At 38.3% G+C, this 144,179-nt stretch overlaps 1 long non-coding RNA gene across 1 annotated transcript; it reads right to left on the bottom strand.

The window, feature by feature from the left end:
* Positions 1–33,831: 33,831 nt before the first annotated feature.
* LOC128665036 (uncharacterized) lies at positions 33,832–90,573 on the bottom strand. The gene is made up of 3 exons (XR_008402974.1): positions 90,442–90,573; positions 40,657–40,796; positions 33,832–35,609 (listed from the first exon to the last, which is right to left on the bottom strand). It is a non-coding gene; the product is annotated as an uncharacterized LOC128665036 (long non-coding RNA).
* Positions 90,574–144,179: the final 53,606 nt, after the last annotated feature.

Raw genomic sequence — 144,179 nt, 5'->3', positions numbered from 1 at the left:
TGGACGTCCCTCTTCAGCCCCCCGCTTGGGCTTGGATCAACACTTCCGAGGCTTGGATCAAGACTTCCGAGGACGGATCGGTGAACCTGGCAGGGTGAAGATAAGGTAGGAAGATCTTCAGGGGCTTAGTGTTAGGTTTATTTAAGGAGGGTTTGGGTTAGATTAGGGGTATGTGGGTGGTGGGTTGTAATGTTGGGGGGGTATTGTATGTTTCTTTTTACAGGCAAAAGAGCTGAATTCTTTGGGGCATACCCCGCAAAGGGCCCTGTTCAGGGCTGGTAAGGTAAAAGAGCTTTGAACTTTTGTAATTTAGAATAGGGTAGGGCATTTTTTTTATTTTGGGGGGCTTTGTTATTTTATTAGGGGGCTTAGAGTAGGTGTAATTAGTTTAAAATTGTTGTAATATTTTTCTAATGTTTGTAAATATTTTTTTATTTTTTGTAACTTAGTTCTTTTTTATTTTTAGTTAGTTTATTTCATTGTATTTATTTGTAGATATTGTATTTAAATAATTTATTGATAGTGTAGTGTTAGGTTTAATTGTAGGTAATTGTTGGTATTTTATTTAATTAATTTATTGATAGTGTAGTGTTAGGTTTAATTGTAACTTAGGTTAGGATTTATTTTACAGGTAATTTTGTAATTATTTTAACTATTTTAGCTATTAAATAGTTCTTAACTATTTAATAGCTATTGTACCTGGTTAAAATAAATACAAAGTTACCTGTAAAATAAATATAAATCCTAAAATAGCTATAATATAATTATAATTTATATTGTAGCTATATTAGGGTTTATTTTACAGGTAAGTATTTAGCTTTCAATAGGAATAATTTATTTAATAAGAGTTAATTAATTTCGTTAGATTAAAATTATATTTAATTTAGAGGGGTGTTAGTGTTAGGGTTAGACTTAGCTTTATGGGTTAATACATTTATTAGAATAGCAGTGAGCTCCAGTCGGCAGATTAGGGGTTAATGTTTGAAGTTAGGTGTCGGCGATGTTAGGGAGGGCAGATTAGGGGTTAATACTATTTATTATAGGGTTATTGAGGCTGGAGTGAGGCGGATTAGGGGTTAATAACTTTATTATAATAGCGTTACGGTCCGGTAGGCAGATTAGGGGTTAATAAGTGTAGGCAGGTGGAGGCGACGTTGTGGGGGGCAGATTAGGGGTTAATAAATATAATATAGGGGTCAGCGGTGTTAGGGGCAGCAGATTAGGGGTACATAGGGATAATGTAAGTAGCGGCGGTTTACGGAGCGGCAGATTATGGGTTAAAATAATATGCAGGGGTCAGCGATAGCGGGGGCGGCAGAATAGGGGTTAATAAGTGTAAGGTTAGGGGTGTTTAGACTCGGGGTACATGTTAGGGTGTTAGGTGCAGACGTAGGAAGTGTTTCCCCATAGCAAACAATGGGGCTGCGTTAGGAGCTGAACGCGGCTTTTTTGCAGGTGTTAGGTTTTTTTTCAGCTCAAACAGCCCCATTGTTTTCTATGGGGGAATCGTGCACGAGCACGTTTTTGAGGCTGGCCGCGTCCGTAAGCAACTCTGGTATCGAGAGTTGAAGTTGCGTTAAATATGCTCTACGCTCCTTTTTTGGAGCCTAACGCAGCCATTCTGTGGACTCTCAATACCAGAGTTATTTTAAAGGTGCGGCCAGAAAAAAGCCAGCGTTAGCTACGCGGGTCGTTACCGACAAAACTCTAAATCTAGCCGTTAGGCAGCAAATCAAACACAAGCTCAAACCACTGGTATGGCTATGTGAGCTATGTATTTAATTAGCCTTTGCAAAGACATTGCTAAATATTTTTATCTTCATTGCACATTTATTAATAAATTCTTTAAAACTACTCTCTGCATTCCCCATTAATATTCTAGATTCTGGCCTTTAAAGTCAGCAAAAATGCACACACAGTAGCACACTACATAGCATACACTTACACATGCAGATACACACACACACACTACATAGCCTACACTTATACATGCAGATACACACACACTACATAGCATACACTTATACATGCAGATACACACACACACACTACATAGCATACACTTATACATGCAGATACACACACACTACATAGCATACACTTATACATGCAGATACACACACACACACACTACATAGTATACACTTATACATGCAGATACACACACACTACATAGCATACACTTATACATGCAGCATACACTTACACATGCAGATACACACACACACACTACATAGCATACCCTTATACATGCAGATACACACACACTACATAGCATACACTTATACATGCAGATACACACAAACTACATAGCATACACTTATAAATGCAGATACACACACACACACACACTACATAGCATACACTTATACATGCAGATACACACACACTACATAGCATACACTTATACATGCAGATACACACACACACACTACATAGTATACACTTATACATGCAGATACACACACACTACATAGCATACACTTATACATGCAGCATACACTTACACATGCAGATACACACACACACACTACATAGCATACACTTATACATGCAGATACACACACACTACATAGCATACACTTATACATGCAGATACACACACTACATAGCATACACTTATACATGCAGATACACACACACTACATAGCATACACCTATACATGCAGCATACACTTATACATGCAGATACACACACACACACTACATAGCATACACTTATACATGCAGATACACACACACTACATAGCATACACTTACACATGTAGATACACACACACACACTACATAGCATACACTTACACATGCAGATACACACACACTACATAGCATACACTTATACATGCAGCATACACTTATACATGCAGATACACAGACACTACATAGTATACACTTATACATGCAGACACACACACACTACATAGCATACACTTATACATGCAGATACACACTTATACATGCAGATACACATACACACACTACATAGCATACACTTACACATGCAGATACACACACACTACATAGCATACACTTATACATGCAGATACACACACACTACATAGCATACACTTATACATGCAGATACACACACACACACTACATAGCATACACTTATACATGCAGATACACACACACTACATAGCATACACTTATACATGCAGATACACACACACACACACACTACATAGTATACACTTATACATACAGATACACACACACTACATAGCATACACTTATACATGCAGCATACACTTACACATGCAGATACACACACACACTACATAGCATACACTTATACATGCAGATACACACACACTACATAGCATACACTTATACATGCAGATACACACACACTACATAGCATACACTTATACATGCAGATACACACACACTAAATAGCATACACTTACACATGTAGATACACACACACACACTACATAGCATACACTTACACATTCAGATACACACACACTACATAGCATACACTTATACATGCAGCATACACTTATACATGCAGATACACAGACACTACATAGTATACACTTATACATGCAGACACACACACACTACATAGCATACACTTATACATGCAGATACACACTTATACATGCAGATACACATACACACACTACATAGCATACACTTACACATGCAGATACACACACACTACATAGCATACACTTATACATGCAGATACACACACACTACATAGCATACACTTATACATGCAGATACACACACACACACTACATAGCATACACTTATACATGCAGATACACACACACTACATAGCATACACTTATACATGCAGATACACACACACACACTACATAGTATACACTTATACATGCAGATACACACACACTACATAGCATACACTTATACATGCAGCATACACTTACACATGCAGATACACACACACACACTACATAGCATACACTTATACATGCAGATACACACACAATACATAGCATACACTTATACATGCAGATACACACAAACTACATAGCATACACTTATACATGCAGATACACACACACTACATAGCATACACTTATACATGCAGATACACACACACACACACACACACACACACACACACTACATAGCATACACTTATACATGCAGCATACACTTATACATGCAGATACACACACACACTACATAACATACACTTATACATGCAGATACACACACACTACATAGCATACACTTACACATGTAGATACACACACACTACATAGCATACACTTACACATGCAGATACACACACACTACATAGCATACACTTATACATGCAGCATACACTTATACATGCAGATGCACAGACACTACATAGTATACACTTATACATGCAGACACACACACACTACATAGCATACACTTATACATGCAGATACACACTTATACATGCAGATACACATACACACACTACATAGCTTACATTTATACATGCAGACACACACACACACAGTTATGGATACAGATAGACACACACACACAACATCATATATGGGTATCTGTAATTCATTGTATGGGGTCCTGGGGTTGGCAAGCACATTAGCTGGCAGTCTGCGGCTGTCACTGTTCGTTACCCTGGTATTAGCACTGCTCATTGTATAAAACTGAAGGCATGCTAGTATTATCACCAGGGGTTAGATATCATCATTACCAGAGGTAGGTTAGAGAGGTCACCATTACCCGTGGTCAGAGTTTATACAGCCTTCTTACTCCTGCTTAACCCACACACCATTCCTTTTCCACAGGGAATATAACAGGTATCTAACCCTGTGAGAGCAAAGCCAGCTGCTTCTGAGTATGGGCCCAATAGAATTTATTTTTAAAATGCCTGGGGCATATTGGGACTGATGGCTAGCAACTCGGGACAGAGGGACAGACCCCTAAAATCGGGACTGTCCGGCGAAAATCTGGACAGTTGGGGGGTATGTTTTATATATATATATATATATATATATATATATATATATATATATATATATATGTGTGTGTGTGTGTGTGTGAGAGAGATATAAATGTGTGTGTGTATATATATATATATATATATACACAAACACACACACATTTAATCATAAAATGTGGGAGTTACCACACCCATAAAAAGAAAGGTAATATTAACCCATTCTACCGTGAATTTCAGAGAAAAACTTGCCCAAAGCACCAGAGAATTTTTAGTATTTTTGCTATAACTCCATTTAAAAAGAAATAAAGTCTTTTTTTTTATTGTTTTTTTTTATTTACCTATCAAAACTGTATTTACTTTGTTTAGTAGATAACCCAAGGTATTGACCTAGGCCCATTTTGGTATATTTCATGGCAACATTTCGCTGCCAAATGAAATCATATAAAATAAATTATTAACTTTTTCACAAACTTTTGGGTTGCTCACTGAAATTATTTTTACTGCTTGTGCGTCATAAAGAAATGGTTGTAAAAGCTTCTTGGGATCCCCTTTGTTCAGAAATAGCAGACAAGCATAGCTTTGCCACTGCTTTTTGGTAATTAGATAGTTGGTGATTGCAGCTGCGCACCACATTTTGAATTCCCTACAGTGAAGGGGTTAATTAGTTAGCTGGCAAGGGTAATAGTTTTCTAGTATAAATATTACCCTCCCACCTAAACCCCCTACCTCTCTGAACCCTACCTGTTCCCTCCTAAACAGCTCTTCTCATCCCATATACACACCCTTTTCACCACCATCTGGCAGGCAAGTTTTAAGGCTTTTTTTTAAATAATCTTAGTTATTTATTTATTTTCTGCAGTGTAGGATTCCCCCTTACCCTCCGACCTCTCTGATCCCTCCCAAACAGCTCTCTAACCCGTTCCCCTCCCAATGCTCTCTGCCATCTTAGGTATTGGAAGCTGTCTGACAGGACCCAGTTTACATTTATTTATTTATAATGTTTACTTATTTATTGATAAAAGTAGTAATAAAATATTTTTCTGTAGTATAGCGAATAGCAATCCCCCCTCACCCTACCCACCTCTCCCCTCCAAGCTATTGTGTATAAGGCCCCCCTCTAATAAGCCCTTTGCGCATCTTTCTCTCTCCCTCTCACTTCTTTTCTGTAACATACAGAACCTTCCCCTTCCTCCCGCCCCAATCCGGTGATGGATCGCCCACCAGCCTCCCTCCTTTCCTCCCACACCACTCGTAGCACCACTGCAGCAGATATAGTATCACTGTCTGTATTAGTGTTCTGGCTTCATATGGTAAATGGAGCATGATCTCTTTACAAGCTGCCGTTTTGGCTGTCTAAGCTGACAGCAGGGTCCGCAGCATGCGATACAGTGTAGGACGTAGGAACTACATCAACAGGGAACCCTGGGCAAAGCACCATGTGATGTGGTACCTATGAATTTAAACAGTTTGCCAGGCTGGTAGGAGTGCAGGAGACTTGGGGATGCAAGAGCCCTGAAAGTAAACACTTAACATTTCCCCATGCCCACAGCACCCTCTATAGTACAGACCTTTTTTGAAGTTGGTGCATATAGTCTGAATTGGTCCTATCACCCATACAGACCATGCTGTGGTATCATAGCTAGAGCAAGGGTAAGCAGTGGCCCTTTCCCAAACGCATATTATTATCCATGTTTTCATTCCCACCTGACAATGTCCTTGCCAGGCAATGCAACACTTCAATACAGGTGCTGTTTTAGGCAGTCTCTGTTCTGTGGGACTCAATTATTGATTATGATGCCAAGGTTCATAAAATATATAGCAAAAAGCTGAAATTGCTAACCAAATAGTTAAATAACTCTAAATAAATGTTCTACATACATAGATGTTAAAACTCCGCAACAAACAATTAGTAGTATTCCAAAGACCAATGTAACTTATCGATTTGGCAACAAAACCAATGAACTATTAGTGAAAATAGTTCAAACATATAGGGGCCTAATTCAATTTTAGCATTAAACGACCACTCAATGCAGCAGAAATACATAATTAACAAATGCATCATAAAAAGTAAAAAAGAGAAAAGAAAGCAGTGCTAAATAGCAAACAACGTGCCCCTTGAAATAGGCAGGAAACTTTTCAAAATCAGGGAAACGGCTATATCCAGCCAAACGACTATTGCTGTACACAAATGAATAGCTGACAAGGTGTAGAAATAAAAATACAAATAAAAAGGGAGACAGCAGTAGAAATAAGGATTGCGCTGTCTCACTTTTTATTTCTACAGCATAATACAAAGACAATGCAATAACAATTACTTTGAATTTCAAATAAGCAGTAGATTTTTTTTCTCACAAGTGTTATTTTTTTTGTCCCATTTTCCGGTTCCCTGTATCATGTGACAGACATCAGCCAATCACAGACTAGTATACGTATAACCTATGAGCTGGTGCACATGCTCAGTAGGATATTGTTCCCCAGAAAGTGTGAATATAAAAAGACCGTGCAAAATTTGATAATGGAAATAAATTGGATAGTGTCTTAAAATGGCATGCTCTTTCTGAATCATAAAAGATTATTTTGACTTGAGTGTCCCTTTAAAGAAGGATTACCAAATTTTAGATACAAATCCAAATATTAATGCTGCATTTGTATCCATTGTCTCATTCCTCCAATTTCAGGAAAAATTACACCCACCCACACCATTGCACTATGAATGTTTAGAATGAAATGCTTTTTACATTCTTGGGGATTTACTGCATTTTCCCTGTGCCTCAAGCAAAATGGGAAAATAGGGGGAATTTGGATAAGAGATAAGTCCTGTAGAAAACAGAAGCAGAGAGGCGCCAAATAGAACAGTACCGTCTGGTGTAATAAAGGTACAGCACAACAGAGGAAACCCCCCCTAAAATGACCTGCTCAAAGGGGCAGCGGCACAACCGGAGTGCCAAACACAGCAGATCAGAACTGTTACGAGTCGTCCGACAGACACGCCAATACGTCACAGGTGTGGATGCAGGAAGTCAGACGGCCATACGATCTGCTCCAATCGCAATGATCTTTAATTTCTGGACTATCCTGCAAATTCAGTGATGATTTGAAGGGGTGTAATGGCACATGCTAGCAAATCGACTGTATCCAGGGTCTACAGTTGGTGGCAAACTGACCTCACACTGCTAAACTTCACTGTAACAGTCAGAAGAGTGATGCGGGAATCCAGATGTGGACCCGTTGCTCAGTGTGCCTAGAGAGATATGGCTGCACCTCACTGACGAGGCCCACAATAGGCCGAAATGTACGTCTGGGGTTTTGCTGTTTCTCTCGTTCAGAGAGGGATTGCCTGGTATTTCGGGGCTGGAATGCTCTGTTAAGTCAGGATCAGACTGATATGCTACAGGAGAGTTCTTCTCTGTGAAAGGCACATATTGAGCAAAAAGAGGCTGCTTCTAGGGTGGTAACTAGCCATAGAACAAGCTATTATGCTATTGTTCCTTCCCAGGTTGAGTGCTTCTCTCTTTTTATTTATGCAAATTATGACACTTAGGGAAGTCTCCCTAAGTGTGATGTGGGAATCCAGACGTGGACCCGTTGCTCAGTGTGCCTAGAGGGATATTGCTGCACCTCACTGACGAGGCCCACAATAGGCCGAAACGAACGTCTGGGGCTTTGCTGTTTCTGGGCTGGACTGCACTGTTAAGTCAGGATCAGACTAATATGCTTCAGGAAAGTTCTTCTTTGTGAAAGACACATGTTGAGCAAAAAGAGGCTGCTTCTTTGGTGGTAACTAGCTATAGAACAAGCTATTATGCTATTGTTCGTTCCCAGGTTGAGCGCTTCTCACTTTTTTTTAAGCATACAAATGATATTGAAACCCATGGGACTTTATTAAGAAACCTAATAATGATGCACATATTGAGAACAGAAAAAGACCATAGACATAGTCTTGTGGTACCCCAACAGAAAATGGTAATGGGCAGAGGATGTGCCAGAGAAGGCTACACTAAAGGTACGGTTAGACAGGTAGGAGGAGAACTAAGAGAAGGTTGTGTCGCAAATGCCATAGGATTGAAAGGTTTGGAGCCAGAGAGGGTGGTCAACAGTATCAAAGGCTGCAAACAGATTGAGAAGGATTAGCAGAGAAAAGTGGCCTTTAGATTTTGCTGTAAGTAGCTGTCTCTGTGGAGTGTTGGGGGCAATATCCAGATTGCAAAGGATCAAGGAGGGAGTTTAATGTGAGGAAAGTGATGAACGTGTATAGATTAACCTTTCCAGGAGTTTTAAGGGAGAGTAGGGAATTAGGGCAGCAGTTGGATGGGGAGGTTGGATCAAGAGCAGGTTTTTTGAGGATATGTGTGACTAGTGCATATTTAAGAGAAGAAGAAAATACCAGTGATGAGTGGGAGGTTGAAAATATGTGCGAGGATTGGAGTAATAGTAGGAGAGAGAGGGAGGGGAGTAGTTGTGAGGGCATGGGATTGAGGCTACAGGTAGTGAGGTGAGAGGAAGATATAAAAATGCATCTATACCTTGGAGCCCAACATTCTAACCCCACTGCATTCTCTATCAACTTCAAATTAATATTCAACATATGCATATACTCTATGACCCACTTAAGACATGGTCACAAATTTGTGTAACCCTCAGTATTTTACAACAGTGCTCCAAATATCTCCCTATAACCCTAACTTTATAGCAGGACTTTTCAAATAGAGAGAAAAGGGGTTGCACTCATTAACTCTCTTATTAGACCAAATTGACAAGGTAATGAATTCAGCTGTGTCAGAGAACAGTTTCAATTGGCAAGGAGAGACCTTTTCACCTTTGCCTAAGTGCAACAGTATGCAAGTCAAGTACTATGTAGTAATCAACATCTTTCAGACTTAAACACAGCCAAGATTGTTAACTCTCACATGACTTGATGTCCATTTTCCATAATGGCACCATGAACTACCAATCGGAACTGGATTTCTTCTTATCAAAGTGCAACCCACTAAGATCTTGTTTCACAAGAATAAATCTAGCTCCAAAAAGAGCCAAATGCTGCAATTGGCTGCCTTTTTTCGCATTTGTCAGTTAAACGAAACTGCTGAAAGCACATGTCTATTAAACAGTCTGAATGCCATTTGTATATGGGAATGATGGGTATACTGGGTATATTAGCAAAATTATATTTTTAAAACTTTTATTATCTTAAAAGTTGAGGCAGTTAGTAGGATAAAGTATTTTCAATAGATTGTACATTAGAGTACATTGATTTCTATAAAAAGAAAGTCGCTGCAATGTATCTCATCTTCTATAATGGTATTTTAAAAGTTTTCCTCCTGTAAATCATGAAACCACTAAGTGACAAGGTTTAAAATATTAACAAAAGTTACAAATTGCACTGTACAGAATGATTTTTGTCTTTGCCGAATATCTGTTTCTGTAGGAATATAGCAACGCTAAGTTCTAGATACTGTACATCAGGGTTTTTCAAGACACAAGACACAATTTTTGAGACTTCTGTTTAATGTAAAAACCCATGCAAAAGATCTCAGTGTTCAATAAACAACATAGAATGGCAAACTCCTGATCACAAAAACACAATTACTGATTGAAATCCTGAAAATGAAATTACTGTATCTTAGAATCATAAAAATGTGAGTATGAAATAAAAAGAAACATTTAAAAGAAGTTGTATGCTAAATGCCATATCTAGATGTTGCTGCTGTTAGTTAAACCATGACAACATAGATGCTGCTCTACTGACCTTAATGTGACAAAAAGCCGGTACAAATATTTATTTTTAATTCCCGTGTTTTTAAATGGAGATGTATAGCAAGGTTTCACAAATTACTTTTATTGAATATAGGATTTTAAAGAGACATAAAAGTGTATTAGAGCAGTTTATTATTGGACTATTCCCTACATATAACATACGGCTAGATTACGAGTTTTGCGTTATGATTAAAAAAGCAGCGTTAAAGGCTCATAACGCTGCTTTTTTTACTACCGCTGCTATTACGAGTCTTGTAGGTACAACTGTCCTGCATACTATTTAGCCGTACTGCAAATTAACTTACGCAATTTGCGTAAATTCTTTTTTCAATGGGACTTCCATAGCGCCAATATTACAAGCTTTTTTTTTTAGGCCAAAAAGTGAGCGGTACAGTCTATCCTGCAAGATTCGTATCGCATTCTAAAGTCAGTAGTTATGAGTTTTACGCTACAAAGCTGTAGCATAAAACTCATAATTAAAGTGCTAAAAAGTACACTAACACCCATAAACTACCTATTAACCCCTAAACCAAGGCTCTCCCGCATCGCAAACACTAAAATAAAATTATTAACCCCTAATCTGCCGCTCCAGACATCGCCACCACTAGAATAAACATATTAACCCCTAAACCGCCGCACTCCCGCCTCGCAAACACTAGTTAAATATTATTAACCCCTAATCTGCCGCCCCTAACATCGCTGCCACCTATCTACATTTATTAACCCCTAATCTGGTATCCCCCAACGTCGCTGCCACTATACTAAAGTTATTAACCCCTAAACCTAAGTCTAACCCTAACCATAACACCCACTAAATAAAATATAATTAAAATAAATCTAAAGAAAACCTACTATTAATTACTAAATAACTGCTATTTAAAACTAAATACTTACCTGTAAAATAAACCCTAAGCTAGCTACAATATAACTAATAGTTACCTTGTATCTAGCTTAGGGTTTATTTTTATTTTACAGGCAAAAGTTTGTATTTATTTTAACTAGGTAGAATAGTTACTAAATAGTTGTTAACTATTTAATAACTACCTAGTTAAAATAAATACAAATTTACCTGTAAAATAAAACCTAACCTGTCTTACACTAACACCTAACCTTACACTACAATTAAATAAATTACCTAAATTAAATACAATTACCTAAATTAAATACAAATACCTAAATTACAAAAAAAAAAACACTAAATTACACAAAATAAAAAACAAATTACAAGATATTTAAACTAATTACACCTAATCTAATAGCATTATCAAAATAAAAAAGCCCCCCCAAAATTAAAAAAAAACCCTAGCCTAAACTAAACTGCCAATAGCCCTTAAAAGGGCCTTTTGTGGGGCATTGCCCCAAAGAAATCAGCTCTTTTACCTGTAAAAAAAAATTACAAACAACCCTCCAAAAGTAAAACCGACCATCCACACAACCGAACCCCCCAAATAAAACCTTAACTAACCTAAGCTCCCCATTTCCCTGAAAAAGGCATTTGTATGGGCATTGTTCCAATCAGCCAATAGAATGCAAGCTCAATCCTATTGGCTGATTGGATCAGCCAATAGGATTGAAGTTCAATCCTATTGGCTGATTGCATCAGGCAATAGGATTTTTCAACCTTAATTCCGATTGGCTGATAGAATTCTATCAGCCAATCGGAATCTAGGGGACGCCATCTTGGATGACGTCACTTAAAGGAACCTTCATTTATCGGGAGTCGTCGGAAGAAGAGAATGCTCTGTGACGGATGTCTTGAAGATGGACCCGCTCCGTGCCGGATGGATGAAGACAGAAGATGCCATCTGGATGAAGACTTCTGCCCGTCTGGAGGACCACTTCTTCCGGCTTGGATGAATACTTCTATCGGCTTCGTTGAGGACTTCTTGCGGCTTCGCTGAGGACTTCTCCCGGCTTCGTTGAGGATGGATGTCGGGGGTTAGTGTTAGGTTTTTTAAGGGCTTATTGGGTGGGTTTTAGTTTTAGATTAGGGTTTGGGCAGCAATAGAGCTAAATGTCCTTTGAAGGACAATGCCCATGCAAATGCCCTTTCCAGGGCAATGGGGAGCTTAGGTTTTTTTAGTTAGGGTTTTATTTGGGGGGTTTGGTTGTGTGGGTGGTGGGTTTTACTGTTGGGGGGTTGTTTGTATTTTTTTACAGGTAAAAGAGCGGATTTCTGTGGGGCAATGCCCCGCAAAAGGCCCTTTTAAGGGTTATTGGCGGTTTAGTTTAGGCTAGGGTTTTTTTTTTATTTTGGGGGGCTTTTTTTATTTTGATAGGGCTATTAGATTAGGTGTAATTAGTTTAAATATCTTGTAATTTGTTTTTTATTTTGTGTAATTTAGTGTGTGTTTTTTTGTAATTTAGGTATTTGTATTTAAATTAGGTAATTGTATCTAATTTAGGTAATTTATTTAATTGTAGTGTAAGGTTAGGTGTTAGTGTAAGACAGGTTAGGTTTTATTTTACAGGTAAATTTGTATTTATTTTAGCTAGGTAGTTATTAAATAGTTAATAACTATTTAGTAACTATTCTACCTAGTTAAAATAAATACAAATTTGCCTGTAAAATAAAAACAAACCCTAAGCTAGATACAATGTAACTATTATTTATATTGTAGCTAGCTTAGGGTTTATTTTACAGGTAAGTATTTAGTTTTAAATAGGAATTATTTAGTTATTAATAGTAGGTTTTATTTAGATTTATTTTATTTTTTTCAAATATCATTTTTATTAGGGAGAGCAGGATGCACATATACAACATGTTTCCAAAATACAGGTTACGTACATTGAGTATCATTGTTTGATTGCGTTTATATAAAATGGAATACATTTCATATATACATTGCATTAACAATTGCTAAATTGAAACATATGTGATATGTAACACGGTACATGTGAACAGTAAGGCGGCTTTCGTGCACGTCCCCTACTCCCAGACCTTTTCTTTATTTTAAACCGAGAACTTCCCTAAAACAAATAACTCAAACTAACTAAGGCTTTTAAACCTACACTAATACTAACTAAGATAGCCCTAATGGGGGCAGTGCTAACTTCAGTGTCAGGGCCTGGCAGGAGGGGAAAAAAAAAAAAAAGGAGGGGAAGGGGGGTGAGAGGTGGGGGGAGAAGAAGGCCATGGGGATGGTGAAAGAGAGAAAGGAGTATATGTGAGAGGGACGTTATAAAGCAAGGCGCTAAGTCTCTAACATTCTTTAGTTAAATAAATGGTCCCAATCTCCTCTAAGAGTGTCTTCCATGAAAATCACAGAGTCCCTAAATGTTCTGAGGATTAACCTCTGAATTTCCAATTCAAAGGTAAGAATAAGTCTACACCATTTGCGCAGGAACCGGCCGAGTCTATTCTGGACATCAATTCTTACATCCATTTTTTCGATGAAAATTTCAGATTGTAACAAATTTTTAAAACCTTTGAAGGAAGGCGCTACGGTCACTATCCAGTGGTTTAGTATGTGTTTCCTAGCTACCAGAATAATTAGACTCAGTACTGAGTCATGTTGATTATGTCTCTCATCCCATAGCAGAAATATTATAGTTTCGGGTTGTATGTCAAGCTGTATCTGTAGTTTTTGTTTCAGCCACAATTGTATTTTACCCCAATATTGCCTAATTGGGGGGCTTCCCCATATGTAATGCAGAAGACTTGGGTTATCTAATGCGCATTTGGCACATCTATTCGGGCAAGTAGGTGCCCATTTTGCCAGTACTCTCGGGGTGAGGTAAGCCCTGTGCAAGAAGCGTACTTGGGATTCCCTATATATAGCTGACAGAGTCGCTTTCCTAGTTTTTTCCATACTATTCCTTACATCTACCCATAAGACCTCTTCCAGACCCTCTCTGACCCAACCTGCTTGTATGGACGGTTGAAAGTTTGTAAAGTGGTGTTGTAAAAGTGTTTGATAGATTTCCGAGAGCGAGAATTTTCCCATAGTGTATAGTGCCTGTGTGAGATGAAAGGGGGAGCCCTCCCAAAAGTCTGCATTGTCTCTGACCAGTACCCCAACGTAGTGACGTACCTGGAGATAGGCATAGAAATGGGTTCTTGGTAAACTATAGTCCCTTTGCAGGGTGCCAAATGTTTTAACCACTTTAGTTAGTGGGTCTATTAGGTGTTTAAGTGATTTCACCCCTTTTTCCTCCCAAACTCTAAAGGGTAGGGTCTCAGAGCCTGCCGGAAAGTCTGGGTTTTTCCTAATAGGTAGGTAGAACGAGACATGACAGGTTTTACCCAGGTACCTGTGGACTAGTTGCCAGGCCTTCAAATGATCTTTGAACAGCACGCTAAGGCCCAGGGACCCCAAATCTGCCACATGAGGGAGGTAAGCCAGAGACACGTCTCCCAGCACCGCCTGTTCCAGGTCCGGGCGGCAGAAGTGGTGAGTGCCAACCTGCCAATCCACCACCAAGCGAATCAGCGCGGCCCAGTTATACAGCCTGAAGTCTGGGAGTGCCAAACCTCCATTAAGGAAGGACATGTTAAATGGACACTGTAGCCAAAAAAATTATTTTGTGATTCAGATAGAGCATGCAATTTTAAGCAACTTTCTAATTTACTCCTATTATCAAATTGTCTTCATTTTCTTGGTATGTTTATTTGAAAAGCAAGAATGTAAGTTTAGATGCCGGCCCATTTTAGGTGAACAACCTGGGTTGTCCTTGCTGATTGGACAACACCTTTAAACAAGTGCTGTCCATGGTTCTGAACCCACAATTTGCTGGCTCCTTAGCTGAGATGCCTTCTTTTCAAATAAAGATTGCAAGAGAATAAAGAAAAATTGATAATAGAAGTAAATTAGAAAGTTGCTAACAATTACATGCTCTACCTGAATCATGAAAGAAAAAATTTGGGTACAGTGTCCCTTTAAGTTTATTTCTCGAAATCTGAGATTTTTTCTCCTGCCAATGAAGGCTCTTGCTGCAGAGTTTAAGAGTTTAATATCAGATTTGTTCAGAAGCAAGGGGAGCATGAGCAGTGGGTACAGTACTCGGAGGAGCACCACCATTTTAAGTAAGGCAATCCTTCCCAACAGCGACAATGGTAGAGATCTCCAGCCATTCATTTGAGCTTGTAATTTCGCACATATAGGGGTTAAATTGTTGGCATACAACCTATTGGGGTTGGCCGAGATTTTGATACCAAGATATGTAATATCCTGTTTAGCCACTGTGAAGGGGTAACTCACTTCAGAGCCCTTTACCTGGTTTAGCCAAAGAATCTCCGTTTTTTTGTACGTTTACATTGTAGCCCGAAAATAGGCCAAAGTCAGTGAGGTTATTCATGATGTTAGGTAGGTGCGTCCGAGGGTCCTGCACAAAGAGAAGCATATCATCCGCATACAGAGCTAGATGCTGTGGTGCTCCTGCTACGTCAATGCCAGGAAAATCCTGCCATAGCTTAATAGCTAGAGGCTCCAATGCTATATTAAAGAGCAAGGGTGACAGAGGGCACCCCTGTCTTGTACCTCTGTGTAGCTGGAAGTCGGGTGAGAAGACATTGTTCATTAGCACATTCGCAGAGGGTGAATGGTAAAGATTTTTAATAAGGGTAAGGAAGGGGCCAGTGAGGTTGGCCTGAGTCATTGTGTTGAAAAGATGCCCCCACTCCACTCGGTCGAAGGCCTTCTCTGCGTCAAGTAACAGCAGGAAGGCCTCGGGTCTATCCTTCACCCTGCAGTCTCGGGAGCCGGCCCAGAAGTGTTGGACTATCTGTAAGACCCTACGGACATTAACCACCGATGAGCGGGCATACATGAAGCCCGTCTGGTCTTCATGAATAATGCTGGGCAGAATAAATTTTAGTCTTTCAGCAAATAATTTGGTGAGAATCTTGTAGTCCGAGTTTAGCAGGGATATCGGCCTATAAGATTCGGGCAGCAAGCAATCTTTACCTGCTTTTTGGATCAACGTGATGGAGGCCGATAAGAATTCTGGGGCAGGTGTCTTCTCCTCTCTAAAGTAGCCGGTAAACAGATCCACGAGGGGGGGCCACCTGTGGTTTAAGCAGGCGGTAGAATTTGATCAACAACCCAACGGGGCCGGGTGCCTTACCCAGTGACATGCTCATAATAGTTCTCTCCACCTCCTCCTTCTCTATGGGAGCATTCAGTTTGTTCAGCTGCTCCTCAGAGATTTTTAGGAGAGTAATAAACTCCCAGAATTGATCTCTCACCTCGCTTCCCGGGGAAAGTTCACTTGTGTATAGGGAAGAGTAGTAGGAAGCGAAAGCTTCCGCTATTAGTTTAGAGTCCCGAAGAACCCTGCCCCCGCCTTAATTGCCGCAATGTGTTTGGAGGAGGTATTTAACTTCACCAGGGTAGCCAGAAGTTTCCCAGATCTGTCCCCGTATCGGTAGTATTTACCTCGGGTCTGTAGGAGTGCCTGTGAGGCCTGGTGCGGAAGGAGTGCGTCATACTCCGTTTTGATGCTAACGTACTTATGATAAGTGCAGTTACAGGGGGTAGTGCAATATTCGCGATAGGCATCCGCTAATCTACCTCTCAGTCCCTCAACCTTTTCCATGCATTGTTTTTTTCTACAGGCTAAATATGTGATAATGTTACCTGAGAGAAATGCTTTGGCCGTCGTCCAGAAAAGTTCCGGCGTATTTAAATGTTGGATGTTGTTTGCCCTATAGTCATCCCAGCAGTGCACTAAATAAGTCTGGAATTCCTGGGACGTCACTAAATATTTTGGGAATCGTAGGGTACGCCTGTTGCACATTCTAGGCGCTGCATCAAGAAAGAGTGCTATGGGGGCATGGTCAGAGACAATGACCTCACCAATTTTTGTATCAATAACTTGAGTGACTAGAGAATTTGAAATCATAAAAAGATCAATGTCTGACATAGACAGCATAGCCCAGGAAATGCAAGTATAGTCTCTACCATATGGGTTAAGCTGACGCCAAATATCTAAGACATCCAGGGTACCGCTCAATCTCGCAAGGACTTCTCTCTCAAATTTATCTGACACCTTGGGCAGGCTTCTCGTAGTGCATCTGTTGGGGTCTTTAAGCCTGTCACAGTGAGGGTTAGGGGCTAGGTTAAAATCCCCTCCTAGTATGATGTGAGTGCCTAAAGAGGGTGTGAGTGTAGTAGTGAGTGTCAGGATGGAGTCCCAAAACTTCCTGTCTTTTTGGTTTGGGGCATAAATATTACATAGTGTGTAAATACTATCTGAGATGCGGATCTGAACAACAAGGTATCTACCTTCGGGGTCTTTAAGTACATCTAAAACCTCATATTTCAATTGCTTACCAAAAAGTATAGCTTTTTCCTAAGGTGAGTTAAAATCGACTTCCTCTTGATAGGGGAGTGAACTCCACCTACGTTCCAGGAGTATAAATTAAATCTTGTCTAATATAAAAGATCTAAGTATAGGAGCCACTCCTGTAACCGGGAGAGCAGCAAGGCATGTGTGGCCACGCAAAAGAGGGGGATTGTGTGTAGCAGGGAGAGGAGAAGGGAACAAGAGGGGGGGAGAGGAAAAAAAAAAACAAAAAAAACCTCTGTGGCATGTGTACAGACTCCCGGTTCAGCCCGTCATCACGCCAACTCCCCGCCAGGCCCCGCCAGTTGGACATAGTCAGCTGTTGTGCTGAAAAGAATTACAAGTTTGTCATCAGAATCCATTCTAATTCATCTTTTATATCAGAACCAATAAAGATTAATGTGTTGTGACAAATACATTTTCCTTCATATTCACAACCGTACAAGAGCAATCCCCAAAAAACAACCCTGACGATAAACTCCAAACAGTTTTTGTAAAACTTTATGAGATAACAACTTAAACTACCTTCAAAACCTTTCATCTGGGGCCAAAACCGTGCCCCACCCTCCCCAATCCCATTTGTAGACCTGGTGTAAAGGATCCCACCAAGAACAAAGGTGCTCCCTAGGGAAGACCTCAGTAAGCATGTAATTAACTGGGCCACAATCAATACCCATACCATGCTAGCCATTATGTTAAAGGGGACCTGGTATATTTAAGCAGACCTAATTATTGTTATCCTGGTCCTGTATCCTCCTCTCAACCCTCCTCCCCCCTCAATTGTCTTTGTGGGCTGCGTGCGGGGCTGCGAACCGAAGGCTCATATTTAACTAGAAATTCCTGGGCAGCATCTGGGGATTCAAAAAATCTAGGGCCTCTGGAGGTGATCAGCTTAAGCCTAGCGGGGTACAAAAGATAAGCCTGTTTACCCTCCTTATGGAGCTGCGAGCAGAGAGGAGAGAATTCCCTGCGGCGTCTCATAAGGTCCGCAGAGAAGTCCTGGAACAGTAGTAATCTTGAATTCTCAAACTCGCTCAATTTCCTATAGGCTCTTAGGATGGCAGTTTTGGTCTGAAAATGCAAGAACTTTATCATTATGGGGCAGGGTTGCGTCAGATTCTGTCCAGCTCTGTCTGGCCCCACTCTATGTGCCCTCTCTACCCCTCCAGCAAGGTCTTTAGTGGGTATATTCAGCAATGGTGGCAAAATATTTTCTACAAAGTGGATTAAATCAGATTGCTTGATTGATTCGGGGAGGCCAAGGAGACGCATATTATTGCGCCTCGATCTATTTTCTAGATCATCTATTTTCAAATGTAGGGTTGTGGCTTGTCTCTCTAGATGTTCTATCTTGCTATTGTTAGTAACATTGGAATCTTGAAGGTCAGATATTCTGCCCTCTGCCTCCCCCATCCTGGTTGAGAACTGTTTAACCTCGCCAGCAAGGGTGTCCACACCCCTTTGAAGATTATCAATTTTGGGCATGAAAAGCATGGTTATTAGGATGGGTGTCTATTTGCTCTCCCTCTGATGGGGGTTCAGAGCTAGGACCCTAAGTGGTCTGGTCATTTGCAGCCCTGTGGCGGCAGTCTCTAGCTTTATTACGGCTCGCCATTGGGGTGCTAGTTAAATATTTCTCCATAAACCCATAAAATGTCAAGGGCAAAAGTGCTGCAATAAAAAAACAGTGTCAAGAGATTATTGCAATATAGGGTGATATATACCACTCAGAAAATCAACAGAATAGAGCCACCCTATTACTCTATGCGGATGATGACTATATAAACCATCAGAGAACAGAGCAATGTACAATTGAAAAAATAACCAAGTGAGATGTAGTTTCTTTCCTTTCTTTCCCAGACATGCAATACCTCCCAAAGTAAGGAGACCCCTCATATGGATTAAGGAATTATATGGCTATCCGAGTCACAATCCTAGCTATCTAATAAGTAAAGAAATATAGTTAGATGCAAATATTGACAGTGTTATATTAAATACAATAGTCCCCCTCAAGGAGTCTGTGAGGGTGCTCCACAATCCAATGTACATAGATTTTCTGCCCAGTTGACAGAGAGCTCCACAGTTCTGTTCTAGAAGCTTATGAGTACAGGTTAGCCATGAGAACAGTCCAGCCTAGTGATGGTACACTTTAGCACAGCTCAAAAGAGTGGAAAGGTATGTCCCAGTGATTAAGCTTATCCAATGTGGTGTCAGTGGGGTCAGATACTGTCCAATGCTTAGTGAAAGCCACTCTCCTCACAGGCAAGGCCACACCACACTCCGTGAGATGAGCTAGGCCCTAATGCTGCTCCACCAAATAAAAGTGACTCAGATCAATATCACTAGGGGCCAGTAAAATGTGTAAATTCGCTGTGACAAGCAAAGAAAAGTGGCACAGTCAGAGCCCCAGGCAGTCTAAATATAATGTTCTGTTCCCGGGTAGCTTAGAATAGTTGACTCTGTTATGCAGCCGCTCCAATACTTGTATTCAAAGACGGCACGGTAGTGACATGTGTGTGTAAAGGGCCTCTTATAAAAGTGGAACAAAGTGGTCTTACCGCCTTCAACATCGGTGTCGCTCTCCCAGCATCCGATGAGTAAGGATCACCTCTCTGGTGCAGCTGTGGCTTTTTGTCTCCCCTAAGACAAGCTGGCTGGGCAGGTGTGCGATGTGTGTCGCTCTGGTGCCTGGCTGGTTACCAGCCTGAAATTGAGAGCCCTGTGGTCTTCTCCGCACTACGACGGTATGGACAAGGAGCGGACCACGTGGATCCAAGATGGCGTCCCCTAAGTAAAGAGAAGGCCCCCCACAACAGGGTCCGTGCCGCTGTAGATTGTAATCAGCGAGTCCCGGGAGCTGGTCTGGATGTGCGTTCTCCGGTAGTTGAGGACTGCATCTCACCTCTCTGGAGTCTAGTGTAGAGGGCTTCTGTGGTTAAGCAGTAAACAGCTCCTGTGAAAAGGGTGGAAGGATCCTCTGCTGAATGACCCCTCCGCTCCGGGCAGCAATATCGTGGAGCTCCGGATTAGTGATAAGATTAGGGTTTATGTTAGGGTGTTAGGTGTAAACATAAAATGTATTTCCCCATAGGAATCAATGGGGCTGTGTTATAGAGCTTTACGCTGCTTTTTTGCAGGTATTAGGCTTTTTTTCAGCCGGCTCTCCCCATTGATGTCTATGGGGAAATCGTGCATGAGCACGTACAACCAGCTCACCGCTGTCTTAAGCAGCGCTGGTATTGGAGTGCGGTATGGAGCACAATTTTGCTCTACGCTCACTTCTTGTCTTTTAACGCCAGGTTTATAAAAACCTGTAATACCAGCGCTGTAGGAAAGTGAGCAGTGAGAATAAACTGCAAGTTAGCACCGCACAGCTCCTAGCGCAAAACTCGTAATCTAGCCATATGTGTTTAACTACTGACAATTGTTCTTTTGTTTCCTTAATTATGATGTGATGAGGACAGATAAAAATAATTTCCATAAGATGTTGCAGAAAGGTTTCTACACAATAACTTCACAAACACGTCTTATTGAATGTAAAGTTTCATCTGTATTATTTCTAATAATTGGCCTAAATCAGTGATTGTGGGGGATCAATATAGTTATTTCACATTTTAATGTTCTTCACATAGCAGAATATGTTTTATTTATTCTTAAATACATATTTCTACATATGTCTGATGGTATTTTTGTACAATATATATCTATACTTTGTTTCACGAAACAGTTAACAAGAGCTCTGAGGTGGCACTAACCTGACGCACGTTGATTTCACTTGCGCTTCAACTTGTAATATGAGCAAAAAAAACTGATACGCGCAAACACCCGTGTTAAACCCCTTATCACTCACGTAACTCTTAGCGCTTCACTCGTAATCTAGCACATAGTATTTTACCTGTGATAGTGGTCTGACAATAACTGATTTGTTCATTTGTATTGCATGTTTTCTATAATTTCATTGTTATTAAAGGAGATAGTCTAGTCAAAATGAAACTTTCGTGATTCAGATAGAGCAGCAATTTTAAACAACTTTTTAATTTACTCCTATTATACATTTTTCTTCGTTCTCTTGGTATCTTTATTTTAAAAAGCTGGAATGTAAGGTTAGAAGCCAGCCCATTTTTGTCTCAGCACCTGGGTAGCACTTGCTGATTGGTGTCTAAATATAGCCATCTAATCAGCAAGCGCTACCCAGGTGCTGAGCCAAAAATGGGCCGGCTCCTATGATTACTTTCCTCTTTTTTAAATAAAGATACCAAGAGATCAAAAACAAATTGATAATAGGAGTAAATTGTAAAGTTGCTTAAAATTGCATGCTCTATCTTAATCATGAAATTGTATTTTTGACTAGACTATCCCTTTAATTAAATGTATGGTACTTTAATTTTACTTTGTATTAATTAAATGTATTATTATATTTTATTAAAGTCACTATATTTAATTATAATTTGTTTATTTTATTTTTACAGTAACTATCTATAGACTATATGTGTTTTTATCAATGTCTGGAATTAAAGGGACACTGAACCCACATTTTTTCTTTCGTAATTCAGATAGAGCATGAAATTTTAAGCAACTTTCTAATTTACTCCTATTATCAAATGTTCTTCATTCTCGTGGTATGTTTATTTGAAAAGCAAGAATGTAAGATAGATGCCGGCCCATTTTTGGTGAACAACCTGAGTTTTCCTTGCTGATTGGACAGCACCAGTAAACAAGTGCGGTCCATGGTCCTGAACCAAACATTTGCTGGCTCCTTAGCTTAGATGCCTTCTTTTTCAAATAAAGATAGCAAGAGAACAAAGAAAAATTGATAATAGAAGTAAATTAGAGAGTTGCTTAAAATTGCATGCTCTGAATCATGAAAGAAAAAAAATGAGTTTAGTATCCCTTTAAGGTTCAGGAAATAATTAAGGGTTAATATTAGACACCCTATCCATTTTGATATTAGAACTCTAACTTAAAATGTGTTGATATTTATGTAAACAAACTGAAAATCTATTTAACAATGAATCCATGTACAGGGAGTGCAGAATTATTAGGCAAATGAGTATTTTGACCACATCATCCTCTTTGTGCATGTTGTCTTACTCCAAGCTGTATAGGCTCGAAAGCCTACTACCAATTAAGCATATTAGGTGATGTGCATCTCTGTAATGAGAAGGGGTGTGGTCTAATGACATCAACACCCTATATCAGGTGTGCATAATTATTAGGCAACTTCCTTTCCTTTGGCAAAATGGGTCAAAAGAAGGACTTGACAGGCTCAGAAAAGTCAAAAATAGTGAGATATCTTGCAGAGGGATGCAGCACTCTTAAAATTGCAAAGCTTCTGAAGCGTGATCATCGAACAATCAAGCGTTTAATTCAAAATAGTCAACAGGGTCGCAAGAAGCGTGTGGAAAAACCAAGGCGCAAAATAACTGCCCATGAACTGAGAAAAGTCAAGCGTGCAGCTGCCAAGATGCCACTTGCCACCAGTTTGGCCATATTTCAGAGCTGCAACATCACTGGAGTGCCCAAAAGCACAAGGTGTGCAATACTCAGAGACATGGCCAAGGTAAGAAAGGCTGAAAGACGACCACCACTGAACAAGACACACAAGCTGAAATGTCAAGACTGGGCCAAGAAATATCTCAAGACTGATTTTTCTAAGGTTTTATGGACTGATGAAATGAGAGTGAGTCTTGATGGGCCAGATGGATGGGCCCGTGGCTGGATTGGTAAAGGGCAGAGAGCTCCAGTCTGACTCAGACGCCAGCAAGGTGGAGGTGGAGTACTGGTTTGGGCTGGTATCATCAAAGATGAGCTTGTGGGGCCTTTTCGGGTTGAGGATGGAGTCAAGCTCAACTCCCAGTCCTACTGCCAGTTTCTGGAAGACACCTTCTTCAAGCAGTGGTACAGGAAGAAGTCTGCATCCTTCAAGAAAAACATGATTTTCATGCAGGACAATGCTCCATCACACGCGTCCAAGTACTCCACAGCGTGGCTGGCAAGAAAGGGTATAAAAGAAGAAAATCTAATGACATGGCCTCCTTGTTCACCTGATCTGAACCCCATTGAGAACCTGTGGTCCATCATCAAATGTGAGATTTACAAGGAGGGAAAACAGTACACCTCTCTGAACAGTGTCTGGGAGGCTGTGGTTGCTGCTGCACGCAATGTTGATGGTGAACAGATCAAAACACTGACAGAATCCATGGATGGCAGGCTTTTGAGTGTCCTTGCAAAGAAAGGTGGCTATATTGGTCACTGATTTGTTTTTGTTTTGTTTTTGAATGTCAGAAATGTATATTTGTGAATGTTGAGATGTTATATTGGTTTCACTGTTAAAAAGACATAATTGAAATGGGTATATATTTGTTTTTTGTTAAGTTGCCTAATAATTATGCACAGTAATAGTCACCTGCACACACAGATATCCCCCTAAAATAGCTATAACTAAAAACAAACTAAAAACTACTTCCAAAACTATTCAGCTTTGATATTAATGAGTTTTTTGGGTTCATTGAGAACATGGTTGTTTTTCAATAATAAAATTAATCCTCAAAAATACAACTTGCCTAATAATTCTGCACTCCCTGTATATCATTATTTATCTATTTAGATATAGATATGGGGGGTTTATCAGTGGGGGGTTGTGTAGGGGTTTTCAGTTAACAAGGATTTGCAATATGATGGGTCAGGTTGGACATTTTTAGAAGGTGGTGATTTAGCTGTGGATGTAGAATCATGTTTGAGACGTCCCTGTGGTGCTGAGGGAATTATGGTAGGGAGACAATACATGTTGTACTAGTCACAGCTATGAAAATCAATGAAAAGAATGTCCACTAACAAATCTGTAAGAGCTATAGTTAAAGGGACAGTCTGGTCCAAAATAAACTTTCATGATACAGATAAGGTAACTTTCAAATTTACTTTTATCATCAATTTTGCTTTGTTCCCTTGATATTCTTAGTTGAAAGTTAAACTTAGGTAGGTCATATGCTAATTTCTTAGCCCGTGAAGGCCATCTCTTATCTGAATTCATTTTGACCGTTTTTAACAACTAGAGGGCATTAGTTCATGTGTGCCATATAGATAACATTGTGCACGCACATGTGTAGTTACCTAGGAGTCAGCTCTGATTGCCTAAAATGCAAGTCTGTCAAAAGAACTAATATAAAGGGACACTATGCAGAGGCTTAGCTACAATGTAATCACAGAGGTAAAAAGTATATTAATATAACTGTGTTGGTTATGCAAAACTGGGGAATGAGTAATAAAGGGATTATCTATCTTTTAAAAACAATAACAATTCTGGTGTAGCCTGTCCCTTTAAAGCAAACAATACATTTTGAACATAATCTCACTTTAACAGTGAGGCCACCTCTATGCATCTAGGCCTGTGGTTTTCATCTCTAGAGCTGGCATGAGTTTTCCAAATACTAATTACTGCTTTATACATGCAAAGTGTTGAAGTGCGATTACAAACCAAGAGGCTGCATTTAATATATTGAGGCGTTTTACACCAGTTACAAATGTGTGAGAGCTGGAGCAATAAACTTATTATAGAAATCTGTCATTTCTTCTATTAGAGTATGAAGGGATACAGAAGACATTACATTAGTAGCTATGCTTAGAAAGCCTGACATTTATATTGCCATACATGTGGGATTCCTAAGGAATTGTCATAAAACTGTCAAGAGACATCCTTCTGGAGAATCACGAGGGACGCCAAAATATTAAACACCATCTGGAACTGAACATTTTCAGTACAATGACTCATCAGCAGACAAACAGATCATGATTACTATGGTAGCACAGCCATCTGAAAAATTGTAAATATACTGTTAATGATAATATTTATGTTTAAACAAGTATAATCCTTCCTGCTATGCCTACCAGAAATCAAGAAATATTAAAAAGGATTTGCTTTATGCTGTAAATGAGGTGTCTCATTAAGAAAACACCTTTAAAATATGACATTAGAGCATTATTCCCCTGCTGGTATCCAGTCAGTGTAGTGGAGTTTCAGTTGCCAGAAGCATTTCTGGTCAGGTTTTAGGTGTTTCATGTTTTCACTTAGCGGGAAAAAATACCTATATAAGGAAGAAAAAGCTGCAGGAGTTAAAGTGGGGCAGAGTTCCCAATCTAGAAGTATCCTGCAAAATACTGGATGGTTGGGAACCCTGTGAAATGTTGGTAGGATACACACAGTCCTGTTTCCTCCTGAATGCTCTGAGAGTCACAAATATCTCAAGCAAAGTGGCCTATCTGCATGCGTAAAACCTACTGCCAGATTTAGTAGTGAAGTGGCTCACCTGCATACGTAAAACCTACTGCCAGATTTAGTAGTGAAGTGGCTCACCTGCATGCGTAAAACCTACTGCCAGATTTAGTAGTGAAGTGGCTCACCTGCATACGTAAAACCTACTGCCAGATTTAGTAGTGAAGTGGCTCACCTGCATGCGTAAAACCTACTGCCAGATTTAGTAGTGAAGTGGCTCACCTGCATGCGTAAAACCTACTGCCAGATTTAGTAGTAAAGTGGCTCACCTGCATGCGTAAAACCTACTGCCAGATTTAGTAGTGAAGTGGCTCACCTGCATGCGTAAAACCTACTGCCAGATTTAGTAGTGAAGTGGCTCACCTGCATGCGTAAAAGCTACTGCCAGATTTAGTAGTGAAGTGGCTCACCTGCATGCGTAAAACCTACTGCCAGATTTAGTAGTGAAGTGGCTCACCTGCATGCGTAAAACCTACTGCCAGATTTAGTAGTAAAGTGGCTCACCTGCATGCGTAAAACCTACTGCCAGATTTAGTAGTGAAGTGGCTCACCTGCATGCGTAAAACCTACTGCCAGATTTAGTAGTGAAGTGGCTCACCTGCATGCGTAAAACCTACTGCCAGATTTAGTAGTGAAGTGGCTCATCTGCATGCGTAAAAACCTACTGCCAGATTTAGTAGTGAAGTTGGTCACCTGCATGCGTAAAACCTACTGCCAGATTTAGTAGTGAAGTGGCTCACCTGCATGCGTAAAACCTACTGCCAGATTTAGTAGTGAAGTGGCTCACCTGCATGCATAAAACCTACTGCCAGATTTAGTAGTGAAGTGGCTCACCTGCATGCGTAAAACCTACTGCCAGATTTAGTAGTAAAGTGGCTCACCTGCATGCGTAAAACCTACTGCCAGATTTAGTAGTGAAGTGGCTCACCTGCATACGTAAAACCTACTGCCAGATTTAGTAGTGAAGTGGCTCACCTGCATGCGTAAAACCTACTGCCAGATTTAGTAGTGAAGTGGCTCACCTGCATACGTAAAACTGACTGCCAGATTTAGTAGTGAAGTGTCTCACCTGCATATGTAAAACCTATTGCCAGATTTAGTAGTGAAGTGGTTCACCTGCATACGTAAAACTGACTGCCAGATTTAGTAGTGAAGTGTCTCACCTGCATATGTAAAACCTATTGCCAGATTTAGTAGTGAAGTATCTCACCTGCATGCGTAAAACCTATTGCCAGATTTAGTAGTGAAGTGGCTCACCTGCATATGTAAAAACTACTGCCAGATTTAGTAGTAAAGTAGCACACCTGCTTGCATAAAACCTACTGCCAGATTTAGTAGAGAAGTGGCTCACCTGCATGCGTAAAACCTACTGCCAGATTTAGTAGTAAAGTGGCTCACCTGCATGCGTAAAACCTACTGCCAGATTTAGTAGTGAAGTGTCTCACCTGCATATGTAAAACCTATTGCCAGATTTAGTAGTGAAGTATCTCACCTGCATGCGTAAAACCTATTGCCAGATTTAGTAGTGAAGTGGCTCACCTGCATATGTAAAACCTACTGCCAGATTTAGTAGTAAAGTAGCACACCTGCATGCGTAAAACCTACTGCCAGATTTAGTAGTGAAGTGGCTCACCTGCATGCGTAAAACCTACTGCCAGATTTAGTAGTAAAGTGGCTCACCTGCATGCGTAAAACCTACTGCCAGATTTAGTAGTAAAGTGGCTCACCTGCATGCGTAAAACCTACTGCCAGATTTAGTAGTGAAGTGGCTCACCTGCATACGTAAAACCTACTGCCAGATTTAGTAGTGAAGTGGCTCACCTGCATGCGTAAAACCTACTGCCAGATTTAGTAGTGAAGTGGCTCACCTGCATACGTAAAACCTACTGCCAGATTTAGTAGTGAAGTGGCTCACCTGCATGCGTAAAACCTACTGCCAGATTTAGTAGTGAAGTGGCTCACCTGCATGCGTAAAACCTACTGCCAGATTTAGTAGTAAAGTGGCTCACCTGCATGCGTAAAACCTACTGCCAGATTTAGTAGTGAAGTGGCTCACCTGCATGCGTAAAACCTACTGCCAGATTTAGTAGTGAAGTGGCTCACCTGCATGTGTAAAAGCTACTGCCAGATTTAGTAGTGAAGTGGCTCACCTGCATGCGTAAAACCTACTGCCAGATTTAGTAGTGAAGTGGCTCACCTGCATGCATAAAACCTACTGCCAGATTTAGTAGTAAAGTGGCTCACCTGCATGCGTAAAAACCTACTGCCAGATTTAGTAGTGAAGTGGCTCACCTGCATGCGTAAAACCTACTGCCAGATTTAGTAGTGAAGTGGCTCACCTGCATGCGTAAAACCTACTGCCAGATTTAGTAGTGAAGTGGCTCATCTGCATGCGTAAAAACCTACTGCCAGATTTAGTAGTGAAGTGGCTCACCTGCATGCGTAAAACCTACTGCCAGATTTAGTAGTGAAGTGGCTCACCTGCATGCGTAAAACCTACTGCCAGATTTAGTAGTGAAGTGGCTCACCTGCATGCGTAAAACCTACTGCCAGATTTAGTAGTGAAGTGGCTCACCTGCATGCGTAAAACCTACTGCCAGATTTAGTAGTGAAGTGGCTCACCTGCATGCGTAAAACCTACTGCCAAATTTAGTAGTGAAGTGGCTCACCTGCATGCGTAAAAACCTACTGCCAGATTTAGTAGTGAAGTGGCTCACCTGCATGCGTAAAACCTACTGCCAGATTTAGTAGTGAAGTGTCTTACCTGCATGTGTAAAACCTACTGACAGATTTAGTAGTGAAGTGGCTCACCTGCATACGTAAAACTGACTGCCAGATTTAGTAGTGAAGTGGCTCACCTGCATACGTAAAACTGACTGCCAGATTTAGTAGTGTAGTGTCTCATCTGCATATGTAAAACCTTCTGCCAGATTTAGTAGTGAAGTGGTTCACCTGCATACGTAAAACTGACTGCCAGATTTAGTAGTGAAGTGTCTCACCTGCATATGTAAAACCTATTGCCAGATTTAGTAGTGAAGTATCTCACCTGCATGCGTAAAACCTATTGCCAGATTTAGTAGTGAAGTGGCTCACCTGCATATGTAAAACCTACTGCCAGATTTAGTAGTAAAGTAGCACACCTGCTTGCATAAAACCTACTGCCAGATTTAGTAGAGAAGTGGCTCACCTGCATACGTAAAACCGACTGCCAGATTTAGTAGTAAGTAGCACACCTGCATATGTAAAACCTACTGCCAAATTTTGTAGTGAAGTGTCTTACCTGCATGCGTAAAACCTATTGCCAGATTTTGTAGTGAAGTGTCTCACCTGCATGCGTAAAACCTATTGCCAGATTTAGTAGCTTTATTGGTATACTTTATTGGTATTGTTATGAATATTATCCTTAATATTATTATTATTTTTATTATTATTTCAGTAGTGTACCTGCAAAGTGTATTATGTGTTTAGACACAATAAATATTATGGAACCTCTATATCATTCTGATAATGTAACTCAATATTTATATAATAGCGGTTACCAACTTTGTTGGGGCAATGTGTGAAATTTAATAACACTCTGAATTATATCATTTGCAAAGGATAATATATATATAAAATCTGAATCCTTTTAGTTCTGATTTGTCTATTAATTAAACTGAGACCAGATCAATAAACAAACTAGCGGCTAGATTTAGAGTTTTGTCGGTAACGACCCGCGTAGCTAACGCTGGGTTTTTTTCCCCGCACCTTTTAAATACCGCTGGTATTTAGAGTTCACAGAAGGGCAGCGTTAGGCTCCAAAAAGGGAGCGTAGAGCATAATTTACGCGGCCAGCTTCAAAAACTTGCTCGTGCACGATTCCCCCATAGGAAACAATGAGGCAGTTTGAGCTGAAAAAAAACCTAACACCTGCAAAAAAGCAGCGTTCAGCTCCTAATGCAGCCCCATTGTTTCCTATGGGGAAACACTTCCTATGTCTGCACCTAACACCCTAACATGTACCCCGAGTCTAAACACCCCTAACCTTACACTTATTAACCCCTAATCTGCCGCCCCCGCTATCGCTGACCCCTGCATATTATTATTAACCCCTAATCTGCCGCTCCGTACACCGCCGCAACCTACATTATCCCTATGAACCCCTAATCTGCTGCCCCCAACATCGCCGACACCTACATAATATTTATTAACCCCTAATCTGCCCCCCCAACGTCTCCTCCACCTACCTACAATTATTAACCCCTAATCTGCCGTCCGGACCTCGCCGCTACTCTAATAAATGTATTAACCCCTAAAGCTAAGTCTAACCCTAACACCCCCCTAAGTTAAATATAATTTTAATCTAACGAAATCAATTAACTCTTATTAAATAAATTATTCCTATTTAAAGCTAAATACTTACCTGTAAAATAAACCCTAATATAGCTACAATATAAATTATAATTATATTGTAGCTATTTTAGGATTAATATTTATTTTACAGGCAACTTTGTATTTATTTTAACCAGGTACAATAGCTATTAAATAGTTAATAACTATTTAATAGCTACCTAGTTAAAATAATTACAAAATTACCTGTAAAATAAATCCTAACCTAAGTTACAATTAAACCTAACACTACACTATCAATAAATTAATTAAATAAAATACCTACCATTATCTACAATTAAACCTAACACTACACTATCAATAAATTAATTAAATACAATACCTACAAATAAATACAATTAAATAAACTAACTAAAGTACAAAAAGTAAAAAAGAACTAAGTTACAAAAAATAAAAAAATATTTACAAACATAAGAAAAATATTACAACAATTTTAAGCTAATTACACCTACTCTAAGCCCCCTAATAAAATAACAAAGCCCCCCCCAAAAAAATGCCCTAACCTATTCTAAAATTAAAATAGAAAAGCTCTTTTACCTTACCAGCCCTTAAAAGGGCCTTTTGCGGGGCATGCCCCAAAGAATTCAGCTCTTTTGCCTGGAAAAAAAAAACATACAATACCCCCCCCAACATTACAACCCACCACCCACATACCCCTAATCTAACCCAAACCCCCCTTAAATAAACCTAACACTAAGCCCCTGAAGATCTTCCTACCTTATCTTCACCACGCCGGGTATCACCGATCGGTCCAGGCTCCGATGTCTTGATCCAAACCCAAGCGGGGGCTGAAGACGTCCATACTTCGGCTGAAGTCTTGATCCAAGCGACGGCTGAAGAAGTCTATTATCAGGCAGAAGTCTTCATCCTATCCGGGCAGAAGAGGAGATCCAGACCGGTAGACATCTTCATCCAAGCGGCATCTTCTATCTTCAAGCGGCTCCATCTTCAAGACCTCCGGCGCGGATCCATCCTCTTCTTCCGACGTCCTAAAACAGAATGAAGGTTCCTTTAAGGGACGTCATCCAAGATGGCGTCCCTAGAATTCCGATTGGCTGATAGGATTCTATCAGCCAATCGGAATTAAGGTAGGAAAATTCAGATTCAAGTTCAATCCGATTGGCTGATTGGATCAGCCAATCAGATTGAGCTCGCATTCTATTGGCTGATCGGAACAGCCAATCGAATGCAAGCTCAATCTGATTGGCTGATCCAATCAGCCAATCGGATTGAACTTGAATCTGATTGGCTGATTCCATCAGCCAATTAGAATTTTCCTACCTTAATTCCGATTGGCTGATAGAATCCTATCAGCCAATCGGAATTCGAGGGACGCCATCTTGGATGACGTCCCTTAAAGGAACCTTCATTCTGTTTTAGGACATAGGAAGCAGAGGATGGATCCGCGCCGGAGGTCTTGAAGATGGAGCCGCTCGTCATCGGATGGAAGAAGATAGAAGATGCCGCTTGGATGAAGATGTCTACCGGTCCGGATCTCCTCTTCTGCCCGGATAGGATGAAGACTTCTGCCCGATGATAGACTTCTTCAGCCGCCGCTTGGATCAAGACTTCAGCCGGAGGATGGACGTCTTCAGCCCCCGCTTGGGCTTGGATCAAGACTTCAGCCGGAGGATGGACGTCTTCAGCCCCCGCTTGGGCTTGGATCAAGACATCGGAGCCTGGACCGATCGGTGATACCCGGCGTGGTGAAGATAAGGTAGGAAGATCTTCAGGGGCTTAGTGTTAGGTTTATTTAAGGGGGTTTGGGTTAGATTAGGGGTATGTGGGTGGTGGGTTGTAATGTTGGGGGGGTATTGTATGTTTTTTTTTTCCAGGCAAAAGAGCTTTATTCTTTGGGGCATGCCCCGCAAAAGGCCCTTTTAAGGGCTGGTAAGGTAAAAGAGCTTTTCTATTTTAATTTTTGGAATAGGGTAGGGCATTTTTTTTATTTTGGGGGGCTTTGTTATTTTATTAGGGGGCTTAGAGTAGGTGTAATTAGTTTAAAATTGTAATATTTTTCTAATGTTTGTAAATATTTTTTTATTTTTTGTAACTTAGTTCTTTTTATTTTTTGTACTTTAGTTAGTTTATTTAATTGTATTTATTTGTAGGTATTGTATTTAATTAATTTATTGATAGTGTAGTGTTAGGTTTAATTGTAGATAATTGTAGGTATTTTATTTAATTAATTTATTGATAGTGTAGTGTTAGGTTTAATTGTAACTTAGGTTAGGATTTATTTTACAGGTAATTTTGTAATTATTTTAACTAGGTAACTAATAAATAGTTATTAACTATTTAATAGCTATTGTACCTGGTTAAAATAAATACAAAGTTGCCTGTAAAATAAATATTAATCCTAAAATAGCTACAATATAATTATAATTTATATTGTAGCTATATTAGGATTTATTTTACAGGTAAGTATTTAGCTTTAAATAGGAATAATTTATTTAATAAGAGTTAATTGATTTCATTAGATTAAAATTATATTTAACTTAGGGGGGTGTTAGGGTTAGATTTAGCTTTAGGGGTTAATACATTTATTAGAGTAGCGGTGAGGTCCGGTCGGCAGATTAGGGGTTAATAATTGTAGGTAGGTGGAGGCGACGTTGGGGGCGGCAGATTAGGGGTTAATAAATATAATATAGGGGTTGGCGGTGTTAGGGGCAGCAGATTAGGGGTACATAGGGATAATGTAGGTGGCGGCGGTGTGCGGTCGGCAGATTAGGGGGTAAAAAATTAATAGAGTGGCGACGATGTGGGGAGACCTCGGTTTAGGGGTACATAGGTAGTTTATGGGTGCTAGTGTACTTTAGAGCACAGTAGTTAAGAGCTTTATGAACCGGCGTTAGCCCAGAAAGCTCTTAACTCCTGGTTTTTTTCTGCGGCTGGAGTTTTGTCGTTAGATTTCTAAAGCTCACTTCAGCCAAGACTCTAAATACCGGCGTTAGAAAGATCCCATTGAAAAGATAGTATACACAAATGGCGTAGGGGGATCTGCGGTATGGAAAAGTCGAGGCTGCAAAGTGAGCGTTAGACCCTTTCCTGACTGACTCTAAATACCAGCGGTAGCCCAAAACCAGCGTTAGGAGCCTCTAACGCTGGTTTCGACGGCTAACGACAAACTCTAAATCTAGGCGTAGGTTTATTAAAAGAATTATTAGAAATAATAAGCAATATTTGAATAAAGCAAATCAATAAGCAAACATCATTACAATGATTTAATGATTATCAGGTTAAAATTAATGAAAACAATCACTAAATTATTTTATTTGCAGTAACTTGCGTGTATAATAAAGAAACAGAAACTTTTGTTATATAAATTCTCAGCATAGCTGGCAAGAATCAGGTAGACTAATAATCCTGGAAGACCATAAGAAAATGATATTATTACCAGATTCCTGATTGACCCAGTGTTATTGTCGACAGATAAGACCAGGTTAACAGGAATTACCAAACAAAATATTTGTGACTATAAAAGGCAAACCAGAATTGATTAACTCACCTGATTCAATAATACAATTTTCAATATAAATGTAAAGAGCATAAATCATATTAATAAAACTGTTTCATATAGGTTTGTTTCATACTTATCAACATTGTGGGATCCTTCACTGGGGTTCAGTGTAAATAGACCCTCTTAGGTTACCCCTGGACCCTCTCTCGCCATTATCCTGACTTGTCTATCTGGTCATCTTAGCCTCCCATCTCCTCTGGATAGGATGTGGTTATCATGCATGCTCAGTGTGGCCCCTTGTGCCGTCTGCTGTGTTCCCCTCTCCCCCTTTTGTGGGTGAGTGTGTATTTTATGGAAAGTGCTTAACTCCACCCCAACTGATAAGGTTAGGTTTACATAATTGATTGGCTAACACTAATTACAGATTAAGGAACATTTTTGTCAATAAGCTAAAATTTAGCAGTTAGAATATTTTTCCCTCGGAAGATGGCACTCGTCACTAAGCTATAACAGACAAATATGTATTTTGTAAATATATTCTGAAAAACAAGTCAGTATCTCTATTTGACCATTAACCAAGGTTGAACCCCACTAATTTTTATAGAAAAAGAGACTTACTGGAACCATGTATGACAAACATGGGGATATTTGTGAATATTTATACCAGTAATATAATGATAGGAATCATGCAGCTATGTTGGGGACCTTGAATATCATAGTAACAAAACATGGATTATTTTGATAATTATATACTGACAAGCAGCACTAGCTAATAGCTACATATTAATACTGAAAAATAATATATATGTGTATGTGTACCTGAATATATAAGTAAATACACATGATCAATTGTACCCCTATATTATATAGCACAGACATATGTGATTAATATGCAATGTCAAAACGGTGAATTATACTGGACAATTGTCCTGACATAATCCTCCTCTCGTGATGACCTGTCGCGAGTGAGTGAGACAAGGTAATCTCGATAAATGTCCTTTTATCAGGTACACAGTGATTTAGTACCTGAATGGGGTAAAATTCAACTTATAAAATATTTTAACATTTATTGGTGTAGGAAAATATCAAAAGTCAGTAAAGCAATGCCCACTTGTGTATACAGTCTATGTCCCTGTAAGTGGTTGCAACGCTGCATCTCCAAGAAACAAAATAAAGTGTAAAGTTTGCAGTTTCTTTCTTCAGGCATCAACATAAACCAAGTTATTGTATAGTGTGTGGTTACTGTCAGGATCAAACCACCAGATTGTTTCCGAACAACTTTATTTCTGTGTATGTGGCCCAGGAGAATGTTTGCAGCAACTGTATAACAAGTTATTGTGCTGGTTTTTGGTTGATTAAACATCATGGTTGTGTCTATATCAGGCTTCCATCGTGTGGATCAGGTATTTGATAGACATCATGGATCCATGAGGAACACTTGCCACTGTATGAGGATGGCCCAGAAGATGGTGGTCTCTTTAATTGTCATTTCTCCTTGGATCAAGCATCTGTCAGTTTAAGCTTGATTCCTATAACATAAAAAATAGCACATTAAGTATATTTCTATAAAGTGATGTCACATCACATCTCTACTTGCTATGAGATGTGAGACCTGAAAAATATATATATTAAACATGCAACATTTTGTCATTACATCATAGTAATGCTTCACTTGGATGCAGTTTTCACATATTTAGTATGATATTGTCATATCTGTTACTCTTTTTCCAACAAGAATAAGTTGATACCTGGAATAAAAATAAAATAAATCATCCTTGATTAATAAGCAGATTTGTATCAAGCCATAGTCCTTTAGAATATATTTGTAAAATGGTAAAATAATCATTGATTAGGATATCATATCCATTTGCAGTTACATAGATACAGGAGTATATTAACTATACCACTTGTTTATTGTCATATTAGTTTGTAATACAGTTCCAAACAGGTGATTAGTATCAATAATCACCCCTCTAGATATCAGTGACGTGCTGTCATAGGAGGCAGGTGAGGCAGCGCCTCCCCTGTCCTATGGGTGTAATTACACTTTTTTAATACTGTTTAAAAAAAACAACAAAAAAACATAATTTTTTAAAGATGTTTTATATATATATTTTTGTATCCCAAGGTACCCCCTAGCCCCCCCACCCCAGCCCCCTGAACCATGCAAAAAAAACTGAACTTAGCGATCCATCAAGATTTCATATCCATATTGCGCAAAGAAGGAGAGGCTGTGAGCCATTCCGCTATCTCTCCTTTGCGCAATATGGATATGTAATTATGTAGAGCATTGAAGATCAGGTATGCTGCAGACTGCCACCCAGTGGCGCTTAATGCGCTGCCTATACCACTCTCAATAGAGGCTATGTTTATATGCAGCCTCTGCCAGAGCCCACTCAGCCCAGCCAATCAGTGCCTGGCTCTCTTTTCAATCATGGTAGGCGGGAAGAGAGAGCCGATAGAGAGGCACAGAGTTCAGTGAGAGTGAGATCGTCTGTGATGAGACAGCTAGCGTGGGATAAGCTAGATTACATTTTTGAAACTGCACCCCACACTTCAGTCTGTCTGTGAAGGGCTGCAGACCCCAGAGCAAGAGCGCTAACTGATAGAGGCAGTTAGTGCTGGAGCATGGAGGAAGTACTTTTTGGTCACTGTCTGTGTCTGTGACTGAATGGCTACAGAGGGGAGCGGCAGCATCTGAATCTCCTCAGTTTAGGTAAGCTTGCTTAGTTTAGTAAAAATAATATATTATTCTGCTAGGGTATATCTTTTGAGTGCTTGCTGTCTCTTTATTCTCCTTTCTGCTTCTTTACAAGTTTATGTGCCCCAAAGCAATCTCTGGGCTTGACTGTCCTACCGGGCTGCAGGAGCTAAGGCTGTGTCAGCAACCACATAGCTAATCTGTATCTTTTAGAAGAACTTCTCACAGTCGCATGCATCATGCTGCCTTACACCCTCTGTCTGCAGTGCCGGTAAACTAGTTTCACTTTTGTGCTAATGCTTAGGAAATACAATGCCCAGCATAGATGGAAGGAAACAAGAAAAGGAGCTGTTCTGAGCACAGAGGAAAATAGAATCACTGAGAGGGATAATGTGTGCCCTATCTCTATAATATATATATATATATATATATATATATATATATATATATATATATATATATATATCTCAACATGCAGAAAGCAATACACTTTAATTTCACTTGAAATGGACATGCAGCCAGCAAGAGACATTTGGGGTTAAAATCTTGACATCTATTCTCTGTTTTAGTGCTTTTGCTTGCTTCCTGAATCCTATCATAAACACATTCCCTCTCCCTCCCTTATCACATCGGCAGGAGTTGAAGTCAGATTGTGTGGAATGTCTGTGATCAGGCAGCTTGATTTATATTTGTGTACAGCCTGATCACTGTTTTATGTGAGTTGTGAAAGTAACTAACACTGAATCCCCATGTAAAGCTTATACTTACTACAAACCAACAAAGATTACATACACCGTGTATCTGTCTGTCTTTCTGTATCTGTCTGTCTATCTATCTATCTGTATATCTATAATCTATCTATATCTATCTATATCTGTATATCTTTCTATGTATATCTACCTGTATATCTGTATGTCTATATCTGTCTGCCTGTCTGTATCTGTATAGCTGTATGTCTGTCTACCTCTGTCTATTGATCTGTACGTATGTATGTATGTGTATATATATATATATGTGTGTGTGTGTGTGTGTGTGTGTGTGTATGTGTGTGTGTGTATATATATATATATATATATATATATATATATATATATATATATATATATATATATGTGTGTGTGTGTGTGTGTGTGTGTGAGTGTGTGTCCATGAAAATGCACTACTTGCAATCTTGGGTGCACAAACAGCTATTATGAAGGCACTCACAGGTCTTATATAGAAAATGAACTTTTATTTATTTATCCATGTAATAAAGTCAACATTTTGGCCTTTGTCAAGACATTCACAATCTACAAAACCACAGTTTTTTTGTCATTTATGGTACTAATAATTTATAGTGTATGATTAAAAAAACAAATGGGGTAAGAGGGCTGCTTTGCTTTAAAAATTCAGGGGCCTATTTTCAGTTCCAATCTGGCCCTGAGACCAAATACCATTGGCATCCCAAAAATTATGCTTGAGTCCTTAAGTTTAGGGTCTCAGACCCCTGAGCCCTATATTCATCCTTCAAACTTTTGGTTTGTAAACTTGGCATGAGGGGGTTGACACATATAGGAAATGCTATTTTACTGCCTTAAGACAAAGGGTGTACTAAATGCTGGTTGTGTGGTCTTCTTGTACTCTAGTATGGAATGACAGTTATTATAAGTGTAGAAGACAGAGCAATTCATTCACGCTGTATGTGGAGATTAACTAATGTGCTGTGGAAGCATTATATAATTTAAATAAAGTCACCGTGCACTTTATTATTTAGGGCCCATACTAAGACAAATATGGAAGGTGAGGTTAAGTTTGATGGTTTGACCGGGTTGAGATAAGATTGTGTGTGGGTGTATCTGTGTGTGAGTGAGTGTGTTTATGTAAGTATGTCTGTGTGTTTGAGTGTGTATATGTGTTTTGTGAGTATATATGTGTGTGTGTTAGTGTGTCTGTGTGTGCAAATGTGTCTGTGTGAGTTTCTGTGTGAATTTTCTGTTTTTGTAGCGGGGGCCCAATCAAAAATTTCTAGTGGCGGCCCTGGTTGGTATAGCCCCATTATATTATTGCAATGCTAATGTTGCAGTAGCTTGACATTTCTAAAACACTTGTCTATGTATGTGGTAGTATGTCTCTTTATATGAGTGTGTGTGTATGTATGTGTGAGTATCCTTTACATTCATATAAAACTGAAAGCAACCCTCACTGAAATATCAAAGTATATAGGAACATTACATGCATGTATATATGTGAGTGAGTGTCTGAGTATGTATGTATGTATGTATGTGTGTGAGTATATGTGTGAGCGTCTGTGTTTGCGTGTGTGTATTTCACCAATTAATTGCTGTATTGTAAAAGATCTGCATAGAACATTGATTTTATCTTTTATTTACATGTTTTTATGGAAATGTGCATTGTTTTACAGTCTAGGGACACACCATAAAAATATTTTGTAACATGTTATGTTATTTTCATTGATGTGGCCATGCTCAGTATCTGATGCCTTAGAAAGTGTGCATATAAAAAGACTGAACAATTTTATAATGGAAGTCAATTTGGAAAGTCTCTTAGACCTGCATACCCTTCATGAATCAGAGCAACACCAGGACATGGGATCATGACCTGAAGCTGGAGGGTAGTAGGTTCAGGGATAGTTTATAAAAGCATTTCTTCACAGAAAGGGTAGTTGATTCACAGAATAGACATAAGTGAACTGAAGTTTTCTGGGATATGCTCATCTGCCATCAGAATATTGTATTGTCAGTATTTGTTTACAATTAAAGCAAAAAAGAGTAGACAGTTGTCAGGAATAAAGTCTCCCCCCCCCCCCCCCAGGTGAAGCACACTCTACTATATTACTAATATTATATACTACTACAATGGGTCTCTTTAATTCTATTTTATGTTCTTTGGGATAATATCTGGTGGTGTAGTACTGTGTATGTTTTGTTTCTGTAGTCTGTATGCTACTCATTGTGCAACCTGCTAATTTAAATGTAAATTTAAGCTACCTCTATTGGAATCTTATATGTGCGTCTCGGGCGTTTCATAGCCAATGCCTCACCAACCTCTGACTTCACCGCACGTCACTGCTAGATATTTCTGAGCAGTGTAACTATTAAAGGATGATACTCAGAATATATGGTAAAAAACATTTCATCCATTGGTTTAATTGAGCAAGTAATATAAGGTAGTTTTAGTTTCAGACTTACCAACAGCTTCATATTTACCTTCAGTTTGATTGTCTACTTTGGCCTAGTAAACAAAACATCCTAGAGTCATGTTTGACCCTGGACTAATTTAATTTCCTACAGATCAGGAGGATTTATGTTATCGGCTATGCCTTAACTTTATTAGCTTCTTTTAACAGGTTTACCCAATTCTAGGGACATTTTTCAGTTTTGCACTTTTAGACTTTTGAGCCATATAAACCCTATTAACCTTAGGCAGGGTATTCATTCTAAAGGGGACTCTGCAACCCTGAGGAAACTTTAGGTACGGCATTTCAATCCTACATTGTAACTTTCTCACCCTATTTATACCTAGGTGGGTTTTTACTCGTAAAGTACCTTTGTGCTTTTGCAGAAGCTTACCTCCTCATATACTCTTCATGGGACACCTCTGACCAAAGCCTAGTTTAGCTGTCTTAATCTTACTTTCTTGCTCTGAGTATATTACAATTCTTATAAGATTCCCTTCCCCTAATGGTATATTATAGGGAATCCAGTTGTTCACCAGTAGGCGTATGATTAGCAAGAGGCCTAGTTATTTAGCTATTAAGCTAGATCTATAGATGTATTTGAGTTTTAGGTTAATAACCTTTTTATGTGAAGGAAAAAAAATACTACTTCCCCCTCTAGGTTCATCACCCAACTAAAGTATAGAAAACCAGGTACTACCTGACGTCATCAGTTCCAGACAGGACATTTGACCTCACTGCACAACTGAGGAATGTAGATCTCTTCTAGCAGCCTGCAACTTCACGTTACCATTAATTCAGGATAAGAAGGCTTATAAGTCTCATGAGAACACCTTTGTTCTGTTAAACAAATAGGGAAAATGTTATTTTTCTGTAGTAGAAACATTGTTCCCTGCAAAAAAATTGTATTATTAAGAAATAAAGACTCACCCAGTCTTGTCACTGTAAAAGAAATCAGTTTTGTTAGATCAAAACTATAATTAGATAAATTAGCAAGTTATGTAAATTCAGTAGAATCTGATAAATCTTGCATCATTTGTTTGCAGTCCCCTATTGCCTTAATAGGGGTGTTTATTGTAGACACTTACTTATTATAGACCACTGCTTAGCTGTTAAGCAGCAATAAAACTTATTGCAGTTATGTTGTAGACTGGTTAGTAACCATATAGTTATATATTTGTTAAAGTGTCACATAAATCAATTCATTAAATAATATCTCATTTATTTATTGAACTCTGAGGGGTTATTTTAATAACAAAGAGTTCTGTAATATCTGTGAGATATTGTGACAGCAGACTGCCACTGAAATAAAAAGATCAGTTTTAAGTTAGATTCTGTGACAGAATATAATATAAATACTTGTTTTTTGCAGTTAGCAATTTATAGTTATCATTCTTTATAACATAGAACACCAGTACTGCCACTTTAAATGTAAAGTACAAATCTTTCCCTCTGCGAAAAAGCCAAACACAAGAAATAACTTTTTTTTTTTATAAAAAAGAAAACCAAAACATTCACAATGTTATCATTCTTCTCAAGGATAGTAAAGCAAGCTCAAAGTTTCATTTTTACTTAAAGGAGAAACACTGTTTACTGCTTAAAAATATAAAATTTACACTTAAACCTGATAAATGCTAATTATTTCAACAACAACAACAACAAAAAATAATTAATAGAGCCTTTGAACTCTCCACTGTGCCTCCAAATATAATGTTATGAATATTATCCTTATTATTATTATTATTATTATTTTTATTATTATTTCAGTAGTGTACCTGCAAAGTGTATTATGTGTTTAGACACAATAAGTATTATGGAACCTCTATATCATTCTGATAATGTAACTCAATATTTATATAATAGCGGTTACCAACTTTGCAGGGGCAATGTGTGCAATTTAATAACACTCTGAATTATATCATTTGCAAAGGATAATATATATAAAACCTGAATCCTTTTAGTTCTTATTTGTCTATTAATTAAACTGAGACCAGATCAATAAGCAAACTTAGTTTATTAAAATAATTATTAGAAATAAAAAGCAATATTTGAATAAACCAAATCAATAAGCAAACATCATTACAATGATTTAATGATTATCAGGTTAAAACTAATGAAAACAATCACTAACGCCTAGATTTAGAGTTCTGCGTTAGCCGTCAAAACCAGCGTTAGGGGGTCCTAACGCTGGTTTTGGCTGCCCGCTGGTATTTAGAGTCAGTCAGGAAAGGGTCTAACGCTCACTTTCCAGCCGCGACTTTTCCATACCGCAGATCCCCTTACGTCAATTGCGTATCCTATCTTTTCAATGGGATCTTTCTAACGCTGGTATTTAGAGTCTTGGCTGAAGTGAGCGTTAGAAATCTAATGACAAGACTCCAGCCACAGAAAAAAACAGGAGTTAAGAACTTTCTGGGCTAACGACGGTTCATAAAGCTCTTAACTACTGTGCTCTAAAGTACACTAACACCCATAAACTACCTATGCACCCCTAAACCGAGGCCCCCCCACATCGTCGCCACTCTATTACATTTTTTTAACTCCTAATCTGCCGACCGCACACCGCTGCAACCTACTTTATCCCTATGTACCCCTAATCTGCTGCCCCTAACATCGCCGACCCCTACATAATATTTATTACCCCCTAATCTGCCCCCCCCACGTCGCCGCTACCTACCTACAATTATTAACCCCTAATCTGCCGACCGGACCTCACCGCTGGGGGCGGCAGATTAGGGGTTAATAAATATAATATATTGGTCGGCGGTGTTAGGGGCAGCAGAATAGGGGTACATAGGGATAACGTAGGTTGCGGCGGTGTACGGAGCGGCAGATTAGGGGTTAAAAATAATATGCAGGAGTCAGCGATAGCGGGGTTGGCAGATTAGGGTTTAATAAGTGTAAGGTTAGGGGTGTTTAGACTCAGGGTTCATGTTAGGGTGTTAGGTGCAGACTTAGGAAGTGTTTCCCCATAGGAAACAATGGGGCTGCGTTAGGAGCTGAACTCTGATTTTTTGCAGGTGTTAGGTTTTTTTTCAGCTCAAACTGCCCCATTGTTTCCTATGGGGGAATCGTGCACAAGCACGTTTTTGAAGCTGGCCGTGTCCGTAAGCAACGCTGGTATTTAGAGTTGCAGTGGTGGTAAATATGTCTGTACGCTCCATTTTGGAGCCTAACGCAGCCCTTCTGAGAACTCTAAATACCAGCGTTGTTTAACAGGTGCGGGGGGGGGGGAAACGCGCGTAGCTAACGCACCCCTTTGGATGCAAAACTCTAAATCTAGGCGTAAATTATTTTACTTGCAGTAGCTTGCATGTATAATAAAGAAACAGAAACTTTTGTTATATAAATTCTCAGCATAGCTGGCAAGAATCAGGTAGACTAATAATCCTGGAAGACCATAAGAAAATGATATTATTACCAGATTCCTGATTGACCCAGTGTTATTGTCGACAGATAAGACCAGGTTAACAGGAATTACCAAACAAAATATTTGTGACTATAAAAGGCAAACCAGAATTGATTAACTCACCTGATTCAATAATACAATTTTCAATATAAATGTAAAGAGCATAAATCATATTAATAAAACTGTTTCATATAGGTTTGTTTCATACTTATCAACATTGTGGGATCTTTCACTGGGGTTCAGTGTAAATAGACCCTCTTAGGTTACCCCTGGACCCTCTCTCGCCATTATCCCGACTTGTCTATCTGGTCAGCTTAGCCTCCCATCTCCTCAGGATAGGGTGTGGTCATCATGCATGCTCAGTGTGGCCCCTTGTGCCGTCTGCTTGTGTTCCCCTCTCCCCCTTTTGTGGGTGAGTGTGTATTTTATGGAAAGTGCTTAACTCCACCCCAACTGATAAGGTTAGGTTCACATAATTGATTGGCTAACACTAATTACAGATTAATTAACATTTTTGTCAATAAGCTAAAATTTAGCAGTTAGAATAGTTTTCCCTCGGAAGATGGCAATCGTCACTAAGCTATAACAGACAAATATGTATTTTGTAAATATATTCTAAAAAACAAGTCAGTATCTCTATTTGACCATTAACCAAGGTTGAACCCCACTAATGTTTATAGAAAAAGAGACTTACTGGAACCATGTATGACAAACATGGGGATATTTGTGAATACAGGTAGCCCTCAGTTTATGCCGGGGTTAGGTTCCAGTAGGAATGGTTGTAAATCGAAACCATTGTAGATTGAAACCCAGTTTATAATGTAAGTCAATGGGAAGTGAGGGAGTTAGGTTCCAGGCCCCTCTCAAAATTGACATAAGTAACACCTAATAAATTATTTTTAAAGCTTTGAAATTAAGACTTCAAATGCTAAACAGCATTATAAACCTAATAATATAGATTGTATCATCATCAAACTAAGTTTAATGAACAAAAACATTTGCTAAACATCACCTAATAAAATAATCACACAACAGACTGCATCATCATCAAACTAAGTTTAATAAACAAAAACGTTTTTTTACTTGCATTTTTCTGCAATCAGTTCTCTGCATTGTTAGCATGTTAGATAATATTGGGTCTGCACCTATTCTATGCATTTCAATCTGCAGTGATTAATAAGCAGTTAGGAGCCCTCACCTCAAGCAGCTGGACAGGAAGATAATAGGGAATTGCCTGCTAAATTTTGCTCAATAGATCTGGTCTGTTGCATAACTTTGCTGCCAAACAAGTGGACAGCTCCACCTACTGGCTATTTTAATAAGTGCATTGCTTTCCAAAAGCTTTTCAATAGCAATCACATGACTGAAAAAAAAGGTTGTTATTCTGAAACGGCGCAAATTGAACCGGCGTAAACCGAGGGCCACCTGTATTTATACCAGTAATATAATGATAGGAATCATGCAGCTATGTTGGGGACATTGAATATCATAGTAAAAGAACATGGATTATTTTGAGTACAAAAACTTCACAGTAAGCAATTATATACTGACAAGCAGCACTAGCTAATAGCTACATATTAATACTGAAAAATAATATATATGTGTATGTGTACCTGAATATATAAGTAAATACACATGATCAAATGTACCCCTATATTATATAGCACAGACATATGTGATTAATATGCAATATCAAAACGGTGAATTATACTGGACAATTGTCCTGACAGTATACTGTCACTAAACACTGCCACTATACTACACTGTTTTATCCCTATCCCGCTGCTCACGGACCCCGGCGCAACTAAATAAAGTTATTAACCCCTATCCTGCCGCTCCCGGAGCCCACCGCCACCTACATTATGTTATTAACCCCTAATCTGCCTCCCCTACACCGCCGCCACCTACATTATGTTATTAACCCCTAATCTGTGCCCCTACACCGTCACCACTTATATTATACTTATTAACCCCTAATCTGCCGTCCCCAACCTCGCCCCCACTATATTAAATTTATTAACCCCTAAACCTAAGTCTAACCCTAACACCCCCTAACTTAAATATAATTTAAATAAATTTAAATAAAATTACTATCATTAACTAAATTATTCCTATTTAAAACTAAATACTTACCTGTAAAATAAACCCTAAGCTAGCTACAATATAACTAATAGTTACATTGTAGCTATCTTAAGGTTTATTTTCATTTTACAGGCAAGTTTGTATTTATTTTAACTAGGTAGAATAGTTATTAAATAGTTATTAACTATTTAATAACTACCTAGCTAAAATAAATACAAATAGACCTGTAAAATAAAACCTAACCTAAGTTACACTAACACCTAACACTACACTACAATTAAATACAATTAAACAAATTACATAAAATTAGCTAAATTAAATCAAATTATCTAAAGTACAAAAAAAACACTAAATTACAGAAAATAAAAAACAAATTATCAGATATTTAAACTAATTACACCTAATCTAATAGCCCTATCAAAATAAAAAAGCCCCCTCAAATAAAAATAAAAAACCCTAGCCTAAACTAAACTACCAATAGCCCTTAAAAGGGCCTTTTGTGGGGCATTGTCCCAAAGTAATCAGCTCTTTTACCTGTAAAAAAAATACAAACAACTCCCCCAACAGTAAAACCCACCACCCTCACAACCAACCCCCCCAAAAAAATACTAACTAAAAAAACCTAAGCTCCCCATTGCCCTGAAAAGGGCATTTGGATGGCCATTGCCCTTAAAAGGGCAGTTAGCTCTTTTGCTGCCCAAAGCCCTAGCCTAAAAATAAAACCCACCCAATACACCCTTAAGAAAATCTAACACTAGCCCCCTGAAGATCGGGAGACGTCTTCATCCAAATCGGGTAAAGTGGTCCTCCAGACGGGCAGAAGTCTTCATACAAGCCGGGAAGAAGTGGTCCTCCAGATGGCAGAAGTCTTCATCCAGATGGCATCTTATATCTTCATCCATCCGGCGCGGAGTGGGTCCATCTTCAAGCCATCCAACGCGGAGCATCCTCTTCTGCCGACGAATACCCGACGAATGAAGGTTCCTTTAAGTGACATCATCCAAGATGGCGTCCCTTAGATTCCGATTGGCTGATAGAATTCTATCAGCCAATCGGAATTAAGGTAGAAAAAATCCTATTGGCTGATGCAATCAGCCAATAGGATTAAATTTCAATCCTATTGGCTGATCCAATCAGCCAATAGGATTGAGCTTGCATTCTATTGGCTGTTCAATCAGCCAATAGGATTGAACTTAATTCCGATTGGCTGATAGAATTCTATCATCTAATCGTAATCTAAGGGACGCCATCTTGGATGATGTCACTTGAAGGAACCTTCATTCGTCGGGTAGTGGTTGAAGACGTCTCCCGGTAAGTCGATCTTCAGGGGGTTAGTCTTAGGTTTTTTAAGGGTGTATTGTGTGGGTTTTATTTTTAGGTTAGGGCTTTGGGCCGCAAAAGAGCTAACTGCCCTTTTAAGGGCAATGCCCATCCAAATGCCCTTTTCAGGGCAATGGGGAGCTTAGGTTTTTTTTAGTTAGTATTTTATTTGGGGGGTTGGTTGTGTGGGTGGTGGGTTTTACTGTTGGGGGGGGTGTTTGTATTTTTTTTTTACAGGTAAAAGAGCTGATTACTTTGGGGCAATGCCCCGCAAAAGGCCCTTTTAAGGGCTATTGATAGCTTAGTTTAGGCTAGGGTTTTTTTATTTTGGGGGGGCTTTTTTTATTTTGATAGGGCTATTAGATTAGGTGTAATTAGTTTAAATATCTGATAATTTGTTTTATATTCTCTGTAATTTAGTGTTTGTTTGTTTTTTGTACTTTAGATAATTGTGTATAATTTAATTAATTGTATTTAATTTATGTAAACTGCCATCCCCCCTACATCACAAACACTAATTGGACATAATACGGTAAAAAGAAACAAAATTTTAATGGATAAAAATGCTCAATACCATCCAATCTGTAGAGAGTCAGTAAAAGTTCAGAGATTCCTCAGTCCATATAAAAAGTGTTGCCCAAACTTCCTATAATGGATAAAGAGACCAGATAGGGATCGTGAAGTGTTTTTAATTAGATCTCAATCAGAATGCTGCTCCTCCTGAATGAATGTTCCAATACCATTCACGACTTAACTGAAAAAGAAGAAGAATATAGGGAGAGCGCAGAGAGTGAGATCTAAGTGCAGTGATAAAAGTATGTTTATTGTAGCCCCTTATTCGTAGGCTGCTACTTACAAGATAAAAACAGAATTCAGGCAGATGCAAATGTACAAAAACATCCGATAATAAGGAGCAGCTATTCGCCTCGTTTTCAGACACAGTCCTTAGTGTAGACGTAGAAACACCCGGTAGAAACAGACCGGGTGTTTCTACATCTACACTAAGGACTGTGCCGGGTAACGAGGCGAATAGCTGCTCCTTATTATCGGATGTTTTTGCACATTTTTATCTGCCTGAATTCTGTTTTTATCTTGTAAGTAGCAGCCTATGCATAAGGGGCTACAATAAACATACCAATTAAAACTATTAACCCCTAAATTGTCATCCCCTACATTACAAAGTACCTAAATAAGCTATTAACCCCTAAACCGCCATCCCCCCACATTGCAAAGTACCTAAATTAACTATTAACCCCTAAACCGACATCCCCCACAACACAGTTATAAACTAACATCTAAACCCCCTAACCTAACACCCCCTAACTTAACCTAAATTAAAATACCCCTAAATTTACTAAAAAAAAATTACCTGTAAAAATAAATAAAAACCTAATCATAACTTTAAAAATAACATTACACAAAATAAAAAACCCTAAAATTACAAAAATAAAAAACCCTAACATTAAAAATAATTAAAAAAAACTAACATTAGAGAAAATAAAAAAAAATAACAAAAGTAAAACCCCTTAAAAAAAACAACAACATCCATAACCCCTTTCATTCCATTGACTGATTTGAATTTGAAGATTTAAATCAGCCAAAAGGAATGCAAGGGTACCCCTATATAAAAGGGGTACCTCGCATCGCATTCACTATTCAGTGTGCGGCTGGAGACTGTATGAGATGACCTCCATGTTGAAGCTTGCAAGATGAGGACCAACGTCGCCGCCATCACCAGGATGAAGATGAACCACCCCCTGGAAGAAGATGGACCGCCGCCTAGAAGAAGATGGACCTACACCTGGATGAAGATGGACCTCCGCCTGGATCAATAAGTTGAAGCGCCGCCATTATAATCATCGGTGAGTACCTTTATGGGGTTAGTGTTAGTTTTTTTGGGGGGGGTTATATATTAGGTTGTTGTTTTTTTTTAATTTGGGCAGCAAAAGAGCTGAATGCCCTTTTAAAGGGACAGTCAACACCAGAATTTTTGTTGTTTAAAAAGATATATAATCCCTTTATTACCCATTCCCCAGTTTTGCATAACCAACACAGTTATATTAATACAAGTTTTACTTCTGTGACTAACTGGTATCTAAGCATCTTCTGACCTCCCCTAATCACATGACTTTTAGTTATTATCTATTGACTTGCATTTTAGCCAATTAGTGCAGTGTCTGCCACTAGCCAGGGGCGTGATTACAATGTTATCTATATGGCTGACATGTACTAGCTCTCCCCTGCTGTGAAAAGCTAATACAAAAGAGGCAGCCTTCAAGGGCATAAAAATTATTATTATGAGCCTTCCTAGGTTTGCTTTCAACTAGAATACCAAGAGAACAAAGCAAAATTTTTGATAAAAGTAAATTGGAAAGTTGTTTAAAATTACATGCCCTATTTGAAAAATGAGAGTTTTTTTTGGACTTGACTGTCCCTTTAAGCGGAATATCCATTTAAATGCCCTTTTCATGGCAATGGGTAATTTAGTTTTTTTTAGTTAGGTTTTTTTATCCATTTAAATGCCCTTTTCATGGCAATGGGTAATTTAGTTTTTTTTAGTTAGGTTTTTTTATTTTGGGGGGATTGTAATGTTAGAGGGGTTAGTGTTTTGTTTTAAGCAAAAGAGCTAATCGCTTTAGTCCAATGCCCTATAAAAGACCCTTGGTAGTTTATTTTTAGAATAGGGTTTTTTTTTATTTTGAGGTTGTTGATTTTTAAGGGGTATTAGAATAGGATTAAAATATTTTATTTTTGTTCGTTCATTTTTTTTATTTTCTGTAATTTTATTTTTTTATTTTTTGTAATGTTAGGGTTTTTTATTTTGTGTAATAGGAATTTATTTTTAAAGTTAAGATTAGGTTTTTATTAAATTTTACAGGTAAGTTTTTTTTAATGTAGTTAGGATTTGGTTCTAATAACTTTAGGGGTATTTTAATTTGGGTTGTTAGGGGGTGTTTAGATGTTAGCTTATAACTTTGCGTTGTAGGGGATGGCAGTTTAGGGGTTAATAGTTTATTTAGGTACTTTGTGATGTGAGGGATGGCAGTTGGGGGGTTAATAGTTTATTTATGACTGTTAGTATACTTTGTAATTTATTTTTGTTGTGTTTTGTGCCACTTTTTTTTTTTTTTTTTTTCAAATAGTTTTTATTGATTTTTAACAATATATAACAGTAAATGGGGACTCGCAGGTCCCCTGCAAATTTCAGTGCATAACATGAAGAAAGTATTATGGAAAAATTACAACTGAGACATTCAAGTTTCAAAGATAGAGTCAGTACATTTCCAAACAGCTGTTAAAGAAGGGTAAGAGGGTGGGGGGGGGGGGGAGGGTTCATCTGTAAGGATGGGAGAGGGGGGGGAATACTGCCGGGGATCGCCTGAGGCGTACGTAACGAGGATTCTTAAACTCTAACCTGGGGAAGCCATGTGGAGTCATGTGTGTCTGTCCAGTCAGTCCAAACCATGTCAAAAAGGTCACTTCTGTCCAAACTATAGAATATGTCCTTTTCCATAGCATCTAAGTAAGCCATTGTTTTGAGAATATCAGGCCAACGAGGGGGGGATGTTTTTTTCCAGTACCTGGCAATATTGGTTTTAACCGATGACAGGAGATAAACGCAGAGAATCTGCTGATGTTTAGGAAGGGCCTGTAGGTTTAGGTGTAGGAGTGCAGTGGCAGGGTTTTTTGGTAGCTGGATCCCAAGAGCAGACAGGGTACGGAAACAGGTGTTCCACAGGGGAGTCAACTTAGGACATTCCCACCATATGTGAAGCATATTTCCGTGGGAGCCACATTCCCTCCAGCATTGCGGAGAAGATGTCGGGAACATCTTAGATAGCCGCGCGGGGACCAGATACCATTGGGAAATAACTTTATAATAGGTTTCGAACATTGTCACACAATGCAATAATTTTTTGGTTAAGGTGAGGGACCCCTGCCAGGCATCAGCCGAGATTCGAGAGTGAAGAATAGTGTCCCACTTGCGTAGGTGCGGGGCCAAGTCTGGGGGCACAGTACCGTCCAGCAGGCTATAATGTCTCGAAAGAGGTTTGTGGAGTCTACGTCCTCCTTTCCATACAGACTCCCATGGGGTGAGCTGACGTGGAGCAGAGGGAAAAAAGCCCCAGCTAGAGAGGAAACTCTTGATCCTGGTGAACTCGAATAGGAGGTAGGGTGGGATGTCTTCGCCTGGTCTGTCCTTAGACAGCGAGAGATATCCATCAACATTAGTCTCTGACCAAAAGTCTGAAACTTGTTTTACACCCAACCTAGCCCACGTATTGGGGTGTGTTTCTGCTAGACCCGTAAAGAGGCCTGGGATGGAGGTGATCGGGGAGGGGTGTGGCGCAATTAGTTTACGGTGCCCAGATTAGATCTTTTAGGTATATATCAAACGGTAATGAGGCTTGTTCAATGTCTCTCCACCTGTCTTGTGAGTGGAGCACTCCCCACTGGGAGATGTGCGTAAGCATAGCTCCCTCATAGTACTTTACTATGGATGGGGAAGCCAGACCCCCAAGCTGGACAGGGAACTGCAGGATTTTGTGAGCTATTCTAGGAGTTTTGTTTTGCCAAATAAATTTTGTACACTCACTTTGAAACTGTAGCAAAAGGTGAGTGGGTATTCTGATTGGAAGGCATCTAAATATATAGGTGAGCCGAGGGAGGAACGACATCTTAAGAGACGCTATACGGCCCATCCAAGAGATGTTCTTATGATCCCAAACATGTTTTAACGCTCTTAGGTCCGCTAAGAGGGGTAAATAGTTGTCCTTAACCATCTGTTTCAAATCATTAGAGATTTGAACTCCAAGATGAGTAATCCCTTTGCTAGACCACTTGAAGTCAAATTGTCTTTGGAGGGCTGTGACATATTTTTGGGGAAAACCCCACAAGTAAATTTCCGTTTTGGGGGTATTTAGCTTGTAGAAGGAAAGGGAGCCAAAGTCCTCAAGGATCTTCAACAGTCTAGGGATTGTGCGAAGCGGGTCTGCAGAAAACACCGTCACATCATCTGCAAACAATGCGATGTTGTGTTTGGAGCCAGAAAGTGTAATTCCTACAATGTCCCTGTCAGTACGTATTGTTTCCGCTAGAGGCTCGATTGCCAGCACAAACAGGAGCGGAGAAAGTGGGCAACCCTGCCTTGTGCCATTAAAAATGGGGAATGAAGACGAATGGAACCTTACCCCCCTGACCGTTGCCGTGGGGTTGGAGTATAAAGCTTGGATCGCGAGGCGTATGTCAGAGGGAAATTTGAAGGCGACAAGAGTCTCCCACAGGTAACTCCATCTGACCCTGTCAAAAGCCTTCTCGGCATCCAGAGAGATAACCGAGAAAGGCTTGTTCATTCTTGTCGATTCGCAAGCAATATTGATAAGGCGCCTAGTGTTATCCGGGCCCTCACGATTATGTACAAATCCTACTTGATCTGGGTTGACTAGGGTAGGCAGAAGTTTGCATATTCGATTAGCGAGAAGTTTGGAATAGATTTTTATATCAACGTTTATAAGCGAGATGGGCCTATAGTTGGGGCAGTAGGAGGGGTCCTTGTTTGGTTTGGGAATCATAATAATTTCAGCCTCCAAGAATTCTCGATTGAAACTTCCCTCTTGCCTGGCAGTATTAAAAAACCTAAGGAGCAGTGGTATTAGTTCTCGACTATAAGTTTTGTAGAACTGTGCGGGGAACCCATCTGGGCCGGGGGCCTTAAGAGATTTGAGGTGCTGGATGACCTGCTTAATTTCCAGCTGTGTAAATGGGTTGGACAGAGACTCTTCTTGTTCCGTAGTTAAGGACGGTAAATTTAGGGACTCTAGAAATGTTTTAATCTTTTGTGTGGAGGCAGGGGCTTTAACTTCAGTGCCCTCAAGGTTGTAGAGTTTAGAATAGTAGTCTGAGAAGCAGTCCCCTATCTGTGAGGGAAGTTTATGGGTCTTGTTGTTGTGAAAAATTTGGTGTATGCGAGAAGAGCTATTCCGCTGACGCAATTTGTGTGCTAACAGAGTGTCAGCCCTATTGCCTTTATAATAAAATAACTGCTTAAGTTTTGTGAGGTTTTCTTGGGTGCGCCGCAACTCTAGGTGATTAATATGCACACGTACGGCTGAGATCTGAGAGGTCAGTACTTCAGAGACGTTAGCTCTGTTGGAGGATTCAAGCAGCCGAAGTTTGCAGTGGGCTTGGGCTAAGGAAAGGCCAGCCAGTTTCCTAAGGCGAGCTTGCTTGCGGATGATATAGCCTCTGGATACCGCTTTAATAGCTCCCCAGAGTGTATCATCAGTTGTCTGACCATTATCGTAAAGTTGAATAAGTTCTATAAGATCTCTTCGTAGCTCTTCCCTGAAGGGGATGTCTGCTAGAATGTTGTGCGGAAGGGACCACCTGCTTTTATGAAGACAAGGGTCACTGGTGTGTAGGTCCACCAGTACTGGGTCGTGATCTGACCATGAGCAGAGGGGGATACTAGATTGGAGTACTGAGTCCAGGGTCGTTGCCGAACAGAAAATATGGTCTAACCTAGAATAGGTTTTGTGTGCCTGGGAGAAGTGGGTGAAATCCCTGTCTGTAGCGTGTAATGAGCGCCAGATGTCATAATATCCAAATTCAGACATAATTGATTTAAAGCGTGTGGAGAGGAGAGTTAGTTGGGAGGTGGTCTTGGTTGGGGATAACGTCTTGCGGTCTAGTTTAGTGTCCCAAATCATGTTGTAATCCCCCGCTATTATGACCCTGCCCTGTTTGTGTAGGTCGATTAATCTCAGAATTTTTCTGAGGCAAGCAGGTTGTTGGGTATTGGGAAGGTATACTGAAACTAGGGTGTGTGTGGCGTGATCAAGTTTGCAGACTACTATAGTGTATCTAGCCTGGGGGTCCCTTATTACCTCAATTTCCTCGTAAGCTACCCTCCTGTGAATCAGGACCGCAGTCCCTCGTGCTTTTTTTGTAAATGAAGAGCATTCTATGGTCGTATATGAGCGAGAGTGGAATCTATGGGGAGCGTCTAACATCCAGTGCGTTTCTTGCAGAAACACAACATCGGGGTTGTGGTGGTTAAGCATAAGCATACGAGTGAGTAGGCTCCTTTTGAAGGGAGAGTTTAAGCCCCTGGAATTATGTGTGCATATTCGTAATCGGGACATGGTCTACTACTAGCCCAGGGGAGTGGGTGGGCAGTAGGGAGATCTGGGAGACTTAGGTTAAGGTCTTGGAATGAGGTATGTAGGGGATGGGAGGGGAAGGGGTTAGTCAGAGTGTAAGGCGGAAATGTACTGACAACACAGGTGGAAATAGTCCACCTAGGTGGAACCCTGGTGTGGGTTAACCTATAGGGGGGGGAGCTAAGGGCAAATGTATGAGAGGAGCTGGAAGGTCCAGCCCCACTCCACTAGCTGAGTGACTAGACAATGAGATAGTAAACTAAGGTGCAAGAAAATGTAAACCTGTGGGCCCCATAGAGGGCGTGACCAAAACATAATGAGCTAAAATGAACACAGGAACCTGATAGGAAGCAGTGAATACAATAAGCAATCTGCACATACATGCCAACATAAAACAATAGAATGTGGTTTCATATGATCAAAGGCTGCATATTTTAGTCAATGCGGACCCTTCTCATGAACACTTTAAAATATCAACAAAGAGTGAGGAGATTGGGGTTAAGGACAATTTATCTTATTGTGCCTGTAAAATAAAAAACAGGGTGAACTCAGAGGTCTGGCATGAAACGACAGAATGTAGTGAACATTGTAAACACATAGTTTCAATCAATGCAGACCCTGCTCAGTGACGCATCAGCAAAAAATAGAGAGAGCAGAGGTAGGAACATTCTGTCGCGTCATGCCTGTATTATATAAGACTAGTGGAACACAAGGGCCTAACATGAAACATCGGAAAGCAATGAACAGTGAAAACACATAAGTCTAGTATGAAACAGTAGAAAGTGGGCATATATGATTAAGAAGTCACATTTTTGAGACAATACAGCTCCTACTCCGTTACATTATTAACATAGCATTTGTACCACTTTTTATTTTCGGAAGTGTCTTTACCAAAGTTCTTAGACTGTGGAAATGATTTAAGCGTAAAAGGCAATTGCGCTGAACTTGTAATATCAGTGAAATGAAAATGGCTTGCGACGTTGTGATTGCGCTGAACTTATAATATCAGTGGGATGAAAATGTTTCGCAAAATCCCTATTATTATTACCGTTGCGCCTTACTTGTAATCTAGCCCTTTATTAATTAGCAAAAAAGGAAAATAAAAAAACATACAATTACTAAAATTGGGATCAGTGAGTAGGTAAAAAAAAAAAAAAGTCACAACCAAAAGTCACATTGCAGAATAATGAGAATATCACCATTAAAAATGCAGATAAGGGTGGCAACATACTAATTATTGAAAGCACCAAATATCTGAATATGTGTCTAGAGATCTTGAATAATACAGATAACTATATGATACTCTTAAATGGTTTCAGTAATAAGTTATTTACTAAAGGATGAATTTAACTTCATGCGTAACTTGACAGCCAGAGCAGCAAAATTGTATAGCTTTCCTAAAATTCATAAAGATCAATAAGAACACCAAGTAGGTCTATTGTTTCTGAGAATAAATGTTTTACTGAAAGAATTATACAAAAATTGAGACATTTTGTACATTCAAGATATTGTAAATTGCTTAGAAGATATGGTAGTAACAAGTGAAACATTACTTGCAAGTATTGACATATAGGGCGCCATGTACTAAGGCGTCTAAATTTTCACACAAACCGTATCGAATTAACCCGCCGGCATTCGCACCTTGCGGATAGAACTTCGTTACATGAATGTACTAAAAACCAAGCCGTAAAATTTTGCGTCTAATCTGTCTCGAAGACATTCAGATTATTGGTAACTTTGAAGCTTTGCTCGGCACAAAAGAACAAAGTTACTAAGCAGTCTATGGTCTAATTGGTTTAGTTCTTAATCCACGTCACCATCTAGGCGTCATTATCATCATACATGCGGCAACGTTAAGCTGCTGACATGTATAAGAATGTGCCTTTCTCAGAAATCTTAGATTATTGTTTATTTACTTTTCGGTATTTAATTTGAGAAGATGGTTTGCTCCTGAGATTCAGCTACTTCAAAGAAGACTCTCAACTCTAACTTCTCGCATCAACAGATTGTTGTACTTGTTGATCTAGTACTCGAATACTATGATAATATTTATGGTAGTCGGGTCAAGCAAACCCCTGGTGCCCAAAAGAAGATTATTTGGGATAAAATTAGTGATGCGGTGAGTGCTCAAGGACCAACGAAAAAAGATATTGAATCCTGCAAAAAAAGGTTCAATGATATCAAGCGTCAAACTAAATCCAAAATTGCCAAAGAGAAGCAATATGCACGTGGTATTGGAGGCGGACAACCTTATGTCGCAGATTTGTTTAAATGGTTATGGTAAGGAACGCCTAAGTAGAGGCTAGGTCTTGATAATGTAGTGACCCAAATGCCACAGAGGTCCGTCGGTTTACAAATATAATGTGTTACTTGTGTTATGGGTAGCACAAAAACCGAGGAAGACCAATGGGGGGTTGGAGTAAATCAGGGGTATAAGTGCAAAAAATTAATTTATTACAAATTACATTAAATTTTTACTACATACACATAAGACATGGATCCATGTAAAAGAAAGTTACATATAAAAATTTAAAATAAACAATATTAAAATTCGGATATTGTCCAAATCTAATTCTATATCACTAGTCTGTTATAGTAAAACAGATAAAAGCAATAAATAAAAACAGTCACAATAAATATGGCACATGAAATACTACTCTAAAAATTACCAAAGTGCATACGGATATAAATTAGTAACCAAGTGTTGTATGAAGGAAACCCTAGATAAGGAGTTAGGAAATATTAAAATTTAACAATATAATTTGGCAATAGAATGAAAAAATAAAAACAAATCACAAATGAAATAATTTCTTCATTAAAAGTCCCAAATATAGAGTTCCAATAGTGTCCAAATGTTCAAGATCCACAAGTCACTCCACCGACCACCAGGAAGACCGATCATCTTGGGCATTGGGTCATTAACGAGTAACTTATCAGAATATCTAGATAAGAATCTCCAGAAATATGTTGTGGCCCTACCTTCATATATACGTGACTCAACGCAGGTATTGAATATCCTGGACAACATCACATGGGAAGAGGGATACTTACTTGTCACCTGCGATGTAACCTCCCTCTACACAAGCATTCCACATGAGGGAGGTGTAGAGGCAGTGAGCTACTTTCTCAATAAAGATACATCTTTACCGGAAGCACAAAAGAAGTTTATCCTAGATGGGATAACCCATATTCTAACACACAATTATTTTTTCCATGATGGGACGTTCTATAGGCAGCTATGCGGCACAGCGATGGGGACCAGGTTCGCGCCCAGCTATGCCAATTTGTACATGGGCAAGTGGGAACATATCTTCTGGGACTCATGCCCGGCAGACGCGGACCTGGTCTCCTATCACCGCTATATAGATGACATCCTAATGATATGGAAGGGTTCAATAGAAGATCTGGAACATACCATCCGTGTAATGAATAACAACATACACAATCTGCAATTTACACACGAAATTAGCAGTTCAGAAATCACATTCTTAGACTTGAAGATCACAGTCGTAGATGGTAAATTGGAAACCTCCACCTATTTCAAACCCGTGGATTGCAATAACTACATCCATATCAACAGCTGCCATCATTGCAAATGGAAACAAAACATTTTGAAGGGCCAACTGCTTAGGCTTAAGAAGAATTGTTCAGATCAGGAATAATGGGAGAAACAAGCTGAGATTCTGAAGACACGATTCCTAGACAGAGGATACGAGGAAGACGCCTTAAACAAGAACATTGAAGAGGTCAGAAAAAGGGACCGAAAGGAACTCCTGAGATACAAAGAAAAAGAAGATAAAACTAAGACCAATAGTGACAACAAATCCATAGATGTCGCATTCATAACCCAATATAGTGAGAACAGAAATCTCATAGAGAAAATAATTGAGAAGAACTGGCATCTATTAAAGAATGACGACACTATAGGAGAGATATTGGTGAAGAAACCCAAATTCATCTATAGGAGATCGGATAATCTGAAGAGTATACTTTCCCCCAGCATCCCACGTTCACAGACAACTAACGTAAAAGATGTTTTTGGCAGAAAGGTCAAAGGTTTCTTCCCTTGCATTAGCTGCAAAGCATGCAAGAGAGGCTTAAAGATTAAGACATTTCATTCACACAATTTGAGAATGGAACATCAAATCAAAGACCTGATAAGATGTACCAGTAAGGGGGTCATCTATATAGTTCAATGTAGTTGCGGACTACAATACGTAGGACAAACCTCAAGATATTTGAGAGACAGAATCCGCGAACATATCCTACAGATAGAACATGGCAACACGGAAACGTCCATGTACAGACACTTTACCACATACCATAAAAGCAATCTGAAGGATCTAAGCTACTATGGGATACAGTTAGAAAACAAAATTGGAGGGGGGGCGACTATGACAAGAAACTATTAATATCAGAATCCAGATGGATCTTTGAACTTGACTGCCTCTACCCTAAGGGTCTTAATAACAAAGAGGGCCTGTCACACTTACTCAATATTAAGTAGAAGTACCCACCCAGACCTAAAACAGTCCACAACCAATCGACAGAACTATCATATTAGACGAAACCCCTATCAACTAGCATATCTCACTAACTATCTAGTATCTTTGACAGCTGTTAGATTTCGATTGCAAAGTTCCATCATAGATTTTATCCAATAAGCGATTTAGAAAGCTAACTTAGATAGAATCCTAAGGATAACTTTAGTACACCCCACCACATTATAGGTGGTATGTCCTAATTCCATTTTTCAGGACAGTTTTATATACATGTTTTGATATACGATAATGTACCATATTTCATCATATTTTATCATTATTTTATCATTTTTTTAATATTATATATACATAGGTTTATTACCTTTTATATTATACAAATAGATTGGGCGGGAAACACAGTTTACACCGATATCCATAATTAGTTCACTGATATGTACAATATCAGCTTGTAGTACACACCTCTGTCTAACAATCTGGATTCTATTTATACGATTTTTGGTGCAAAAAGTAGTTTGCACCAAAAAACTCTGGCATATATCAGAAAACCAATTGCAGTGAGATTTTAACATTAAAAACGGTAAGCTATCCCAATCATTGACATAGCAATTTTACCTTGTTGGTTTTAAAACTTTATATTTTCCTTTTAACTCTCTTACTTTTATATAACCCTTAAGTATTTATGATAGGACTCTTTTAGCCTATATCCTTAAACAAACATCGAATATCCACATGTAATTATCCCCCCATTTTCATCGGGTGGGAAGGATGATAACCGGAAGTAAACAATATAGACAATATAGCTACTTCCGGTTGTTGCGGTTAAAGAGGACTTCTGGTCTGACGACAACCGGAAGTAAACAAATCGCAGCATCCGGTTTGAGCTAACAAACAACCACGCTCACTTTTAACAACATAGCTACTTCCGGTTGTTGCGGTTAAAGAGGACTTCCAGTTTGACGATAACCGGAAGTAAACAAAGCGCAACATCCGGTTTGAGCTAACAAACATCCACGCTCAATCTTATCGAAATAACTTCTCACAAATAGCGGCTTTCCACATAGAAGGGTTAGAATTGGAATCTATTTTGATCATTACAAATTCCCCTCTTTCTCCATTACGGATTACCATATTAATATAGATGGACATCTAAGGTCAGATTAGCACATCCGGTAACCCAATCAGATCCGGGTGAGAGGACCAATTTTGGGGCAATTTTGCCCGTTTTTTGGTGCCAACAGCCTATTGTTAGGTGTATATAGCGATTAATAACATCACCATATATCAGTCTTGAGAAAGGCCCTGCAAGTGGGCCGAAACGCGTTGGCTTATATGGTGAGATATTTTTCATATTTGTGACTATTTGTATACAGTACTGCTCTATGTTGTATATTTTCTTTTTTCACAGGATTTAAGAACAAATATTTTGTTGATCACCTCCAAGGTTTATTTGATCACCTCCAAGGTTTTTTATCACTGTTTTAGTTTGGATTCACCACATCACAGCAATCGAATAAATGTGAATTATATTTTTTCCTTTTTTGATTTTTGCCTTTTTCTACTTTCATTTTTATATATATTTTTTTGAACCTGGATTATATTTGTTTTGCACCTGGATTTGATTTCACACCCTATCACATTGACACTAACATTTTGGATCATTTGGAACATTGTATTTTTGAACATTTGGACACTATTGGAACTCTATATTTGGGACTTTTAATGAAGAAATTATTTCATTTGTGATTTGTTTTTATTTTTTCATTCTATTGCCAAATTATATTGTTAAATTTTAATATTTCCTAACTCCTTATCTAGGGTTTCCTTCATACAACACTTGGTTACTAATTTATATCCGTATGCACTTTGGTAATTTTTAGAGTAGTATTTCATGTGCCATATTTATTGTCCAAACTGTCATCAGGGAGCACTCAGACACGGCTGCCGTTTAATCCAAGAAACTGCAGTGGCCTTCACGTGAATCCCTCCTCCAATGACACGTAATAACGTACTGACGTAGTACTCACTCTTCAGCTGGTGCGAGGACAGGAGCGTTCCACCTCCGCTCCAAGAATCAACAGCAGCACAAAAAGTCGGCGCACCCAGCACAAAAGGGAGACACAGGCAACAGGAACATGTTGAAATGTAATTTATTGTAATGTTAAAAAACTCACATTACAAGGCTTATTAAAGTGTAATGGCTGGCAGCACCAGTCAAGGGAAAAACAGGTCAGACGCGTTTCCTAATGCATAAAGCACAAACTTCTCAGTGACCCTCAGCACATTTTAGGTTCATCACCATGGATAGCGGTTGCTTATTGGAGGTCGATATTTACCCACCAATAAGCAAGCATAACCCAGGTTCTCAACAAAAATTGGGCAGGCTCCTATGCATCCCATTCCTGCTTTTTAAAGAAAGATAGCAAGAGAAGGAATAAAAATTGATAATACGAGTAAATTAAAAAGTTGCTTAAAATTGCATGCCCTATCTGAATCATGAAAGAAAAAAATTGTGTTTAGTGTCCCTTTAATCATACCAATGCTAAATCCATTTATCATTTCAATTAGAGTTACAGCTATATGAAAACCAAAAATGTATGTTTCCTCATTCATACATGCAATAGCATTATAAAAAAATAAAAATATTAAATTTGATTATGTAATTTGATTACTTCTCTGTTTATCTTTTTCTTTAATGTTTATCAAGGCAAGCTTAGGAGCAACATAGAACATAGGTTCTATCTGTTGATTGGTGTATAAATTTCAATTTATATTGTCACTGGCTCATCCATGATTTAAATTTTAATCCATTATGGCCTTGGTGCTTCTTTTTTCAATGATACCAAGATAATTATTGAAATTAAATAATAAAATATAAAACCATAATGGATTGAATTTGAATATGAGATAGCAATCATGAGTTACAAAAATTGGGTTTTATGTATTTTTCTCTTTTAAATTTTAAAATTTTAATGGTGTTAAATTGGTGCATACTTACACATCCATTGGGTGTTTTCATGTGCCTCAATAATGTACATGCCTCAATAAAGATACATACAGGACAGATATGTAATATGTTAGGTTATGTGTTAATTGAAATCTTTATTTGGTATTTCCTAGGTGGTTCTGTTCGATCATCGACTTCTGCATGTGTCAATACCCCATCTACCTCTATAGGACAGGAACCACGTCCGTCAACATCACATCAAATTGAAGATGTGAATATTAGACAACCACCACAACATGGGCAATATATACGCTGCTCGACAAATACAAGCCACAGCCTATCGTCTGCTGATACCCTTCCAGATGTAAGGAGCAGTACACCGGACACAGCGGTTGGAAGAAGCTCTGGTATATTGTTTGAATCCACTTATATATACACTTTTAAATATTTAAATTAAATATTAATCTTTAATAAAAAAAAAATAAAAAAATTGCAGCGGATGTTGGACGTCTATTCCGAGCTGTGATGACAGATTCTGCACGACTTTTTGATGGTAAGTTACTTTTGGGAAGTAAATATATAGTAAAGGCCGATGTACTTCATATAGTGTACACTTTAGTCTGTTTCATGTTACATCCAACCAATATTATTGTATGTAGTGTGATTGTATATTGACACAGTGTAAACATGCAAAACCCCACTTATTTATTAAGAAGGCCTTTAATCTTCTTGTTTAAACCTAAAAATAAAGACTCACATAACTGCGTGAATACACACCTTGATGGCTGTCCTGACACAAACCAACAAACTGCATTAATACACAGCTTGTGGAATATATACATATGCACTCATCCAAACACACAACAAAAAAACAATGGCTAAAAATAAAAACAATATCACTGCACACAAGGACAATGATCTAATCTGAGGGTGAGATGGCTATCTTGTCAAAAACCGCAAATGATTTACATATTACAACTAGAGTAGTGACATTTTACAGCCAACAGTACTGTATAAAGTTCTTATGTATAGTCACACTGTTTAACCATGAACCCCCAACCATTACTGTAGGAACAAATGGTAATCTGACGTTACAGAATGTTGGCTAGTCTTCTTTTAATTGCTTGATTTCTATATTTCTAATTATATTTTTTGTTTTTTTATTTTAAGATATCGAAGAGGAGGATGATTCTTCAAGAGAGGTCATTCTGAATCTTGTTCCTGTTAGAGCACATAGTCCAGAGGTTAGATCCCCAGACCTTGGAAGCTTAACTCCTGATCTCTCACAGATGGCACAAGATCAGGATTTTGCTATTCATGAGCCTGTAGCTAAGCCTTCAGATGACGATGACAATCCAAATCCACCTCATGATGTTGTTGCAGAGCCGGAAATTGAAGCTTTGGAACCTGCACCTGCTCAACCTATACTCCAAGAGCCGGCACCTTTGGAAGATGCTGCTCTCAATGAAATGCTAAATCTTGCCAGAGGATATAGAGCAGACAGTAGACAGGTCCAGGATATTTTGTCTGCACATTTAGAAAGATTTGATAACTACAACCAGCAACGATTGGAACAGGACCGTGAAATCTTTCAGTGGCAAAGAGAAATGGACAGGGAAAGGAAACAGCAAAAAAACAGGGCCTTGGCAATAGCCAGAAATAACATGCAGATGGCTCAAAGTACTATGCAGTCTATGTTAGATATCATAAGAGATAGACAGCAGAACCAAGAGTCGCCAGATCCTAAGAGACAAAGGTTTCATTAGTGCAGTTAGCCGTGATTAGGTTACTTTTTTATACTAGTTGAATGGTTTAACTTATTATTAAACCTAAAAAAGACATTTGGAATGTCATCAAAGTGCAAATTAAATAACTATTTGGATTGCACAAAAAAATCTTAGAATATACAGTATATATATATAGAAACAGTATCAATACTTATTCAAAATCAATAATTGCTTAGATGTTTTCTATAACATAAGTTGTGTAGAGATTTTGAACCTGGGCATGTAAATTCTTTATATAGAATATGGCCTTACATAACGTGGAGGAGGAGCAACACAAAAAATGTCTTTCTTCTTATCTGAAATAGTGAAAACAAATATACAAAACAAGATTAATAAATGTATTTTTGTTATTTAACTTATATTTTTTAAAAGGGACATGTAATTTTACATGTCCAATTGATAAAGTTTAATAATAAATATTCTATTATTTAAATGTTTAACATTTTCTCTTTTATTTTGATTTTCATCTTCTAAATGTATTTATAAAACATAAAAAGAGAATACATCTATTTAAATAATAGAATACAATCTGATATTTAAAAAAAATATATTTTTATATCATAACTGTGATAAATAAACAAAATTGTACAATTGTGATTTGTATTCAACAAGTGTAAAACAATCATCATGTCTAATAATTGTTGATGTATGCTGGATGAATCCTAACTTTTATTTTTTTTAAATGTATTGTAAATAGTTTTATAAATAAAATTAGTTGTAATATAAGTTTAAATTTTGTAAGTAAAAGTTTCATCCACACATCATTGTTTCTTAGTTTGTTCAAATTGTAGATCTTAGATGTGTTTATAGTTTAAAAAAGTTCTTAAAAATTAGAAATTACAAAACCATAATTAATAATGTTAATAGATACCTTCAAAGAGCCCATATGTACATCAAAATGATAATTATGGGACACTTAAAACCAAATTATTATTTCATGGTTTATATTGATGCTGACATTTTTATCAAATTTATCATTTAAAAAAATAATACATTTTTTCTTGGCTGTACTTCTATTTCTTGTTTTTACAAGCAGGGATGTCAATTTGAAAAACAAGAACATTTTAGGTTCAGCATCATGCATAGCAATTGCTTATTGGAGGCACACATTTAGCCACCAATAAACAAGCTTAAACAAGTTTATGAACCAAACAGGGGTTAGACTCCAAAGCATAACATTCCTGCTTTTTAAATAAACATATCAAGATAACTATGAAACATTTTTAATCTTATTTAATTATAAAGTTGCTAACAATTCCATATTCTATTGAAATCGTGAAAGAAAATGTAGTTGATTAGTGTCCCTTTAAGAAATAAATGTTAAAGTCATGTATAGCAACACAGGAAAGCGCACAATGATATCTAAATAGCACACATCTTAAAATTGATCTAAAACCAATTTAATAAACTTACATGTCCTTAGAAGGCTCCTAATGGATTGGTAATATTGTGGTTCTCTACGTCTAATATCACTGTAGCATCTCAAACATTGACGTCTGGTCCTTTTAATTTTTGATACACAATATATTCTGCATATCATTTCGTATATAGTTTTGTCCCTTTCATCTTGCATGACTCCTCGGACACCCCCTAAGCGTTTTGGAAAATATCGGTTCATCACATACACTAGAATTGTCATTTCCCCAGATGTGAATGGTGTTAGTCTCTTCATCCTTCCTGGTCGCTGTAAGGCGTGTAAGAATGTTTATAGGAGAAATGCATGCAATCTTTGCCACTCAGTCTCACACCACACCTTAGACTCTTAAACAAAGAGAGTCAGGACTTTGCTCATCGACATGAGGGGACTTAAGAGAAGTCAGGAAGGAAATAGAAACAACCAATAGTGTGTAAGATAGCATTAGTAATAACACACATCATAATGAGAAGTAAAACCTAAAGTGCACAACCAATTAAACTCCCATTAGAAAGAAATAACTTTGATACAGAGAGATATGAGAACAAGATGTAATGTGTGATAGAAATTAGTTAGGATTAGCACAGCAGTACTTTCAGAATGTCCATTGATAGAAAACACTTATAGTGCAGGGTTCCTGAGAGCTACCCAGCTGGGGATGTTATTCCCTAATGAGAAAGTCAGTATTTCTACTAAGAAGTAAGCAGATATGCTGTAGGGCTGACTTAACAGAAACAAATGCCTGCTGTTGGAGAGTTGCTTGTAGCGGCACCACTATAGTAAATAAGCATATAAAATATAACCAGGTAACAGAAAGAGTGAAAGCTCCACTCAGAGATGTGTAATTGAAATTATAAGAGAGCCTTACTCACTGATCCTGCGTGCTTAAGAGATGGTCCGGCAAGTAGTATCTTAGTTGTGAGTACTCAGGTATGCAGCGTGGAGCTCCGGTGCCAGATCCTGTGAGACTGTTGTTTAGAAGACGCTCAGTGTGTCTGCAGCGTGCAGACAGCGTTACTGGTAAGTGCTAGGAATTGAAACTGCTGGCTTCTCAGTGTGCTGCAGCTTCAGGTGTCAGTGAATGTAATCTGATCCCTCTGAGCAGCAAGTGCTGTGAACACAGCGTTTTGGCAGAAACAAGTAACTAAAGATTTTGGCAACAGTGTTGCAAACAGATTCAAGCTGAAATGTAACAGCTAAAATAAGCACAGTATAATTCACTTGTATTTGGCTAAGCTAAAGTTAGATTCAGCCTGTTATGCCTTCAACTACAAATTACTTAGCACTGAGGCAGGAAAGGGAGGAGACTTATATAACCTTGCCTTGCATATCCTTAAAGAGACAGTCCATAACGTTACAGTCGCATAGCAACTTTCTAAATGGGTGTGTCACATCTATAAAGCTTCTAAATCTTGCGTTATTTAGTGTTTCTACAAAAATTATTATATTTTAGTAAAATCTTCAAAATATTTACATAAATTATTTTTAAAGTTGTACTATTTATAGTAAGTCAAGCTTTTTTTTTTTATCCGATTAAAAAAACAAAAATATGTGAATAATATATGTATTTTAAGTAGATTTGTTAGTCTAAGTTCAAAATAGTTATCACTAGTATATTTTTTGTTATTTTGCAATGTAGTATAGAGAGTCATAAAAATGTATTGATATTGAGTTTTAATGGTTATATACACACATTAGCAGCATGGGCTAATAAAGAAGTACATTTTTGAAAAAAAAAAATTTTTTTAAATAATAGCTACTAATTGGAATTTATAGCCTTTATATTACATTCACATCAATTTTGATGTTAGAAAAAATAAGAATGGTGTTCTATGTTATCTTTCAAAAACGAAATACATATATGTATATTGATATTTTCATTATCTAAGGATATCTATTCAATTAATCTTTTTGGATAACATCAGTCAGTTCCTTTATAGATAATTTTTTTAAACCTGCGTCATATTGATAGAATTGTTTCTATCTATAACATACAATTGTAAAATTTAAAAAAACAAATAAAGACAAATTGAAATGCTCACTCTCACAATTTCTCTGATGAAAAAGAAAACTTTTTATTCACAATTTAAAAAAAAAAATTACATTTTAATGACATAAAAATATAAATCAATTGAATAAACTGTATTCATCAAATCAATCATTAAAATAGTTTTCCGCAACATAATTTTTGGCGTTAATGGCCTGTCTTGTTGGTGCATCATTGCAGATGAGCTCAGGAAAGTACTCAAAGGAGATTTCGCTAGCTTCCTCAATTTCACATCCTCTTCTTATTGCTATGTTATGAAGAATACAGCATACCAGAATTATTTTTGCAACCTTTTCTGGAGCATACTGCATCACACCACCTGAATGGTCAAGTCAACGAAAGCACATTTTTAACAATCCAAAAGCTCTCTCGATGATTCCTCAGGTGGATATGTGTGCCTCATTGAATTTAACCTCACATCTTCTTCGAGGATTATTGTATGGTGTGAATAACCATTCTCTACTGAAATAACCAGTGTCCCCTATGAAAAATAAACAAATAAACATTAACATTTATAATATCATGATACAGATTATAAATTTTAAGACATTTAAGTATGTTATTGAGTTACATATATCATAATCAAACTTAACAACATAATGAAAGTGACAATTCAAATACAACTACACTTATCTTGCAAAGCTTAAAAAAAATACATTTATTTACCTAAAAGCCATACTTCAGACATCTCTCCATCCTCAAGCTTATGATATAAACCAGACTGACGCAAGATATATGAATCATGGCAGGATCCAGGGAAGTTAGAATGGACACTGATTATTTTCATGTTATGGTCACACACCATATGAACGTTGAGAGAATGGTACTGTTTTCGGTTCCGGTAAACTTCCTCACGTTCTCGTGCTGGTTTGACTGCCACATGTGTGCAATCAATGGCTTCAAGGACATTGGGCATTCCTGAAATTCTATAAAAGTTAGACTTCACAGATTGCCAATCTTCAGGAGTCAATGGAAGGCACACGTACCTTGGAAAGACCACCATCAATGCATCAATGACTTTGGTTAGGTGCTTAGAAAAGCAGACTTGCTGATGCCAATTATAAGGCTAGACACAGCTTGGAATGAACCGGTGGCAAAAAAGTGTAAGGCTGCCAACAGTTTTAATAGTCCGGGTATGGCTTGTGAACGCGCTGTCATAGGCTCCAGGTATTCTGCTATTTCATTGTAAAGTTCCATAATAGCTTCTCTGTCCAAATGGAATCTCTGGATAATCTCCTGATCAGAAAGGGCTTCAAAACCCATACATGGAAGGAAAACTCTAGGGACTCTTATTCTTCAACCTCTCCTTCTTTGCAATCCATTATTGGCAACCGGTGCCTGTATAGCCCTTCTTCCTCGTAATTTAATCAATCTGCATAGAAACATATGTAAAAGTGGCTCCATCTTCATTCACTAATCCAAAAACCAATAATGAAACTATTGTAGTCTGGTTGTTTCACTTAAGTACTTCAACCTGGCATCAGTTTGATACCCCCTATAGTTTTCTATTGTATTCGCTACCTAAATGGTCGTGAAGCAAATCACGCGAAGTTAGAGTGAAAGTTGTAGCGGACGGATTACTTCTAACATTGATATTTTCCGATTATAGTGAATTTACGTGTGATCGATCATGTAGTAAGTGGAAAAAGGGTTAGGAATGATTAGTTGCGTAAAATTACGATCGGTGATGAAAAATAGTGTTTTTTCAATTCGATTGTGGATTGGTAAATAAGAGATGCAGACCGTGAGAGAATTTTGAAACGGAAATACAGACGAAGGGTCACTTCTATTCTATTTTCAAATATTGAACATCCCCTGAGAGTACGGAAAATTAGACATTTTCTTAAAACATTGAATCCAAAAGGGAGTCCAGATGATGAGTTCATCTTGGAACTCTTAACCACTTCGCTAACTGCAATTTGCCTAACATACTAGAGGATTTTTAGCATTTTTGCTATAACTCCATTTATACAGAAATAGAGCCTTGTTTTTTTTTATTTACCTGTCAAAACTATATATATTTATTTTAAGTAGACAACCCAAGGTATTGATCTAGGCCCATTGTGGTATATTTTATGGCATAATTTCACCGCCAAATACAATCATATAAAAAAAAATTACCTTTTTCACAGACTTTGGATTTCTCACTGAAATTATTTAAATACCGCTTGTGTAATCATGACACAAATTATTGTAAAGGCTTCTCTGGGATCTCTGAAATAGCAGACAAACATGGCTTTGCTGTTGGTTTTTGGTAATTAGAATGCCGCTAATTACAGCTTCTCACCACATTTCTATTGAAGTGAAGGGGTTAATCAGGTAGCTTGTAAGGTTAATTTTAGCTGTAGTGTAGAAGTTACTCTCCCACCTGGAACCTACCAGACCCTGATCCCTCCCAAACAGCTCCCCTGCTCCCCCCCCCACACACACACACACTCATCCATACCATCTTAGGTACTGGCAGATAGTCTGCCAATTTGCAGTTTTGGTTTGTTTGTTTTTATTATTATTAGCTCTTTTTTACATATTTTATTTCTGCAGTGTAGTGATCCTCCTCAACTCTCCCACCTCCTTAATCCCCCCTCCAAATAGCTCTCTAACCCTCTTCCTCCCACTGGCAGCCATCTTTGGTACTGGCAACTGTCTGTCAGTACCTAATACATACATAAATATATATTTTTTTTCTGTAGTGTAGTACTCCCCCCACACCTCCAGCAATTATTAGTTAGGTCCCCCACACCTTCATTCCATCTTTTATCTGTAGTGTTGATCCCCATCCCTCCCTCTCCATTTATTTTTTTTCTGCAGTGTAGGGCCCATCCCACACCCTCTCCCCACTGCTAGGCTGCCCACACACAATCTGGTATCTGCCTTTATATGAAACCAGATCACTGATCAGACAAATGCCTACAGCTCATGAAGACCAGCTTTAAGTTATCAGTGACAGCCAAGACCCCCGGAGCTTCCTACATCTGAGAAATATATATATACACGTTATATTGTACGATGAGCTTCGTACCATATAACCTATATATACGTCTTATTAGGTAAAGGGGTTAAACTTTGTTCTAGAACATAATTATTTTTTATTTAATAATAAAATATATTTATAGAAAAGAGGCACAGCAATGGGTACATGTTATGCCATTTCATATGCAAACTTATTTCTAGGATGGATTAAACAAATCAGCATTTTGAATGAAGATATAAATACATGGATGTGGATTTATATGAAGGTTACTGATATTATGGACTGGCACTAAAAAAGATTTTAATCTCTTCGGGATCTGGTTAAATAACAACCATTTTGGAATGAAACATACTTACATGATAGGTGAAAGTTACATTTAATTCCTGGATCTGTCTATTAGAAAGGAAGAAACTGGCCACCTAAATACAAGATTATATAGAAAAATTACAGCAACAAATAGTCTTTTGAATGGGATGGTTATCTTTCTAAAATTGTAGCACAGAGGATGATTTAAAAAGTAAAGCAAAAGATTTGAGGAATAGATTTAGAGAAAGGGGTTACCCTAATAAATGTTTGAAAAAAGCATATTGGAGAACCCATAATACAGACAGGAAACTGTTATTGACTGAAAATAAAAACCAGACCAGATAATAATTTGTCATAGGTAAATATAATGAGAAGAATTATAGAATATCTACTCTCTTTTAAAAATATAATAAAGAAGGTGCCTCATAGTGTAACCCATGAAAAATAGGCAAAGCTTGCCACTGGCAGTGGCATCAGTAGGGGGTGCGGGGGGTGCGGACCGCACCCGGTTGACACCCTCCAGGGGATGACACCACTAGCAAAAAAAAAAAAAAAATGTAAAACTTTTTTTTGTTTGTTTTTTGAAATTTTATTGAAATTCAAAGAAATACAATGTAGAGATGCGAAGATTTTTTTATTAGAGAGGCCAGCAGTTGTGAATATTATTGAGACTGGGGAAGTTGTACACACACTTAATTTTTTCACCCCTTAAGCCTGCGCTGCAATTTCCACAAATAGTTTTCCCAGCTGCTTTTGCTTGTTTGTACTTTGCTTCTCCCCTGCCCAATTTCACTATGAATGTTGTGGACATGCCGTAGGGCTTGCGAAGTTGTGCTGCTAGCCTAAACCTGCCTGCCTATCTGTGCTCACTGCTCAGTGACGTGTGGAGCAGTGGAGTCACTCACTGCTGTGCTGTCTCTCTAATTGGGAACTGGGAAATCGTGAGGTGGATGCCTGGCACCTGACCGTATGTCTGTCACTGTCTCTAAAGTGAAGGAGCCACGTATGAGCCCACCAGACCGGTACGGTTACAGTACTCTAAGTGTACACTGAAGAGGTAGGAGGGGAGGGCATGCGGGGGTCTGGGGGTGGGCAGAGTGAAGAGATGATTGGCCATAAGAAGTGGTAGGCACGCAGCCCGGGACTGTGCACTGACAGACTTGGAACAGAGTCAGAGAGCAGAATTTTCATAGTTTGTGTGCCTAAACGTTTTCTTTAGTGATTTATTTTTAGAGTGCACTGTTTATCTTTCATTTTGTGCTCTGCTGAGCCAGGGAGCCGCTCTAGGCATGAGCTTTATAATGAATGCAGTGCAGTTTACATATTTTGTATGTGTGTGTGCCTGAGTGTTTTGTGTGTGTGTGTGTGTCAGTGTTTTTGTGTGTGTGTGTGTCTAAGTGTTTCTGTGTGTGCCTAAGTGTTTCTGTGTGTGTGTCTGAGTGTTTTTGTGTGTGTGTCAGTGTTTTTGTGTGTGTGTGCCTGAGTGTTTCTGTGTGTGTGTCTGAGTGTTTTTGCGTGTGTGTCAGTGTTTGTGTGTGTGTGTCTGAGTGTTTCTGTGTGTGTGCCTGAGTGTTTGTGTGTGTGTGTGTGTGTGTGTGCCTGAGTGTTTGTGTGTGTGTGCCTGAGTGTTTTTGTGTGTGTGCCTGAGTGTTTTTGTGTGTGTGTGTGTTTCTGAGTGTTTATGTGTGCATCGGAGTGTGTTTTTAAGTGTGTCTGAGTGTGTGTGTGTCTAAGTGTTTGTATGTGTGTGTGCCTGTGTTTTTGTGTTTGTGTGTGTGTGTGCTTTCTGTCCATTGGAGAAGTTTGCCTTGTCTATGAAATCCTCTTCTTGCAGTAAAAAAAAACATTACTGGGGGGTGGGGTGACACCATAACTTACTGCTCCGGTTGACACCAACCCTAGTGATGCCACTAGCCACTGGCAGACTGAATTCCCCTGGCAGAAGTTAACAATCACGCGTGGGCAGGAGCTGTCAATCTCAAGATTGAAATTCTCTCTCTCTCTCCCCTGCGCGTGCGATCAGCTCTCTCTCCTCCACTTGCCGGTCCTCGCGCTGCTGTCATTCACCCCTGCGCGTGCGATCAGCTCTCTCTCCTCCACTTGCCAGGTCCTCGCGCTGCTGTCATTCACCCCTGCGCGTGCGATCAGCTCTCTCTCCTCCACTTGCCGGTCATCGCGCTGCTGTCATTCACCCCTGCGCGTGCGATCAGCTCTCTCTCCTCCACTTGCCGGTCCTCGCGCTGCTGTAATTCACCCCTGCGCGTGCGATCAGCTCTCTCTCCTCCACTTGCCAGGTCCTCGCGCTGCTGTCATTCACCCCTGCGCGTGCGATCAGCTCTCTCTCCTCCACTTGCCAGGTCCTCGCGCTGCTGTCATTCACCCCTGCGCGTGCGATCAGCTCTCTCTCCTCCACTTGCCAGGTCCTCACGCTGCTGTCGGGTGGGTGCGCGTGCGATCAGCTGTCTAAGGCCAAGTGTTTGTCTGTACTGCGCATGACGGCTTCAGACAAACACTTGTCTTTTATAATATAGGATAATCAAAACTACACATTTCTCAGTATCAATCTTTTTGATCCGGATTTTCTGACTTAGTATGAGTAATATTTGATAATCTGCTATTAAGGAAATAATGTGTAACTGCGAATAGATACAATGAGAATAACTTGAATCATAAGTATGAAGAGTCTGATATTAGCTTTAAATGTCTTAGTCATACCTCTCTGCGAATGTACAAATGTGTAGAGATAGTAGGAACATCTTGTAAGAAATCGGCTGACTGGGTACTACCCACGTAGTTTGCAGGCAAGAGGACACCTTTGAGCACATAGAATGCCTGTTTGGATGATTGAAGACAATGTTAAATATATCCTATATCTATAACTGAATTTTTCAAATCACATAACCTGACCACTTCCTCCGGTACCCCAGCCTGTTTAGTTTTAAAGATTAGTGTTGGGACTAATGAAATTATGGGGGTGGATGTGACATTTTTTACCCACTCCCTGATCCCAATTTTAGTAATTGTATGTGTTTTTTTCTTTTTCTTTTTGAATTAATAAAAGTGTTATTTATTTTTTCTGTTTTTATACATATGCAGTGCCTTATTCAGCAATAAATGTTCACACTTAAAATCCTTCATATGCCTTAATATATTATTTACAGTGGATAGGATCATATAAAATGGCATATCTATTCATATCTATTATGGATATGTCATAAAAGCAGTTTAATAAATTCAATGTACAATCAAAACAGTGATGATATGCTTTAAAGTAGAAATACATTAGGCAAAAATAAATAAAGATAAAAATTGTTCGAATTTTGCCTCTACAAGATCATTGGACATATTTATATATATCATTTGTAAATATATAGATGGAAGCTCTGAAATCAGGGCTTTTATAGTTAAAACATATTACTACCTAAAATTGTTGACTTAAAGAAAAATTAAACACCATTTTGTTTTTGGGAAAATATTGTGCGTTGTCACAGACGCCCTATATAGGCCAGAAAGCTAAATCTTTAACCTAGGTTTTCAAAATGCTGCAAATTACCTCAACCAGATATACCTGATTTGTGCATTTATAAATTATAGATTTGATTTTTGTTCACTCGTGTGAGACAAGTATAATATTTACACAAAAGGTATTTAAAGGGACATGAAACCAAAAATATTTATTTCATAATTCAGATAGAGAGTACAATTTTAAAAAAAAATGTTTCTAATTTACTTCTAACAAATTTGATTTGTTCTCTTGTTATTCTTTGTTGAAGAGATATCTAGACAGGTATAGTGCTCATGTCATCGAGCACTAAATAACATTGTTGCAAAACTGCTGCCATATAGTACTGTAGACACATGCACACTCCTGAACTTATACTTTGCTGAAAAACAGAAAGGTAACAAGAAAACAAAGAAAATTTGCTTTTGTAAAGTTTAAAATTGTATTCTCTATCTAAATCATGAAAGAAAAATGTGCGATTGTATGTCCCTTTAATCTCCTTTATTTCTTTAGGATTCCCTACTGAATACTAAGGGCATTAATTATTGAATTAATTTACTGTATTTGGCTTTACTACTTCAGATGATTTGCTGTATAATCTAGTAGATTAAATCTACCTTTTTATTTTGGAAAATAAATTTTCACAAACTACAATTGATATATTTATGAGCCAGTCAATTAATATTTAATTAGGACTCCACAAGAGGAGCACCGTAAGAGGACTTAAGAATACCTGAAAAATTATACAAGGTTATCAAGAGTTATACTTCAGCATAAATGTTTTCATGTAGATAGAAGAAGAGGAAATATTTTGATATTTATTATTAATAAACGGTTTTTAAAGCATGGGTTTACCACTAAACTGTGTATTTCACACACTTTAAACAAAATGGATAAAGCAAATTATTTTAGTCGGTTAAATTGTTTAATGTAATTTAATAAACTGAAATACTCCAATTTTCATTTACATGAGATATAACATTATTAGACAGCAAGAAATTGTTTATTTTATTTCCCATGACCTATCTTGTTTGTTGTAATTAGTGCAAAAGGAAAATAAACCAAATTCCATTTATAACTGCAACTGAAGTACTGCACAGCTAAGCTATCCCACCTTTTATATAAAGCTGTAATGCCTAGAGAAATATAGTCCTAATAAATGTTATGTTAGACCCACTTCTTCCAATAATAATGTGCAATACTTTGTGTCTTACTAGGTAAAGGGTCAAAATTAAACTTCAAAGGTAAAAAAAAGTGCATCCAATTTTAAAAGACTTTCAAGTTTACTTCTATTATCAAAATGTATGTTCTTTTGGTATTCTTTGTTAAAGGGACAGTAAACACCGTGGACTAGATTAAGTGGCGAGCTATTCCTTGACCACGCTAACATTAGCATGGGACTTGATATTACAAGTTTATGGTAAAACTGATTTACCATATTTAGAAGATGTGTGTATGTATGCATGTCTCTATATGTGTATACATGTGTATTTATGTGTTTATATGTGTAAATATGTATGTGCACACACACATACATATATAGACATTTTAAATATTTATTTATATATACTGTATATATATATATATATATATATATATGTATATACAATATATATCTATGTATATATCTATATATATTTATAAAGATATGTAGGTATAGATATATATATATTTAAAAAATATATATATATATTTAGAAATATATATTTAGAAATTAAAAAGAATATGTTCTTATGAGTAAAAATAAAACAAAAAGAAAATGTTCTTTCAAAGCATACCGCATAGAAGACTATGGGGGAAAGAGTAAGTGCGGTCCTGCATTTAGTGCGACAGTGTCTTTCCGCTCTCACATTTTTTACTTTCAATGTTGTATGGAGCTACTGTAGAGGAAGAGGAGGCGACCGCCTAAGGGCGAACCTGCAGGGTGGAGCTAATTTGATGCATGTCATAATTTTTTAAAATGTGTACATCAAGCATTATAAATAACTTGCCAGTACTTCACTGCAAGTTAATGTGAACTATTGTAGGTATTGAAACATTTATACATATGGAAACATTTATCAAGATGCATTTACAGATTCTGAGAAAAAGTTAAAGAATACAAGAGTCCGCAACCACAAATGTAAGAATCCGTTTCTGTCTTTTATTCTTGGTGACAGAGATAAATCACCTCAAACTCGCTTGTTCGGGGGGATTGACAGGCCCTGTTCTCACACAATTGGTAGCCTAAGAGCAGGGGGCAGGACTGAACAACAGAGCTCTTCTGCAGTCTTAAACTCTGCCAAGTGGTGATTTCAGGTGGACAGGTTCTCTATTTGAGAACTTGTCCGTCTGCAGCTTGATACATTTTCCTGTAAGACATGCTAGCATCAGTCTAGGTACAATGGTAAAAAAGAAAAGAGGTCATTCTGCCTCCAGGTTCATGTATTTTATATATTGTCTCCACAGTTTGATTCACTATGCATAGCCACCACTGATTTGCTATGTTGTGCAGAGCCACCACATTGGTACATTATTTAATGCAGAAATTAACTATTATAGCTATTATAATAAATCAGATAAACAGTTAATAATTTAGGGCTAGATTACAAGTTGAGCACAAAATATCGCTTCCACGAAAGGGATATTTGAGCTCAACTTAGTAATACCAGTGCACGCTTCCATAGTCTCCCATGGGAGACACGGCATGAGAACAAGTGCAGCAAAGGGGGTAAGTCAAGCAGCGATGGGCAGCAAATATAAATATATATGTATATGACTATATAAATATATATGTATGTGTTAATATGTTTATATACACATATTAACACATAAATATATATATATATATGTATATAACCATATACATACATATATATATATATATATATATATATATATATATATATATATACTGTATATGTATATATATATATATATATATATATATATATATATATATATATATATATATATATATATATATATATATATATATATATATAGCGAACACACAATCCCCATAGACCGCAATGTAAATGCACTTATCAGTGCCGTTTTTTTCTAACACCCCACAACCTCCAACTTTTAACCCTTAAAAATTGCTTTGTGCACTTACTTTAGTAAAAAATAAAGATTCTCATATTTTTATTTTTTAATAAAGAATACACCACTGTATTTTGGGGCCAATTGGATAACATTTAGAAAATTAAAAAGATAGATAATCCCTTTATTACCCATTCCCCAGTTTTGCATAACCAACACTGTTATATTAATATACATTGTACCTCTGTGATTACCTGGTATCTAAGCTTCTGCAAACTGTCCCCTTATTTCATTTCCTTTGACAGACTTGCATTCTAGCCAATCAATGCTGGCTCCTAGGTAACTTCATGTGTGTGAGCTCAATGTTATCTATCGGACACACATGAACTAACTTCCAAGGATCTTTTTAAAATATAGCTTTTATTTGTCAACTTCATTAAAATCCATATGACAACTGTAGCAGCAAAAGTAGGGAAGGTTGATAGGCAAATCCCTAGACCCACTGCCGCTTTTTGTAGTGCAGTCTATTAGCCACTAGGCTTTTTTAAGTAATGCAGATGCATATGATTGGTTACAAAACATAACCATGGATTTAACCCTATCAACCCTCCATTTGTAATATTTTATTTCATGCATTATACATACTTGAAAGTGGTGTGCGTAGCATAGAATTGAACTCATTCATATAACAAACAATTGGAAATAAAACTGAGCTGTACTCTAAGAAATACAGGCAAATGGGAGTAAACAGTAACATTTACAAAGGTGAATAAAAAAGCAAAGAAAAGTGAAGTGAAAAGATGCAAAGAAAATCGTAGACACATTGTTCAAAAACAGTGTTCAAAAAATCAGACATAGCATTATATAAAATACCATCATTTAATTGACTAATTTATAATTTCATAAGGAAATGCAGTTGCAATCTAGACAGACACTCAGATCCATGTCTAATGTTATGTATGGGCTACCAATATATATATATAATGTAGCAGGGATGTGCACTCTCACCTTGAAAACATCTACCAGGGTGCTAGTGAAAAATTATAAACAGCATAAAAGAGACTTGCACTCACTGGATTTTTAAACTTGATTTTTCTGTGACCGTGTGACGTTTGAGGAAGGGAATATATTATCCCCGAAATGTCACACAGCCACAGCAAAATCAAGTTTAAAAATCCAGTGAGTGCAAGTCTCTTTTATGCTGTTTATATATATATATACAGTATATATATATATATATATATATATATATATATATATATATATATATATATATATACAAAACACAGAAGGGGACTGCACTCTCATACCGGACCGGGTACACATCCCATGACCCTGCAACATGCTCAGCCCTGGGTGCTCACTGGCACTCACAGGAAGCTGTGCTGTCTCCAGAGTCACAGGCAGTTAACCCCAGACAGGTCTGGGTGCAAGAACCATAGGGAAAATTACAAAACAAATTAATACAACACACAGAGAAAGTCCAGCACTCACTTACAAGCTCTCAGCTAAGATTTAAAAGCAAAAATGGAAAGGTTAGTTACCGCATCTGGCCAAATGGGGCAAGCCCAGGTACCACGTCAAGGTCCTTTCCAATACCTGGGACCCTAAAACAGCCACACAATGCATGCTCTCAAATCCAAACAAACTGGGAACAAGGGAAGGGTGCACAGGCTTATGTAATCACCCTAGACATATACAAAACACGGAAGGGGACTAAACTCTTATACCGGACCGGGTACACATCCCATGACCCTGCAACATGCTCAGCCCTGGGTGCTCACTGGCACTCACAGGAAGCTGTGCTGTCTCCAGAGTCACAGGCAGTTAACCCCAGACAGGTCTGGGTGCAAGAACCATAGGGAAAATTACAAAACAAATTAATACAACACACAGAGAAAGTCCAGCACTCACTTACAAGCTCTCAGCTAAGATTTAAAAGCAAAAATGGAAAGGTTAGTTACCGCATCTGGCCAAATGGGGCAAGCCCAGGTACCACGTCAAGGTCCTTTCCAATACCTGGGACCCTAAAACAGCCACACAATGCATGCTCTCAAATCCAAACAAACTGGGAACAAGGGAAGGGTGCACAGGCTTATGTAATCACCCTAGACATATACAAAACACGGAAGGGGACTAAACTCTTATACCGGACCGGGTACACATTCCATGACCCTGCAACATGCTCAACCCTGGGTGCTCACTGGCACTCACAGGAAGCTGTGCTGTCCCCAGAGTCACAGGCAGTTAACCCCAGACAGGTCTGGGTGCAAGAACCATAGGGAAAATTACAAAACAAATGAATACAACACACAGAGAAAGCCCAGCACTCACTTACAAGCTCTCAGCTAAATTTTGTAATTTTCCCTATGGTTCTTGCACCCAGACTTTCCATTTTTGCTTTCAAACCTTAGCTGAGAGCTTGTAAGTGAGTGCTGGACTTTCTCTGTGGGTTAACTGCCTGTGACTCTGGGGACAGCACAGCTTACTGTGAGCGCCAGTGAGCACCCAGGGCTGAGCATGTTGCAGGGTCATGGGATTTGTACCCGGTCCGGTATGAGAGTGCAGTCCCCTTCCATGTTTTGTATATGTCTAGGGTGATTACATAAGCCTGTGCACCCTTCCCTTGTTCCCAGTTTGTTTGGATTTGAGAGCATGCAGCTGTTTTAGGGTCCCAGGTATTGGAAAGGACCTTGACGTGGTACCTGGGCTTGTCCCATTTGCACCCAGACTTTCCATTTTTGCTTTTAAACCTTAGCTGAAAGCTTGTGAGTGAGTGCCTGACTTTCTCTGTGTGTTGTATTAATTTGTTTTGCAATTTTCCCTATGGTTCTTGCAACCAGACCTGTCTGGGGTTAACTGCCTGTGACTCTGGGGACAGCACAGCTTCCTGTGAGTGCCAGTGAGCACCCAGGGCTGAGCATGTTGCAGGGTCATGGGATGTGTACGCGTCCGGTATGAGAGTGCAGTCCCCTTCCATGTTTTGTATATGTCTAGGGTGATTACATAAGCCTGTGCACCCTTCCCTTGCTCCTAGTTTGTTTGGATTTGAGAGCATGCAGCTGTTTTAGGGTCCCAGGTATTGGAAAGGACCTTGACGTGGTACCTGGGCTTGTCCCATTTGGCCAGATGCGGTAACTAACCTTTCCATTTTTGCTTTTAAATCTTAGCTGAGAGCTTGTGAGTGCTGGACTTTCTCTGTGTGTTTTATATATATATATATATATATATATATATATATATATATATATATATATATATATATATATTTTATATGATTTCAGTACCCTTAATCTGCCGCTCCCGATATCGCCGCCACTATGCTACAGTTATTAACCCCTATTCCCCTGCACCCCAACATTGCCCACACTATAATAAATCTATTAACCCCTATTATGCCTGCTCCCCGATAAATAAAGTTATTAACCCCTAAACTTCTGGCCTCCCACCTCACTACCACTAAATAAATCTATTAACCCCTAAACCGCCAGCTTCCCACATCGCAGCAGTCTAAATTAAACTATATTAACCCCTAAACCTAACCCTAACGTAACCCTAACTGTAACCCTAATTTATAACACCCCCTAACTTTAACATAATTAAAATAGAGCTAACCCTAATCTATAATAAACTACCAAGGGCCCTTAAAATGGCCTTTTGTGGGCCCTTAAAAGGGCCTTTGTAGGGCATTGCCCTAAAGATATCAGCTCTTTTCCTACAAAAGAAAAACAAACACCACCTAACAGTATACAAACCCCCACCCTCCAAATCCACAAAATAAAAATAAAGTTAAACCTAATCTACCCATTGCCCTGAAAAGGGCATTTCTATGGGCATTAAAAATACAAAATGGCTATTTTAAAAAGAAAAACCCACCCCAAAGCCTACCATTACAAAAAATAACAAATTATCCAAAATAATAACAATTATTCCTATTCTAATACCCATTTAAAAAAACACCCCAAAATAAAAAACCTAATCTATAATAAACTAGCAATAGCCCTTGAAATGGCCTTTTGTAGGGCATTGCCCTAAGTTAAACAGCTCTTTTACATGAAAAAAAATACAAAGACCGACTAACATTACAAACCCCCACCCCCCAAACCCACAAAATAAAAAAAAAATATCTAAAAAAACCTAATCTACCCATTGCCCTGAAAATGGCATTTGTATGGACATTGTAGGGTATTTAGCTCTTTTTCTTGCCCTGAAAAGGTCATTTAGCTCTTTTAAGAAATGTCCAACCGCTAATCTAAAAAAAAAACACCCCCAAAAAAATAAAAAAAAACTAACACTCAACCCTCTTTAGTTACTCACAGTTGCTGAAGTCCCGCTTGAAGGATCTTCATCCCGGCGGCTCCATCTTCATCCAGGCGACATCTTCATCCAGGCGGCTCCATATTCGTCCATCACGGGACCGGCATCTTCTTCATCCCTGCGGAGGCGGAGCGTCTGATTTGAATAGCCAATACAATTTCAGTAGCTCTCATCCTATTGGCTGATTTGAACAGTTTTAAACAGTTTTTGAACAGTGGTAGTTTTTTTTATAGATTAGGGGGTTTTTTTGGGGGTGTTTAGTTATGAATTTTATGTAACAGTTTTGTAGCATAAAACTCATAACTACTGCTCTCAGATTGCAAAAACGGATCTTGCCGATATAGGCTGTAACGCAAGCTTTTTAGCCTCACCGCAAAACTTGTAATACCGGCGCTATAGAAGTCCTATGAAAAAACGGAATTTTTACGTGTGCGGGACTGACGTTGCGTTACAAGCTAAAAGGCTTGCGGTACAACTATACCGACAAGACTTGTAATGGCTGCGGTGCTGTTTTAACGCTGAAATTACCATTTTTACAGCATTAAATCCCGAACACAAAACTTGTAATCTAGGTAATTGTCTCTCTATCTCCACCTCTACTGTTTGTAGTAATAATTTCAACAATTGTCCATCTTAGTGTATGACTCTCTTTATTATGTTTGATTTTAAAATGTTGTACAAGGGGAGTGGTTAGTTTCCCTAGTTTAATACTAGATAGATGTTAATGGATTCTGTGTCTAACCCCCCTAGTAGTAAGGCCCACTTATTGTACCTCACAATCTCTACATGATAACAAATATATGGCAAACTTGGACCTACATTTGGAGCACACCTGAAGATCTGAACTGTTTGCCTGTTGAACAGCTTTGAAAACCTTCTCTCGTATCCAAAAACTCACACGCCTTACATTGAATGTTGCTGCACCTAAACACACCTTTATGTTGTAACCATGAGCTTACTTTTTCAGCTTGAGGTTTAAGTTGTGTAGGTGCAATCATATTTCCTATTGATATCCCTTTTCTAAATGCGTATCTACAACTCTTGGGAGTGATGTCCACTAGCCCGTCATCTGCCTTTAGCATAGACATATTTTTTTAATGATGTTGCATATCTGATAAAATTGGTTACTGTATTGCATTACAAATGTTACTCCATTGAAATCCTCAAATTTTTTTAAACATTTTTGAGGTTTCTTGTTTATCAGGAATTCAGACCTATTTTTATCATCAATCCTTGATCTTGTATTTTCTATGTCCTTGCGACTATAACCCATCTCCAACAATCTATTGGTTAGATCTTTTGCATGCCTGTTATAGCTGTCCATATTTGTGCAGTTCCTTTTCAGTCTTATGAACTGCCCTCTTAGCACTGAGTCAAACCCCCACTTAGGGTGACTGCTACGGGCATGCAAAAGGAGTATTCCCCGATATTGGTTTTCTGTAAACCTCAAGGTCTACTGTACCTTCCACATTTCCTTTTAGAGTCACATCTAAATATTTTATGCTTTCAATTTCCGAGTTCATAAGTAAATTGTTACCAGCTACATTGTTGTTGAGTCCATCCACAAATTCCCCTGCCTCCTTTTGCCCCACATCCCAGATAAAAATCAAATTGTCAATTTATCTTCAATAGTAAATAATTTAACAATTTTTGTGGGGGTAATCACCTCCAAAGATGTGGGACATCTCCCACCAACCCATGATTAGGTTTGCGTAGGAGGGGGAAAACTTTACCACCATTGCAGTTCCACATCTCTGAAGGTAATATTGACCTTTGAAGACAAAAAAACATTGTGGGTCAACAACAATTCAGCTACACGAATGATGTAATTACAAATCTGTCATCATAGTGATGACTTCTCTTTAGAAAAAAATGCAATGCTTCCAGGCCTTTTCTATGTTGGATGGACGACTATAGAGCTGTCACGTCCACTGTTAAACAGTTATACTCCCTATTCCAAGTGATAGATTTCATCTCCAGCAGTAATTGCTTTGTTTCTCTCAAATAGCTAGGTAATTCTTTAAACAGTGGTTGGAGTATCTCGTCCAACAACTGTGAGAGATGTTCAAATAAAGAGTTAATACTACTGATGATGGGTCTCCCAATCACATTGGTTAAAGATTTATGCACTTTTGGCAGGAAATTGAAGATGGGAACAATTGGGGGATCCATCAAAAGATATTTGCAGGGTTTCTCATCTAAAAAACCTTCCTTCTTTCCATCACCAATTAACTGTTCTAGTTCCCTCTGGAAACATCTGGTGGGGTTAAAGCTCAACTTTGTGTATTGGAGAGGATAATTCAGTTGTCGCAATGATTCACTAATGAAGTAAGTTTTGTCCATTACCACAATTGACCCTCCTTTGTCAGCTGCCCTTATTACCAGTTATTTGCGCTCTCCTAGCTTTTTTTAGGGTGGCAAATTCCTCTTTTCTTAAATTCTGATGTTTTCTAGTCTCATATGGAATATGCCAATTGTGTCAGATCTTGCTCCACTCTTTTTTGGAATTTTTCTAGGATTTCTCCCCTAGATTGTATGGGATAGAATCTGGAGGCTTCCCTTAGTGAGGGTCCTTTATCCTCCAGGTTGTCGGTTAGTTCATCATAACAAACATTTCCCTCTCCAAAAAGAGCCTCCAGATTCTCTAAATCACATACTTCTTGAAAATTTAAATCCCCCCTATTAGATTTTGTATCCCCTTGTGGCATGATCATACACTCTCTATTTAGATGTTTATTTTTAAAATGCTTTCTTAGTATAAGATTCCTTATTATTTTATTTACATCTATGAGGGTTTGGAATAGATTGAAATTTTTACTGGGGACAAAATTTAAACCTAGGCTTAATGTTTTGCCATTTCAGAGGAGGCTTTCTCAGGTAGTAGGAATGTTGTTAGTATTGGTTACATTGAAACTTTGAAATTTACACAGCAGGTGCCTACTATGTTGCTTTGGACACATGAACTACTCCCTCTAGTGGTGAAAAACTGTCAAAATGCATTCAGATTAGAGGCGGCCTTCAAGGTCTAAGTAATTAGCATATGAGCCTCCTCGGTTTAGCTTTAAACTAAGAATATAACGAGAACAAAGCAAAATTGGTTATAAAAGTAAATTGGAAAGTTGTTTAAAATTACATGCCCTCTTTGAATCATGAAAGTTTATTTTGGACTTGTCTCTTTAATTATTACTTTTGCCTAATTTTCCAGTAATTTAAAAGGACAAAGTGTCCAGATAAACAGCTGTGAAGATGTTGTATTTAAAGCATGTTGCTGTCACTTGTTTATGTTGCTGTAACTTGTTTGTAGCTTTTCAATATCTAATACTAAATTATTTAAATTTTTAGTGCAGATAACAGTTTCTACAGGTGATTGCAGTTATCTTGAATGACAAAATAAATGTAAAATAGGCATTTGAAGGTAAAGTGTCATTTTGTAAAATGGATCATTGAGAACACATTAAAGAGATATGAAAAAATTTTCTTTTGTGATTCAAAAAGTTTCCAAATTTGTTTTGTTCCCATAATATTATTTAGTGAAGAGACACCTAGGATGGTGTCTGGAGCACGACATGACAGGAAATAATGCTGCCATCTAGTGTAACATTCTTTCAAAACTGCTGCCATATAGGGGTAGATTTATTAAAGTCTTTGCCTGCCTACAACTTAACGTTCTCACAAGAGAACCTGCAGTCCAAATTTATGAAGCAGCGGTCATCAGACAGCTGCTTCCCCAACCTCTTCGCCACCTCTAAGGTGGCGAATTTCAATCTCCCCGGTCTCGTCCGACTGGGTAGATTGACAGCTTCTGCCCGCGTGTGATTGGCTGTGCGCAGGCAGGGGGTGGCGTTGCATAAGAACGCAAAATTGCATTCTTGTGCAAAGAGGAATTCAGCCCGCCAGAGGCGACCTGCGGCAGACAGGGGCACGCGTATGTACTCCTCTGTCAGCTGCAGCTTGCTAAATCAACCCCATAGTGCTCTAGACCCATGCACACTCCTGAACTTATGTCTCTGCAACAAAAGATAAAAAAAGATAATAAAGAAAATATGGTAATTGTAGTTAATTAGAAAGTTGTTTCAATTGCATGCTCTATCTGAATCATGAAAGAAAACATTTTACAGTGCAATGTAAACTCTGCTCCCAGATAGATTAAATGCATAATGCATGATTGAGAACTCAGTGCACTTGATCAGGGAAGTAACTATCTTTAATTGGCCACAGAAAAAGCAATAAGATAAACATACTTAAGAGAAATTCAAATGTCAATAGGTTGTTAAAAAATTACATTGCCCAGAAGGAGGTCTGTTTTTCCTTAATCATCCTTACAGATTATAAAATAAATATATGTAAAATGACCATTACTTGTAATTTCCTTTTATGATAACAAACCTCATCCTTCTATGCTAATTATAATACTATTATTATAACCAAATGTGAATGGAATTTTGAGCTATTTGCACAAAAAAATAATAGATATTCAAGTACATTTACAAATGCCTAAGCTTTTTGAATAATTTCCTAATGTATTAATAACTCAGGAGTGCCCAAACATTTAATCACGTATGAGAACACCAAAGAGATGATTTAGCAAATATAAAAATGATTAATCTGCTGAGGAATCGACTTCTCCAGCACCTGTGGCAACTTGTTCATTATTAGTTCTGATTAGTACTAATAGTGAATCAAGACCTACATAATTATCCTAGCTGTGCAGTCATTAAGAAAACACTGAAAATATTGTGCAAATAATTGGTTGCTAAATATCATTTGAACATGAGTTGACAATTTTTATGAAACTTAGAAGCCTGTCAAAATACTGATGAGCCAGTCACTTTGGCCTAGATTTAGAGTTTTGTCGGTAACGACCCACGTAGCTAACGCTGGCTTTTTTCTGGCCGCACCTTTTAAATACCTCTGGTATTGAGAGTTCACAGAATGGTTGCGTTAGGCTCCAAAAAGGGAGCGTACAGGCATATTTAACGCCACTGCAACGCTCGATACCAGAGTTACTTACGGACGAGGCCAGCTTCAAAAACGTGCTCGTGCACGATTCCCCCATAGAAAACAATGGGGCTGTATGAGCTGAAAAAAAAACCTAACACCTGCAAAAAAGACGCGTTCAGCTCCTAACGCAGCCCCATTGTTTCCTATAGGGAAACACTTCCTACGTCTGCACCTAACACTCTAACATGTACCCCGAGTCTAAACACCCCTAACCTTACACTTATTAACCCCTAATCTGCCGCCCCCGCTATCGCTGACCCCTGCATATTATTTTTAACCCCTAATCTGCCGCTCCGTAAACCGCCGCTACTTACATTATCCCTATGTACCCCTAATCTGCTGCCCCTAACACCGCCGACCCCTATATTATATTTATTAACCCCTAATCTGCCCCCCACAAAGTCGCCTCCACCTGCCTACACTTATTAACCCCTAATCTGCCGAGCGGACCGCACCGCTATTATAATAAAGTTATTAACCCCTAATCCGCCTCACTAACCCTATAATAAATAGTATTAACCCCTAATCTGCCCTCCCTAACATCGCCGACACCTAACTTCAAACATTAACCCCTAATCTGCCGACTGGAGCTCACCGCTATTCTAATAAATGTATTAACCCCTAAAGCTAAGTCTAACCCTAACACTAACACCCCCCTAAGTTAAATATAATTTAAATCTAGCGAAATTAATTAACTCTTATTAAATAAATTATTCCTATTTAAAGCTAAATACTTACCTGTAAAATAAATCCTAATATAGCTACAATATAAATTATAATTATATTATAGCTATTTTAGGATTTATATTTATTTTACAGGTAACTTTGAATTTATTTTAACCAGGTACAATAGCTATTAAATAGTTAAGAACTATTTAATAGCTAAAATAGTTAAAATAATTACAAATTTACCTGTAAAATAAATCCTAACCTAAGTTACAATTAAACCTAACACTACACTATCAATAAATAAATTAAATAAAATACCTACAATTAAACCTAACACTACACTATCAAAAAATGAATTAAATACAATACCTACAAATAACTACAATTAGATAAACTAACTAAAGTACAAAAAATAAAAAAATATTTACAAACATAAGAAAAATATTACAACAATTTTAAACTAATTACACCTACTCTAAGCCCCCTAATAAAATAACAAAGCCCCCCAAAATAAAAAATGCCCTACCCTATTCTAAATTACAAAAGTTCAAAGCTCTTTTACCTTACCAGCCCTGAACAGGGCCCTTTGCGGGGCATGCCCCAAGAAATTCAGCTCTTTTTCCTGTAAAAAAAACACATACAATACCCCCCCCCCAACATTACAACCCACCACCCACATACCCCTAATCTAACCCAAACCCCCCTTAAATAAACCTAACACTAAGCCCCTGAAGATCTTCCTACCTTGTCTTCACCTCACCGGGTATCACACCGATCCGTCCTGGCTCCGATATCTTCATCCAACCCAAGCGGGGGCTAGACATCCATCATCCGACGGCTGAAGAAGTCCAGAAGAGGGTCCAAAGTCTTCATCCTATCCGGGAAGAAGAGTAGATCCGGACCGGCAACCATCTTCTTCCAAGCGGCATCTTCTATCTTCATCCGATGAGGACCGGCTCCATCGTGAAGACCTCCAGCGCGGACCCATCTTCTTCCGACGATGACTTCCCGATGAATGACGGTTCCTTTAAGGGACGTCATCCAAGATGGCGTCCCTCGAATTCCGATTGGCTGATAGGATTCTATCAGCCAATCGCAATTAAGGTAGGAAAATTCTGATTGGCTGATGGAATCAGCCAATCAGAATCAAGTTCAATCCGATTGGCTGATCCGATCAACCAATCAGGTTGAGCTCGCATTCTATTGGCTGTTCCGATCAGCCAATAGAATGCGAGCTCAATCTGATTGGCTGATCGGATCAGCCAATCGGATTGAACTTGATTCTGATTGGCTGATTCCATCAGCCAATCAGAATTTTCCTACCTTAATTCCGATTGGCTGATAGAATCCTATTAGCCAATCGGAATTCGAGGGACGCCATCTTGGATGACGTCCCTTAAAGGAACCATCATTCGTCGGGAAGTCGTCGTCGGAAGAAGATGGGTCCGCGCTGGAGGTCTTCACGATGGAGCCGGTCCTCATCGGATGAAGATAGAAGATGCCGCTTGGAAGAAGATGGTTACCGGTCCGGATCTACTCTTCTTCCCGGATAGGATGAAAACTTTGGACCCTCTTCTGGACTTCTTCAGCCGTCGGATGATGGATGTCTGGCCCCCGCTTGGGTTGGATGAAGATATCTGAGCCAGGACGGATCGGTGTGATACCCGGTGAGGTGAAGACAAGGTAGGAAGATCTTCAGGGGCTTAGTGTTAGGTTTATTTAAGGGGGGTTTGGGTTAGATTAGGGGTATGTGGGTGGTGGTTTGTAATGTTGGGGGGGGTATTGTATGTGTTTTTTACAGGAAAAAGAGCTGAATTTCTTGGGGCATGCCCCGCAAAGGGCCCTGTTCAGGGCTGGTAAGGTAAAAGAGCTTTGAACTTTTGTAATTTAGAATAGGGTAGGGCATTTTTTATTTTGGGGGGCTTTGTTATTTTATTAGGGGGCTTAGGGTAGGTGTAATTAGTTTAAAATTGTTATAATATTTTTCTTATGTTTGTAAATATTTTTTTATTTTTTGTAACTTAGTTCATTTTTATTTTTTGTACTTTAGTTAGTTTATTTAATTGTATTTATTTGTAGATATTGTATTTAATTCATTTATTGATAGTGTAGTGTTAGGTTTAATTGTAGGTAATTGTAGGTATTTAATTTAATTTATTTTTTGATAGTGTAGTGTTAGGTTTAATTGTAACTTAGGTTAGGATTTATTTTACAGGTAAATTTGTAATTATTTTAACTATTTTAGCTATTAAATAGTTCTTAACTATTTAATAGCTATTCTACCTGGTTAAAATAAATACAAAGTTACCTGTAAAATAAATATAAATCCTAAAATAGCTATAATATAATTATAATTTATATTGTAGCTATATTAGGGTTTATTTTACAGGTAAGTATTTAGCTTTAAATAGGAATAATTTATTTAATAAGAGTTCATTAATTTTGTTAGATTTAAATTATAGGGAGTGTTTGTGTTAGGGTTAGACTTAGCTTTAGGGGTTAATACATTTATTAGAATAGCGGTGAGCTCCAGTCGGCAGATTAGGGGTTAATGTTTGAAGTTAGGTGTCGGCGATGTTAGGGAGGGCAGATTAGGGGTTAATACTATTTATTATAGGGTTAGTGAGGCGGATTAGGGGTTAATAACTTTATTATAGTAGCGGTGCGGTCCGTTCGGCAGATTAGGGGTTAATAAGTGTAGGCAGGTGGAGGCGACGTTGAGGGGGGCAGATTAGGGGTTAATAAATATAATATAGGGGTCGGCGGTGTTAGGGGCAGCAGATTAGGGGTACATAGCTATAATGTAGCTGGCGGCTGCGTGCGGACGGCAGATTAGGGGTTAATAATAATATGCAGGGGTCAGCGATAGCGGGGGCGGCAGATTAGGGGCTAATAATTATAATATAGGGGTTGGCGGTGTTAGGGAGAGCAGATTAGGGGTACATAAGTATAACGTAGGTGGCGGTCAGCAGATTATGGGTTAAAAATATTTAATCGAGTGGCGGCGATGTGGGGGGACCTCGGTTTAGAGGTGCATAGGTAGTTTATGGGTGTTAGTGTACTTTAGAGCACAGTAGTTAGGAGCTTTATAAACCGGCGTTAGCCCAGAAAGCTCTTAACTACTGACTTTTTTCTGCGGCTGGAGTCTTGTCATTAGATTTCTAACACTCACTTCAGACACGACTCTAAATACCGGAGTTAGAAAGATCCCATTGAAAAGATAGGATACGCAATTGACGTAAGGGGATCTGCGGTATGGAAAAGTCGCGGCTGAAAAGTGAGCGTTAGACCCTTTCCTGACTGACTCCAAATACCGGCGGTAGCCTAAAACCAGCGTTAGGAGCCTCTAACGCTAGTTTTCACGGCTACCGCCAAACTCTAATTCTAGGCCTTAGTTTTAGAAGCTGAGGATAAATATATAAATTAAAACATGTAAGCTATTTAGAAAACAGTTAAAAATGAAAGAAATTTTCGAAGCTAGGATTTGTCAAACCTTGTGATAAAAAAATACCTAGAATACTGTATGTGTAAGGCCACATGTCAATTAGTTAAGAAGACATTGTACACCAAGGGGCCTAATTATCATAGTGCGAGCAGACATGACATGATCCAATATTGCGGATCATGTCCGCTGCACATCGATAAATGCCGACAGCAAACGCTCTCTGCACTTATCATTGCACCAGCAGTTCTGGTGAACTGGTGGTGCAATGCCGCCCGCTACAGATTTGTCAATCAACCTGATCGTATTTGATTCGGTTGATTTCTGTCCGCCGCTTCAGAGCAGGCTGACAAGTTATGGAGCAGCGGTCTTTAGACAGATAAATATGCCCCTAAAAGTTTATTTTTACATTTTTTTTTTTATCTGTTTACATATTCAATATTTGTACGATTTAGTAATATAGTATAGTTTAATTTTTAATAAATAAAGTTATATTGGTTTTACGCACTGTAACATAACCCCAAAAGCAGAGAAAACATATTTTTGTAAGTCTGGATACTGACTAGTTCTGTGTGTGTGTCTTACCTCTGTGCATGTACAGATGATACCTTAAGATGTCACCAGTAGAATGAAAGCTGTGCCAAGCTTAATATAAGCGTGTTTACAGCTTGTGTTATCAGACGGGATTTGCTGTTACTGCAGTTTTGACTGATGAGGATCGATCTGTGTTGAAGAAATTAAAAATCATTTAGAATGCACTAATTGTGTCCAGTTAATCTGTATAATGCAAACTGTATACTTAAGACAAATTATATGCTCCTGGTGGGGAGGTTGCTACCCTTATACCCTCCCACTATTAATTTGAAATATGCACTTTTTTGGAAAATTTGACATTTGGAAACAGAATTGATAAAGAGCACATCACAAGTGGGAGTAAGTGATGATCCCTTGCATTTTGGTGAGGGAACGCCTTGTCGCCTTCAAAGGGCTGGTGGCAGCGGACCCCCAGAGAGATCAAAACCATGGAGGTTGGTGGCAGAATCTCTGGGGGGAGATTTAAGACCTCCTTCTGGTGCCTTGGTTGCAGAGTAAGGAAAGATCTTCTATTGCCCACTGGACATTTTGGCTGGGGCACCAAGAAGTAAAAGGGATCCTCAAGTAAGCCTTCAAGGCAGGGGGATCTCAGGACTGACAAGGTCCTTGCTCTCCACAGAGCACTGGCACCGAAAGCACAATCCAGGATTTAAAAAAATAATAATTATAGCGTTTCATTGTTGCTGTTTAAAATAAATAAAGTGGTTTTGACTTGATCAGTCAAATGTATCTATTTACTTATGTTACACATATTATTATTTATTTATTATCGGTTATTTGTAGAGCGCCAACAGATTCCGCAGCGCTATAAACAAAGGGGAGTACAAGAAAACAATTATAGGGTAGAGGGCTCTGCCAAGAGTTGCACTGTTGTAGTCAGCTCTTAAGAAGGTGATCTACAAACAGCTGGACTCTTAGGCTTACATGCTAAGAGGGTTCAGGGGATTGCAGTGGAGGAGAGGAACTGGTAATAGGAAAGGTCAGCGTAGGTTGTATGCGTCCCTGAACAGTAGAGTCTTTAGGGAGCACTTGAAGCTTTTAAAACTAGAAGAGAGTCTTGTGGAGCGAGGCAGAGAGTTCCACAAGATGGGAGCCAGTCTGGAGAAGTCCTGTAAACGGGAGTGTGATGAGGTGACAAGAGAGGAGGAGAGTAGGAGGTCATGAGCAGAGCGAAGGGGACGGGAGGGAGAGTATCTGGAGACAAGGTCTGAGATGTAGGGGGGAGCAGTGCAGTTGAGGGCTTTGTATGTAAGAGTGAGAGTTTTGTGTTTGATCCTAGAGGCAAGAGGAAGCCAGTGAAGGGATTGGCAGAGAGGCGCAGCAGATGAAGAGCGACGTGTAAGGAAGATGAGTCTGGCAGAGGCATTCATTATGGATTGTAAAGGAGCTAGGCGGCAGGTGGGGAGACCAGAGAGGACAGAGTTGCAGTAATCAAGGCGGGAAAGAATGAGAGAGTGGATTAAAATCTTAGTTGTGTCTTGTGTAAGGAAGTGTCTAATTTTAGAGATGTTTTTAAGGTGGAAGCGGCAGGCTGTAGCCAAGGACTGAATGTGAGGAGTGAAGGAAAGATCTGAGTCAAATGTGACCCCGCGACATCGGGCATGCGGGGTAGGGGTAATGATGGAGTTGTCGACAGTTATAGAGATATTGGGGGTGGAGATTTTGGAAGGGGGGAAAATGAGGAGCTCAGTTTTGGAGAGATTTAGCTTGAGGTACTGAGAGGACATCCAGGAAGAGATGTGAGAAAGACAGTTAGTGACACGGGTTAGCAAGGAAGGAGATAGTTCTGGTGCAGAGAAGTAGATTTGGGTGTCATCGGCATACAAATGATATTGGAAACCGTGGGACTTAATAAGGGAACCTAGTGATGACGTATAGATTGAGAAGAGAAGGGGACCGAGGACAGAGCCTTGCGGTACTCCAACAGAAAGTGGTGATGATTTCTACAATAAAACTGTCCATGTCACGCCGTGCCGCTCTAGCCGTTGCTAGGGGCGCTGCGTCTCCTTCCCTGCTCTTTGTCAGGGGCTGTGTTGGGTCCGGATGCGTGCAGAGCTGACGTCATCGCCGCACGCTCCTCTGTCTTTGCCGTACCGGATTCCTGTGGCGTGAATCCTGCGCCTATGTAAGTTCCACAGAAACGATCTATCACTGCCCAAGTATAGGTGTTACTTTGTGTGCTCCTAGGTGTGATAGATCGATACTGCTATTTGCCTTATTGTTGATGAACTCTGCTTGTCTAACTACTCTGCCTGATTAACGCCTAAATTGCTGGATTGATATACTGCTACAGAACTCTGCTTGTCTGACTACTCTGCCTGATTAACCCCTCAATTGCTGGATTGATATACTGCTACTGAACTCTGCTAGTCTGACTACTCTGCCTGATTAACCCCTCAATTGCTGGATTGATATACTGCTGATGAACTCTGTCTGACTTCTCTGCTTGATTAACCCCTATTGTTCTGGATAGGCTCTCTGTTGCCAAACCCTGCCTGCCTGACTATTCTAGTGGTTTACCCTTGGGCTGCTTTACTGTTGCCAAACCCTGCCTGCCTGACCATTCTAGTGGTTTACCCTTGGACTGGTTTACCATTGCCAAACCCTGCCTGCTTGACCATTCTAGTGGTTTACCTTTGGACTGCTTTACCATTGCCGCTGAAGACTATCCTGCCTGTGGTGAGTGCTACTTATCTCATCTTGCAAACTTTCTCTGCTCTGTGATATTCCCTATCATTCGACGCCGGGATAAGAAGACTACTGGCCGAGTTCGGTCTGATAGTGGAGTATCCCACACGAGCATTACTGTCCACTAAATTCACTTAGACCAGAGCGGGGGTTTTCAAACCTGTCATGAGGCCTCCCTAACAGGCAAGGTTATCTGAACTCGAGCACAGGTGAAATAATCAGCTGATTAGTAAACATGGTTACTAACCTGTTTTCACCCAAGGTAATCCTTAAATCCTGGCCTGTTAGGGAGGTCTGAGGACAGGTTTGAAAACTAGTGACCTAAAGTATTCTCTCCAGCCTTTCTGGTTTTTCAGTCCTATACATTATACTATACAGTTAATCATCTGTTCATTTTTGGTGTTTTTACTATTTTTAAAATGTTGGGAAGTCTGTTACAAATTGTCAGTGATACAGTGTAAAGTTCCTCTCCCATGCAGTTTGCACACTGATTGCTGGACATAGGCAAATCAAATTTTATGTTGTCAAGAGAACAGGTTTTTGCTTCTGTATTAAATATTTTATTCTATTGGTAACAATTTTAGTCCTTTACATTTTTTTATTTTCTACTGTTATTGGATTCATTTTTAAATTTGTAAAGGGACTGCATTTCTATGATTTTTAGGTTATTTATCAGGTTTTACATGCCGTCACTCTTACTGTTTAAGTCACTGTCCCTGCAAGTTGTATAACAATGTAATGGTTTATGCACAAGTTTGCATATGATTGCTGGTTTGTTCTGCATGTTGCATTGTGCAATCAGATGCCTTAGACAATGTTGTTCTGATGCCATAGAACTTTATCTACATTCTTTTTGCTTATGTACCGTTTACTATATTTATGCATAGTTTTGAATCTGGGAGCAATTTTGAATTTGGTTACTGTCAAGTTAGAGATGTGCTTCTTTGTTCATATTTGTTGTCAAAATGAATATTTCTCATTTCACTTGTTTTTGTATTATGAGTTTGCAGGTAGTAATACGTCACTAATACATCTTGTTTATATTAGAAGGCACAGAAAGTTCTTCTTGATAGGCAACTGGTGTAATGTATATAAACCCTCTGCAATAAGTAATACTTGTGAGAGCAGCATATCCCATAGAAGCTAAGAGAAAAATAAACACAACTGAGAACTTTACTGAAGCCTGCGTGTAATGCTCATGGGATATTTCCCTATCAGACCAAACTTGGTCAGTAGTCTTCTTATCTCAGCGTCAAGTGGAAGGATAAGGAAATATTCCAGAACATAGTGAGTTTAAGAAATGAAGTAAGCAGTACTCATGGTAGACAGGGTAGTCCTTCACGGCAATAAGGGTAAGGCAGAGAATGGTCAGAGACAAGCAAAGTCCAGTAACAAGTAGGATTTCCAGGTAACAACAGAAAGGGTTAATCAGAAGAGTGGTCAGAGACAGGCAGAGTTCAGCAACAGAAAGGCAATCGAGCAGTTCAGCAGTTCAGGGGTTAACCAGTAGAATGGTAAGAGAAAGGCAGAGGTCAGTAACAATAAGACAAAACAGCAGTCCAGCAGTTCAGGGTTTAACCAGTAAAATGGTCAGGGACAGGCAGAGGTCAGCAACAGTAAGGCAATCCAGCAGTTCAGAAATTCAGGGGTTAAACAATAGAGTGGTCAGAGACAAGCAAAGTTCAGACAGAAGATTAAAGTAGCACCCAGGAGCACAAGACAACCTATACTTGGGCAGTGTAGTAAGGAAAAGAAAGCACTTACATAAGTGCAGATTGGCACCAATCGAGATCAAAGAAGGAGCGTGCACATCACGGGCAGGAACCCAGGAACGATCTGCCACAGAGTAACCCTTCAAATGCCTAAGGTATTGAAGTTGCCTTTTTTCTGGAGTCCAGAATCTTAGCGACCTCAAACTCTGGTTCCCCACAGATCAGGAGCGGAGAAGGAGGAGGTCTGAGTCGAGTAAATCTGTTCATGATGTAGGGCTTGAGTAGTGAGATGTTGAAAACTGGGTGTATGCGCAGAGTTCTAGGCAAAGTAACTTTGTAGGCAACAGGAGAAGGCTGAGATGGCTGGAAAAAAACCTAACACCTGCAAAAAAGCAGCGTTCAGCTCCTAATGCAGCCCCATTGTTTCCTATGGGGAAAGAAAAAATATGTCTGCACCTAACACCTTAACATGAACCCCGAGTCTAAACACCCCTAATCTTACACTTATTAACCCCTAATCTGCCGCCCCCGACATCGTTGCCACCTGCATTATACTATTAACCCCTACTCTGCCACTCCGGACACCGCCGCCACCTACATTATACTTATAAACCCCTAATCTGCTGCTCCCAACATCGTCGCCACCTACATTATAGGTATTAACCCCTAATCTGCCCCCCAACGTCGCTGCAACTATATTAAATTAATTAACCCCTAATCTGCCGCCGTAACTATAATAAAGTTATTAACCCCTAAACCTAAGTCTATCCCTAACCATAACACCCCCCTAATTTAAATATAATTTAAATAAATATAAATAAAATAACTACAATTAAATAAATGATTCCTATTTAAAACTAAATACTTACCTATAAAATAAACCATAAGATAGCTACAATATAACTAATAGTTACATTGTAGCTATCTTAGGATTTATTTTTATTTTTCAGGCAACTTTGTATTTATTTTAACTAGGTACAATAGTTATTAAATATTAACTATTTAATAACTACCTAGCTAAAATAAGTACAAAATTACCTGTAAAATAAATCCTAACCTAAGTTACAATTACACCTAACACTACACTATCATTAACCTAAACTACCTACAATTAATTACAATTAAATTCAATAAACTAAATTACGAAGAAAAAAAAACACTAAATTACAGAAAATAAAAAAAGAATTACAAAAATTTTAAACTAATTACACCTAATCTAATCCCCCTAATAAAATAAAAAGCCCCCCAAAATAATTACATTTCCGTACCCTATACTAAATTACAAATAGCCCTTAAAAGGGCCTTTTGCGGGGCATTGCCCCAAAGTAATCAGCTCTTTTACCTGTAAAAAAAATTACAATACCCCCCCACAACATTACAACCCACCACACACCCCTACTCTAAAACCCACCAAATACCCCCTTAAAAAAAACTAACACTACCCCATTGAAGATCACCCTACCTTTAGCCATTTTCACCCAGCCGGGCACAAGTGGTCATCCAATCCGGCCAGGAGTCTTCATCCGATGGGGCAGAAGAGGACATCCAGACCGGCAGAAGTCTTCATCCTATCCGGGCAGAAGAGAACATCTGGACCGGCAGAAGGCTTCATCCAAGCGGCATCTTCTATCTTCTTCCATCCGACGAGGAGCGGCTCCATCTGGAAGACATCCAGCGCGGAGCATCCTTCCAGCACGACGACTACTCGACGAATGACGGTTCCTTTAAATGACGTCATCCAAGATGGCGTCCCTCGAATTCCGATTGGCTGATAGGATTCTATCAGCCAATCGGAATTTAGGTAGGAAAAATCCAATTGGTTGATTTAATCAGACAATCGGATTGAAGTTCAATCCGATTGGCTGATTGGATCAGTCAATAGAATTGACCTCGCATTCTATTGGCTGATACAATCAGCCAATCGGATTGAACTTCAATCCGATTGTCTGATTAAATCAACCAATCAGATTTTTCCTACCTTAATTCCGATTGGCTGATAGAATCCTATCAGCCAATCGGAATTCGAGGGAAGCCATCTTGGATGACGTAATTTAAAGGAACCGTCATTCATTGAGTAGTCGTCATGCTGGAAGGATGCTCCACGCCGGATGTCTTCAAGATGGAGTCACTCCTCGTCGGATGGAAGAAGATAGAAGATGCCGCTTGGATGAAGCCTTCTGCCGGTCCAGATGTCCTCTTGTGCCTGCATAGGATGAAGACTTCTGCCGGTTTGGATGTCCTCTTCTGCCCCATCGGATGAAGACTTCTGGCCGGATCGGATGACTACTTGTGCCAGGCTGGGTGAAGAAGGCTCAAGGTAGGGTGATCTTCAATGGGGTAGTGTTAGGTTTTATAAGGGGGTATTGGGTGGGTTTTAGAGTAGGGGTGTGTGGGTGGTGGGTTGTAATGTTGGCGGTGGGGTATTGTAATTTTTTTTTACAGGTAAAAGAGCTGATTACTTTGGGGCAATGCCCCGCAAAAGGCCCTTTTAAGGGCTATTTGTAATATTGTATAGGGTAGGGCATTTTATTATTTTGGGGAGCTTTTTTTATTTTATTAGGGGGATTAGATTAGGTGTAATTAGTTTAAACTTCTCGTAATTTTTTTTTCCTGTAATTTAGTGTTTTGTTTTTTTTCATAATTTAGTTTATTGAATTTAATTGTAACTAATTGTAGGTAGTTTAGGTAATTTATTTAATGCTAGTGTAGTGTTAGATGTAATTGTAACTTAGGTTAGGATTTATTTTACAGGTAATTTTGTACTTATTTCAGCTAGGCAGTTATAACTATCGTACCAAGCTAAAATAAATACAAAGTTGCCTGTGAAATAAATATAAATCCTAAACTAGCTACAATGTAACTATTAGTTATATTGTAGCTATCTTAGGGTTTATTTTATCGGTAAGTATTTAGTTTTAAATAGGATTAATTTATTTAATTATGTTAAATTTATTTTGTTTAATTTAAATTATATTTCAGTTAGGGGGGGTTAGGGTTAGGTTTAGACTTAGGTTTAGGGGTTAATACCTTTAATATAGTAGCGGCGACGTTGGGGTGGCAGATTAGGGGTTAATAAATGTAAGTAGGTGTCGGCGATGTTAGGACAGGCAGATTAGGGGCTAATAAAATTTAACTAGTGTTTGTGAGGCGTGAGGGCCGCGGTTTAGGGGTTAATACATTTATTAAAGTGGCGGCGATGTCCGGTCGGCAGATTAGGGGTTAATAATTGTAGGTAGGTGACGGCAACGTTGGGGGCAGCAGATTAGGGGTTAATAAATATAATGTAGGTGTCAGCGATGTTAGGGGCAGCAGATTAGGGGTTCATAAGTATAATTTAGGTGGCGGCGATGTTCGGTCAGCAGATTAGGGGTTAAAAAAAATTATTTTAGTGTTTGCGATGTGGGGGGCCTCGGTTTAGGGGTTAATAGGTAGTTTATGGGTGTTAGTTTACTTTTAAGCAGTAAAAGTAGTTAAGAGTTTTATGTTCCGGCATTAGCCCATAAAACTCTTAAAGGGACAGTTTAGTCAAAATTAAACTTTCATGATTCAGCTAGGGCATGCAATTTTAAACAACTTTCCAATTTACTTCTATTATCTAATTTGCTCAATTCTTTAGATATCCTTTGTTGAAGAAATAGCAATGCACATATGTGAGCCAATCACACAAGGCCTCTAGGTGCAGCAACCAATCAGCAGCTACTGAGCATATCTAGATATCCTTTTCAGCAAGTGATATCAAGAGAATGAAGCAAATTAGATAATAGAAGTAAATTAGAAAGTTGTTTAAAATGACATGCTTTTTCTAAATCATGAAAGAAAAAAATTGGCTTTCATGTCTCTTTAACTACTGACTTTTAAATGCGGTAGAAGTCTTGCCAGGAGAGGGTCTACCGCTCATTTCTTCCAAGACTCGTAATACCAGCGTTAGGCAAATCCCATTAAATAGATAGGATACGCAATTGACGTAAGGGGATTTGCTGTAGCCTCGAGTCGCGGAAGAAAAGTGAGCGGTAGACCCTTTCCTGCCTGACTCGTAATACCAGCGGGCGTTAAAAAGCAGCGTTGGGACCTCTCAACGCTGCTTTTTAAGGCTAACGCCAAATTCGTAATCTAGGCGTTTGGTTCCTATCAACTTGCAAAAAGCTCTCCAAAAAGTAGAAATGAATTGAGGGCCTCTATCAGAAACAATACTCACAGGAATGCCATGAAGTCGTACCACATGTAACAGAAGAAGAGTCAATAATTCTTGGGCAGATGGCAACTTGGTCAAGGGTATGAAATTAACAAGTCTGTAAATGTCGATCCACTATAACCCAGATAACTGTATGATGGTCAGAAGGAGGGAGGTCCACAACAAATTCCATGGCTATGTGTGTCCAGGGTTGTTTGGGAGTAGACAATGGCTGGTGTAGGTCATGGGGCAAGGATCGGGGGAGTCTTATTAGCAGCACAAGTCAGACAGTCCTTTACATAATTCTGAGAGTCAGACTTCATGGTAGGCCACCATACATGTTGGGAAAGAAGTTTAAAGGTTCTTGTCAAACCAGGATGTCCTAATAGTTTGCTGTTATGAGCCCAGGATAGCACAGGAGTGCAAAGGTTTGGAGGTACCAGGAGCTGCAGTGGCTTCAGGAGGTTTTCTAGACTGGGCACGTTGCAGTCTTTGAAGAATAAAGGTGTTAAGTTGAGCAAGCACACAGTACGGAGGAATGATATGTTCGATAGGAGCTTCAGAAGAGTCATTAGACTGAGGAAACTGACTGTAAAGAGCATCAGCCTTTCTATTCTTGGTCCCAGGAAGATAAGAGACTATGAAGTTAAAACGAGAAAAGAACAAGGCCCACCTGGCATGTCAAAGATTGAGTCTTGAGATGCTTGTGGTCAGTGAGAATCTGAATAGGGTTACCCTCTAACCAATGACGGAAATCAGTAAGGGCCATCTTAATGGCTAAGAGTTCACAATTACCCACACTGTAATTCCTCTCTGCAGGAGTAAAGCATTTGGAAAAAAAAAGGCTACAGGGTGAAATTTGGAGGTTAAAGGGTCCCTTTGGGTTAAGACTGCACCAGCTCCTATCTAGGAGACATCCACCTCTATAGTAAACTGTAGGTCAGTATCAGGATGGCGGAGCACAGGAGCAGAACAAAATACCTTTTTCAGATAAGAGAAAGCGTCCACAGCTACTGGAGGTCAATTCTTGCAGTCTCTGTTTCGTTTAGTCAGCTCAGTAAGTGGAGCAACAATTTAGGAAAAAGTTCTTTATAAACTTGTGATAATAGTTGGAAAGCCCCAAGAATCTCTGTAGTTCCTTCAATGAGGTGGGTTGAGGCCATTCCAGAACTGTGGATAGCTTAGTAGGATCCATGGCAAAACCCTCCTTTGAGATGACATATCCAAAGAACTGAATTTGGACCTGATCAAATTCACATTTTTCATTGCACGGCCCAAAAGGCATTACAAGGTATTCATAATGCCCTGATCTCATGTTGAAGGCAGTCTTCCACTCATGTCCCAGGAAGATACGAATGAGATTGTACGCTCCACATGGATCCAATTTTGTAAAGTAGCAAGCATTTTTGAGCAAATCATATAATTCAGTGATCAAACGAATAGGATAATAGTTCTTGACTGTAATGTTGTTTAGGGCTCTGTAGTCGTTACAGGGTCTCAGACCACCATCCTTTTAAATGACAAAAAAGAGCCCAGCCCCGGCAGGAGAGAATGAAGAGTGAAAAAGTCTTTAAGTTTTCTTGGATATACTCCTCCATGGCCTTGGTTTCAGCTTTGGAGAGCGAATAAGTCCTACCTTTAGGAAGTGGGGCTCAAGGAAAGAGGTCAATCTTCTAGTCGTAAGGGCGGTGAGGTGGTAGCACATCAGCTGCTTTCTTTTCAAAGACATCCACAAACTCTGCATATACTGAGTGAAGATTAGAAGGGGTCAGAAGGCTGGCTTTAGGGAGTGAAAACAGGATTTACCCCAGGAGGCCAACTGTCCCTCAGTCCAGTCAAATTGAGGATTGTATTTACGTAGCCAAGGAAGACCAAGGAAACTGGTTGTGCAGGAGAATGAATGACATCAAACTGCAACTGTTTGGTATGTAGGACTCCCACAGTCATGGTTAGGGGTGCTAATTCAAAATGGATTAAACCTGATCAAAGGGGAGTGCCATCCAGAGTGGTTATTTTAAGACATTGTTTTATTTCTGAAAAAGAGGCAACCCTGCGTGAATCATGAAATGGTGATCTAGGAAATTTCCAGCTGCCCCTGAATCAACAAAGGCCTGAGCGTGGACAGAGTTCTGAAGAAAGGTAAGGTAACAGGTACCAGGATCTGAGAAGAGTGAGGGGAATTAGTAGTGGCCATGCTGAGAGGTACTCCACTTTTATCCTCTAAGCACTGGCTTTTCCCGGCAGTGTATCACAATTCTTAAGTTGGTGTGAATTAGACCCACAATAGAAACATAGTCTTGATCTCCTTCTTCTCTGTCTTTCAGATTCAGAGGACTTAAGGGTAGAGAGATCCATGGGTTCCTCTTTAGAGGTAACTGGTGGTGCTGAATGGGGTAGAGGACAGTCTAGTGGCTGGATGGGTAGGAGGACGAGAGGGAAGAATTCTGAGAGTTCTCTCTCTCTCAGCTTGTCTCTCCTGAAGGCGAGAATCCAGACTGATGCAAATTGTTATAAATTCATCCAGGGAAGATGGAACATCACAATAAGTGAGCTCATCCTTGATGCGCTACTGCAGGCCTCTCCTGAAGGCCAACTTGAGAGCACTGCCATCCCAACTGGTCTCATGTGCCAAGGTGTGAAATTTGATGGCGTATTATGCCACTGATCTATTGCTCTGGCGGAGGGAACAAGAGAGAGTATTCTGCAGCAGAAGTGCGAACAGGAGTCCCAAATATGGAAGATAATGCAGAAATTAAGGTATCTGCATCTTTCAGGAGCTGAGCACTCTGTTCCAAAAGGGGAGAGACCCAGGCTAGGGCCTTGACTTTCAATAAAGAAATGATGAAAGTGACCTTTGACTGATGAGACTGTAAGGTATAAGGGTCATTGAGGAAATACAGGCTGCACTGGTTAAGAAAACCCTTACAGTCGGTAGTACCATCATACTTGTCAGGCAACAGTATCCGGGGTATGCTACCAGAAGCAGGGGAGGAGGTTACGGCACTAGCAGCAGGGACAGGCTGTGTGACAACAGGAGCAGCATTTTTCTCTGCAACAAGTGAGGAGAGCATATTAGTAATAGTCTCCAGTTTGGAATCCAGACTTTGCAGGTGTGAGGCGTGGGTTCCCAACATTTGTCCTTGAAGAGAGATTGCTCTGGCTACCTCCTTTGGGTCCATGGCCCAAGTATAATGTAATGCTCATGGGATTTTTCCCTATCAAACCAAACTTGGCAAGTAGTCTTCTTATCTCAGCGTCAAGTGGAAGGATAAGGAAATATTCCAGAACATAGTGAGTTTAAGAAATGAAGTAAGCAGTACTCATGGTAGACAGGGTAGTCCTTCACGGCAATAAGGGTAGGGCAGAGAATGGTCAGAGACAAGCAGAGTCTGGAAACAAGTAGGATATCCAGGTATCAACAGAACAGGGTTAATCAGAAGAGTGGTCAGAGACAGGCAGAGTTCAGCAACAGAAAGGCAATCGAGCAGTTCAGCAGTTCAGGGGTTAACCAGTAGAGTGGTCAGGGACTAGGCAGAGTTCAGCAACAATAAGGAATCCAGCAGTTCACCAGGTCAGGGGTTAATCAGTAGAATGGTAAGAGAAAGGCAGAGGTCAGTAATAATAAGACAAACCAGCAGTTCAGGGGTTAACCAGTAGAGTGGTCAGGGAGAGGCAGAGGTCAGCAACAGTAAGGCAATCCAGCAGTTCAGAAATTTAGGGGTTAAACAATAGAGTGGTCAGAGACAAGCAAAGTTCAGTAACGTTAAGGCAATCCAGAGTATCAGCAAAGACAGAAGATTAAAGTAGCACCCAGGAGCACAAGGCAACCTATACTTTGGCAGTGTAGTAAGGAAAAGAAAGCACTTACATAGGCGCAGATTGGTGCCAAGGAGAAAACACAGGTGTGATCCAGGCAGCATCCAGGAAGAGACAGCATGTGGCGATGACATCGCTGCACGCCCACCACCGCTGCGTCCATGGCAAAGTCCATAGCAACGGACGAGCGTTGGCGTGACACTGAGACCTTGTAAAAAACATAATTTATGTAAGAACTTACCTGATAAATTCATTTCTTTCATATTAGCAAGAGTCCATGAGCTAGTGACGTATGGGATATACATTCCTACCAGGAGGGGCAAAGTTTCCCAAACCTCAAAATGCCTATAAATACACCCCTCACCACACCCACAATTCAGTTTAACGAATAGCCAAGAAGTGGGGTGATAAGAAAAAAGTGCGAAAGCATATAAAATAAGGAATTGGAATAATTGTGCTTTATACAAAAAAATCATAACCACCACAAAAAAGGGCGGGCCTCATGGACTCTTGCTAATATGAAAGAAATGAATTTATCAGGTAAGTTCTTACATAAATTATGTTTTCTTTCATGTAATTAGCAAGAGTCCATGAGCTAGTGACGTATGGGATAGTGATTACCCAAGATGTGGATCTTTCCACGCAAGAGTCACTAGAGAGGGAGGGATAAAATAAAGACAGCCAATTCCTGCTGAAAATAATCCACACCCAAAATAAAGTTTAATGAAAAACATAAGCAGAAGATTCAAACTGAAACCGCTGCCTGAAGTACTTTTCTACCAAAAACTGCTTCAGAAGAAGAAAATACATCAAAATGGTAGAATTTAGTAAAAGTATGCAAAGAGGACCAAGTTGCTGCTTTGCAAATCTGATCAATCGAAGCTTCATTCCTAAACGCCCAGGAAGTAGAAACTGACCTAGTAGAATGAGCTGTAATCCTTTGAGGCGGAGTTTTACCCGACTCAACATAGGCAAGATGAATTAAAGATTTCAACCAAGATGCCAAAGAAATGGCAGAAGCTTTCTGGCCTTTTCTAGAACCGGAAAAGATAACAAATAAACTAGAAGTCTTTCGGAAAGACTTAGTAGCTTCAAAATAATATTTTAAAGCTCTAACAACATCCAAAGAATGCAACGATTTCTCCTTAGAATTCTTAGGATTAGGACATAATGAAGGAACCACAATTTCTCTACTAATGTTGTTGGAATTCACAACTTTAGGTAAAAATTCAAAAGAAGTTCGCAACACCGCCTTATCCTGATGAAAAATCAGAAAAGGAGACTCACAAGAAAGAGCAGATAATTCAGAGACTCTTCTGGCAGAAGAGATCGCCAAAAGGAACAAAACTTTCCAAGAAAGTAATTTAATGTCCAAAGAATGCATAGGTTCAAACGGAGGAGCTTGAAGAGCCCCCAGAACCAAATTCAAACTCCAAGGAGGAGAAATTGACTTAATGACAGGTTTTATACGAACCAAAGCTTGTACAAAACAATGAATATCAGGAAGATTAGCAATCTTTCTGTGAAAAAGAACAGAAAGAGCAGAGATTTGTCCTTTCAAAGAACTTGCGGATAAACCTTTATCTAAACCATCCTGAAGAAACTGTAAAATTCTCGGAATTCTAAAAGAATGCCAAGAAAAATGATGAGAAAGACACCAAGAAATATAAGTCTTCCAGACTCTATAATATATCTCTCTGGATACAGATTTACGAGCCTGTAACATAGTATTAATCACAGAGTCAGAGAAACCTCTTTGACCAAGAATCAAGCGTTCAATCTCCATACCTTTAAATTTAAGGATTTGAGATCCTGATGGAAAAAAGGACCTTGCGACAGAAGGTCTGGTCGTAGCGGAAGAGTCCACGGATGGCAAGAGGCCATCCGGACAAGATCCGCATACCAAAACCTGTGAGGCCATGCCGGAGCTACCAGCAGAACAAACGAGCATTCCTTCAGAATCTTGGAGATTACTCTTGGAAGAAGAACTAGAGGTGGAAAGATATAGGCAGGATGATACTTCCAAGGAAGTGATAATGCATCCACTGCTTCCGCCTGAGGATCCCGGGATCTGGACAGATACCTGGGAAGTTTCTTGTTTAGATGAGACGCCATCAGATCTATCTCTGGAAGCTCCCACATTTGAACAATCTGAAGAAATACCTCTGGGTGAAGAGACCATTCGCCCGGATGCAACGTTTGGCGACTGAGATAATCCGCTTCCCAATTGTCTATACCTGGGATATGAACCGCAGAGATTAGACAGGAGCTGGATTCCGCCCAAACCAAAATTCGAGATACTTCTTTCATAGCCAGAGGACTGTGAGTCCCTCCTTGATGATTGATGTATGCCACAGTTGTGACATTGTCTGTCTGAAAACAAATGAATGATTCTCTCTTTAGAAGAGGCCAAGACTGAAGAGCTCTGAAAATTGCACGGAGTTCCAAAATATTGATCGGTAATCTCACCTCCTGAGATTCCCAAACTCCTTGTGCTGTCAGAGATCCCCACACAGCTCCCCAACCTGTGAGACTTGCATCTGTTGAAATTACAGTCCAGGTCGGAAGCACAAAAGAAGCCCCCTGAATTAAACGATGGTGATCTGTCCACCAAGTTAGAGAGTGTCGTACAATCGGTTTTAAAGATATTAATTGAGATATCTTTGTGTAATCCTTGCACCATTGATTCAGCATACAGAGCTGAAGAGGTCGCATGTGAAAACGAGCAAAGGGGATCGCGTCCGATGCAGCAGTCATAAGACCTAGAATTTCCATGCATAAGGCTACCGAAGGGAATGATTGTGACTGAAGGTTTCGACAAGCTGAAATCAATTTTAGACGTCTCTTGTCTGTTAAAGACAGAGTCATGGACACTGAATCTATCTGGAAACCCAGAAAGGTTACCCTTGTCTGAGGAATCAATGAACTTTTTGGTGAATTGATCCTCCAACCATGATCTTGAAGAAACAACACAAGTCGATTCGTATGAGATTCTGCTAAATGTAAAGACTGAGCAAGTACCAAGATATCGTCCAAATAAGGAAATACCACAATAGCCTGTTCTCTGATTACAGACAGAAGGGCACCGAGAACCTTTGTAAAAATTCTTGGAGCTGTAGCTAGGCCAAACGGCAGAGCCACAAACTGGTAATGCTTGTCCAGAAAAGAGAATCTCAGGAACTGATAATGATCTGGATGAATCGGAATATGCAGATATGCATCCTGTAAATCTATTGTGGACATATAATGCCCTTGCTGAACAAAAGGCAAGATAGTCCTTACAGTTACCATTTTGAACGTTGGTATCCTTACATAACGATTCAATATTTTTAGATCCAGAACTGGTCTGAAGGAATTCTCCTTCTTTGGTACAATGAAGAGATTTGAATAAAACCCCATCCCCTGTTCCAGAACTGGAACTGGCATAATTACTCCAGCCAACTCTAGATCTGAAACACAATTCAGAAATGCTTGAGCTTTCACTGGATTTACTGGGACACGGGAAAGAAAAAATCTCTTTGCAGGAGGTCTCATCTTGAAACCAATTCTGTACCCTTCTGAAACAATGTTCTGAATCCAAAGATTGTGAACAGAATTGATCCAAATTTCTTTGAAAAAACGTAATCTGCCGCCTACCAGCTGAGCTGGAATGAGGGCCGCACCTTCATGTGGACTTAGAAGCTGGCTTTGCCTTTCTAGAAGGCTTGGATTTATTCCAGACTGGAGATGGTTTCCAAACTGAAACTGCTCCTGAGGATGAAGGATCAGGCTTTTGTTCTTTGTTGAAACGAAAGGAACAAAAACGATTATTAGCCCTGTTTTTACCCTTAGATTTTCTATCCTGTGGTAAAAAAGTTCCTTTCCCACCAGTAACAGTTGAGATAATAGAATCCAACTGAGAACCAAATAATTTGTTACCCTGGAAAGAAATGGAAAGTAGAGTTGATTTAGAAGCCATATCAGCATTCCAAGTTTTAAGCCATAAAGCTCTTCTAGCTAAAATAGCTAGAGACATAAACCTGACATCAACTCTGATAATATCAAAAATGGCATCACAGATAAAATTATTAGCATGTTGAAGAAGAATAATAATATTATGAGAATCAGGATCTGTTACTTGTTGCGCTAAAGTTTCCAACCAAAAAGTTGAAGCTTCAGCAACATCAGCCAATGATATAGCAGGTCTAAGAAGATTACCTGAACACAGATAAGCTTTTCTTAGAAAGGATTCAATTTTCCTATCTAAAGGATCCTTAAACGAAGTACCATCTGACGTAGGAATAGTAGTACGTTTAGCAAGGGTAGAAATAGCCCCATCAACCTTAGGGATCTTGTCCCAAAATTCTAATCTGTCAGACGGCACAGGATATAATTGCTTAAAACGTTTAGAAGGAGTAAATGAATTACCCAATTTATCCCATTCTCTGGAAATTACTTCAGAAATAGCATTAGGAACAGGAAAAACTTCTGGAATAACCACAGGAGATTTAAAGACCTTATCTAAACGTTTAGAATTAGTATCAAGAGGACCAGAATCCTCTATTTCTAAAGCAATTAGTACTTCTTTAAGTAAAGAACGAATAAATTCCATTTTAAATAAATATGAAGATTTATCAGCATCAATCTCTGAGACAGAATCCTCTCAACCAGAAGAGTCATCAGAATCAGAATGATGATGTTCATTTAAAAATTCATCTGTAGAGAGAGAAGTTTTAAAAGATTTTTTATGTTTACTAGAAGGAGAAATAACAGACATAGCCTTCTTGATGGATTCAGAAACAAAATCTCTTATGTTATCAGGAACATTCTGCACCTTAGATGTTGAAGGAACTGCAACAGGCAATGGTACATTACTAAAGGAAATATTATCTGCATTAACAAGTTTGTCATGACAATTAATACAAACAACAGCCGGAGGAATAGCTACCAAAAGTTTACAGCAGATACACTTAGCTTTGGTAGTTCCAGCACTAGACAGCGATTTTCCTGAAATATCTTCTGACTCGGATGCAACGTGAGACATCTTGCAATATGTAAGAGAAAAAACAACATATAAAGCAAAATTGATCAAATTCCTTAAATGACAGTTTAAGGAATGGGAAAAAATGCCAATAAACAAGCTTCTAGCAACCAGAAGCAAAGAAAAAATGAGACTGAAATAATGTGGAGACAAAAGCGACGCCCATATTTTTTAGCGCCAAATAAGACGCCCACATTATTTGGCGCCTAAATGCTTTTTGGCGCCAAAAATGACGCCACATCCGGAACGCCGACATTTTTGGCGCAAAAGGACGTAAAAAATGACGCAACTTCCGGCGACACGTATGACGCCGGAAACAGAAAAGATTTTTTGCGCCAAAAAAGTCTGCGCCAAGAATGACGCAATAAAATGAAGCATTTTCAGCCCCCGCGAGCCTAACAGCCCACAGGGAAAAAAGAGTAAAATTTTTTAAGGTAAGAAAAAATGATTGATTCAAATGCATTATCCCAAATATGAAACTGACTGTCTGAAAATAAGGAATGTTGAACATCCTGAGTCAAGGCAAATAAATGTTTGAATACATATATTTAGAACTTTATAAACAAAGTGCCCAACCATAGCTTAGAGCGTCACAGAAAATAAGATTTACTTACCCCAGGACACTCATCTACATGTTTGTAGAAAGCCAAACCAGTACTGAAACGAAAATCAGCAGAGGTAATGGTATATAAATAAGAGTATATCGTCGATCTGAAAAGGGAGGTAAGAGATGAATCTCTACGACCGATAACAGAGAACCTATGAAATAGACCCCGTAGAAGGAGATCACTGTATTCAAAATAGGCAATACTCTCCTCACATCCCTCTGACATTCACTGCAAGCTGAGAGGAAAACCGGGCTCCAACTTGCTGCGGAGCGCATATCAACGTAGAATCTAGCACAAACTTACTTCACCACCTCCATAGGAGGCAAAGTTTGTAAAACTGAATTGTGGGTGTGGTGAGGGGTGTATTTATAGGCATTTTGAGGTTTGGGAAACTTTGCCCCTCCTGGTAGGAATGTATATCCCATACGTCACTAGCTCATGGACTCTTGCTAATTACATGAAAGAAAGATATATAAGAAAACACAATTGTGTTATAACTTTGAATTTCCATCCTTTTTACATACAGTATAGTATGGAAATATGTTATATGAGTGTTTTCTTTCTAACGTCTTAATTAAATCAACATGGATACCTAAACCTACATCATTGCAATATGAAGCCAAAGTACTCCGGAGTTCAAGCAATCATTTAGCTACCTTCAGGTAATGAACAAAAGGAAAAGGGAAACTTTGAACTGAAGTTTGCTCACTAAGGACCCAATGATCTTAAAGGGACAGTCAAGTCCAAAAAAAACTTTCATGTTTCAAATAGGGCATGTAATTTTAAACAACTTTCCAATTTACTATTATCACTAATTTCTTAGACATTGAAGGCCGCCTCTAATCTAAATGCATTTTTTCATGTGTTTCATATAGATAACATTGTGCTCATGCACGTGAATTTACCATGGAGACAGCTCTGATTGGCTAAAATGCAAGTCTGTCAAAAGAACTGAAATAAGGGGGCAGTCTGCTGAGGCTTAGATACAAGGTAATTACAGAGGTAAAACGTGTATAATTATAACTGGGGAATTGGTAATTAAGGGATTATCTATCTTTTAAAACAATAAAAATTCTGGTGTTGACTGTGCCTTTAAGTTTTTCTCTCTGGTGAGTTTGTCTAAAACATCTTGTCAGTACTGCATGGTCTCTCATGGAATTTTACAAAACAAATTTTAACTTGAGGCCTGTTTAACTATACTGGGTTGTGAAGGAGATACATGTGCATTGCAAAATAATGCTCAAAAAAACTAAATTTTTCCTCATGGCAGTGAGTGTTTGATCATCGCGCCCTTAGTCTGTTTGGGCATTTTTTACATATGAGAGTTGGATTTGGGCCAAAATGCGGTTCTAGGATAAACAGCTGCAGATTCCAGCAGTTTATTATATCAAATATAGATTTGAATAAGTATCATTTTATTTATTTTCCAAATATATTAGAAATTAAATTCTACTGTTGTACTTAATAACATTCCACAGTGGAAATAAAACTGAATGGTGTCTCAAGCACTTCATTAAGCAGCAATAAAAATGTTGTTTAAATATTTATGTTAAGTTGAAAACAAATCAATGTTAAATAGAATTGAATGAATTCAAATCCCTGTGTATTAAAAGCAAAAATAACCTACTAATACTGTGCTTAAGACTTCACAGATGAACCATTTCCTGAGGAGGATCTATTAAATGCCTTTGCACTTTGACTGCACAGCTGTACAAATAATATCTCATTCTGATTACTTTTTTTTCCATAGTCAACATCTGTCTCTCAGTTTGTTGGCTACACAGAAAAGAATGTACTAATCTCTGTTGGTAGCGGAAATAAGGTCTAGCCTCTTCTTGCTCTTATTATAGACAAAAACTGATCCACGGACAGCTGAATAAAGCTATCTTCCCACTATTTGTTCTATCACATAAACTAGAATAGTATGTGGTTCTTTTCCCTTTGCCTAAGGATCTGTGCTTAAAGAGGTAATTAGCTCTATCACATACAGTGGGTTGTTGCGATTCATTCTTGAATTAGGAACACATTTGCATTAGCAAATGCCACTCTTTATCTGTCTCCGCTGATAAGTCTAAGCTGCAGTTGGAGGGATTTAACCAAGCACATTACATAAAAATAACAAAGTGCTGCACCCAGTAAACATAAGGGACATAACTATTTAATGCACTACTGAGAAAAATATTTACAATTCAGTAAGATAAAGTGAAAGACTTAATTTTCATTGCATAGTTACTAGCAACCTTAAAGGGACAGTATACACCAGAATTTTTATTGTTTTAAAAAATAGATAATCCCTTTATTACCCATTCCCTAGTTTTGCATAACCAACACATTTATACTAATACACTTATTACCTCTGTAATTACCTTGTATCTAAGCCTCTGCAGACTGTCCCCTTATTTCAGTTCTTTTGACAGACTTTAGCCAATCAGTGCTAACTCCTAGGCAACTTCACGTGCGTGAACACAGTGTTATCTATATGGCACACATAAACTAACACCCTCTAGTGGTGAAAAACTGTCAAAATGCATTCAGATAAGAGGCAGCTTTTAAGGTATAAGAATTTTGCATATGAACCTCCTAAGATTAGCTTTTAACCAAGAATACCAAGAGAACAAAGCAAAAATGGTGATAAAAAAAATTAGAAAGCTGTTTAAAATGACATGACCTTTCTAATTCATGAAAGTCTAATTTGGGCTAGACTGTCCCTTTAATGTGACACTTTACGACATTGTAAACAAGTGCCTAGCTGCATGAATATTGTATATTTAATATATATATTAAGGTCATCTGCAATAAAAAAATAAAACATTAATTTTTCTAACATGAAATCATCTTTACTGCAATGTAAGAGAGACAATATATTTCCAAATAATATACAGTATATATTGCTGTAAATCCAAATTATAGGGTTAATTGCATTTTGTTTACCTACATATGCTTGTTATCTATTTATAAGTAAATCACAACATATCAGCAGCAAAAAAAAAAGTATATTTCAGAATACAAGAGTATATTAACAGCAATAATTTTAGGAAAAAATCATACTTGCTACAAAAAAAAACCAAGACAATCCATTAAAGGAATAACAAAGTTCTTAATTTCATATCATAAATTTGTACGTTTAGAAAATAAAGCAAGCTTTAACAAATGTAAGGTCTTCAATGTTAAAAAAACAACAACATATTGTTACTGGAACTGCCTCCCACTCTTTCAGTGAACTTGTATAGGGATTTGACGTTGTATGATTCAATAAAAGGTTTACCTGGCTTGTGATCTGGTACAAAACTTGCATGAGGTACAAAGTATGCAGGTGTTAGGAACAGGCAAATGTCATAACAGGATAAGATGGACCAGATGTATGCGCACAGGGTTAATCCAGGAGATTAGTCTTGAGCCAAGCTTAAGTTCGATACCAGTGTTTCTGTTAGGAACCAAACATCACAGCAAACATAGGCCTAGATTTGGAGTTCGGCGGTAAAAGGGCTGTTAACGCTCCGCGGGCTTTTTTCTGGCCGCACCATAAATTTAACTCTGGTATCGAGAGTTAAAACAAATGCTGCGTTAGGCTCCAAAAAAGGAGCGTAGAGCATTTTTACCGCAAAAGCAACTCTCGATACCAGAGTTGCTTACGGACGCGGCCAGCCTCAAAAACGTGCTCGTGCACGATTCTCCCATAGGAAACAATGGGGCTGTTTGAGCTGAAAAAAAACCTAACACCTGCAAAAAAGCAGCGTTCAGCTCCTAACGCAGCCCCATTGATTCCTAACACCCTAACATGTACCCCGAGTCTAAACACCCCTAATCTTACACTTATTAACCCCTAATCTGCCGCCCCCGCTATCGCTGACCCCTGCATATTTTTTTTAACCCCTAATCTGCCGCTCCGTAAAACGCCGCCACCTACGTTATCCCTATGTACCCCTAATCTGCTGCCCTAACATCGCCGACCCCTATGTTATATTTATTAACCCCTAATCTGCCCCCCACAACGTCGCCGACACCTACCTACACTTATTAACCCCTAATCTGCCGAGCGGACCTGAGCGCTACTATAATAAAGTTATTAACCCCTAATCCGCCTCACTAACCCTATCATAAATAGTATTAACCCCTAATCTGCCCTCCCTAACATCGCCGACACCTACCTTCAATTATTAACCCCTAAACTTCCGATCGGAGCTCACCGCTATTCTAATAAATGTATTAACCCCTAAAGCTAAGTCTAACCCTAACACTAACACCCCCCTAAGTTAAATATAATTTACATCTAACGAAATTAATTAACTCTTATTAAATAAATTATTCCTATTTAAAGCTAAATACTTACCTGTAAAATAAATCCTAATATAGCTACAATATAAATTATAATTATATTATAGCTATTTTAGGATTAATATTTATTTTACAGGCAACTTTGTAATTATTTTAACCAGGTACAATAGCTATTAAATAGTTAAGAACTATTTAATAGTTACCTAGTTAAAATAATAACAAATTTACCTGTAAAATAAATCCTAACCTAAGTTATAATTAAACCTAACACTACCCTATCAATAAAATAATTAAATAAACTACCTACAATTACCTACAATTAACCTAACACTACACTATCAATAAATAAATTAAACACAATTGCTACAAATAAATACAATTAAATAAACTAGCTAAAGTACAAAAAATAAAAAAGAACTAAGTTACAGAAAATAAAAAAATATTTACAAACATAAGAAAAATATTACAACAATTTTAAACTAATTACACCTACTCTAAGCCCCCTAATAAAATAACAAAGCCCCCCAAAATAAAAAATTCCCTACCCTATTCTAAATTAAAAAGGTTACAAGCTCTTTTACCTTACCAGCCCTGAACAGGGCCCTTTGCGGGGCATGCCCCAAGAATTTCAGCTCTTTTGCCTGTAAAAGAATAAATACAATACCCCCCCCCCAACATTACAACCCACCACCCACATACCCCTAATCTAACCCAAACCCCCCTTAAATAAACCTAACACTAAGCCCCTGAAGATCTTCCTACCTTGTCTTCACCATCCAGGTATCACCGATCCGTCCTGGCTCCAAGATCTTCATCCAACCCAAGCGGGGGTTGGCGATCCATAATCCGGTCCAGAAGAGGCTCCAAAGTCTTCCTCCTATCCGGCAAGTAGAGGACATCCGGACCGGCAAACATCTTCTCCAAGCGGCATCTTCGATCTTCTTCCATCCGGTGCGGAGCGGGTCCATCTTGAAGCAGGCGACGCGGATCCATCCTCTTCTTCCGATGTCTCCCGACTAATGACGGTTCCTTTAAGGGACGTCATCCAAGATGGCGTCCCTCGAATTCCGATTGGCTGATAGGATTCTATCAGCCAATCAGAATTAAGGTAGGAATTTTCTGATTGGCTGATGGAATCAGCCAATCAGAATCAAGTTCAATCCGATTGGCCGATCCCATCAGCCAATCAGATTGAGCTCGCATTCTATTGGCTGATCGGAACAGCCAATAGAATGCGAGCTCAATCTGATTGGCTGATTGGATCAGCCAATCGGATTGAACTTGATTCTGATTGGCTGATTCCATCAGCCAATCAGAAAATTCCTACCTTAATTCCGATTGGCTGATAGAATCCTATCAGCCAATCGGAATTCGAGGGACGCCATCTTGGATGACGTCCCTTAAAGGAACCGTCATTAGTCGGGAGACATCGGAAGAAGAGGATGGATCCGCGTCGCCTGCTTCAAGATGGACCCGCTCCGCACCGGATGGAAGAAGATCGAAGATGCCGCTTGGAGAAGATGTTTGCCGGTCCGGATGTCCTCTTCTTGCCGGATAGGAGGAAGACTTTGGAGCCTCTTCTGGACCGGATTATGGATCGCCAACCCCCGCTTGGGTTGGATGAAGATCTTGGAGCCAGGACGGATCGGTGATACCTGGATGGTGAAGACAAGGTAGGAAGATCTTCAGGGGCTTAGTGTTAGGTTTATTTAAGGGGGGTTTGGGTTAGATTAGGGGTATGTGGGTGGTGGGTTGTAATGTTGGGGGGGGGGGTATTGTATTTATTCTTTTACAGGCAAAAGAGCTGAAATTCTTGGGGCATGCCCCGCAAAGGGCCCTGTTCAGGGCTGGTAAGGTAAAAGAGCTTGTAACCTTTTTAATTTAGAATAGGGTAGGGAATTTTTTATTTTGGGGGGCTTTGTTATTTTATTAGGGGGCTTAGAGTAGGTGTAATTAGTTTAAAATTGTTGTAATATTTTTCTTATGTTTGTAAATATTTTTTTATTTTCTGTAACTTAGTTCTTTTTTATTTTTTGTACTTTAGCTAGTTTATTTAATTGTATTTATTTGTAGCAATTGTGTTTAATTTATTTATTGATAGTGTAGTGTTAGGTTAATTGTAGGTAATTGTAGGTAGTTTATTTAATTATTTTATTGATAGGGTAGTGTTAGGTTTAATTATAACTTAGGTTAGGATTTATTTTACAGGTAAATTTGTTATTATTTTAACTAGGTAACTATTAAATAGTTCTTAACTATTTAATAGCTATTGTACCTGGTTAAAATAATTACAAAGTTGCCTGTAAAATAAATATTAATCCTAAAATAGCTATAATATAATTATAATTTATATTGTAGCTATATTAGGATTTATTTTACAGGTAAGTATTTAGCTTTAAATAGGAATAATTTATTTAATAAGAGTTAATTAATTTCGTTAGATAAAAATTATATTTAACTTAGGGGGGTGTTAGTGTTAGGGTTAGACTTAGCTTTAGGGGTTAATACATTTATTAGAATAGCGGTGAGCTCCGATCGGAAGTTTAGGGGTTAATAATTGAAGGTAGGTGTCGGCGATGTTAGGGAGGGCAGATTAGGGGTTAATACTATTTATGATAGGGTTAGTGAGGCGGATTAGGGGTTAATAACTTTATTATAGTAGCGCTCAGGTCCGCTCGGCAGATTAGGGGTTAATAAGTGTAGGCAGGTGTCGGCGACGTTGAGGGGGGCAGATTAGGGGTTAATAAATATAATATAGGGGTCGGCGGTGTTAGGGGCAGCAGATTAGGGGTACATAGGGATAACGTAGGTGGCGGCGATTTGCGGTCGGAAGATTAGGGGTTAATTATTGTAAGTAGCTGGCGGCGACGTTGTGGGGGGCAGGTTAGGGGTTAATAAATGTAATACAGGGGTCGGCGGGGTTAGGGGCAGCAGATTAGGGGTACATAAGTATAACGTAGGTGGCGGTCGGCAGATTAGGGGTTAAAAATTTTAATCGAGTGGCGGCGGTGTGGGGGGAGCTCGGTTTAGGGGTACATAGGTAGTTTATGGGTGTTAGTGTACTTTAGGGTACAGTAGTTAAGAGCTTTATAAACCGGCGTTAGCCAGAAAGCTCTTAACTCCTGCTATTTTCAGGCGGCTGGAATCTTGTCGTTAGAGCTCTAACGCTCACTGCAGAAACGACTCTAAATACCAGCGTTAGAAAGATCCCATTGAAAAGATAGGCTACGCAAATGGCGTAGGGGGATCTGCGGTATGGAAAAGTCGCGGCTGAAAAGTGAGCGTTAGACCCTTTAATCACTGACTCCAAATACCAGCGGGCGCCCAAAACCAGCGTTAGGAGCCTCTAACGCTGGTTTTGACGGCTACCGCCGAACTCCAAATCTAGGCCATAGTAGGCAAACTAATAGTTAAATGTTCTGTTCCAAAGGTCTATAGCAAGTTTATCAAGTTCTCAGATCAGCGTACAGGCAGGGATGACGCTTGAGTCGTAAGTTAAGATGTAAGCAGTGGTCAAAGCAAGAAAAGCAATACTCAGACAAAAATGCCAGGATTTCAATGAATAACCAAGCACCAGATTGGCATCAGCAAGGGCCTTTTAACACTTCACCAAAATCACTGCAGAGCTACTTCCGATATCTGGGTCATAAATAACACTTCATTTAGTGCAGGTATCAAAGTCCATAGAAAAAAACTGCAGCTTTAGTGCAGCTCTCCAGAATCTCTTTACGACTGAGATGGCCATAGTGCACCCGCTCTATCCCTAGGGCTAAATCTTCCTTTTCAGCTGTGCTCATTATGCTCACAGCTCGACCCTGGGCTCTGCTGAAAAGTGATGGATTAGTATGGCCTCTGCAAGGTTTAGGTAAGGTCTTTGCAACCTTACACCTTGTGAGTAATATACGGAATACCATTATACTGATCCCAACTAGTGCAAACAATTAGTTTGGTAAATTTCACTTATTGGGATACGAGGTGCATGTGTTGTGCACACTATCCTTTTAAACAGAAATATTACAATAATAAATCCCAATAAAAGGCATCCAAATCATTTAGTAAAGTACAATGTGTGTCACACAGTAACTGTTTAAATGAGAGAAGCTATTTCACAAGTAGAATCCCTGCTAAATGAAACTTTTATCTCACTTCAGTCTACATTGTTTTACTGTATTCAAGGCTGACTTCTCACTATTTTAGTCAGTAGGAAGTGCAACACATCACAAGATGTCAGTATTGCATAAACAGCTTATTTGTTTTTCCTAATAGTGACACACGTGGAATGAAAATCAAAGCAAACAAAGCACTGCTCATTTACAAGTGGATGTTACAGCATGTGGAATAGATGTATGTTCCTTTCAATACTCTCATTTCTGAAAAGCAAGAGTTAAGTGCGCATAAAATAGCAACCACGCCAAATAGTATTAAATGAAAGAAGTACTAATTAAAAATAATGAACCACTGTAGTTCAATAAAAATACAATTACAGTACAATAAGTAATACAAAAAAATGTTATATAAAAATAAAAAAATAAAAATTCTGCTTATGCAAGCAAAGTCCACAATAATTAGCTGTGCGGAACTGGTATAATTGAGCTGAAATAGAAAACCACTAGTCCGTGTAATGTGTTTAAGGCTGTTTTACCACATACACTTTATACAAACCAAGAGGAGACATCCAAGAAGCGTGACACAGTACACAATGGGGCTCACTCGGTACAACGGACCTTAAGGGGACGGGACAACTTACTGCACCAAGGCGGTCCTCACACGGCTAGGTCCGTCTTTAATATTGTCTGGACCCTGGGCAAACATTTTCTTGGGCTCCCCCCATGCAATTTCGATCTCCACCCCAAAGTCCCAAAAAGCAACTAAATCAATTTAATTTATAATTTTCTATTTTATTTAATTATTAGCCCAGCAGTGGATCATCCAAAAAAATGAAATAAATTGCAATATGTGAAACTGGACCTAAGCAGTACTAATAAGTATAAATTCCTCCACTGTGGATTAATTTAATCTGCTTTTGAATGTGATTCTGGTGTGAGGTTAGCTGGTTAAAGAGATTTAGGGCAGCCAACAGGAGCAAAGCAAGGTACAGACTGAGGAGGGAGCATGGATGTGCAGACAAATATAAGTTTACTGACTGGAACAGCAGAACAGAGAGAATAAAAAAACTATAAAAATAAACCTTACCTTAATGTGTGAAGTATCAGCATGACATTATACATCAGCCAAAGCAGCACATGTCACTTCTTTGCTAGGAACAAGTTCTGAGGCAGTGACCTTTTCTGATGCAGTGGGATTGGCTGGATGCTGAGTTAGGACTTAGCATTCAGTGCTGCACAGTGCACATCTAAAACAGCACATAGCACTAGCTTGGCATGTCACATGACACTAGCACATTCTGGCACAGTTTCTTACAAATAAATATAAGCAGATAATTTTTGACTGTGACAGTATTAGGACTGACTGTGTACTCCCCCCATGTCACATGACATCAGCAGCCTGGCATGAATTAAATGGAATCTTGGGCCCCTCAATAAAGACTGGGCCCTGGGCAGCTGCCCCTTTTGCCCTGTGTTAAAGACGGCCCTGCACACGGCCCAGCCGTAGTCCTTAGGTGGGTAAGGTACAGACTACCTAAGAATTACAAAGGGCTTTGGAGTTCTGTTCAGGTAACTCGGCTGACGCTTCTTTTCTATAAACTTTTCTATAAACTCTCTAACCTTGCCCCAGAGAAAATGACATTTTGCTGAAGCAAAACAATTTGCTGCTTTTTTAATACTGGAGATTACCCTCTAATTAACCTTCCTCTGAACAGAACTCCAGAGCGCTCTGTAATTCTTAGGTAGACTGTACCTTACCCCCTATGTATCAGAGGAAGAGGTTTTTGTTTGGCCGGAATAGGTCACATGATTACAGACACAGAAGTCTCCTAGCGCACAGGGAGTGCGAACGCTGAAGTGGCAGTTTCTGATTTCACCTAAGGACAACGGCTGGGTCGTGTGAGGACCGCCTTGGTGCAGTAAGTTGCCCTGCCCCCTTGAGGTTTGTTTTCCCGGGTGAGCGCCATTGTGTACTATGTCACGCTTCTTGGATGTCTCCTCTTGGCTTGTATAAAGTGGATGTGGTAAAACAGCCTTAAAGGATTACTAACGTTTTATTTCCCCCCACAAACTGACCACACATATCTTATACCATACCTAAATATAACATAATGTACCTACTTTTCAAACAAAACGATGCTGCATATCATTATAAAATATAGTTTTAATTTTTGGTGATGATGTCACAACATCCAACCCCCAAATATGGGCCGTACATGCTCTAAATATATGTCCAATCATATCTAGATTTAATGAATGAATTATGTGACGATTTTGTCACCCTGCGCAAGCGGATTTAGTTAGTTTAATTTGTGCATGTGCAATTGCTCTCCCTGATGCCGAAATTACCCAAAAAGTAATAAAAACCCATGCCCATTTGAGCGACTCTCCTACTCTCGGCAGAGACATCCATTGAGTGACTTTTTTAAGGACGGGGATAGAGCTTGCACATGCGCATTGCGGCTAAATGTCGCCATATTACAACTGGGGTTGTCAGCCCTGAATGGACAACTTGCAACGGTACCCACGGAGTGGGTTAGGAAACCATTGAAAAATAAAATTTAAATTGCGGCTAAAAGGTAGATATTTAAAAACAGAAGTGCATTAAAAAAAATTGTTTCTAATTGTTTAAACGATTTTTGTTAACTTTGTTTTTGCTTACAGTGTCCCTTTAAACATATTACCTTATTCACGGACTAGTGTTTTTCTATTTCAGATCAATTATACCAGTTCCGCACAGCTATTTTTTGTGGACTTTGCTTGCATAAGCTGATTTTTTTTTATTTTATTTTTATATTTTTATATAACATTTTTGTATTACTTATTGTACTGTAATTGTATTTTTATTCAACCACCGGTGGTTCATTTGTTTAATATAATTATTTTTAATTAGTAAATACTTTTTTCATACTGTTTGGCGTGATTGCTATTTTATGCGCACTTAACTCTTGCTTTTCTGTTTTATCTTTGTGATTGGTTGTAGAGGACAATCCTTCTCTGTTAAAGGGACACTGAACCCAAATTTTTTCTTTCGTGATTCATATAGAACATGCAATTTTAAGCATCTTTCTAATTTACTCCTATTATCAATTTTTCTTCGCTCTCTTGCTATCTTTATTTGAAAAAGAAGGCATCTAAGCTAAGGAGCCAGACAATTTTTGGCTCAGATCCTGGACAGCACTTGTTCATTGGTGCAGTCCATTTAGCAAGGACAACCCAGGTTGTTCACCAAAAATGGGCCGGCATCTAAACTTACATTCTTGCTTTTCAAATAAATATACCAAGAGAATGAAGAAAATTTAGGAGTAAATTAGAAAGTTGCTTAAAATTGCATGCTCTATCTGAATAACGAAAGAAAAACTTTGGGTTCAGTGTCCCTTTAAGTTGCAATACCACCCCTTTGAGCGTCTGGAGATATATATTTCTTGCAATACCCTCATTCCTGAAGTAGGCAGAGCTTCAGCACCATGGACAGCTCCCGAAGCTAAATTTATATTGACAGGGTTTCAAACATGTCCTTAGACCTCCCTAAAAGTCCAGATTTTCAGGACTACCTTGGGTGAGAGCAGGTTAATAACCATGGTTGGTTACTAATCAGCTGATTATTTCACTTGTGCTCCAGTTCAAATATCCTGAATATCTGGCCTGTTATGGAGGCATGAGGACAGGTTTAAAAACCCCTGTACTAAGATCACAAACATGACAAAGCTATTAATATATTTAGTACTTGAAACAAAATTCAGGAGGTTTAAACCTTAAATGAGTATTATCACATTAATAAGCTGTTTAGTCTTAAAAGGAATGTATAAAGTACATTTCTAAGGATGCTGGATGAAAACTTTAAGCAGCTTTTCTCAATGATGCTGAAACTTTCTGTTATTAAAAAAATGTGGGAAAGTCACTATTTCACTTCTTTATAATATGCTTATTAAGCATTATGGGTTAATACATATTGATAATTTAGTGAGGAAGTGGAATAAAATTCTCCTAAATCTTACTAGAGAACATATTCTCCAAAGCTTTAAGCTAACTGATCAAACCTTGGTCCCTACAGACTGAAGGGAATCGCACTTTAAATTAATAAATTTACTATATATCACACCAGGCAAAATGGTACAAAAAAGCAGACAACTGCCCTAAATGTAATGCCATGGATGCAGATGAAATGCATTGCTTTTGGACCTGTCCTAAAGTCTCACAGTTCTGGAGCAAAGTCTGTTTTTGGGTAAATAAGGTGTATGCCTGTAGTCTTATTCTCCGGCTGAGACATATCTTCTTTCTTCTAAGTCACGATGAACCTTATACTAACATCAGGCTTATAAATTCAGTAATCCTAGTTGGACGTAATGTCATTCTTAGGAATTGGAAAACTACACAGGAACCTAAATTTAAGGAGTTTGTAAATAAAATCCATAATCAGGTAATTCTGGAACAATTTAGTCTGAGAGGCCCCAATGACAATCAAATACAAAGATTTTTCCTCAAATGGGAGAAAATAATATTAACTTTACCTTTAGAGCCTCAATTACAGTTAATCGCTCCACTAAGGAAATCTAGTTGGTTTATACAACAATTGGAACTCGGTTTATTCCCATCTAACTGGCAAGTATAATTGAACGGATGGGGCCCTTTTTTTTTCTCCCTCCCCCCTACCCTAGGAGCTGGTTGGTTGGTCGCCTTAGGGTGTCACATGGAGTTAGTCGCAACTTCTATAAATGTACATTATATTACTGTTGAGACAAGGTCGATAAGTTCTTTTCCTTTTGCTTTGTTTTTTGTTTTTCTTTCTTCATAATATTATATACCTAATAAGTTTTAATAGGTGTTCAATTTCCTGTGTTTGGCTCTTTTTATTTTCTTTGATCTATTCCCCCCCTTCGGGGGGTCTGATATATAACTAGAAATGTATTTCTCCCTTAACATGTAATTAATTTGATAATAATTCACCTCCTTTTTTTCTGTACCCTGAAATGATATTTCAATAAAATTGGAAAAATAAAAAAATAAATAAATAAATAAAATAAAAAATGGTGGTAATCACATTGCCTTTTTTTTTCTTAAACCAACATATTAGAGATCTAAGCTGCATTCCCTTACTGCACATGCTTGCTTGTGCTGCCTGAAGTCTAAATTATAGGTAACGTAACAATCAGACATTGCTTATGTTCAGTTAGAGTCAACTGCTGCATGTAGCTGCCTGACACATTCAGCGATGCTTCACTAATATAAGGAGATGCAAATGATTCATGGAGCGTCTTAGGTTAAGTGCAATTGTTACTACATTGTTAATCTATTTTGGGAAATGTTTTCAAATACCATTCTTTTAGGATAGGGAAAATTAATCTACTGCCTTGCAAAGTTGACCTCTATGGTTACCGGGCATGTGACATTAGGTAACTAAATTAAATTTTCAAAAAAGTGAATGGGTCTTCCCCAAAAAACTTAAAAGTGTTGATAAGGAAGAAAGTAGAATACAAAGAGAATAGACTTTAAATTAAGGTTGAACTTTAAACATGTTGTTATCTATAGCTTTAGATATTGAAATGACCTGAAATTAAACAATATTTTATTCAAATGGTTGCAACAGTGCATGAAAACGTAGCATATTATCTCTGTAGAATACACTGTCTTCCCTATGAATAGCCTGTATTTTAGGATGACAGCACATTCTGGCATTAGAACAATAGCTAACCTTGGATTCTGTAACTTTCAGGGGTAAAGTCATTCTGCCTTAGCTTGTTTATAGGACTATAATGAAAAATATGCTGTACCAACAAAGAGTATAGTAATTTGGGGCAAAATATAGTTAATTATCATAATAAAAGAGAGCTCATTTGGGTTTGGACATATTTGTATGTACTTGTGTGTTTCTTCACACTTTCAAATCCCTGCATATTGTGTACAATATTTTGCAAAAAAAAAACTTAAAGGTACAGAACACTTCTAAGCTAGTGGTTGCCACACTTCAATGTGTAAGAATACATTATTTTAGAGGCTTGTGAGGAAGATTTACTTGTGATACTTAAGCTGGTGTGCAGTAGTGGTTCCAGAAAACTTTTTTTCTTGGGGGAGGGGGGGGGGGCACCAAGCAGAGCTCTGTGCAGGGGCCAGGACTTTAAGGACTAAGAGAGTCAATTGGATTGATTTCAAAGGCCTAGATTTAGAGTTCGGCGGTAGCCGTCAAAACCAGCGTTAGAGGCTCCTAACGCGGGTTTTTTACGCACTCCGGTATTTAGAGTTTATTTACCGCGACTCAAAATACACCTAACGCTCAACTTTCTACCGCCACCTCAGACCCAGTAGTAAACATATACCGCACAAAAAAACATCCACGAATCACAAAACAAATATTACACAAAGTACACTTACACTCATACAAACACAACACTATCTTTATTTTTCGGAATTGTTATTTTTTCTTTAAAATACAAAGGATTAAAGTTGCGAGATCTCGGGTGTTTGAAAAAAATCCACACAAATCCATTTTCCCATTGACTTACATGGACATACGGGAAAAGACCCTCATATACCTACATCTAACGAATAACATTATCACAAACATACACTCATCGATGCATACAAACAATATACACCACATTACATACACAAAATATTTATTTATTACAAAAAGAACACGATTTAGTTACTTTTTCACACAAGCTCATGACGTCACTCACTTTACGAGGAAAACCAGTCTTAGAAAAAAAAATATAGAAATCTTTGGAGCCTCCATTGACTTCTATTGGGAAGACGTGCTCGTGCACGCGAAACCCTCATTTCCCTAACGCACGCAAATAGCGTAGACGGAAAAACTCCAAATACCAGCGCTAGAAAATACATGCTTTTATGCGTTAGACCCAGCTATGATAAATAGATCAAGAAATGACTATTTCCCTATGGTGGATTTATGTTTTTTAATATTAAATATTCACCACACCATAAATATTTTTAACACTTTTAGATTACATCAACTACAAATCCCCATCACTAGTAACACATTATTATTTCAATAAAATTACATTTACAATTAAAATAAAATTCAATACACATTTCTGGATTCACAAACACTACACAATGGGAAACATCTCTCATTTACCTTTATTATTGCATTTCTGTTATTCAACTCATATGCTTGCAGCAACTGCATATCTACATAGGCTTAACACATGATCACTCATGGATGCACATACATTACTTTTAACATTCACTCATACATGTGCATTCAAATGATGGGGGAAAAACACATTACATTCTCTAGAGGAATCACAAAACACAACATATGGATTTTACTGTACTTTTAACATCATGATTCCATCACCAGAAACCATTAGGAATTACCTACAACAAGAACATCATTACACCAGATTACAGATGTCACTTTATGGGAAGGAACAACAATGCCAGACCGCTATATAGAAGTCAGCATATGTGGGACACAATCACAATATATACGTACATGTACATAACACGCATCACCCATCACGCAACCACAAAGCACACATTTAGATTTTATTCAGCACACAATAACAATGTAGCACAATACAACAACACAATGAGGATTTCACAACTACATAGGCAGGTTAATAATATCATGACGTCATTACAAGATTCAACCATACACATCACAGATTCACCACTGTACCGCCCCTTTAGGAACTTTAACACTCAATACTACAATACAACATATACGTAAAACACACTTTTGAACAGCATTATTATGGAGATTTCAATGGGACAATTCAGAAATATTGTCAGATCGCACATCAATTATATATATAATACTACAGATGGCAGCCGGAAGTTATTCAGTATTCGTGCAATTTTTATGGGACGCATACAATATCGTCAGATCGAAAATCACTTATATATATAATACTACAGATGACAGACGGGAAGTTCGGAATTATTATTGCGATTTTAAAGGGACGCGTACAATATTCACATCTCGGCAATCACTTATATATACAATACTACAGATGACAGCCGGAAGTTATTCAGTATTAGTGCCATTTGAAAGGGACGCATACAATATTGACAGCTCGGCAATCACTTATATATACAATACTACAGATGGCAGACGGGAATTTCGGAATTATTATTGCGATTTTAAAGGGACGCGTACAATATTCACATCTCGGCAATCACTTATATATACAATACTACAGATGACAGCCGGAAGTTATTCAGTATTAGTGCGATTTGAAAGGGACGCGTACAATATTCACATCTCGGCAATCACTTATATATACAATACTACAGATGACAGCCGGAAGTTATTCAGTATTAGTGCCATTTGAAAGGGACGCATACAATATTGACAGCTCGGCAATCACTTATATATACAATACTACAGATGGCAGACGGGAATTTCGGAATTATTATTGCGATTTTAAAGGGACGCGTACAATATTCACATCTCGGCAATCACTTATATATACAATACTACAGATGACAGCCGGAAGTTATTCAGTATTAGTGCGATTTGAAAGGGACGCGTACAATATTCACATCTCGGCAATCACTTATATATACAATACTACAGATGACAGCCGGAAGTTATTCAGTATTAGTGCCATTTGAAAGGGACGCATACAATATTGACAGCTCGGCAATCACTTATATATACAATACTACAGATGGCAGACGGGAATTTCGGAATTATTATTGCGATTTTAAAGGGACGCGTACAATATTTTACAGCTCGGCAATCACTTATATATACAATACTACAGATGGCAGACGGGAAGTTCGGAATTATTATTGCGATTTTAAAGGGACGCGTACAATATTGACAGCTCGGCAATCACTTATATATACAATACTACAGATGACAGCCGGAAGTTATTCAGTATTAGTGCCATTTGAAAGGGACGCATACAATATTGACAGCTCGGCAATCACTTATATATACAATACTACAGATGGCAGACGGGAATTTCGGAATTATTATTGCGATTTTAAAGGGACGCGTACAATATTTTACAGCTCGGCAATCACTTATATATACAATACTACAGATGGCAGACGGGAAGTTCGGAATTATTATTGCGATTTTAAAGGGACGCGTACAATATTGACAGCTCGGCAATCACTTATATATACAATACTACAGATGGCAGACGGGAAGTTCTGAATTATTATTGCGATTTTAAAGGGACGCATACAATATTGACAGCTCGGCAATAACTTATATATACAATCCTACAGATGGCAGATGTTCCTTTATCATTTACAAACAATATTGCAGCAACATTGATCGATCACATTCGATGCACATTATACACAACTATGCACTTTCATTCATGTTAGCCTGGACGTGTGCTTGTTACTATAACATCGCGTTTAGGAAATATTGATTACGCATATGAACAAACATTACAAACATGCACTGTATGTGTGATATTTGACACTTTCACATTGAGAATCATTGTTTGAAACTAACATTTCAGCAAACAACAAATAAACGCCCACTGTGAAAGCATTCGCGCCGCTCACATACAAACAGGTGAATACAATCAGCAATCATTACAAACTCACTACCATTGGACTAATTGTACTATAAATCCCCCAAACAACATGGCCAATGCATCACTTGTGATCCACATCAGATCAAGTGCTTACCTTGTTACGCTGTTTTGAAAGATGGATGACGATGACATGGTAGACGCTGCTGGTGGTGCTATTGGCGAACTAGCTGTTGGTCGAATCAGGCAGCCTCGGCGGCTCAGACAGAGACGAAGGGGTCGTCTGGTTCGAGGTCCTCGTGTCTACAGGGTGAGACCCACCTTGGAAAACATGAGTGACTTTGAGGTTTTTGATAAGTATCGGCTCGATCGCGAACAGCTCATTGGCCTTTACGAGCTTCTTAAACCTCATTTGGAGCCACGTATACAAATAAGGACTGCTGTTCCCCCCATGAGTAAGATGCTAAGCTGTCTATACGTCCTGGCCTCCGGGAGTTTTCAATCCGGAGAACTGTACATGCATGGCCTGGCTCAAGGTACATTCTCTGGGGTGTTTGATAACTTTCTGAACGCCATGGTACGTATCAGTAAGCAATACATAGGATTCCCACAGAATGATGGTGATTGGAGGCGCCTGAAGCGGGAATTCTTTGATATTGCTCAATTGCCCAATGTCTTGGGAGCCATTGATTGTACCCACATTGCGCTGCGTGCTCCAATTGATGACTTGCCCTTCAGAAATCGCAAACATTTTCATAGCCTCAACGTGCAGTATGTTTGTGACGCACGGATGAGGATTATGCATGTGTATGCGAATTTTGGAGGTGCTTGTCATGATGCCCGCATCCTCTCTCTGTCGTCCCTGTGGAGACAGTTTGAGGAAAGACAAATGCCCCCTGGTTATCTCGTTGGTGAGTATTTGTGCACAACATGGTTAATTATTTTGACAATTGCCCCTGTATTTTTTAACTGTTAGCGTCATGTTCAGCTATAGGATTAAATTTAACCATTTGTTATTTACCGACGCTAATGTCTATTTTTATTGAAATGCAGATATGTAGCATGTCTTACCTTAAGTGTTCAGATAGAGAATGCAATGTAAACATGTAGTTAGCATTTTACACAAGGTTTGTTTTAGGAGAAATACGCATATGTAGCATGTCTTAGATGAAATGGCAACATATTATCTCATGCAATTTAACCCTGTCATTGTATTTTTCTGCTAATGTCTATTTTTATTGAAAAGCAGATATGTAGCATGTCTTACCTTAAGTGTTCATATAGAGAATGCAATGTAAACATGTAGTTAGCATTTTACACAAGGTTTGGTTTAGGAGAAATACGCATATGTAGCATGTCTTAGATGAAATGGCAATATATTATCTCATGCAATTTAACCCTGTCATTGTATTTTTCTGCTAATGTCTATTTTTATTGAAATGCAGATATGTAGCATGTCTTACCTTAAGTGTTCATATAGAGAATGCAATGTAAACATGTAGTTAGCATTTTACACAAGGTTTGGTTTAGGAGAAATACGCATATGTAGCATGTCTTAGATGAAATGGCAACATATTATCTCATGCAATTTAACCCTGTCATTGTATTTTTCTGCTAATGTCTATTTTTATTGAAAAGCAGATATGTAGCATGTCTTACCTTAAGTGTTCATATAGAGAATGCAATGTAAACATGTAGTTAGCATTTTACACAAGGTTTGTTTTAGGAGAAATACGCATATGTAGCATGTCTTAGATGAAATGGCAACATATTATCTCATGCAATTTAACCCTGTCATTGTATTTTTCTGCTAATGTCTATTTTTATTGAAAAGCAGATATGTAGCATGTCTTACCTTAAGTGTTCATATAGAGAATGCAATGTAAACATGTAGTTAGCATTTTACACAAGGTTTGGTTTAGGAGAAATACGCATATGTAGCATGTCTTAGATGAAATGGCAAGATATTATCTCATGCAATTTAACCCTGTCATTGTATTTTTCTGCTAATGTCTATTTTTATTGAAATGCAGATATGTAGCATGTCTTACCTTAAGTGTTCATATAGAGAATGCAATGTAAACATGTAGTTAGCATTTTACACAAGGTTTGGTTTAGGAGAAATACGCATATGTAGCATGTCTTAGATGAAATGGCAAGATATTATCTCATTCAATTTAACCCTGTCATTGTCTATTTCTGCTAATGTCTAGTTTTATTGAAATGCAGATATGTAGCATGTCTTACCTTAAGTGTTCATATAGAGAATGCAATGTAAACATGTAGTTAGCATTTTACACAAGGTTTGGTTTAGGAGAAATACGCATATGTAGCATGTCTTCGATGAAATGGCTAGATACAGATTTAGATATAATTTTTTTTTTTTTTTTTATGTTTCTGACAACTTTTAATATGGATTATGGTTTTTAAAAAATATATTTATACAACAATATACTAGTTTAAGTATTCTGTTTGAATTATGTTCTGTTCTAAATTTATAGGTGATTCTGGGTACATGAGCCGGCCTTGGCTCATTACCCCCTTGCGTAGCCCAACTGATGTGTCTGAGGAGCGCTACAATAGGGCTCATAAGAGAACCAGGGCGGTGGTTGAAAGGATGTTCGGGCTCCTGAAGATGAGATTCAGGTGCCTGGACCGTTCTGGAGGAGCACTCCAGTACAACCCAAAGAAGGTGGCTAAGATCGTTGTAGCCTGTAGCGTCCTGCATAATATTGCACAGCGGGCTGGGATGCTGCAGGCCGTCCCGGTGGACAGAGACCTCCTCAGAGATGAGGAGGATGATCCTGTTCTAGAGGGGGAATTCCAGGACGAGGGACTTGATGTCAGAGCAGACGTCATCAACCGCCACTTTAGACGGTAAATAATAGAAGTTACACTGGAGTATTTTCAATAGATGTGAACTCTAGGGAAATGACAAGTAGAGAATTGTGCAAACATGTTAGTATTGATAAAATGTTATAATAATATTTATTTCTCATAATATAGGTGATGCTCTGGGCATTGGGTCCTATAGCGAGTCTTTGCCACCTGGTTTTTATAGAGGACATCAGATGGTAAGTAGAAATGTATGGACTGTTGCTGGCATGATTTGTACACAAATACATAATATGGCATAAATTTTTAAAAATATAACTTTGTTTACACATTACTTATGTACATAATCAGAAAGGGATACTCTAGAATGACTATGGTTCAATGTCACACAGAGGTTTGTTCTGCTCAATATGACTCATCTTCACACTTGATAGAAAATAACACAGGTTCATACACAGGCTTAGTAAGCTAGTGATAGATATTTATTATGAAATGGGGGGTGGGAGAGGGGTACAGAACTGATTCACACACTTGTATGAAATCTTTATATATAATTTCTTACATTAGGGAGATGACTTAATATAAAGACTGAAAGGGAACAATTTGAAGCCTGACAGTGAAGATTTCCAAGACTGACAGTGGGGAAAAAGCCAAGATTGAAATTGAAGTATACCAATGGGATCATGTCTGGCATATTTAAATTCTGCTGACCTTGAAAACCATACAAAGACATGTTCACATGGTAAGTGCAAACTATTTGATAGAATAAGGCTGTGGAGACATCCTATTGGAGACACTTAGATGATTTTCTATTTTGTAGATGGTATTTCCCAGTCCTCTATTTAATGAACTGATGAATAAGACACCTATTGAAGATCAACTGTTTACCCCTGAATTGACATTCAAAGACCATGCATTGTCCAGGTTGGTGTACCAATGCATGCTAGTGAAGACTGTAGAATATTAGTAGCTTACATACATTAGTCATATTTAGTTCTTAATTAGATATTTAGGGATCACAATCAGACACTTAGATGATTTTACTTTTTTAGATGGTATTTCCCAGTCCTCTATTTAATGAACTGATGAATAAGACACCTATTGAAGATCAACTGTTTACCCCTGAATTGACATTCAAAGACCATGCATTGTCCAGGTTGGTGTACCAATGCATGCTAGTGAAGACTGTAGAATATTAGTAGCTTACATACATTAGTCATATTTAGTTCTTAATTAGATATTTAGGGATCACAATCAGAAAAAGGAATACATATTATAGTTGATATAGAGGTATTTGAATGGACATGAAATATTACATTTATGTTCAGCATACATATATTGTTTACATGTGATATACATTATTATGTATAAATTTAATTTTTGAAATTTAAATATTATTTTTAATCAACAATATAATGGTGTATGTATTTCATTAATTTAAAATGAATGTAATGATTATCTTTAAAAAATGTTGATCAAAGTTAGAGCATAGACACCATATGATTTTAAATGTATTTTATGAATATTTTACAACGTGTGTATTAACTTTGTTCCATTTTTATTATTTGTCATTTCAGATTGGCATCTGATGACTTCATGGAATATTTATTTATTTTCTATTAAATATATATTTTTTTTTTAGCAGATTCTAATATATATCAATATAATCTGTAAATAAATAAAACTTGGACTCCCATGACTGGTAGTTGGCTATTTGACAAGCACATGCATAAGAGAAAATAATGCATTAATAGTAGAAAATAAAATTCTTCAGAGAATATTAAAAGATATATTTTAACATTAATTGGGGAGTCATATTCTTCAATGCTTTTATATTGAAAAAGTATATATTAAAAATATTTAGGATATGTATTAATATTATGATTGTTTTAACATTTAATAAGGTGAAGTGGTTCAATTACATGAAAGTGACAGTGTTGTTGAATGTAAAAAGAATTGTATAAGATCATGTATCTTCCTTAGGTATCTCAAAACATTATTAGAAAATATTTTACAATTATTACATTTATAAATGGTAGGTCATTTAACTTTATAATTTTTAATAATTAGTTATTGGATGCCAGGTTAATCTATGTAATTTTCTAGTGGAGTCATTTAACTATACTTAGTAATATTATGTATTTATTACAATCTTACCTCTTGGGTTAGACATCAAATATCTATATAGAATGTAATTTCCCCTTTAGTTTATTTTGTCAATGTTAAATAAAAATACAATATGTTTGGGTCCTTAAAGGGGTCATTCAAAATGTATATTTTGTATACATTGTTACAAATATCATACAAGAATTTAAACATATTTAGAATGTACTATAGAATTACATTCAGTCTTTAAATATACTTGTTAAAATAAAAATAAATGCACATATCTTAGTGAATGATATAAGGCATCTATATGCAAACAACAATCAGCATCAAAATAGCCTATGTAGAGATGTATTTAATCCACGAATATATATAATTACAATATAATGATTGAATAACAAAACATATTAAGTTGGTCAAATATAAGATTATGATACAAAATGCATACATAACATATAGCTTAATGTCCCTCTACGCTGAAGGCTAAAAAATACCTCATTTAATAAATATATTTCAGTCAGTGTGTAAAACAATCTAGAAGTTAATCTAAATTTGCTTTACTCATATGTTAGACTCATTTAGCAAAAGGAAGGTGCCTAGGTTTATGATATATTAAGCATTATTGTGAAATGTTTATTTAAAGGGACATGAACTCAAAATATACTTAAAGGTAGCCATTTAAAAAAAACAATGATTTATACATTCTGAATGAGTATTCTATTTTAATCAACTTTAAAACTTGTCTCATATTATGAATGCTCATTGTGATGTTGCTATCATTACTTTAGAAATAAGGCAGTAAATAGCTAATTTATTTGCTTCAGTACTCTGGACAGAACTTGATTGTTTGGAATAATTGATGCAACAATCGTCAAGGACAACCCAGGTTTTTATTAAACAATTGTCCGTAATATAAAATATCATTATTGATTTTCAAAGAAACATAACAAGATAACTTAACATTTGATAATCGTATTAAATAATAAAGTTGATTAACATTTAATGCTCAATCACCAATGGTAAATTTGTTTGGACAGTGTCCCTTTAAGAGCTTGAAATAGTGTATTTACTTCTCTTCCTATCTTGACATACTTTGCTTGAAAAGCATATCGAGATAGGCTCAGTAGATGAAGATTGGTGGATGCACAGAGATGCCTTATGTGATTGGCTCAACCATGTGCATTTAAATTTCTTATGTTGAGGATATATAAATACTAAGAGAAAATGATTTACATTTTAAAGTCTAAACAATCTTCTATCTCTACAGATCATTTGATACAATTGTTTGTAATGTCTCTTTAAAACTAAAGACGCCATTGCACAATAACATATATGAGCACTTCAGAGAAATACAAGCTCGAGGTTTATTTGCGAATAACAAAGCTGTAGTTTAACATTTATAAACAGATTATCAAAGTTACTGACATTCTTCCCGGAATTTTAACATTAATAAATATTGCGTGGGAAACGCATCTTCAAACACCAGATTAGCATATTTAAACATTAGTGTAATGTCACGCAATAGCACACAATCAATGTGCATTATAAATACATTTAATAGAGCAATGTCAATACTTCACAATCAATTTATTTAAAGAACAATAAAGACATACAATATTAAATGTGTATTTGTATTAAAGAAACAGACCGTTATTAAACCGAGAAATGTCTACAACATTAATAATGTGACAGGATGAGATTTTAAAGAGTATTTAATCATTAATATTTCACGGATCACGGATATTAAATCTGCGTCACACATATCCGCATGACAGGCCCATGAGTTACAAATAAGTCTACATGAAAAATGAAGTTACAGCACCACCAAGCGGTATGTGTAAGGAAGTTACTAAGATATGAAACATTAAGGAACGGCCAATCAGAGTTCATCACACAAACACAACTTGAGTCAGGATGGTCTCACAGACATTATAACAATATTTCAAACTTTTATCCAATCAGATGTACAGATAAATTGTCCCATGGTGCATCTCATGTTTACTTCACCATATAAAAGTCCATTACACGTTGCCATCTTTGTCAGTTCTCTAATGCCTGCAGGCAGTCTTATATATTAATATTATTATAATATATTTAGTAGCCAACCGAGCAGGCATGTCAGTTCCCAGGTTCACCAAGGAGGAGAGCGCTGCACTGGTCCACGCCGTCAAGGACTTTTATCCCCAGCTGTTTGGGAACAAGAGGAGCTCGACAGATGCGCCTGTTAAGAAGGCCCTCTGGGAGTCTATCACCAATGCGGTTAGATTGGTGTGTGACGTCCAGAGGACCCAGGATCAGATCATGAGGAGATTCGGAGATATGAGGTTGCGTTTATCGAAAAAAGTCAACCTCATAAGGGACTGGGTACAAGCCCGTAAAAGAGGGGGCCAAAGAAAGGCCCCGCGGAAACTGTACCTACTCCCTTATGAGGTGACTTTATGCGAGCTCCTCAATCTCCGGGTCCCCAAAAGATTTAGATCCTCGCCATCCTCGGCCTCCTCTTCTTCCCTCCCAGCTGCGGGATCTGAAAGTCCTGACGCGGGGGACAGGGCAGATGCTTCTCCGTCCGGTGGCCTGGGAGGACCCGATAGAGAATCTGAACCAGGTAATTATCCAACTTCATATAATATTTATAATGTTAAAAATCCAAAATGTGTATTTAGTCAGATACTAAACCTATACAGATCTCACAACATACACTACATATGATGTTTAGATATCTGATTTTACATTAGTGATACATGAAATTGGAATGATGTTTATTGCGCTCTACAGAATATGCGTCACAGAGCGGAAATCTAATTTCGCATCCACGTTAACATGGGTTTGCGGAAAGTGGCATTGCTTTATACATGTTGGTCAAATGACGGATGCGTAATTCCGCTTGGAATCATTGCGCAATGATCGCGAAAATGGCATTTCTCATCCACGTTAACATGGGTTTGCGGAAAGTGGCATTGCTTTATACATGTTGTTAAAAATTAAATGGAAAATCTTAGATTAGTGAAGAATACAGTATTCTTATTTTAAATATTATATCTAATAAAAAACGAATAATACTAATAAATTATAACATATGGCCATCAATTGATGATTATGTAATAACAAGCATATATTCTTAAAGATACAGTAAACAACACAACTGATTGAAAATAAGAGTCCAGGATATATTTATCATTCATTTAATTTCGGAAACTATTAACTCATGGGACTACCAAAGGATTAATATTTTTCTATTGATTTGTTATTAATGTAAATATTTTAAACATGGCATGATTAGTATTAATGATATGCAATCCTCATTTAATATATTACAGATATGGATGTGGCTGCTGGATCCTCAAGCCAGGGCTTGTCACAGTATGGTATGTCTCATTTTAATTGACATTTGTCTTAGAAACATGGAATGAACATTACATACTAAATACACATTGTTCTATATTTATATGTAATGTCTATTTAATAGATGAAAATTATATAATTATTCGGATATACTTAAATAACATATTTGATTTTAATTGCATGCTCAATACCATTCATTACATCAACATATGGAGTAGATAATTCATTAACAAACAACAACATTGTGGAATCTATTTAATTTTAGATTAAAGGGATACTGAACTACAATTATTAATATTGTCTTTCACATACAGTATGCAATATTAATAAACATAAAATATAATACTATCATCATATGTGACATATTCTATTGCTAAATGTATTTTAAAATAAATAAAGTACGTTTATGTGCATCTAAATATTTGTTGACCAACCTGGGTTTATATTGATGATTGGTGGATACCTTCAACAAACAATATTTATTGAATCCAATATTCCTTATCTGCCTTTAAGATTAATATCGAACAACATTCGAATTATAATAGGAGTCAATGTTAAATCATTTTTTACAGTTTGAACATAGAAATCAATTATTTAAATTAATCATGTCAGTGTCCCTTTAAGACAAAATAGATTCATTCATCATTACATTATTTTTATTAAAAACTATTGATATATAAATCTAATTATCTGTTGGAGTTACTTTATATATATCTGCATACTCTAACAGCACCATGATTACATATTTGTAATAATAAAGTTTGTTATGTATTGTGATAAATATGTGTTGTGTCCTAAACAAGATTACTGTACATTGAAAAAATGGCTCGATGTGACACATGTTTGTTTAGATTTGTCAACAGATGCTCCTCAATATGTGGTTTGTGTGTATTCTTGTAACTTCTTAAGGACATATGACGGAATTATTCCGTCATAAAACAATTGAGCTAAGTGAAAGCTGTGTCCTTAAAGGGTTAAGAACATTGATCATTGGGTATATTTAGATATGCAATAGCAGCATCTGAGATGAATTTGATGTCTAATGTAGTCTGACATTAAACATATGTTGAATACAGATATGTTTACAGAATCCCCTTGATTCAATCAAGCATTTTCTGGTGTAATGACTGCTCTATTCTTCACATTTTAAAGTTGATTAATGTTAAAATTCTAGACAGATGTGATTTAGTGATATCCAAAATGTGTTTAATAATATATATCTATATCATTCATAGAGAGAGTTGGTGTGGGGAGCCCACAGGAATCCAGCAGTGACATAGAGCCGCCTTTGCGGTCTCCTGGTAAGTCCATTGACTCATTTATATGTAATTGAAGGTGTATTGCTAATCAATATTATGATCATGATTCCGATGAAGCATAACATTATAAAAAATCATAGAATTTATCTTCTGATTATATATTTATTTTTTATATTGAGCGATTAATAATTTCTACTTTATTATTCTACACATTTGTTATTCATAAGATGTCTAACATATGTTTTTTTAAATTTTTTTTTTTAACAACAGTCATCAAGTGATACACACATGAGAAATCTTAAATGTTCTATGTACTATGCTTTTATGAATTTAACATTAAGACAAACAATACATTAATATTCTGATTTATTGACAATAACAAATCTATTGTCATTGGTATGCTCCATCAAAATGATGTAAATCATAACTTTGTGTGTGTATATCTTTAATGCAACATTGATGTGCGTATTTGAGCAACAGTAACATATGTTATAATATCTGATCTTAAGGTGTACACAACATGTTATGTTTTACAGAGATTGATGTCACATGTGGGATGGAGGAGGAAGAGGCTGCCTTGGAGTCTGATGGTATGTGAAATATATCTATCATGTTTCCAACATGTTTCTTATTTTGAAATCATTTTATTGAAGACATTCAAAGTCTACAGCTTTTTCCCTTTAAAAAGGAATATTATTTGTCTGTTCAAATACACTACTGCCCCCTTTCTATATCAGGCAGCATGAAAATCTGCTTGTATATATTTTTTTAAGAATATATAATTCATGCCATCATTATGTCACATGCATATTCCATGCCAAAACACAATAATAAGTTTCACATTGTACAGACAGTCATTGAGATTCATCTGAGTGCCTATATAGATACCATATCCTCATTTCAGAATAGTTTACAGATTCAAACACACTTCGAGGTATATTGAAAACATAATCAATTTTAAATGCGTTGATTTGATGTCAGGATGTATGAGATGTTAATATATTTATTTTACATTTTCAGATGGATCCACCACTTCTGGTCATCTGGATTCCGCCCCTGCCCAGTCACAGACCCCTCCCCGTGCACACACCCCTGACCATGGCCACACCTCTGCACACACCCAGAGCCCTTCCCATCACCAAACCCATGACCATGCCCCGACCACTGCCAGCCCTTCCCATATTTCATATCCTGTCCCTCCCAAAAAACGCCCATACACCCCCCTTCGCCGCTCTCCCCGTATTCTGGCCCGTACAGCTGCCCAGACCCAAACTCCCCACTCCCCAGCTGTACGGCCTACCCTGGAGCAGCAGCTCACCACTCCCCAAGCCATTCCCATCCCTCCCCGAGCCAATCCCATCCCTCCCCCCTGTTTAAACCTTCATTGTCCTGGGTGTCAGATTGTCCTTCCCAGGCACAGCTGTAAGTATCATTCTAAATACACTTTATAAGATACTTAAAGGTACAGTGAAGTTAAATTGGTTAAATTGTGATTCAAATCCAGCATGCAATGTTAAGCCAATGTATAATAGAATACTCTTATGAATTATTCGTCATTCTCTTGATATATTAATTGAAAACAACTTATTCCTATAATTAGTTTAAACAATAAAATAAATGTGGCCATCATTTCTTTATTGTTGGATGAATGTATCCATCAACCAGCATGCACAAACAAGGTTCATCAACAAATATTGGCTTCCATAAAAACCAACATTCTTGCATTCAAAATATAGCTTGACAATTAAAACATATAATGAATATGTGTAATTTCTAAAGATTTGTCATGTCATGCTCTATCTGAATCAGTCCATTAAATATTTAGGTTCAGTGTCCCTTTAATTGGATATCACTACATATACCAAACACCACTACTTGGATACAAAATTTTATGTCCAAATGTGGATACATTATCTCTTGTCTAACCCAGTGGGAATGTAATTTCTTCTGGTTGCTATGTTTACACAGCTTGTCCTCAATGCCAAAATGTTTAAGGATATGTGTGCCTACCACAGTCTAAATTGAATTTTTAAATTGCTAATGTAAGTACAATGTAAATCCTTTAACAAGATTTGATACACTCAAGCTGTATAAGTGGATCATCTAAAACCAATTAAAGGGTTCAACATGTTTGAGTAACATGAGCCTTTAATGATTTCTGTCTGTCTGAATAACCTAATTCATGTGTAAAGAATATATGAAAAATAATTGATGTAAATAATTATTTGTCTTTATGATGACAATGTATGTATTAAAATCTTTTATTCTGTTGTGTAATTATCCTTAATATTAATTTTTATTTTATTTTAGGCTGTGACTCAGCATGGCTCATGCTAGAAGGGATAGCAAGAGTAGAGCAGGCCGTGTTGAGGAACGCAGCTGTCCTGAGAGGGATGAACGACACCATGCAGGCCCAGCTCCGGGTTCAGGACTTGACTCTGCGTGAAATTATGCAATTACGTTCAAGGCCTGAATCTGGAGCTGGACATGCACAGGACAATGAAGAGGATGACCAGTAAGTGGAGGATCTGGATATGCTCCATGGTGGCAGATAATAATCCTCTGTCCACATGTTGAATTTGTATTTATATTGTTGCCATTTGGCCTTTTTATCAGTTTTTTGTTGTGCCTGTTGCACTCTTTTACCTTGTCATGTGTCTCCAATGAGGCTATGCTGGCCCTTGGCAACTCTCTTCATGGACTGTGATGCACTGTGTTACCTTGCCATGTGTCTCCAATGGGGCTATGCTGGCCCTTGGCAACTCTCTTCATGGACTGTGATGCACTGTGTTACCTTGCCATGTGTCTCCAATGGGGCTATGCTGGCCCTTGGCAACTCTCTTCATGGACTGTGATGCACTGTGTTACCTTGCCATGTGTCTCCAATGGGGCTATGCTGGCCCTTGGCAACTCTCTTCATGGACTGTGATGCACTGTGTTACCTTGTCATGTGTCTCCAATGGGGCTATGCTGGCCCTTGGCAACTCTCTTCATGGACTGTGATGCACTGTGTTACCTTGCCATGTGTCTCCAATGGGGCTATGCTGGCCCTTGGCAACTCTCTTCATGGACTGTGATGCACTGTGTTACCTTGCCATGTGTCTCCAATGGGGCTATGCTGGCCCTTGGCAACTCTCTTCATGGACTGTGATGCACTGTGTTACCTTGTCATGTGTCTCCAATGGGGCTATGCTGGCCCTTGGCAACTCTCTTCATGGACTGTGATGCACTGTGTTACCTTGTCATGTGTCTCCAATGAGGCTATGCTGGCCCTTGGCAACTCTCTTCATGGACTGTGATGCACTGTGTTACCTTGCCATGTGTCTCCAATGGGGCTATGCTGGCCCTTGGCAACTCTCTTCATGGACTGTGATGCACTGTGTTACCTTGTCATGTGTCTCCAATGGGGCTATGCTGGCCCTTGGCAACTCTCTTCATGGACTGTGATGCACTGTGTTACCTTGCCATGTGTCTCCAATGGGGCTATGCTGGCCCTTGGCAACTCTCTTCATGGACTGTGATGCACTGTGTTACCTTGCCATGTGTCTCCAATGGGGCTATGCTGGCCCTTGGCAACTCTCTTCATGGACTGTGATGCACTGTGTTACCTTGTCATGTGTCTCCAATGGGGCTATGCTGGCCCTTGGCAACTCTCTTCATGGACTGTGATGCACTGTGTTACCTTGCCATGTGTCTCCAATGGGGCTATGCTGGCCCTTGGCAACTCTCTTCATGGACTGTGATGCACTGTGTTACCTTGTCATGTGTCTCCAATGGGGCTATGCTGGCCCTTGGCAACTCTCTTCATGGACTGTGATGCACTGTGTTACCTTGTCATATGGCTCATATATTCCTTATTTTTACAAGATTATTTATAAACGTTGTGTATGTTTTCTTACATACTAATAAAATAAATTTTATTTCACAAATCTTTGTCCTCATTCTTCCTGTTATTTTTTGCAAGCTCTAGTTTATGTTGTTTATCCTTAAAGGGACCTAACAAATCTATTTGTTATAATGAAATCATATATGTAAGACAATAGTAAATGACTTTAAGATTAACATCTCCAATGTAATCTTATTATTTGTGTTTATATTATTTTCTCTTAGCTCTATCATTGCCTGATTATGATTAGCAGAGTAATTTCTTTATATATGTATATATATTTTTGTATTTGTGTATATATGTATATTTAAATGTTCATATCCATGTGTGTATTTATAAACTCTGCATGAATTGATGCACCTTTACCAAATGATCTGAGTATTGATACAATGATATAATCCCTGTAAAGTGTTCATTTTATTTAAATAGTATTGACTATGTGTATGCTCTTTTTAAAAACAAAATAATGTCCCTTTAAGTGATGTTGATCACTATTGTAAATGAATGTATTTCCATTTGTAAAGCGTTTTTGTCCTTTTTACAAGAACAAGGACATATAGTTTTATTAATAAACAATCTTATTGTAATGTTGACAGCACCTGTATTTCATTTTCAAATCTATATTATTGTCAAAGTGTAACCAAATCAATCTCTGTGTGTAATACAAATAATGTAGATGATGAATATTAGTTAACTAATATGTTAACAAAATACATCTCCTCCCATATATGGCTATAGGTAGGCTGACCATAATTAAACTTGAATAAATGACACGTTTAATCAATACATGTATAACTATTGTTATTCAACAACAATCCAAAGATATCTTAAAACATCAATGGCATATGTATTTCTCATGTGTATCTTTTAAATGTTAAAGATATACACCATAGCTATAGTTCAAGGGACAGTCAAGTCCGAAAAGATGATTCATAATTTGGTGACATTCCTAGATAGCAATCTACACACATACTAGTTCCTAAAATATAAATACGTTTCTTAATGATATGCCAAGATGTCACTGAGTCCTTGTATTGTCTGCGGTTTTTCAGCGATCTCGGATGCGCCATGTTGCTTAAGACGTCACCTGCCAGGCTGTCCAATGATTCCTTGTATTGACTGACGTTCTTACGTGATCAGGAATATGCCTTTTATTGGATTGCGTTTTGACGCGATCAAGGATGCGCCTTTTTTTTTTGGGCGTTCTTACGTGATCAATAATGTGCCTTTCATTGGATGGCGTTCTTACGTGATCAAGGAAGCGCCATGTTAAGACGGCACATGTAAAGTTAAAAAAACGTGTGATTGGATTGCGTAGTCCCGCAATATATGTGCACGTTAAAAACGTTTGTGACTGCATGCAATTTTAAAAAGCTTGCGAATATGTATTATTTGCATCATGTTACATTGTTGACCCGTAGCTGATAAAGACCAACACATTCTCTTTTGCTGGATGTCTGGTTGAATCAACGAACGAAAGCAAAATGTTTTCATGCATAGGATATTTCTAGGCAAGTGCAAATCTCTACAGTCCATGTTTAATATGTTTGTCAACAATGTTCCTTTTTCTTAAAAATTAATGTTGTGTTTAATGTTGAACATATCTAATTAATAAATATGCGCTATTGTGTTTGAATAAAGTAATCAATATGCATTTATCATATGCTAAATATATGATGCCGACTTCTTCTAAATGTAATTTCGTTGTATATTTTATGAAAGGTTCATTAGACACTCACATTATAAATAAAAATATTTGATTTTGTCTCTAGTTAGATAGTCCATTGTTTAACCAATAGGTTTATTTTGTCTTGTGTTGTAAGAAAATGTAAGTAATTTTCTTACTCCTCGCAAAGCCAATGAGTTTCATGTGAGTACCATCTCCAGCTTTGTCCAGTTTGTGTAAAGGTTCTTTTCATATGTTAATGATGGGGTATTGTGTTTTACGGTTGTAATGGTGGTTCATCTATATTTAAAATATAGCTAACCCTATTTTATTTGCAAGTGTTTGAAGCTTTTTAATATTGCTATCAGTATATGTTAATCTTGTTGTTTGTAGTAGTGTCTATTACATACAGTTATGTAAAAAATATAGGATACTGTCCCTTGAATGCAAATGTTGTTTTTTTGTATCATGTATGAGATCCACATAGTTTAATCTTCAAATATATTTTTGTTAGCATATTTCACCCCCCCACTCCTAAAAGGACTTTAAACCATATTCATTGTTAAAATAAAAATAGTTACAATAAAATATTAACACAATAATGTCTCTTAAAGAAAATAGACTTTATTTAACACGTCAATATAAATGTGATTTTCAAATATTTTTTTTGACAAAGTACATGTAGATATAGCAACAAGCTTAAAATGTGTTAGCATATGTAATGTTGTTAAAGGGACAGTTTCGAAAAAAAATATTTTTACATTATTCGAAAAGTCAATTCTGTAATAACAAGGATATCAAATGTTTCTCAACAATTGAACATTTGCTATCTAAATTTGCTATCTAAACCTATGAGGTTGGTGTGCTCATTTCTTAAATCTTGAAGAGTGCTTGTAATCATTATACAATTTGAGCACTAGAGGGCATTTGGATAGCATTTGTATATGTAAAATCTTGTGCTCATACAGCATATTATTGACCATGTATTGATCATTGATATCTAAAATGTTGTTATGTCAGAACAACAAATAAGTGGTCATTTTTCATAGTCATAGATACAAGGGTAAGCACATAAGTCACACATGTATTTCTCCATGTTTTGTTGTTTCAAACTTTATAATGCGTAATACAGTGTTTTCTTTGTAATCAATAATTTTCTGACTGTCCCTTTAAGCTGTGTTATTGGCATTCAAACAGTAATATGCCATCATGGATAATTGTTATGTTAATTTAGTTAGCGATTCGGGAAACAGTTTGGACATCACATCACAGAAACCAATCAATATCATGAACAAGGATAGGTATGTGATGATGTGGTTTTCACACACTTATAACCCACACTCTGCAAAGAATCTTCCTCCATGGACCCGGTCCCATAGAAGTCGATTATATACAGAGTGTGGTCCACAAGTGTATGAAAACCACATCATCACATACCTATCCATTACACAAAAAACAAAATTTAAGATGGAAAAAAAAACTTACTTCCTCTTCCTTCCCCTCTTCCCACGGGGCTGAGGCTCTGGGAGAGGCAACTGCCGACTCCGAAGAGTCCTCCTTGGAGCTGTTGTGGGAGGAGTGGAAGGAAGAGTACTGGGACGACCAAGGTGAGGAGTAGATGGCTGAGGAGGAGGAGGAGAAGATGGCTGAGGAGGAGGAGGAGAAGATGGCTGAGGAGGAGGAGGAGTAGATGGCTGAGGAGGAGGATGAGATGGGCCGGCAGGAGGAGATGGCCCAGCAGCAAGAGGCCCAGCAACAAGAGGCCCAGCAACAGGAGGTAGACCAGCATGCGCCTCCCGGAAAAATGTGAACATTTCCTGATGAAGATTGAACATTCTTGTTTGTCCTTCTTGTATTGTATTCAGTATACTGATTATTTCGTTTTGGCCTTGAATTATTTGATTCTGCCCATCAAGTATTCTGCGTCGTCCTTCTATGTTTTCTATCCGGGAGGTACGCATCTGGTCTATGTACTCCAGTAGAACCCGCACCTCCGCTATTTCTTCTTGTTGTGCCTGTTGAACCCGTGCACGGCGGGGTGCCCGTGCACGGCGGAGTGCGGGTCTTTGAGGGACCTCGGGTTCCGCGGCTTCAGCGGCATCCTCCTGTGCTTCCGGGGCCTCTTGATCATCTCCCGTGCGCTGTTCGTCACGGGGGGCCTCTTCCCTCCGAAGTGGGAATTCCTCACCACCACTCTCATCCCGGGGAGATGCAGGAGGCTGTGCTGCCTCGTCCCCAGACTCTGTATATTAAAAAAAAAATAAAAAAAGAAATGTATATATTAGCATATTTGCAAATAAAGGTTTAAATGACTTAGCTTACGATACAATTACAAATGCAGAATCATTAATCCACTTTGAAATCTAACAAACAATCAATACGATTTCCGCTTTTTCTAAACAGTGTTTGTGATATCTGGTCAATGTGAATGTTTTTGCGTTTGTTTTCAGTCTGTTTAAATGCACACCTAACCTATAGCCTAGATACTGATGTAACCGCTAAGTAATAGAATGCGTGTAAACAGCGTAATAGCATTAATCTGATCCTTAACACATGAAACCCAATGTTTTATCTTTCATGATTTATAAGCATACATTTAGTATCAACTTTCGAATGTACTTTTGTTATCTAATTAGCTTCATTCTCTGGATATTCTTTGCTGAAAAGCATATCTAAATATGTTTATAAGATTCTGATTGTTAGCTGAATATAGCTGCCTCCTGTGATTGTTTCACCGTGTGCATGGCTATTTCTTCATTAAAATATATCTCAAGA

Source organism: Bombina bombina, chromosome 6, assembly GCF_027579735.1.
Source record: "Bombina bombina isolate aBomBom1 chromosome 6, aBomBom1.pri, whole genome shotgun sequence".
Lineage (NCBI taxonomy): Eukaryota > Metazoa > Chordata > Amphibia > Anura > Bombinatoridae > Bombina > Bombina bombina.
Note: the sequence above shows the minus strand (reverse complement) of the source record. Positions and strands in the feature narration are given on the sequence as shown.